Source organism: Copadichromis virginalis, linkage group LG11 (genome assembly GCF_057382275.1).
Source record: "Copadichromis virginalis isolate Kocher_CV1m ecotype Utaka linkage group LG11, C_Virginalis_male_GT1.1, whole genome shotgun sequence".
Lineage (NCBI taxonomy): Eukaryota > Metazoa > Chordata > Actinopteri > Cichliformes > Cichlidae > Copadichromis > Copadichromis virginalis.
Window position 1 is genome coordinate 35944386 of NC_140628.1, and position 139076 is coordinate 36083461.

The window sequence follows — 139076 nt, forward strand, 5'->3', positions numbered from 1 at the left end:
TAATATAGCATAGCATAGCATCTTTATTTATAACGCACTTTACATCCAACAATGTTGACCAAAGTGCTACAAATATAAAACAGAGAGGAAACAGTTTAAATTACATATAAAATATCTTAAAATTAAAAATAATATAATTAATAAGAAAATATATTAAGAGACGTCAACAAGTCCTGCTGTGCTAAAAGCCAAGGTAAATAAATATGTTTTAAGACGTGATTTAAAAACAGATAAGGAAGGTGCCTGTCTAGCATGTAAAGGCAACTCATTCCACAATTTTGGTGCTGCCACAGCAAACGCCCGATCCCCTCTGAGCTTACGATTAGTCCTGGGCACACTCAGGAGGAGCTGGTCTGCCAACCTGAGGGACCGGGAAGGTATGTATGGATGAAGAAGCTCAGAGAGGTACAGAGGTACAAACATTTAAAAACAAATAAAAGCAGTTTAAAACAAAATATCTTTGAGAGCGATAACAACAACAACAATAAAGGCCACTCAAAGAGCTAACAGTATCTGAAGAATGATGAAATATTACTCAGAGCCCTATGACATGCATGAATGAGTCATTTTGTTTGCTCAAACTGCAATCAGCAGTTCTCTTTCTTAATGCTGACATGCTTCACAGATCAGAATTAAGGCAAATTGTGAAACTAATAACAGAGGTGCAAATTAAGTTGTTTTGCAGATCACATCTCCAATTAGGTGAGACTAAGCTCTGGCTTCCATTGTGATATCACTAAGGTGTAACTGCATCATGTACATTTTTACACACTAGCAAGAAAAAAGGAAGATGAGTCCCACCTTATAAGATAAGATAAGATAACCTTTATTAGTCCCACACGTGGGAAATTTGTTTTGTCACAGCAGGAAGTGGACAGTGCAAAAGTTATGAGGCAAAAATTAGAATACAATAAGAATAAATACAGTACACAGCTGTACAGAATAGAATAAAATAATATACTATATACAGTAGAATAAAATAGAATAAAAATATACAATAAGATAAAAATAGAATACGAATGCTATATACAACTGAGTAAAAATACAACGATGCCAGAAAAGATTATTGCACTTAGTATTATTGCACATGTGTGGATGTGTGTGTTTGTTCAGTTAAAGTCTTTGTTGTGGAGTCTGACAGCAGTGGGGAGGAAAGACCTGCGAAATCTCTCCATCCCACACCGTGGGTGCCGCAGTCTCCCACTGAAGGAGCTGCTCAGTGCTGTCACAGTCTGCTGCATGGGGTGGGAGACGTTGTCCAACAGGGATGACAGCTTAGCCGCCATTCTCCTGTCACTCACCACCTCCACTGGGTCCAGAGGGCATCCTAGAACAGAGCTGGCCCTTCGGATCACCCTGTTCAGTCTCTTCCTGTCCCCAGCAGAGATGCTGCCGCCCCAGCAGACCACACCATAAAAGATAGCAGAAGCCACCACAGAGTCATAGAAGGTCTTCAGGAGTGGGCCCTCCACCCCAAACGACCTGAGTCTCCGCAGCAGGTACAGCCTGCTCTGCCCTTTCCTGTAGAGGGCGTCTGAGTTATGAGTCCAGTCCAGTCTGTTGTTCAGATGAACACCAAGGTACCTGTAGCTGTCCACAGTCTCAATGTCCATACCCTGGATGTTCAGTGGTTGCAGTGGAGAATGCTTGTGCCTGCGGAAGTCTACCACCAGCTCCTTGGTTTTACTGGCGTTGATCTGGAGGTAGTTCAGCTGGCACCAGTCCACAAAGTCTTGAGTCAGTCCTCTGTACTCCTTGTCGTCCCCATCAGTGATGAGGCCGACTATTGCAGAGTCATCAGAGAACTTCTGCAGGAAGCACTGGGTGGAATTGTGGGAGAAGTCTGCAGTGTAGATGGTGAAGAGGAACGGAGCCAGAACCGTTCCCTGTGGGGCCCCCGTACTGCAGACGACCCTGTCCGACACACAGCCTTGAGTCCTCACATACTGTGGTCGGTCGGTGAGGTAGTCCAAAATCCAGGTATTCCACTAACACAGGCAGCAAAGCTATAAGTAGCAGCAGAAAGCGAATTAAAAGCAAACAATGTTCATTCACAAAGCTCGCCTCAGCCTGGGAACAGTCGTGTTTGTTAGTGTTGGAAAGCCCTGCCTAACTCTTTTACACATTGACATCAGGTGTAAAAGCAGGACCCATGAGTCAGATGTCAGATGCGCCAACCTTTTTCTCTTTTCCCAGCTTCCAAATGAGCTTGGCTCATCTGTGTAGTCTAACACAAACAAGTGGAAGGTTAATTTGCCTGAGGCAGTGTAAAGTAAGTTGTTGACATTGTGGTGTAAAATGAATCTTGGGTTGAGAACAGATTTTTTGAGAACCGTTTTTCATTTTTGGTGTAACAGTCTGTTGCCACTTCCCCTATGAGGGGCTGCTGACAAAAAGCCTACAACAGACAAATCTACAACATTTTATGACAGTAACAAAAAAAAAAACAGAAAACACCAAAAAACATGGAAAGCAGCAATCACATGTTAAATTTTACCCCAGCCCTCAGCCTGTAGGGTGCACTGATGATTTCGTTTGAACCACACCAGAAATGCAAGGCAAAGTTTGAAAAGCTAGACACTTTGTTTGACAGGACTTACTGTTGTTTAGAAGAGATTTCTCATCACCTAACAGGGCCTTTTATGCTGCTGCTAAAGTAGAACTTCAACCAAACTGAATGTTACACGGAGTTTGACTACATGTTGTTTATGTATATTTTGGTCTGTGTGTGATGACAGTTCTTTTGGACACCTGTGTATGTGTGTATGCATGTGTGTGCCTTACAGTAGCACACCTGGACTGCAGAAAAAAGGCTGTAAAAATGATACATATGAGTGTTTGTAGGTTAGGCTGTAGTAAACGGAGCAGAGCCTGTTCTCAGGTCCACAGGGTCAGATACTCCAGTTTTATTTAAGCTGCTGGCATCTCAGAAATAAGCACAGGGTGTCTGGTGTCGGTGCTGTGCAATCGTAAGATCAAGCTTTCTCACAGCTTGTCGTATGGACACTCGGTCGGATCCCCTCTGTGGCACATTTAAGCCAGACTGTATGTGAAAGATGGGTGTAGCCTCTGGGTGTGAAAAGTGGAGCCAAGAAGAACCTTAAAGTTCTTTTCTTTCTAATGGCACCAAGAGGTGACTCCTCGGGTTGTACAAACACTTTCAGTTGTAGAGAAGTCTTTGAGAAAATGACCCTCAGCTCCCTTGATGTGTGACCTCAGTAAATGCTTTCCGTATGAGTTTATGGGCTCAGTCAAAACAGGATTTCATTAACTTTAAGTTAATATAGATATATTAATTGAGCATTCCTTTCAGTGCTCGGGGTTAATACTCTTTTTGTGACTGTCTGTGAAAAGCGCTTAATAAATAATCTTTACATACTTAATGGGCACATTTTAACCTAAACCACAAGCTTCTATTAAACCTTACATCAACACAACTGATGCTCACAAGTGGATCATCCGAAGTATAAAATCAACCAAATCTGAAAAAGTTCTTAACTAACCCCCTCAAAATTTAAATTATCAGCATTAACATCAACATTACCATGGTTATTTTGTCACTTAAGAAATCAAAACTAGATGATGAATCTGATATCAAAGTGCAGATAAAAGGGAGGCATTTCATATAACTTGTTTTGACTGTCCACCTACCACCATGATGATATGACTCTTGAAAGCTTACCCAAAAGGCAATTTTTGAAGTTTTCTCAACTGAATCATCATAAAATAGATACAACAGTCAAATTATTGATGCTTGTTTCTGTTGTTCTACATCACAGACTTTAAATTGGTGGAGGTTTGAAACTGATACTGATATTCAAAGTAGCAGGAGTAGCAGTAGCAGTAAAACTATTTGGTTGTGGTTTTCAGCAGGCCTTTAATGCACTTTTTCAGTCCTTTGTGTATGTAATAAGTTAACAGGGTTCAAAAACAGTGGAAATATAGGGTTAAAAAGTCCAATTTCAACCCCTGACCTCAAAGGGACTTTTACTTGAAATATTGTCATGGTCTGCCTCCAAAAGGAGCCTTAGTTTTCCACTTTTAGTTTTCCGCTCTGCAGCTTAGTACAAGATCCATAGAGGCTGGGGTCTATCACACCAGGCAAGACCCCAGGTGCAGGCTGTGTAAAGATGCCCCAGAGACAATCCAGCACATAACAGCAGGGTGCAAGATGCTAGCAGGCAAGGCATACATGGAACGCCATAACCAAGTGGCCGGCATAGTGTACAGGAACATCTGTGCCGAGTATAATCTGGAAGTCCCGAGGTCAAAATGGGAGATGCCCCCAAGGGTGGTGGAGAATGACCGAGCTAAGATCCTGTGGGACTTCCAGATACAGACGGACAAAATGGTGGTGGCTAACCAACCGGACATAGTGGTGGTAGACAAACAGAAGAAGACGGCGGTAGTGATCGATGTAGCGGTTCCGAATGACAGCAACATCTGAAAGAAGGAACACGAGAAGCTGGAGAAATACCAAGGGCTCAGAGAAGAGCTCGAGAGGATGTGGAGGGTGAAGGTGACGGTGGTCCGCGTGGTAATCGGAGCACTAGGTGCGGTGACTCCCAAGCTAGGCGAGTGGCTCCAGCAGATCCCGGGAACAACATCGGAGAGCTCTGTCCAGAAGAGCGCAGTCCTGGGAACAGCTAAGATACTGCGCAGGACCCTCAAGCTCCCAGGCCTCTGGTAGAGGACCCGAGCTTGAAGGATAAACCGCCCGCAGGGGCGTGCTGGGTGTTTTTTTTTTATATATATATATCTCATCTGGCCTTGGAAGGACCCCTCAGGACCAACTGTAGATTTTTGGTTCCCTGCAACTACAGCCATTTCTCTAAAATGAATTTCAGTTCTAAGGTGCTCTGCAGAGGTACCGCTGCAATGCAAAGTCCGGTGAGAGATCTAAAAATACCAGCAGTGCTGGAAGTGGTCCAACAATACACAAGGAGACGACCTTGAAGGGAACAAACTTAAATCCGGCAGGTTTTCTATTGTATAGGTGGAGACCTGGAACTTTCTGATTGCACCTTCTATATGTCACAGTGAGTCTTTTTTTATATTTGACTGTGGGTAGAGTAATCTATAGATTATTTTGTTCCTGTGTTTCATTTCTAGAGACCCTGTGTGGGGGTTTTTTTTTTGTGTGTGGAGAGTAAAGAGGAAAGCAGCAGAGCAGCAGCCTCATATTATCTCCTGTTGAGTCTGATTACAACCAGCCAGAGAGAGAGAGAGAAGGGGAGAAGAAGAAGAAGACAAATCATGAAAAAAGTAATCGAGAGAGTGACTAAGTGAAAGGAAAACAAGAGAGAAGTGAGAGAAATGCAACAGAATGACTTTCTAGGAATGAGTGTGTAGGTATTTGAGAGAAAACAAAAGAGGAAAAAGAGGAGAGCGAGAAAGACAAACAATAATCAGTCTGGCTACTCAATGCACATAAGTAACTGTGATACTGTTGCCTCACGGCAGTGATTTCTTTAACATAACAAAAATAAACAGCCTGCAATTAAAGCAGGTGATTAGAGAAACCTGAATAACAGGAAATACAGTGGTGGGAAAAAGTCTTTGTCTCTTCCTGCTTTCCTGTGTTCTTATATGTTTGAGGAGCAGCACAGTGGTTATCACTGTTGCCTTACAGCAACATTGTCCTGAGTTCAATCCCACCATCAGGCTAGGGTCTTTCTGTGTGAGTTTGCATGTTCCCCCAGTGTTTATGTGGGTTCTCTCTGGGTACTTTGGCTTTCTCCCACTTGGAAATTAAATATCTGTGAATGAGAATGAGAATGGTCTACGACAGCTGGGATGGGCTCCAGTGCCTCCTCACAACCCTGAAAAGAATACATGGAACAGAATGGATGGATAGATTCATATGTTTGGCACGCTTAAATGTTTCAAATCATCAAACAAATTTAAATATTAAACAAAGATAACACAAGTAAACACCAAATGCAGTTTCTAAATGATTAGGAAAATCCAAACCTTCATGTCTCTGTTTGAAAAAGTGATTGTCTCCTAAACCCACGTTTGGTTGGGTAACCCTTGATTGCAGCAATGACTGCAATCAAGCATTTGCGATAACTGGCAATGCGTCTTTAACACCACTGTGGAGCAATTCTGGCCCTCATTATCTTGGCAGAATAGTTGTAATTTAGGGTTTTTGAGTGTGATCCACCTGTTTAAGGTCATGCCACAGCATCTCAATTGGATTCTGGTTAGGACTTTGACTAGGTCACTCCAAAGTCTTCATTTTGTTTTTCCTAAGTCATTCAAAGGTGGACTTGCTGGTGTGTTTTGGATCATTGTCCTGCTGCAGAACCCAAGTGTGCTTCAGCTTGAGGTCACAAATGGATGGCCAGACATTCTCTTTCAAGATGTTTTGGTAGACAGCAGAATTTGTGGTTCCATTGACCACGGCAAGTCTTTCAAGTGATGAGGCAGCAAAACAGCCCCAGACCATCACACCATCATATTATACTGGTAGTATGATGTTCCAAAATGTTGTGTTACTTTTACGCCAGATATAACAGGAATCAAACCTTCTGGAAAGTTAAACTTTTGTCTTGTCAACAGGATATTTTCCACATGTTTTTTTGGCAAATGTGAGACGACCCTTTAGGTTGCTTTTGGTCAGTAGTGGTTTTCTCCTTAAACTCTCCCATTGATGTCATTTTGATGCAATTTTGGCCCAGTCTCTTTCTTTTTGTTGAATCATGAACTCTGACCTTACGTGAACCATGTGAAGTCTGCGGTTCTTTAATGTTGCTCTAGGTTCTTTTGTGACCTCCTGGTAAGCCACTGATGTGCTCTTTGGGTACTTTTGGTAGGTCGGTCACTCCTGGGAAGCTTCAATACTGTTAGATGTTACAGGGAGTGGAGAATTATTAGGCAAGTTGTATTTTTGAGGAATAATTTTATTATTGAACAACAACCATGTTCTCAATGAACCCAAAAAACTCATTAATATCAAAGATGAATGTTTTTGGAAGTAGTTTTTAGTTTGTTTTTAGTTTTAGCTATTTTAGGGGGATATCTGTGTGTGCAGGTGACTATTACTGTGCATAATTATTAGGCAACTTAACAAAAAACAAATATATACCCATTTCAATTATTTATTTTTACCAGTGAAACCAATATAACATCTCCACATTCACAAATATACATTTCTGACATTCAAAAACAAAACAAAAACAAATCAGCGACCAATATAGCCACCTTTCTTTGCAAGGACACTCAAAAGCCTGCCATCCATGGATTCTGTCAGTGTTTTGATCTGTTCACCATCAACATTGCGTGCAGCAGCAACCACAGCCTCCCAGACACTGTTCAGAGAGGTGTACTGTTTTCCCTCCTTGTAAATCTCACATTTGATGATGGACCACAGGCTCTCAATGGGGTTCAGATCAGGTGAACAAGGTGGCCATGTCATTAGTTTTTCTTCTTTTATACCCTTTCTTGCCAGCCACGCTGTGGAGTACTTGGATGCGTGTGATGGAGCATTGTCCTGCATGAAAATCATGTTTTTCTTGAAGGATGCAGACTTCTTCCTGTACCACTGTTTGAAGAAGGTGTCTTCCAGAAACTGGCAGTAGGACTGGGAGTTGAGCTTGACTCCATCCTCAACCCAAAAAGGCCCCACAAGCTCATCTTTGATGATACCAGCCCAAACCAGTACTCCACCTCCACCTTGCTGGCGTCTGAGTCGGACTGGAGCTCTCTGCCCTTTACCAATCCAGCCATGGGCCCATCCATCTGGCCCATCAAGACTCACTCTCATTTCATCAGTCCATAAAACCTTAGAAAAACCAGTCTTGACGTTTCAGCTTGTGTGTCTTGTTCAGTGGTGGTCGTCTTTCAGCCTTTCTTACCTTGGCCATGTCTCTGAGTATTGCACACCTTGTGCTTTTGGGCACTCCAGTGATGTTGCAGCTCTGAAATATGGCCAAACTGGTGGCAAGTGGCATCTTGGCAGCTGCACGCTTGACTTTTCTCAGTTCATGGGCAGTTATTTTGCGCCTTGGTTTTTCCACACGCTTCTTGCGACCCTGTTGACTATTTTGAATGAAACGCTTGATTGTTCGATGATCACGCTTCAGAAGCTTTGCAATTTTGCATTCCTGCAAGATATCTCACTATTTTTGACTTTTCTGAGCCTGTCAAGTCCTTCTTTTGACCCATTTTGCCAAAGGAAAGGAAGTTGCCTAATAATTATGCACACCTGATATAGGGTGTTGATGTCATTAGACCACACCCCTTCTCATTACAGAGATGCACATCACCTAATATGCTTAATTGGTAGTAGACTTTCGAGCCTATACAGCTTGGAGTAAGACAACATGCATGAAGAGGATGATGTGGACAAAATACTAATTTGCCTAATAATTCTGCACTCCCTGTAGTTAATGTCATAGATGTTTGTTTCTCCAGTGTTTCTTTGGCTCATGGCATGATGTTGGTTGTAGTTAAGTGATTTCTTGATTCAACAGGTCTGCCAGTAATCACAAAAAAATGTGGTAAATAACAGTTAATTCATGATTTAGCAAGAGGGGCGATTACCAGGTATGTTTGGATAACCTTTATCCCCTAAACACCGAAATCATCATTTAAAAATTCCATTGTACATTTACTCAGATTATCTTTGTCTAATATTTGTTTGACGATCATAAACACCTAAGTGTGACATATATGCAGAATACTAGGAAGTCAGGAAATCAGACTTTTGGGACTTCAGAGTGGAGACATCATTAGAAGCAAGGCAAAATGTTTCAAAATCATATATGCTCCATGTGAATAATAATGCTGAAATAGATACAAAGTGAAGTCTTTGAATCTTAGCTGTTTGTAAAATTGAAAACTGAAAGCACTACTTTTGAGCTTTCTGTACCATTAGTCCAAATCATCCAAAAAAAGAAAACAATAGATCTAAGGATATGGAAAAAATCTAATTACTGACCTGCTGCATGCATGTGTGTTTTTAACTAATGGCCTGTCTACCTACGTTACTGCAATGCCTCATATCCTTTTTAAATGAAAATTCAAACTTAAAATAAACACAGCACATGGGAGGTGCTGAGAATCCTAACAGTTACAAAAATACAAACTCTCCAGGTGGTAGCTAATCTTCCTTGGAACTTGGAGAGAAAAAACAAGAAGTGAAAAAAAGCGCAGTGCACTCAGCTTGTGATTATGGCAGCAATGAGCACTGCTGAGCCAGTCAGTGTGAGAGAAAGAAATCCCTTCCCACTGTCTTTGATTTGATAAGGTCTGACGTTAATGGAAGTCAGAATAAATAATGTTTTTTGCTGCTTTACATCAGCCAAACATTTTTATCCTGGTAATCCTGCATTAATTCATTCTTTCACTCGCGGGTCAAAACAAACAAGCTGTAAACATAGCATCAACATGTTATCACCTCATTAAGTTGCCATGGTAAACATGTTAGCACACAATGGCCTATTTAACATTAGACAGATATGAGGCAACTAAAACCCAGAGAAAAATCTCTGGATATTTAAAATGGTAAATGGCCTGTATTTGTATAGTGCTTTTCTAGTCCCTGAGGACCCCAAAGCACTTTACACAACCTGTCATCCACCCATTCACACACTGGTGATGGCAAGCTACATTGTAGCCACAGCCACCCTGGGGCGCACTGACAGAGGCGAGGCTGCCGGACACTGGCGCTACCGGGCCCTCTGACCACCACCAGTAGGCAACGGGTGAAGCGTCTTGCCCAAGGACACAACGACTGAGACCGTCCAAGCCGGGGCTCAAACCGGCAACCTTCCGATTACAAGGCGAACTCCCAACTCTTGAGCCACAATTGCCCCCACCAGCAAATTTTGTTGTTGTTGGTATTTTACAAAATTTCCAAAAAGTCTGGTACATTTTAACTCTTGAGTGCTGATATGTGTGTGCTTTTAGATCATGTGTCAACCTCAATGACTGGGCAATAAAGTTTAAAACAACTCTTGCCATTGAGTTTGGCTCCAAAAATGAATCCTTCTTGATAGATGTCAATATTATAATTATCGACTTTACAGCAGAAAAACAAAATGTTGTTACTGGTACAAAAGCTGTTTTATTTCAATAGCAAGATTTTATCTTGCTATTGAACTGTTCTGGGTATGTTTATTTTATACCTCACCTCTTTAAACTGCATAAAGAATTAAAGTTTGCATTGTTAGGTGTTTGGCTGCTTTGAGTGGAAGCTAACCCTAATACTGGCTGTAGCAGTTAGCTGCCTGCTAAACTTAACCCTGGAGAACCCATGGGGTCAAATTTGACCCCATGGTTTCCCTAGAAAACCAATGGGGTCAGCACAGCTAACCTGGATCTGCGAACTGGACTCTCGATCGAGTTTTTTTTGTTTGTTGTGTGTGTTGGTGCCTTTTGAAGCAATTTTAATAATTAATATTATGTCCTGCTGTGCTCTTAACAGCTTGCCCAAGATGGCTGTGCATCAGTCTTGGTGAGTCACATAAAAGCATTTCATTTGCATGTTGCTTATTACTAATTAGCAGATGTCTGTCTTTGTGGCATGCACCCACACAGTTTATGGATGCAGCTTGCTAATGAAGGCTATTAATGTTATCTGATAACTTAGCACTCCATCTTCCCATTAAATGTAATGACTTATGACTCCAAAAACAATGAAATAGTGTTAAAATCAAATCAGCACTTCAATAGGTCACCATGGTTTCATGATTAATAGATTAAAAAACAAAGTAGGAAACTACCACATCTTTATAGAGTTGCAGAAATGAGTCCTAAAACTTGGATATTAATTAGTATTTTTTTCAGTTGTCTGTTGAACATAAGCTTTATATGTCTTCATGTTATGTTCGATATCATAATGCACAAGTAACTACTTCTTGCATCGCTCTATATAAAGTATTGACATTGTTGTAGTGACTGGTGTGAGTCCATGCACATGCCATCGTGCAGCAGGTGCAGTGTGTATGACGTTTCATGCACACCTGCACTCTCATTTAGAGAAAGTGTTTTTTTAACTTACATGATTGTACTTACACATCAAGAATTATAAAATTACTTTATCTTTATTCTAGAAAAAAAATGTAAGTGGGCGCTCCGTCCAGGACACTATGGAAAATCCCACTGGCTGTGATATTGGTATCTTAAAATGGTTTATATACTGAATGTTTTGTGGTTGTTTTTACACAATTTGTATTCATGTATATGTTGGTATCTTTCAAAATACAGAAAAGAGTTTGCACTTGGGTCATCTTGCTCTGCTGTGGAGTTCATTTGTTTACCAGCAGGGCAAAGAAACCAAAGATAATAAGAAAAAGATGGGAAAAAAGCCAAAACATGAGCTAAACGATACTAAAATGTTCTGCAGAGCTTTAATTCTGCCTTGACTGAAATATTTCCCATGCATTTTACTGTTGTTTACATGACAAAAAAATACTGTTGGTCTAATGAAATTTGACTGCCACAATTTAGTTCATATCGCAAAGTTTGTTCTTAATGCTTGAGTGCCTGAAACGCTTCCATGAAATGCTTATCGAGAAGTTTGATGCCTGACATTTTTGTCTGCTTCCGTGTTGCTAAATCTCCTTCATAACCTGATTTCTCCCAAGTTTTTCGTATGCATGCAAATGTGCGGTGTAAGAAAAAGATGTTGATAAAAGACAAAATGTGAAGAAAAGCAACAAGAAAGGGAAAGAAAACAAAAAACAAGGGGCAAAGACATTAAAAGAGGTGGAAACACTGAGAGAGATATGAAGAGAAAGACAAAAGAGAAAGATGGGAAAAGTCAGAGTAAAGTAAAAGTAAATGGAGCGAGCTGGAGATGGAAGCATGGAAAGGAGAATACGATCAAATAAAGCAGTGACAGCGGGGGAAACCAGAAGTGAGAAAGCGCAGGAGAGGGAGAGGCTTGGTTGACACATAAAACAAAGATGAGACAACTACAGAGAGCGAAAGAGGCATTTGTGGAGAAGAAGCTGTTGCTGGAAAATGCAGATACACACCTCGGAGAGAGAAAAGAAAGAAGAGCAGGGATTTAGCTCGTGGAGGGGCCAGAGAGGAGAAGGAGGAGGAAGATAAGAGGAGGAGGAGGAGGGAAGGGAAGCGCTAAAGAGGAGGGGAGGGGACGAAAGAGGCAAGGGAGGACCAGTACGAGGAGAGAGGGAGAGAGAGGCAGATACGGAGGTCCACAGACAGCAGCGGCGTGCAGAGTGCAGCATGCAGACTGGCCACTGACGCTGCTGTTGGATTGAACACACATGCGGACACACACACACCCCTGAGGAGTGTATGAGACATGCCCAGGCTGCTGTCCATGGACACACACACACTGGCAGGGCACCAGAGAGGAAATACAGCAAACCCCCGAGCCTGAGGAGCTATGGAGAGCAGCATGTTCTTTGGTGAGTGTCTATATTTATGTGTGGTTGTGGAGTGTTTACACAGAGCACCTCCTCATCGTGTGTGAGAATCAGTGCAAAGTCCTTCCTTTAAAAGCATGGGAGTAAAAGCACAGGTTTCCTTTGCAGGAAAAGAGCGTGAAGTTACAAACCTAAGAGACCTCTTTTTGTCTGCGTGTGTGTTTTCGCTGCTTTATCACAGTCAAATGCAGAGTGAAAGTGCACATTTTCTCCTCTCCAAAATGTAAATATGTTACAACCTGCCTGTTACTTGTTCTGGAAACTAAAAAAAGGCGGCTAGGGGAGCTGCTCGCTGGAAGCGTGAAGTTGCTCACGGAGAGCTCCTAAAAATGTTGAATGAACCTGCTCATCAGGTAAACGCCTTCCTAAAGCTCATGTATGAGTTTATTGGACTCAATCCTGGGTGGCTGAGAATCCAAGCTTTGGATTTCATTGTGGATGTTTAACCAGCTGACACTCTGGAGGAATCTAAATAAGACTGGAGTCTCCTGGCTTGGGCGCAACTTGATATTCAGTGTAGGTTAGTTAAAGAAATTGACGAAAGGCCCCTTCCATTAGTTTTTATGGAGAAGACTGAAGGAGGCTTTAGAAGACTTAATGCGCGAGCGACTTCAAGTCAAGTGCTCTTCTCACGGCTGGCTTACAGTCACATCGGAGGAATAATTACACAGGGATCCGGAGTTCTAAGGGGGCGATTTGTTAAATGAAATACTTTTCTCTATTCAAGGGATTAAAGCGATCTGAAGTTACAGACCGTGGCTTGTAAGCATCAGAAGGATTTTCTCTTGTTATGCCATACACAGAGGAGGAGGAGGAGGGAGGGAGGGAGGAAAGGAGAGCTGGAAGCTTATAAATGAATAAGCTGTCAGGTGTAGAGACAGCTTGAGCTCTTTGAGATCCACAGTCGATGTCGGTCAGGTGTGAAACTGCTGGATAGCGAAGAAAAAATAAAGGTAGTGCTGGTCGGGCTGGATGAGTGGGTTTCAAGTTTGGGCCCGTTTAACCCAAAATCATAAGAAGTGAAAGTGAAAACGCCAAGAAGAACTCAGAGGTTTCGTCAGAAGGTCACGCTTGTTTTCTTTTCATTCTCATCAGGTGGAATACTAAGAGGCACCTCATCGCCACTGCTCAGTGTAAAACAAATGAAAGGGTAAAGGTCACTGCATACTGGGTGTGCATCGGTTTAGCATTTATGAACGCAATCCTGAGTGCACTGTATGGAGAAAATGGATGGTATCTCTTAAAAGATTAATAATGCTGTTTGTACTCTCGCTCTGCATTGCTGCAGTTTTAACTGGAGCTTGTTTTCCATTGAGGTGATTAATATCAAGTGACTTATGCTGACCTCTTCGAAACAAGATTCCAGTAGTGTAGGAATAAAAATAAACAGAGCAGAAACAAATGCTAATCTCTCATACATCACAATCAGTAAATGAACTCTGAGTGGGGTAATAGGTGCTGAGTGTGGGCTGCAATCATACAAGCTATTAGCGCTGTTGAGTCAGAGGCCCAGAAGATATCTAGCCGGTGTGTTTGCCACTGTGGTCGGCGTTTAGCCTCACATAAACATCTTTTTGGTTAACCTCAGATTACAGAGTGCATGGGAAGTGATTGTTGGAGCCAATTCATAGACAGCTGTGTTTATCAGTGGGCTAAACTCATGACAACTACAGTATGCTAATCTGAAGGGACTAGAGGTAGCATGTGTTATGTAGCTGGAAGCCAGATTTATGCCACACGCCGCTGAGATTTATGAAATTTCAAGAGTAGAGAGTTTATCCTGTAAAGGTTAATTGGAAAATGGGTGAACGTGTAGCTTTCAAAAAGTAAGAATGTTCTAAATCTACCCTTTGTACTCACTTTGTTCATTTTAATGGGGGTGAAATGAGTTTATGCTGCGTGCTTGAAGGGTATTGCTGATCTCACAGCATGTTAAGGGTCGCAGAATACAATCAGGAAACTCCGCAAAAACACAAAAGTGTTAATCATATCTGGAACGTCATCAGCATATGAATGAGTTTTTAGGGGAATTCAGATTTATCTAATAATTGGATTTATATTTGCTGAGAGAACTAGATGGCCGCGCGAGAGCAAGCTTGTTATTTTGAGACTCTCTGGCAGCGCTGGCTCTTGGTCTCTCTGGGCAGATCTTATCGGAGGAACTGCCAGGTTCAGGACAGTAAGAGGAGGCAGAAGGTGGAGGAGAGCGAGCACGAGATGATTCATTATTAATGCCAGTCGGCGTCCTCCAGACATCATTTTTACTTTCTCCCTCTCTCGACATAGTGCCGCAGGAGTAAAAAAAGCTTGAGCCCCAGATACGCAAATCCTTCAGGAAGGGCAATGCAGAGGACAGTCAGAGTCTGAAGCACAGTACGATACAGTAACCACACAAACACACACATCTCGTTCAATGAGCTGCTCTTAACATCTCATACTGTGTGTGCAGCAACACGGTCTCAAAAGGAATGGATAAGCAAAGGCCGGTGGGTGAAAACTTGAATCTATTCCGATCTTGTTTCCAGAAGTCAGATCTCATCTCAGCTCTACATCCTTACGCTTGTGGGCCAAGCGGGCAAAAAAGCTTCTTCAAAAGCCCGAGGTTGAATGCGTATCAGCTCAATTGTGCCTAATTTGATTCATTGGAATTATGTTTTAATAAAATAAGCCCTAAAGCATGCCTTCAGCTGACATTAAAATGTTATCAAGTTGCTTTATGCTGATGTGTTTGCATGTCCTGCAGACACAGAGCATCATTAGCATTGGATTGCTCTCATGATGTGGGGAAAAAATGACAGCTGTGCTAATATTTTTCTTTTAGCTCAGCTTTGGGCACCGCCTACTCTTCAGCGAAATCTTTGGGTTTTTTAATTGTTATGTTCCCGTACAAATTGCTGACTTTGTCTGCTTGGATTTTGGCACTGGGCAGCATCGAGTGTGTTTATCACGGCCTTCTGTGGTGAACAGAACTGTCTGTTGTGGCTGGAAATGATTTGATGAGACCCAGTGAATCCAAACAGTAAAGCATTGGGCAAAAACAATGAACACTTTGTTGAGCTCGAGGAAGCAGGGTCAAGTGCCAAATCTCTATGAGATTATCACTCTACAGTAAGTGATACTTATCCATTTACATACAGTTAATTTAAAATACAAATTAGAAAAGAGCGTAGTTCTTGGATTCAGTTTTTCTGGAAAAAAATCCAAGTCCAATGGCTGTACTGTGATTTCAGCTGCATTCACATGTAAAATGATCTCTCATGCATAAGATAAGATAGGCGTTATTTGTCCCATAGACCAGAATAAATAAATAATAAAGCATAGGAATAAAAAAAATCTCAGTAATAAGCAGGAGCTGCTGTAACAGGCTGCCACTCCCCCGGCGCCAGATGTTGAAGCAACACTGAGAGAGCAAGAAGTGGCAAAGGATGAACAGCGGCTAAATCTAGTGATAGAGATACTAAATTAACAACAATCAAGTGAACTGAAGCGTGACGGTCACTGCTGAGAGCGAGAGCGATGTCAGGTGGACAAGCTGAGAAAGCTAAACGTTTCCATTTTAATATCGCAAAATCAAAAATCCAGCGCACCAATAGTTGGGTACAAATAAAGAAAGTAGTATTGGTCTAATTAAAGCAAAATTGCACAGAAACACTGTAAATGAAGCCTATTATCAGATCTTTGCTGAGACTTCATTTAAGCAACGATTGCATCTTATTTCATATTTTATTTGATTGATTTCATTGGTTTCACATTTTGCAGAGGGAGACAGTAAGCTCTCTTTGCAGTTTTCTGTGTGGCATCAAGTACAAATTTGCGGTTACATTTCATAAACAAACATTTTGCAACCTCAACAACTCATAAATCTTACATTTAGCTCTCGCATACTTGGTGCCATTGCCTGCACGAGAAGCTCACAGAGAGGTCTTCATTCAGCTCCAGCACTTTCCGCACTATGTAAACAGATCAGTACCAGAGAGATTGTTTGGAGGCCACTGTCCTGACACATAACCAGGCTTCTTGTTCCAGTGATCTTTACTGTTCTATTTGTTTGGCTTTTGCTTGTTTACTTTAGTTGTGATGATTTCAGCAGATACTCCTGAAAGGAAAATAGACGACTAGGCCCGGCAAAGTTCGTCATTTCTGACTTGCAGGTTTTTCAGTATTCAATATAATGTGACCCGATGACCTTTCAGAGTGGCTCCGGAGAGAGCCTTGATGCAAAGTAGATGACACCGTCACCTGGATTTACTCAGTCACTAAGTCAGGCACACAGAAGTTCTCTGACATGTATGAAACATGTATCCCATTTGTGCTTTTACAGCCTCCTGTACCTGACCTTTTCTGTCACTGTGTTAAAGTATCATGAAAGGAGTATGGTGCTCAGTAGCTGGGGTCAAAGTTTTCTTTCCTTGTTGCCTTTTATGGTGACCTTTTGCTGGTGGTTGTTGCATTACCTTTTACCTTTTTACACCTCAGGCTTAGGAAATTATGGAAGACCTTAATTCTTTACTCTCAGAGCTCTTTAGATTATTAGCCATACAATATGTGTGGAATTAAGGCTGGAAACCAATCCAATGCTGTGGACCAGATAAAAAGTTTATTTAATTTATTGGCATGAATTTTTGCACAAAAAAACCCAGGGAATTTGTCCAGTGACCTTGGTGATCCTGTTACTGTTCATATTGCACCAGAGTGAGAAATATCTCAGAATAATTGCATCAGTTCCTGTAAAATTTACAGATATTCGACAGCGGGACAAGTACTCATGTCTGATTCTCTAAAATCACCATACACACACGCTAAAGACGTTTTACATTTACATGTAAAGTGAGCTCTCTGAGAGCAGCAGGAGGTCTCTATTTTTTATGTCTCCCTCTGTGCACCGCTGCTCTCTGTCACTCGCTCCACCCCATGAGCACATCAGACTGGGAGAGAGCGAGAGCGCATCGTTACTGTGCCCGTAGAGCATGATGATGTGCAGCTTTAAAGCTGTTGCTAGGCCTTGTTTGAAAAGACGTGATCTGCCAAAGGTGTATGAAAAAGTGACGAAATCTTGTGACAAAGTTGCTAAAACAACAACAAACAGGTGAAGTGAAGTGTGATTATTACTGATGTGAACCAGATGGATGTCAGGTGAAGAAGCTGAGAGAGTTTATATTTCCAAAATATCTGAATCCCAGATTTGGAAACGGAATCCTACACAATAAGTGAAAGTCCAGAAAAATGAATACTTGCCTATATGTTAGCATGCTAAAGGGAAATTGTGAATCTTACACAAATTAAATTAAATGGTTTGGACCCTGATGTCAGTATTTAGCTGAAAGCACTGCAATGTTAAGTTATAGACTAGCCATGGATGGACCCGTATTGTTCCTCATTTCCAGCAGGCAGTGACCCCAGCAGTTATGAAGAGGGTCTATGATGTAAGAATCAGTATATTCTTTTAGGTGACTGAATATCAAATGCCCTTGATTTTATAGTCAAACCCCTCACTCGTGTTTTCAAATAACAACAAGCTGACACCCAAAAAGTGCCTTTAAATGCCTTTAGATGTCTTTACTACTTCTACTAACAATAATAATTCAGTTTTATTAATATAGTTCCAAAACTAGTGCTGTCAGCGTTAACCTCGTTAAAATGACATTAACGCCATAACTGCATTAACGCGGCAAATCTCAGTTAGCGAGTTACCGCGGCTCGCTCCGTGCGTGAGGCTGCACAGCGTCAACATGTTAGCGCGGTTAGCTTGGCCCAGAATACCCATTACCTCAAGACTTTTTATCTGTAAGGTAAACACCCCACAGTAATACAGAGAAAATTCCAGCTACCCCCTATATCCGAGCACTTGGCGACAGTGGGAAGGAAAAACTCCCTTTTAACAGGAAGAAAAGGGGCAGCCATTTGTCACGACCCATTGGGGATGATGAGATGGCCGCCCCTCCGTGAGCCTGGTTCTACTGGAGGTTTCTTCCTGTTAAAAGGGAGTTTTTCCTTCCCACTGTCGCCAAGTGCTTGTCTGAGGTGGGACCAAGTCATTGTTTTGCAAGTCTCAAGTAAGTCTCAAGTCTTTATCTTCAAGTCTCAAGTCAAGTCTCAAGTAATGTCAGGCAAGTCAGAGTCGAGTCTCAAGTCACTGGTGTAAAAGTCCAAGTAAAGTCACAAGTCTGAAATTTTGAATTTCAAGTCCTTTCGAGTCTTTAAAAAAAAAACGAAAAAAAGCATGTTGCAGTTATATGCTAAATGTAAATATTAGACCATGTAATTTTAAATCTGTGTTTTTCTCAACACATGACAAAATAGTGAACTTAGAAAATATACACAAATTGTGAAATTGCACCTCTTTAAAATGCAGCTCAATTAAACCTAGCTCCAAGAATAATTTTCACCGACAGTTCTGAGATAAGCTGCATGTTATTCTTGGATGCGGTTGTAGGACCGGCTTTAAAATCGCATGACAAAAATATCATACATAAATAAATGATATTTTAAAAAAAATATCATTTAAAAAAAAAAACTGCATCACCAACGTAGCCTGGAAAACATTTGCTAGTTAGATGAAGTCAGCTATCTCATCGTAGCATATTTATATGCATATTTATAATTATACGCTTCTTGGAGTGAGCGCATACACTCATGAAGTTTAGTAACTTCCGGTCACTGCAACAAGCCCAGGTACAGTTTACCGACGGATGGGTGCAGGACCTTGAAATGCACCGTGTAGAAAGTAAAGACCATCGTACGTATCATAAGTTTACCAGTCTCACAAATCATCTTCATAAATACACATTCCTTAACCGTTTATTAATAGGACCTTTGAGCTCAATGGTAATTAATTAGCAGTGGAAATAATTTCTGGTAGCATCACAGAAATGTAGCAGTGACAATAATACTGTATGCTGTAATCGCACTGGGCAATTAGTGATACAAAACAACTGTTTTATCCTGTGAATAAAAGTATATGTTTTTGTCAATGTACCATAATAACAGAAGCGAAACGCAATATTGTGTCAGGACAATTCACTATTTATGCACAATAAACAAAGGAGCATAGCGCGACCATTTCTGTTCAGCGCCAGACTTGCTTGTAACCTATATCACTAATTATGTTATGAAAATGACGTATTAACTACTACAAAACACTGACCTTTGTGTAAATGCTTGGAGCAGACTAACCTGTGAGCTGGAGGGTTCTGGGACGTTATCCGGTTGTTCAGTCTGACGTCACTAGCCGTGTCTGGGTCTAAACTCCGCTGCAGGTCCATATATCAAACGATCACTATGGCATTACTGAGAGTTGAAAAACTGTCTAAAGTCTTTCATCTTTAATAAAATGATCAGCGTTCTGCTCTACCAGGTGTAACAATTGAGTTTAACATCCAGGCATCCATGAAAACGGAATTTATGACATTTAACGGAGTTAGAAGTTAGCAGGGAGTTAGCTCGCTAGCTTCTATCTAAATACAATATAGCATGTCCTGACTGCGGGGTTTTGGAAACAAATTAAAACGTACAGCTCTGCTATCACTTCCAGCATAAATGAAGACAGAAAACTAAACAGCAGCGACGTTTGTAGGGTTACTGAAGTTGGGCTAGCTGGTATATAATGATGTGCTACGTGACCGCTAGCGACACAGCTATGTTAGCATAATATAAACAAGCTAACTTTTTTCCCACTCGATAAAAGTTAACGTGAGTGTTCTCGGTGGTCAGAAACAAATGTAATCGCATGGCAGGATGCTGTAAAAGGACCAAACTTCAGCCAGGAGAACAACTGAGATAATCCATCCACAATACGAGATTAGTCATTCATATACTGCTGCATGGGCTGGGCTGTAGTTACATCCTAAGGTTTTAAAAACTGAGCTTAAATAAATGATTAGCGGTAATAAAAGCCGAGGGAGGTCAACAGGGATCACTGACTGTTTTAGGAGCTTTTTGAGATCAAATAGAAGAAAATACATAAAATTAAACATGTTAACAACACAAAAGCCATATTAAACGCAGACTACTTTAGACCCGGAAGTAGGATTCGTCGCGTCATCACTGAACAACCGGATATTTGGTCTTTGAATGACTGCAATCCAGGCCATCCGTCGCCTCTTTGTTACTTCGGAAACATGGCTTGAACAATTTCTCTTCAACGACGTAATCCGATAACAACCGATCTCTTTACCCGTCGGCTTCCCGTGGCTGTCATGCGACCGGCTATTGCAGTTAATAATACAACAGCTTCTTGACATTTTTGTGTTTCTTTTTATCGCTGTGTAACTGATTTTAATTGAAAGCCTGCATGCGCTAGTACCGCTTGCCACGAGTTCCCAGAATCCTTTGCGGTTCTACCCGTGAATGACGTCACATTTTCAATCTCTATATAATATGCATGTTAAATTTTATATTTGGGGTAAAATATCAAGTCTTTTCAAGTAAACCGGTTCAAGTCCAATTCAAGTCCCAAGTCATTGGTGTAAAAGTCCAAGTCAAGTCACAAGTCTTACAACATTTTTTCAAGTCAAGTCTAAAGTCATAAAATTAATGACTCGAGTCTGACTCGAGTCCAAGTCATGTGACTCGAGTCCACACCTCTGGTGCTTGTTCACAGAGAGTTGTTTAATTGTCGGGGTTTCTCTCTTTTACTTTTTTTTTTACTCTTTACAATTTAAAAAGTATTGAGGAGACTGTTGTGATTTATAAAAATAAAACTGAATTGAATTGAACTGAATCTGGTCAACCAGTTGAGGCTGAGGAGAGGGGTAATAATGATAATAAAAACCAGTAGAATACTAGAGGTTGTTGGCAAAAAATAAAACAGAATTTAAGAAAACTAAAGAGACTGAAAAATACTGCATGAAAAATAAATATTGTTTTTATTGTGAGGCATGTGAATAGTGTGGATTAAAGATGCTTTATTTATAAGCAACAGATTCTATCTCGAATGGTGGAAAGAAAGCTAAGTACAGTTACTCACCTTTGAAAGTATTTCGCTTTTATCCATTTCAGTCATTTTTTTCCCCTTCAACATTTAAGGTCGAGTAATAGAAGGCAGTGCCACTGATTTAATTTCACAATAGTGCATAAAGCTACAGTTCAAAATATTAAAGCTGTTACTCTTAATTAAGTACTAATAATTCAAAAATCTTGAGCTATAAAACACTCTAAAAGTGACCACTTACGAAAGGCTTGTAATGGAGATGTTTTATGTGTCTCGAAATAAAATTGCTATTTTTTTCCCACTAGTAACTGTGTCAATAAAATAACACAACTTTATTGCGATTTCCTGTTCAGTGATGGAACAAATCAGTTACTTGTATATAAAAAATCTCAGACTTCAACAATGGTGGGAAGTCAGATTTCATATCCTATCACTCAGCAAACCAAATGTGACCCTATCAAAAAAATGCAGTTTGTCACTCCTCATCTCACTGCAGACTAATCTGACACATCATTCCCGGTGTCTTTGAGCGGGCTGTTTTGACTGTGCGCGTCGAGCTGATGAATGGCGGATTTTGGCTGAGAGAGAGGTGAAGCGAGCCTGCAGGCTAACGTCAGGCCGGCATGTTGAGAGATGGCACGGTTGAATGATCCCTACAGAAGGACATGCTTTGTTAAAGTTGGGACTAGGACGTGCCTCCACATGAGAGACAGCATGTGCTCTTTTTTCCAACAGATGGCAGCGCTCCGGCAACTGGAGGGAAAAGACAGAAGACAGAATGGGAGAAGGGGGGACAAATTGTGGGTTTTTTTCCCCCTCTTCTCCTCTCATCTTTATGACTTTTGCTTTTTATTTACCCCTAACCACTGCCTGGGGACTGAAACGTGGCAAAACTTGTTTTTATTTGTCTCAAGACAGTGGTTTGATATCGTATCTGCCAGCGCTTTAGAGCCACGCTGGCCCGGAGTTCCACTGTTGTTAAATGTGCAGTGATTTAAAAAAAATCATCCCTCTGGTTTTCATTATAGCTTTACGGAATAGCTTCTTTAATTCCTAATGTTTTGGAAGCTTGTGACCGTTTTTTCTGCTCTTTTTCGTTCGGTCCTGGCTGTACTGAAATCAGTCCTGTGCTGTTTTTAATTGGTGGTTTTAAAAGCACTCTGCTGGCGTGGCGCGCTCACATGACAATAAAAATGAAATATTTACTTTTGTTTTTCCTAGAGATGTGTGGGCCAGACCTCACTTGCCATTGACTGATTGAAACATTGCGCTCGCTGCAGTCATTCCACGTCAGCTATTTGTGGTGACGATTTCAGAACGAGAACATCTGTTTTGAAGAGATAAACATCATTGCAGAATCACACGGCGGTTATCTGCATATAAAGCTTGCTCTCGGTAGACAGTTTTGGTCTTATTGTGATTACAAGAAGGAAATGAATTCAGGGAATTCACAAGACTGCAACCTGAATGAGTAAAGTGAAACACTGAAACAACTCACAGAGTGTTCTCTTAACCGTGTAGTAACGCACATTAATGACTGCACTTGCAAGATTAGAGTAAGTAAAACAGTTAGAATGAACCCTTCCATAATGATATAACTTGTAATGGTTATTGGCGAATTGTCGATATGATATTGATCATGGAGGTGAGTTCTTGACTCTGAAATCAACAGCCATATACCTAATGGTGAGTTTCCACAGGATCCATCATTTCCACGTTGAGTTTATTATCTGTGCAACTAGCTGAGCAATTGTGGTGCAATTGTGGTGCAGCTGCATTTTATTTCTGAACAATAGAGCAACGAGTTGCATAATGTTGAGGTTTAAACTTCTTGACTTGCCTCTGAGAACTACATAACTTCATGATCAGCATGGATTATTTCTCATGTTGAAGGTTTTCAAGAACACTTTCTTTGCAGTGACAAAGAAAATCTGTGAAACAGCCATGGTGTTTGTTTAAGTTTGAATTTCAGGAGCAGAAAGTCTATCAGATGTATTCATCCAGTCAGGTGCAATTGTAGAAGAGGCTGTAGGGCATGGCGAGTACTTGTCAGTTATATGACGTTAAACTATTTAGTGGCTCATTGAGCAAGCATCCAGGGAGCATGACCCCTCTTGTGCAAAAACGGCTGGGACATGTAGTAACAGTTTCATTAGCTTTGGCTGAAGAAAAAGAAAAATGCTGACTTAAGATTTAAAACAAAGTGATACAGAGAAGGATGATGTATATATTTAAAACTGAATGTGTGGCAAGAATGACAGACCTCACATAGTTCGTTCTTTTTTTATTCTGGTTGCTGTTCCTCTAACACATGGCCACAGCTTTTCAGCTGCGTCCACACACAACAACAACAACAACAACCCCAACCTCAGGTCCCTGCACGTTTTATACAAGGGAGGCGTGGTGAGCTGATGGAGCTCCGGTGTGTCAGCCTCCCCGGCAGCCGTGCAACAAACCACGCCCTGCCAAAGAATGAAATTGTAAATCTTATTAGTTTGTTTTTCTTTAAAAAATTGTTCAGTCTTCACTATTGACAATATATGAAATCCAACAGCGATGTTGGATTTCTTTACCTAGACGATACCATATTTAGATGAGAAGGTGGAGTTCTACTGTAAGTCATCATCATTCCCAGGCGTTGGTTACAGATCTCTGTGTTGAGCAACCAACCAACAGAAACAGCCACAGCCCTAACTTTAAAGTTTATCAGCATTTAGATGGATAAGTTCTAAAAACAAACTTTCCTACGAACTCCTGGTACACTTTCTCGTTTCGGTCGTTCTGTCTAGCTCTCTCTGGATTCTGTCGTTAGCCACCAAACACAAAAGTTTCTACACCTCATCGCTGGACCACAGTTTTTATTTGTGTGTAGCCTTTTCAGTTAGTGACAGTTTTCAAAAATGATTCTTGTGAAGGAGTTCCTCTCATGACCCCATCCAGTGTTGTCACTCCCTGGAGAATTAGTGGCAGTCTGTTGATTTTTGGCTCAAATCAGCTCACTTGGAAACACTGCCAAAAGGGTACTAAAAAGTACCTGGTACCAGGTAGTACAACCTAATGGAAAACCCTATAAACCAAGGGTAAGTTGAGTCAAGTCGAGTCCATTACATGCTAGTGGAAAATAGGTTATAGAGTATCAGGCTCAAAACATCTTTTGCCTCAATAGCCATCAGAAGAACCGCACTGTTTAGAACTTTTGGACTGTCTTCATTTTCCCCCCGGAGGTTAAAGCCCAGAACAGCAGCACAGAACAGCAGAAGACTTTCATAGTCTTCTTCAGTTGAGATGTGATTAAAAGTTCGAAAAGAAGGTTGCAATTGGACCTGAAGTTGAAACAATGTAATCACAGTTCAGTGTTAAAATGTAAAAATCCTCAAAACTGGAGAGAGGAAATTAGATTACGATGAGTTTGCACTAAAATAATAAAACCATTGCTAGATAATGATGAAAAAAATTACTTTGAAATAATGGAAATCCCCCAAAGGGCATCAAGGTTTTTCCAGCTTTAAAATATTAAAACCAACCCAAGTGGAGATTTGGGGGGATTTCCATGCCATCAGATGAATTACCTGCCCCTCCCTTCCTTCCCTCCCCATCTCCAGCTGCCTCTCTCTTCCCGCTCCACCACAACCACCCACACATGCAGGGCCTTGGAGTAGGGGTATGTCACCAGGGTGCAGAGGAGGCTACCCCCCCCTCTGTCCCCTTCTGGCTGCCTCTGCCTCAATTTTATCCCACAACTTAGACATTCACATTATTCACACTCTCATTACACATACATATAGGATCTTGGGGGTGGGCACAATCACGGAGTCCAAATTACCATCAGGGTGTACACCTCACCCCTGGCGTCGTTGCCCACCTCTCAATTTTAAATGCACTTAGACATTGAGGGCTATCAGGAGGGACTATGCGCTTACCTGCTGCTCCTTGGCAGGTAGCTCCATGCCCTCCTGGGTTTTAATTGCACCTTAGAACACACATGCATCAACACTACAATGAGCGGGTGGAGGGAGGTTTGGAGTCTTCTCCCACCCCCATTCTCTGCGGCCTGCTGGAGCGGGAGGGCTAGGTGGAGTTGGCTGTCCGACTGCGGTCTGGAGTGTGGGGCCTCCCTGCTGCTACGGAGTCGGGGTGGTCTGCCTCTCCCCACCGCAGGGAAAAGGGTAACACCACCTGGGTCTGGGTGCAGTTCCCCCCTCCAGGGGCGGGGGTACCTAGACCCGGTTTGAGAGTACGCTTGGGGAGTGTGATCGTGTGTACAGCGTCTCTTTATGTCTGTCTCCACGTTGGTTGAGTGTGGAGTGAGTGCATATGAGAGCATGAGGGGGGGAATGGATGTTTGTATCTGTGTGTGCCTGTATGTCTGTGTCTATATGTCAGGTTGGGTATCAGACGCCACCTCTCTGGGGACACCTCAGGCCCTCCAAGGTTTGGAGGCCTATCTCCACCTACCACCACTTCCCCTGCCGGTGGCGGACTCCCTCAGGTGTCGGTGCGTTGGTGGTTCTTTGTGTCTGGGGGTGGGCGTCCAGGTACACACCGGCTCACTCCTTGGCGGCCGCTTGTCGGGGCCTGGAGCCTGGGGCTCGCTCGGGCCCCTTCGGGGGTGGGGTGCCCCCGGCCTCTCGGCCTGGGGCTCGGTCACTCAGGCACAGCTGGCGGCCGGCGGAGCTCACGGGCGCGTCACTGCAACTCCCCCTGGCTTCTGCTCCGCGGCTGCTGAGTGAACCCTCATCTGGGACTCTCCTCAGCTCTTACTGGAACAGTGGCGCGGCTGCCCCTCTGTTGGTCTTCCATGGTTTCTTGTGTTCTGGGGGCCTCTGGATGTCTGGAGTTTTGATCTCCTCCATACCTGCTTCACACCCTGGAGGACGGGGCTGTGGCCCCCCCACACTCCCTAGCAGATCGTTACATGGAGAAACCTTTGGAATACAAGCGCGCTGATCCACACAGGTATGCACACGGGTGTTCACTGCTCGTAGACCCAAATTATACCTTTCTTGGCTGCTACTTCGAAGCACATCTGTCCTGTGTGCTGCACAACAACATTGAATATTTAGTATTTACTGCTGTTTACACTTAGCTAGATTAATGCGATGGTGTTGTGTTTAGTATGTTGCTTTGTTTTTTGTTTTTTTTGTCTTTTTTTGCTTGTTTTCTATTCTTCTCTCAACAGGTGATCCAGGAGATTTTTATTTTTTTTCTCCCCCCCTTTCTCACTGTCCCTCTCCCCTTCTGTTTTTCCTTTCCTTCCTCTTTCTTTCTCCCTTTCCTATCTCTCACTCATGTCTGTCCCGTCTGTAACATCTGAAAATAAAATATAATAAATAATAAAAACAAAGATCGACCAAATGGACCAATACGGCAATGCCACGATGATCCATTTGGCAAAGTAAATCCATTGGGTATCCTTGTTGGTCTTCAGACAACAATTCTGATGGCTAAAGAACCAAATGGGACAGGCGAAAAAAAAAAAAAAAAAAAAAGATGAATTACAATGTATTTCACAAGCTGCCAAAAATACTTTTTTACTTCTGGCATTAATTTAAGTTCAATCAATTTTCACTGTACGCTCTGGAGCCAATGTCAGGAATGTCTTGCCTTGGCAGTTGTGGTGGCTGAGGTGCTTAAGTGGTAGATTAAATGATTTGTACAAACCGAAAGCAGGGGCATCATGATGTCGTAGACCTGAATAAAACAAGCACTGAAGATTAATTTAAATGTACGCTTCCAGATTTCGGCTTGTGCATCTTGCCCTGTTGCTGTCTGTAGTTCATCATGTTGCCTTTGCTCTCCCTCCTGCAGGTAACACATGTCAAAATGGCCTCATGCCTGCATTGGTGCGTCCCACCCTGCCTGCTGTCCAGACCTCGCTGGCCATGAAGCAGTTTCTACCTATTCCTTTGGATACAGCCTCAGCGGTCAGCTTCTTTCCAGGATTCAACACAGTGAGTGTCATCCTTATCTCCTTGTGTCATGTGATCGGCTTGCTGGTTTTCAGATTCTCTTTGACTCCTGCTAAGGTCACAGTGAAGGACACCCTCTGTGATCTCAGCAGCAGAGACAGATTTTGTATTTCAGTTGTGTTTTTGCCATATTTGTCAGCATGTTTGTTTAAGCTGTTATTACTGCTTCAAAAAGATACAATGAGGAGCTTTTAGCTTTGAGGCAATAAGCTTCAACCTTTTTTTCCACGTCTTTTTATCAAACACTCTTTCACACAGTTGCACATAAACCATTTAATTAGGATGATTCTTTCAAAGCTTAAATGTGAGTTTGAAAGGGAAGGAGTATGTATAATGTGGCTGACACTTCTCTGAAAAGGCCTATGTCTGTCTATGGATTAATAAATGCTTTATTATGCAAACATTTAGATAGAAGCCATTTACGTTGATCTCCAACCATTTCGTTGTATATCTATTATAGAACCACACATTTTGTCTTTTCTCAGTGCTCCACTAATGTGTTTCTGCATTTCTGTATGTGTGATTATTGTGATTATCGTGCACTTACTCTGCTAAGAGTTAACCTAATCTGTTTTATCTTTATGTGATTTATAGACAGCTCTGCCTTTAAGCTCCAAGTTCAAAACTCATAAAAACAGAGGAGGTTACTTCTCTTGGAAGAATTTGTCTGCAGAGGACCGCTCATCTCCTTGTTAACATTCACATCTGTTTTTATTTTTAATCCAGACGCAGACGACGATGTAGCTTACTGTAGAAAATGCTGAAAACTAGTGTGCATCCAAGCAGTGTAAAATGGCACAATCCAAAATGTGTCTTCAAAACCAGCCATTGTTTCTTTTAAAAATATGGCTTCTTAAGTATTTCTTAGAGCACAGTGAGCCTGCACAAGCATGCTTCAAGATGCACTCATAATGGTAGCAAAGGTCCGGCTGCAGAAATGTTGCAAATAATTTGGCTTCATTTTATGTGTCTTTGTCCAAATAGTTTGCTGATAATCACCAAGATGTTTCCTGGAAAGAACTGTGTAGTTCGCTATTAATTATAGGAAAACAGACGTAGTGTTGAGAGGTTACTTTTTCAGACTTGTATTTGTGAGTAATTGCTGTCAGATCGAGAGTCAATGCGCAGCTGGTCAGCTGAACATCAAAAACTGTTAAATTTGTTTAGAAGCAGACAAACATGAAATTTCTCTCTAATTAGTAACTTCTTACAGAATCACTCGCAGAAAACTTCAGAGAAAATATTAAGACTTTACACTCAAAGTGTTTCCAATTGTTTTTCACATTGTCCATTTTTCACTGTGTTTGGCTCACATTCTTTCTTTGTTGTTCTTAATCAGTGCTGGCTACATCCATAACACCCCTTTGAAAGCTTCTAAAACTTCAAAGCATCTAACATTTTTGACCAATGTTATATACTTGTAGACTTGTATACTGTACCTCTTTTCCAAGAAATGCTTTCAACAGTGATGAAAACAAGATAAATCTGTACTTTTATTCACTGTATAGTTTGCAGCATTATTTCGAAGCCAGATAACAGTGGTGGGTTGCAACACAACTGAAATACCACAAATTGTTACGTAGATATGTATGCATGTAGTGGACTTAATGCATAAGTTAATAGGAACGATATAACCTGAGTTTATGACAAAATCGCAAATAATTAAAATTTAAATCGAGCACCTCTTCTGTGAACATGATTTCTACTTGAGTCAAATACGGTTTTTATTGCATAAGTGGTAAAAAAACAAAAACAAAAAAACAGTTCAGATCCCACAATGCAGCCTCATGGCAGTTTGTCAAACACTCACAACCAGGGTTTTAATAGTTTTGCAATTTTCATTAGTTTTTATTTTTATTTAGTTTTGACTTCAGATTTTCAATTTTATATCAGTTTTAATTAGTTTTTACCAATTGTTTGCTAGTTTAGTTTAGTTTTTATTTTTTTGAAAATCCTTAGTTTCAGTTTAGTTTTGATTAGTTTCAGTTATAGTTTTAGTTTTGTTTGCAATAATTAAGTGTAACAAAATCCCAGTTTCATCATATCAGTCATGCTCTTCTGCTTATCCTTGGGTATGTTGCTATTCCAGCTACCATACCCTGCACCCTGGACAGGTCGCCTGTCTGTCGCAGGGCTAACACGCAGAGACAGACAACTCACATTCCCACCTATGGGTTCTTTAAATAAATAAATAAATAAAGGCAGATGAACAACCAATGATACCAGGCAACTATAAAATGTATATCTTGGCCCCAATGAGACTATTAACTCTTACAGCACCGGGTGTTCGTAATTTTGGTTCAAGTGAATTGATAAACTTTTTGAAGGCAATTGACTCACACAGTTATGTAGATGTCCCCGTCCTGTTGTCTCGGGATGCATCACGCTGCCTTGCCTGGGGTTAGCTTCTGTTTTCTGGGGATGAGGGTTGAGTGTGCTCCCTTACCTTCTCAAGGTAAGCTAGGTTAGCCTTCTTGTGTGAGCTTTTCAAGTGCACTTTAAGGTTTGTGGGATTTTTTTCCCTTTAGAAATGTCCCTCATAATTTGTCTCTTTCCACTACAAGACACTTGCTTTATCCAAAACACAATCATATTCAAAGTAATCCCAAATTGGACTCTGGCGCTTTCTCCCGACTTTTCCTGACACGATTCTGCGCGTGGACGGAGCAGCAACACAGACGACTCGACTAACGCACTTGCCACCTGCTGGCATAATGAGACATCAAGAAAAAAATCTGGAAACTAAACTTCATTTTCACCCTTGACTATTGTATGACACGCACACATCAACGAAAACTAAACACATTTTTGCTATAAATTCAGTTAATTTTAGTTAGTTTTGTGAACACTCATTACAGTTTTAGTTAGTTTTCCTTTTTTTGTTTTTATTTTTATTTCCATTAACGAAAATGTTTTTTCACTTCTAGTTTTCATTATTTCGTTAGTTTTCGTTAGTTTTCGTTAGTTTTCGTTAACGATAATAACCTTGCTTACAACCTATAATCTATTTTCCATCCTTATTTTCATGTAGCCGAATGTGATTTTTCATCTGTCCAGTCTCACGTGTACTATTTTGAGTCCATGAACAGCACTATGAATAAATCAAAAACAGAGTTTGTAGAATTTTAACGAGTCAATATTTGGTATAACATCCTTTACTCTTCAACAAAGCCTGAACTCTGTGGCTATGTTGTAATTTCTTTAAGACGTCTTCAAAAATAGTTCTCCAGGCTTCTTGAAGATCATTCCAAAACCCTTCTTTAGCATTAGCTGCCTTTTGTTCTTTTATTTTGGCAAGATGATCCCACGCTTCTTCAATAATATTGATGTCCGGGCTCTGGGGAGGCCAGTCCATGACTGATAGTCTTCCATTGTGTGCTTTTCTGTCTAGGTATGCTTTTACTTCACTGACAGTGTGTTTGGGATCATTGTCATGCTGAAAAATGAAGCTATTGCCAAATACTTTCCAGATGGTATTGTATTGTTGATACTTTTTTAATGTTCATAATTCAGTCAGTTTTGGCAAGATTTCCAAACCATGACAGGCCCTTCACCATGTTTTACAGATGCTATAGACACTTGCTGTTGATGACTTGAATGAAAAATTTGATTCATCATTCTATAAGATCTGTTGCCACAGATTTTTGGCCCAGTTCTTGTGTAACTTAGCATACCTCAACCTTTTCTCCCCATTTCGTTTCTTAAAAAACAGCTTCTTGACAGCCATCCTTCTTCTGAAACACTTTCTGATGATGCTTTGGTGAGCAGCAGATGGATCAGCTGCAGGGCCAGAAGCACCTCCCGGGTCCTTGTCGGGTCTTTGCTGGATTCTTTACAATTTCTTAAAGATGTGACTTTCACATACAGTTCATCTGCTGTAGATGTGTTTTTAGTCCTGACACGTCGTTTGTCCTGTACCTGTTCCACAAATTTTATTAAGGACAGATACGAAGAGATGTTAAAATAAAGAATGAAGCCACTAATGTCCAAAGATAAACTTTGAAAAACCTTCAGAGAGCCTGGAGAACTATTGCAAGCTGCTTGGAGGCAAAATATAAAGACATGACAGCACAGTACTGTACATGACATTAATGTTTTCTAAAAAGTAGGAAAGAAAATCTAGATTTGGAAGCTGGAGGGTTGCTGGTGGGGTGAACCAATGTACTTTTAACACCAGATAACAAAGTTAAAACACAGTAGTTTCCACTTCCTTGTAAAGCTGTGGTTTCCCAGTTGCCAGGGTGACACATCCCTACAAACTATATACTGCAGACACAAAATGTACCTCATGACTCTAAATTGAAAAAAGTGGAGGAAAATGGATGAATGGATGGCAAAGCAATGCCGACTGTTACAAAAACATGTTATTTTGTCTCAGTAGCTCCATGGAGTTGTGGCGCAAACTAGCTGATACAACAGCGAACTCTGGCAAGAGCAATGGAAGGGGGCTCTACGTTTATTTAAATACTGAGTACTACACAAACCAAGTCACTATAGGAACTTACTGCTCCCCAGATTTGGTATACGTAATTCCCAGATACAGGCGATTTTACTTCCTGAGGGAGTTTTCTGTTCTTATCTACATTCTCACTCAAGCTAATGCTAAGCTAGCACAGACTTACATGGACTTCCACTATATCAGTTGTTGAGCCTTGGTCGTACGTTTTTTCCCACCAGTTGCAAAACCTCACCAGGGGATCAAACACGCTTAGCAAATACAAAAATATTACAGATCCCTACAAAGCACTGCCTACCTCAACCACAGATAGTGACAGGTGGTCACTATTTCTGCTGCCTGCATGTACACCTCAGAAACAAATCTGTCCCAGACCTGGAGTAAGGGTCTGTATCCACACGTGGCTCTTTGGAGAAGTTGCACATTGAATCTCATTGTACTGTGTACAGTGAAAATGAATCAGAATCAGAAGACTTTATTTATCCCCAAGGGGCAATTAACAAACAACAGAGCAGCGTAACATTGAAGATAAGGACAATAAGAACAGGCAATAAGAGTGAAATAATAAATACACAGAATATACAGTATATACATTTTTTAAATTACACAGTGAATACATTCATTTCAGTTAAATTCAAAAAGGAATATAATCCTTTGGTAATGTCTCTCCTTTGTCACAAAAATAGCTTATGTTGTCGCCCATACTTCTGATTGAAAGAGCCCCAGAGGCAGAAATTACGTACTGTGCCTTTAAACCAGCCTGTCTTTCACTTAGTTTGAAAGTAAAACACAGGCTCCTGATGTGAAAGGAATTATGTAGCCTCTTGTTTTATGACAATGAATCTAGAAGCTTGTGTACAGACTTCCTACTATCTGCTAGGAATAATTCTTATCTGAATTATTATTACATCAACATAAGAAAATGCAAGAACAACCATTTCAACAATATATTGGTTCTGAAGTCAATTTTCAAGCAGAAATCCTGAAAACAAGTCATAATTTGAAATTCTATTATGATGTTAAACTGATTATCTCTGGGTTTAGGATCGTTATTCATCAGTAATGTTTTTTGTTGCGATTGTAGGTTTAGTTTTGACAAACTGAAGCACATCAAAACCTAAACACAATATATAATTTATGCCCAGGTACTCAAAGCACTTTCTAATTTCTTCAGTGATTGTTTTGCTGTATACCTATTCTCTATATTTATCTGTTAATACTTTTCCTTTACAGCTCATCCTTTTAAACAGTAACAGTAGTAAACAGCTTTCTGGAATGCAGTGATAGCATGTGGCTGCACAGACCTTATTAGATTTGTGACCTGTGAGGAGCCACCTTCTAAATGGAGCACTCACCCGATGTGCACTTACTGTAGCAGGATGTGTACACCCGTATGGATCTATTGATTTTTCTTTTTGAAAGTAGAAAGTAATTATGAGAAAAAAAATGTGGCCTCACCAGCTCAAATCAACAAGGTCATCACAAAAATACATTGACTTCTGGAAGAAAAAAAAAACTCAAATAGATAACCTATCCTAATTTCTTTCTTTTCTTTTTTCTCCTTGCTGCCCTTTTGAAACACCGGGATAGCTCAATTCAAAATGTGCTCAAACGAAAAGGGCTGAAATATGGAGCACAGCTGGATAAGAGTGAGGAAAAAAAACATGAAGGGTGAAAAAAGTGGGACATTACAGAGAAAAGCCCAGATAACCCATGGGAAGACAGATTGTTTCTGCAAGGAGAGTTTCATGAGAAAGTTCAGGAATACTGTGTCCCTTTACTCGCGCTGTCTAATCTGTATTTAACAGACTTGTCTGCAGATAATGAGTAATACACTGGGAAGCCTCCAAATGGTGGAAAGCTGATACTAGATTAACACAAAGTAATCACCTCTTGCACTCTGTCGCACAGACACACTAACACACACCATCTCAGTCTTTCAACCTTCTTCTTTTCTTTTGCGAGCTTTTGTTTCCCTCCATGTCTCATGTTCTTTCAGACTTTGCTCTGAGCTCCTGATTTCTTAATCACCAGAAGAATGTGGTGCGCTTTTAAAAGTTCGAGAACAAGTAGAAAGTTCATGCATATACTGTTCTGCATGCTGTTGTTCTGCCTATACAATCCCTTTGTAGCGCTTTCAGCACCGGTGTAAGTTTGGATTCAAAGGTGCAACAAAGGAGCCTGTTTGCCAGCTCACAGGTCTGATCAGATTTCTTTATGTGTCACACAGCAGGTGGTGTGCTGAGTGGGAAGAGATATTTTTCAACTTATACAAACAGTGCTGAAAATATCGAAGAAGAAGAAGAAGAAGGAAAATTCTGAATTCAAGTAGTTTCTAAAAGCACAAACACTTTTGTATGATGCTTGCCTTTAATTTTCTTGTGTTTACTGTGAAATTAGGAGTACAAATACAACATTTCCGCCTAAAGTTGTAGACTTTAAGTACTAAGCTGCACAAGTGGAAATTTAAAAAGAAGTAAATTACATAAGCAACTTTGTTAGGATTAACTAAGAAGTTGCTTTCCCCCTTCTGCACATGTACGATATGTCTTCACTCAAGCAGATTATTAGAGGAGCTCTGATTTTAATTGTGCACAGAAACCAAACAGCTGTTTGATTCGGTGGAGCAGATTTAGTGAGTTACGGATCAAGCTGAAGCTAGTTTCCATCTGTACTCCCACTGAAAGCAGACGCTTTATATCTGCCCAGATGAGGTCAGATCTTCTTATGTGCCACCGGGGCTCAATAAACATTTAAGCTCCCCTTTTCAAAAAAAAAAAAAAAAAAAAGCGACATGATCCTATAGGTGATGATGACAGTTCTTCCATTAACGCACTGCAGCAGTAGGAGCACACTCATTCTTGGTAGGATTTGTATTATTGGATGGATTGCGATAGAGTAAAAAAAAGAAATTGTGTAAGTGTTTGCATGTCCACACCTGCATGCAGAGGGAATAATACCAAAGTCTCTAGTTGGGGCTTTGTATATTCTTGTTCTGGGATGAGTGACACATTCAGGAAGTCCTTAGCCAGAGGGGAAGAAACAGCGTTTGTTTTCTCTCTCTCGTCTACTTTCTTTTCCCCCAGTGGGGCGCCTTGATACAATAAAATGTAACAGGAAATATGTGGCTTCAGGCCATAGAAGAAGACTTCATGCATGCAACTACATGTGCTCAGAAACGCACGGGGGAGAAATTCTATTAGGGCAAGTTTTCCGGTTCATAAGGAGCTTTAAGACACACACAGTGATGTTAGTAGTTCAGAAAAGGGTGAAAATGAGAATGTTGTTATGGTGTAATATACGGCACCTTACATAATATTTTACTATACTATTCCCACTTGGGTAAAGCTGCTATTTTTTTGAATATTTGTACCATTGTGAGCAAAGTTGCAACAACAATTAATACATATTACTGATTTTGCATATGGATTTTTTCATTTATTCTATACAGATGTGATTTACTTGATTATCCAAAAACTGCAAAAAATGCGCACAAGTAGTAGAGTTCTTTATTGATTTTGCTCTTGAAATATACAAGTTTTGCTGCAATTATTAATACAGCATGATAATTCAAATATATCCAAGATTATTCTGAATACAATCGCGTGTGAGATTATTTAATTGTTCAGTATATTGATGCATTTCACAGTGAAGGTTCGCTTTTCTTTCTATCATGAGAGTTTTCTTGCTATATAACAAAATTGTTTTACCTTCATGGGGCTGTCGATGTCTGTGCCTGTATGTACATGTGTGTGTTTTAAAAAATGTGGTTCTGCAGACCCCCTACTATACCGGTACCTAACAAAGAGATGGTTTTGAATAGTCTGAGAGGTGTTTCTGTCTGCCTGTCTGCAGACAAAATTGTGAAAGATGCAGTCACTCTTTGAGGTTTTAGCTGGTGCATTGTCATTACACGCTCCAAAAAAATAAAGGAACACTTTGAAAACATCAGATATTAATGGGGAACATATCATGCTTGATATCTATACTGATATGGTTTGGATAATGTGTAAGGAATGAAAGGACGCCACACTGGTTGATGGAAATGAAAATTATTAACAATCAGAGGGCTGAATTTAAAAGAAAGTGAAAAGAATATGCAGCAGACTAGTCCATCCTACTCAAAATGGTATTCAGCAGTTCATATGGTCCCTACATACTTGTGTGTGTCTGATATTCTCATAATGAGATGACAGATGGTGTCCTGGGGAATCTCCTCCCAGATCGGGACCAGAGCATCCTTGAGCTCCTGGACACTCTGAGGTGCAACCTGGCGGCGTCAGATGGACTGAAACACAACGTCCCAGAGGTGTTCTATCGGATTTAGGTCAGGGAAGACGTGGGCGACAGTCAGTGATATCAATTCTTTCATCCTCCAGGAACTGCCTGCATACTCTCGCCACATGAGGCCACACATTGTCATGCATTAGGAGGATCCTAGGATCCACTGCACCAGTGTAGGCTCCAAGGATTTCATCCCATTGTCTTTTTTGAGCAGTGTAGTTTGTACACTCAACAAAAATATAAACGCAACACCTTTGTTACTGCTCCCATTCCCCATGGGATGGACGTAGAGACCTAAAATTCATTCCAGATACACAATATAACCATCCCTCCCAAACAGTGGTCACAAATCAGTCCAAATGTGTGGTAGTGGGCACATCTGCTATATTGAGATAATCCGTCCCACCTCACAGGTGTGCCACATCAGGATGCTGATCTGACATCATGAGTAGTGCACAGGTGTACCTCAGACTGCCCACAACAAAAGGCCACCCTGGAATGTGCAGTTTTGTCTCACAGCAAAATGCCACAGATGCCACAAGCAATGAGGGAGCGTGCAACTGGCATGCTGACAGCAGGAATGTCAACCAGATCTGTCGCCCGTGCATTGAATGTTCATTTCTCAACCATAAGCCGTCTCCACAGGCGTTTCAGAGAATATGGCAGCACATCCAACCGGCCTCACAACCGCAGACCTCGTGTAACCACACCAGCCCAGGACCTCCACATCCAGCAGGTTCACCTCCAAGATCGTCTGAGACCAGCCACCCAGACAGCTGCTGGAACAATTGGTTTGCACAACCAAACAATTTCTGCACAAACTGTCAGAAACCGTCTCAGGGACGCTCAACTGCATGCCCGTCGTCCTCATCGGGGTCTTGACCTGACTCCAGCTCGTCGCCGTAACAGATTTGTGTGGGCAAATGCTCACATTCGATGGCGTCTGGCACGTTGGAGAGGTGTGCGCTTCATGGATGAATCATGGTTCACATTGTTCAGGGCAGATGGCAGCTGAGAATGTCCCAGTTCTTGCATGGCCAGCATACTCACCGGACATGTCACCCATTGAGCATGTTCGGGATGTGCTTGACCGGCGTATACGACAGCGTGTACCAGTTCCCACGAATATCCAACAACCTCGCACAGCCATTGAAGTGGAGTGGACCAACATTCCACAGGCCACAATTGACAATCTGATAGACTCCATGCGACGATGTGTTGCACTGCATGAGGCAAATGGTGGTCACACCAGATACTGACCGGTTCTGGGTCCCCAGACCCCCAATAGCGCAAAAAACTGCACATTCCAGGGTGGCCTTTTGTTGTGGGCAGTCTGAGGTACACCTGTGCACTACTCATGATGTCAGATCAGCATCCTGATGTGGCACACCTGTGAGGTGGGATGGATTATCTCAATATAGCAGATGTGCCCACTACCACACATTTGGACTGATTTGTGACCACTGTTTGGGAGGGATGGTTATATTGTGTATCTGGGATGAATTTTAGGTCTCTACGTCCATCCCATGGGGAATGGGAGCAAAAACAAAGGTGTTGCGTTTATATTTTTGTTGAGTGTAGTTACTACTCAGGATGTTATGTGAATGATCCAGTTTTGTCTTTTGTCTGATCCTTACCAGTGGTAAGACTTGGTCCAAAATCCATCAGTCCATCCATGCTTGGGAACCCAAAGTCATTGGTGCATGTCTGTGTACAGTAGGAGGAAATAACAGAACATGCAAACTCCACACAGAAAGACCCTAACCCGCCAGAAGCACTGAAGTCAGAATCATCTCGCTGTGAGGCCACAGTCCTAAGTACTCTACCACCATGCTCACCGTGGCCCAGATTAAAAGGAGGAAAACGACTTTGGGAGGATTCTTGGCACCTCTGTGTTTTTTTAATAGAATAAAGCTACACTTTAGAATTTCATTGCATCCAATTGTCACTGAAATATATCAACCATTCTTACTGATATGAAACTTTAGAAATGTCACCCAAATTGAAAAAACAAACACATTTTTTTGCTCCACAAATGTACACTTGTTATGTTTGTTTGTTACAGCTGACACCTCACAAAACTTGACACACACACACAAAAATGTGTTGAAGATAACACACAGTTCCTTTTCAGCAAAAAGGCCAGTTTGCAAACAGCTTTGAAGAAGTTTTTGGAATTGCTCTGCAACTTTCAATTGATTCAATCACGGAGAAGTTATTGAAATTGCTACCTTGAAAGAAATGGAGCAAACCAGAGAAGAAAAGGGGGGAAAAGGAGGGAGCGCGTGACAGAAACGGGAGAGTTTTGGAGTGTAATGAAAGAGAAAAGTGAAAGGGGGAGAAGCAGTTTTCGGTTTAACAAAGTGGAAGGCCCTGCCGAAGAGGTGGTGTGTGTGTGCCAGTGTGTGTGGATTTAGGTTGTCTTTCTTTGGCTCTGGAAATAAGATCTATCTTGCCTGGAGCGTACATTTGTCTTGGAGAAACAATACAAACTCTATTTCCCCCTGCAGAGTAATCAGGAATGTGATTTATCGATTCTGGGCACAGATCTGCACGCTGGGAAATTGCTTTGTAGTCCTGCAGCTGCAGTGACACACCGGCCTCCGTCTGCATTCAAGACAACATCACAGTCCATTTCAATGTGTACCTACCCTCGCTAAGTCAATGTTAGCATCAGTGACTGTAATGGAAATGTGCTCTTTGACAAAGCACATAACACAGTAGCAGTAAAGCTGGAGGAGTTCTTTTGTTTATTTGGGCAAAAGTCCTCTTTATTTTCTGTATAGTTTTTTGGTGACTGACAAGTGGAAGACTTCCAAACCGGCCCGAGCTCCAAATCTCTGCACATATTTTAGATTTCCAAATTGCATTTTATCAGCTTATTCATAATCTCCATCTTTGCTGACCTTTTCACCTTGCTGCAGTGTTGTACAGGTGCACTCCAGAAACCTTTGACATCACTGCTGGGTGCATCTGTAGACTGTAAAAAAAAAAAAAACCCACTTCTGAACACATGTAATGACAACCAGCAGCAAAACTGTATTTCAGCCTGGTGTTAATTTACTCTTTTTAACTGATGATTGTGGAGCAGCTGCACAGACAATGTCATTAAAAAACAATCCTGTGCAGATATACATATTAGGGAAGAATGTTTAAGACAGTTTAAAGCTTTCTCTCTACTAATACTGGCAAAAGAAACCTTGTGATGTGCACAAAGCATCTGACATTGAAAAAGCGTCTGCCTGCAATTTCACCAAGGACCCCGAACTTACACAGAATGAGAATTTTACTCCTGATTTGTTGGAACAGAAACTCCTTCAGTGGTATAAGAACAAGTACAGGTGATGTCCATGTGCACATCTGCAAAGAAGCCTTAGCTAGAACAACTTCAAAGGTCATAATATTGTGGTGTTTACAGCTACTTATGCTCTCCCTGAGCAATTTAACAACAATGTTCTGCTTTGAGATACAAATAATTTAAAAAATAACAACTATGTTATTTCTTAGGTTAGATTATAAGGGTTAGGTTATAATCTACCCTGATCTAAATGTGGTATTGTTCTATACAGGACTCTAAAACAAAAAAAAAGGAATTGTAGGGATAAAACGCACTTAAAGATCCAGCATCCACTCCAACTCTGCAACTTTCATTAAAATTGTTGCCTCATAAATGACAAACGATTGTTCAAAGCAGGCTTTGTATGGTGATAAAAAATAAAAAGAACAAAGGGTGAGTTAAGCCTGCTTTGCAGACTCTCATTTGATTTATACATGTCCTATAAACATCTAATGGACTCTATAAATTGTATTCCTGGGGGAAGCATGCAAGGCCGCAAAACAACAGCGAATGATCAAAGGTAGAAAGAGTGAGCGGACCACCACAGTGCCAGGCGCTGCCTTCCAGCCAGTCACACCTGGAGCAGAGTGGAGTGCATATCTGTTTAATGCGTGGCACAGCGGTCCTTATCATTTAGCTCGTGCTCTGGGGCTTTTTAACCCCCTGAACTGAGTGGAAGCTTTATGTTGGCAGAGTTTGTCTCGATGTGTTCTCCCACGATAATATTTCACTCTTTTTGGGTAGCTGCCAGCTCACAGCTCTCTCTGGTGGAATGCAAAGAGCTCAAGATGATTTTTTATGGAGGTGTTTAGTGCCAGCTTCCCAGGAGAGCTGATGCTATAGTGCAGCGTCTCCTCGTTGTCTGAGTGACCTGCTCATACTGTACACTACAGTCGGCCTAACAGCTCTCAACGCTCATCCGAGTGTTTAAATTCCGAGTGTTTAAATTCTGGGAAGTATCAACTGTTTAACAACTGAATGCCAGGGTTTGAGAAGAAGGACAGTTTCTCCTCCTGTGTTTTAGAGTTCAGGATATAAATGGAAATGGAAGACGGGTACAATCTGTTTCTGATTTGATGGTGGTGCCATGTGCCTGGGCTCTTTGAGGTGATAACAAAAATATGTCAACTTTAACTGCCCATCTGGTCATCTTAAAAAGCAGGAATACTACTCAATTTGAGAATTCAAGACCGTATGTAACAGTTAAGAAAGGCAGAATGTGTTTCTGATTTGGATTTTAGAGGAAGTTAGTCACAGAGAGTATCTGGCTTTCCGTAAACAACAGTAAAAGCAATAGACATGTAAGGATTTGAGGTTCATTGAAACTGCCTGACTAGTTTTAAAAGAGCTCATGTTTGTGCAACAAAAGCACCTGAAAATGCCGCAGTCCTTTCCAAAGTCTGTATTTCTAGTTATTGCACGCATGACCACAAATCTAGACCAGATTATCACGATGCTGACACAGCTGTTTTGGGAGGCGGGAATGCTTACAGTTTTGGATCATTATTGCAGCAATGTGTTACACAACCCTCTTCTTGACTCGGGGGATGTAGATAAAATTTAATCATGATTAGCTTCAACTAACTAAGCTGCATTAAAATTTACTGTCTTAACTATGTGACCATGCTATGGTTCAGTTAATGGCTAAACTATAGGCACACAACCACCCAACTACACCAAAGACAAAAAGCAGCTGAAGTCAAAGAATTTCATTTTACAGAATTAGACTGTTATAATCAGCAGGAAGAATGTTTACCCAGTGCTTAACTGATTCATATATAAAATAAATGATCATATAAGCAATCTGACATCCACTGACAATTTAAAACCACCGATTAACCTAACATTATGATTGTGGGAGGAAGCTGGAGCACCCAGAGGGGCTACAGGGATAATATGCAGGCCCCACTAAGGGCTCAATCCCAGACCCTCTTGCTATAAGGCAGCAATCCTAACCACTACACCACCACTTTGAGTTTTGTGTCACTGATTGGTGAAAGTCCTGATACTTTTCACCAGGTTTCATGCACTTCACTGTATGAGTGGCTTGGTGAAACTGGTGGGGAATTCAGGTGGTACTGAATGAAGTCTATAACTGACATTTTTGATCTTCCCCCAAAATAAAAAGACTCTTTGGCTCCCTTTCTCTGTCACTTTATGGACTCTTGTCTTACTCACTGCAAGATAAATTTCATTTTTTAAAATTATTTTGGTCCTTTTTTGATCCTGATTAGAGTCAAAAAGAATAATGAAGATTTAAGGCATTCCTTTGTTATGATTATAAAGTCACCGCTGTATGAGCATGCAGTGTCAGATTTACCCCTTATGTCAAGAAAGCCAAAACACGCAGTTTAAGTCTTTACAGTTAACTAACCAGTGGGGGATGTCATAATGTCTACATCTATCTAGTTCAGTCTAGATCTAGAACAGTTGTCCACTGGGAGGCACTACAGAACCCCCCCCCCCCCCCCCCTTTTTTTTTTTTAAATTTGTATTTTTTGTCTACTGTTATCTTAGGAAATCCAGATTGGGCCTGACAGCCTCTCATATGGACAAGATTTATATGGCCACTCTGTTGCACTTAGTCTGAAACCATAAATACTTTAAACACAGCCAGAGCTTCGTCAAATTTGGCACTGATCATCTTTTTTTCCTCCTTTAAAGTTTTCAGAATAATTTGGCAGTAACAGCAACTGAAATCTGTGGCAAAGTGAAAAAAAAGTACATGAACTTTATGAATCGACTGGCGATGTCTTACTATCGATACCTGCAGCCACGCTTTTCACATTATCAGATCAAGTTGCCATAGTGACTATGGCCCACTCATCTGCTGGGGTTCCTCTTCACAGCGTGAGCTATTTTTAGCGGTGACATTATAAAATGAAAACTGACAGGAACTAATGGTGTCACTGGGGAAAATACTACTGAGGAACAACAACTGGATTTTTGTAGATAACAAAAAGTAAAACTTTTTTTTTTCATCACAGTAAGCTGGCTAAATAATTTATATCAATAACTTATTTGATTTTAAGACTTTTTTAAAATATTTCAACTCTTTATGTAGGTAGTTCTGTGTTTTATCGTTTGCTTATCGAATATGATATTTTTAAATTTACTCTTATTCAAAATATTCAAATAAATACATAATTGGTTTAACTTCTCACAGCTCTCAGTGCAACCTGCTCCTTTCGATCTAAAAAGATTTGACACCACTGACATGCAGTGGATGACTGATTCAGCACAGCTGTATTAAATGTGGAAAATACCAAACGATTGAATTTTATCAGCTTATAAGGAAGAGCATTTGTGTCACAGTATTATTCTCTCTCACGTTAACAGTGATTCTCCCTGCAGACCTAAATCTGATGTTAATTAGCCAGAAAACTTGAGTTTTTTTCTTTGCTCTCTGAGCTCAAACTTAACCAGAGATTCTGCCTCACAGAAGTGTTTGCATCATTGAAACGTTATTAATTCAAACACTGCAAACACAGCGTTGGTAAATCAAGTGCTGTTGCTCTTAAAGACAGCTGTTTTTCAGTTTCCAAGAACTGAACATCCTCTCAGATTCAGTCATTCAAACATCCGTCCCTTAGTAATCTCCTCCACAGTGTGTGTTAGCGTTAGCTTCGTGCTTTACCGTGTTTCATCGTCAAAGTAGAACCAGCTGGAGCGCTAGTGGGAACAGTTTGCACCTGCAACACCATCGTTCCTTTAATGAAAAGCACACGAGTTCCAGAGGGAGAGTTCAGCGGTGTCTTTTTTTGCACGCAGACAAGGTTGACTGGGGATTTACGAGTGTGACGGACTCCCAGGACTAAATCATAATTTTGATGAGGGAGCCTGCGGCTCGCACAGCCTCATGCCAACAACACGAGGTCTTCGAACACACCCTGTTCGTATGTAGCGATAGTTCCCCTCCGTTCTCATACATAAATTTTGAGTACTGTTTTTCTCTCCGTGAGCTCACAAAAATGTGTCCCTTGCGGACACATAGAACTCAAACAAGGGCCAACAATAAATCATTCATACTGCAAAGCTCCTATCAGAGGGTGGCAGTCGCTGTGGAGTTAAAGAAACTGGGCTGAGACACTCAGTGGTTTAAATTCCTGCTTTGCCTGGGAAAATACAATACTCAGCTGACATTGTGTGCAGTTTGAGAAGAACACACAACCACAGGGGAGGCCCCCAAATTTCAACTTCTGAGCGAACACAGTTCATATTTAATAGCACCAGGCTTTAGTGTAACAGATAACATGTAGACCTGGATAAATGAGAAGCAGGGAGGCTTTGATAAAGAGCATGCTTGCTCAGCAAATGTTCCCAGCATTAAGCAACGCTAAAGAATACCAACATCGATGAGCGTAGGATTAGAAAGTTAAATCCCTACAGGCCCTTTGAGGAGTTACAGGGAATACGGCGCATTTGTTGCGTTGTTAAGATTCAGTGTCTGCAGGTGGCTCATGTATTTTTATATTGGAGGGCATCGATTTTGGAAATCCAATAGATGGCCACGCTCCTCGGGCTCCTCTCTCATTACCACAGAATCCGCCTTGTTTGATATTCATGGTGGAATATTATGAGAAGATAAATCGTTTAATCTTAGATTTTATTGAACGCTGTCGAGTGAGACACTCCCCTTCATTCTGTGGGAGTAGCTGAAGCAGTTTGACAGAATGACGGATTAGAAATTAGCCTGCGAGGGAATTTAGCAAAAACACAATCGAACAGCAGTTCCAGTTTGGTCATTTATATGCAAAAAAGACTTTCATTGTCCTGACGCTGCACTTTTCTTTAGCTTAATAAGATGCATATTACAAGGTAAATACATGCAGTTTTTGAGTACACACTTATTCTACTTCGTCTTCATACAGTTTTTTCAGTGACAGTCTTAATGCAACACTTTTTCAATAAAGCATATCTGGTATATCCATAGCTGATGATTCTGGACAATAATTTTCCATCGTTGGCTTTTCAGTATTAGCATATATGTTAGCTGATATGGAGCAATAAGGTTTTCATTTTTTTATTTAAAAATTGCATCTGGACTGAAATTGTATTCCCCTAAAATTTACAGCTTTACTCAAAAAAAAGACACATTTACATGTAGGGTTTATAAAACGACGTCGACAGAGAAAATGCGAAACTCAAGACTTTAAAATGTGCGTACATAAACCGAGAGTCATGTCACGGCGACTATAAAGTCTGTGCTTTTGCTTTTTTATTAGGGTCACTTAGTAGTAGTAGGAAGTGCTTTGAGGTGATCGTTGTTGTGAATCTGGTCTACATAAATAAAATTGACTTGAACTGAATAGTAACATAGTTTGTTGAAGAGTGTCTCTAACTGTTTATGATACTGTCAGCTCTGAAGCAAATGTGCTAAAGAAGCACCACAGCTGAGGACAGTGCAGAGTCAGTGGTATCTTCATGTAAGCTGCTTACTAGCTTGTAGACAGTTCACTGTTCTTTGAGAATGAAACCTTTCCTTATATACATATATGTGTCCGTTCAGTATTATATGTGATGAATGTGTATTTAAAGATTTTTGGTCTCGCTTTCAGCCCCAAAATACAGTGCAGTGTTAGTCAGGCTCCAAAACTGAAATGGCAGCTAGCCCTGCCCACATATTTTAACAGATGTTTCATATTTACATATCGGTACTGTGGTGGTACTGAATAAATATATCTCAGTGATAAATATTGAACATTATATGTTTGTAGTTTTCTTCACATTGGCTGTCTGAGATGCCATTGCTATTAAATCCAGAATTTTAATCATGATACAGGTGTGTTTGTGTCTAATGGTAAAAAAACAAAAACTGGTGAAAAAGATTTAAAAGAAGACAATTTTGGAATTTGTCTGGTCTTCTTAAAAAAAGGTCTGCAGTCAATCTAGTAGCCCTATATGACGTTTCAGTGATTTGAGCTAAAATCCATCAGCTGACAATCAATGATAAACACAATCACAATATATTTTTTGTAGTATACTAAACATGCAATTAAATTAAATCTGGCTACAGTGGAGGCTTCTGTGCAAAGAAATTATGATATTTGTAGACACGTAGTTAAAGGCAGTACAACAAAGCTTAAAGAAGAGGTGGAGCCATGCCATGAGTATTTCTTGAAAGTACGTTGGAGCATTTAATATTTTTCTACAAAAACTCAAACCTGTGAACAATCAAAATGCCAACATGTTAGCCCATCTAATTGTTTGACCCGTAAAGCTCAGTGCAGAAAGATTATAGGTTTAAAAAGTCATGTGCAGATGAAAGTAGGACCTGCATTGATTCAAGGACCAAGATTAAGTATTGATCCTGCAGAACCTGCACAGAAAATAAGGTTTTTGTTTTCTCATAATGTTGCCCAAAAATTAGAAAAAAAATAAATCGCACTTATATTGTTTACATGGAAATCGTTTTTAAAAGCTTTGATTTAAAAGACAGGGAAGCTCGTCGGCTTGTTGAGAAATACAAATAAAGCTCTAATAAAAACAAATTCAAACATAATTACTTTAAATAGCCACAAGAGACGAAATCTAGAACACTGTGATAATACTGAGTGGGATGTAATGGCTGAAGGCTGTGGGAGGACTTGGCGCAGAAGTGGTTATGGTGTTACATTTTTATATTTCACCTCACCTGGACTCACGAGGGAGTGTGAGGCTGCCAAATGCCTGCTGAGAGCTTGCCCAGTTCAATATTTCATCCTGAAGGTGGCCAGTGGTTTGAGAGGGGTCAGTGGGGAAGAGCAATGGGAAAATGTGAAGGGAACATGCATACCTGCTGAATAACACCATGTCTGTCAGAGAGAACTGCAAAGAAAATGCAGGGAGTAGAGCTGGGCGATAGAACGATAACGATATGTATCGCGATATAACTTTTACTCGATAGAGAAATTAAGCTATCGCGATAGACCTCGCCGCTCTTGTCCTCTTAAAAAAAAAAAAAGGTCAGCCAATCCAAATTAAGCAGCGCAGAGCCGAACCAATCACAGCCGCAGCGTCACGTCGCGTCACAAGTGCCAAGCCGCACGTGTGTTTGTTTGGGAAACAGCCAGCGGGTAATGGAGCCAGCGGGTAATGGAGGAAATGAGTGTGCCGACTAGAAAAATCAACCGAGCGTGACCGAAAAGAAAACAGATGATGGTTCCAATGCCGGAGAGATTGTCGAACGGAAGAGCCATAGAAGTTCCGTAGTGTGAAGGTATTTCGGCTATTTCAAGTCTGACAAAAACAGAGTAGCGTGCACTGTAAATTGTGCCGAAAGCAAGTCTGGAAATACAATAAACTGGTGCATGCGTCACACTGTGCACCACGTTATTGTTTCGGTGAAATGAATTTCTACAATACTGTTACTGTTAATTCTCCTCTCTGCAGTGTTTAAATGCTTACATATACACACAGTTACTGTCCCTCCACACATACGACTCGGTTCTGCTTCTATGCCCCAGCTTTGTTTACTTTTTCCCACCAAGGCTTCTAGACTTCTGATTGGCCAACATTTCTGCACGGTTAGGAATCTAGCGCCACCTGCTGCTTTGGCATGTTCATAGCAGCGTTTTCCTTCATTTCTGCCTTTATGTGTGGACGGGATTATTTTTTAAAACGAAAACGGAAAATCTCCGTTTTCAAAAATACCCGTGTACGTGTGGACGTAGCCTCAGTCTCTGACTGGAAGCGCTAATTCGTCATTCGGCTTTTGTCAGACTAAAGTAACTGTTAAAACTGTTTGAAAAGCTAAGCTATACAACAAGGAGAGATTGAGAATTTCCTTTTAGTTCTCAGTTTATTTGATATTGACAAAGGTTAGTCAGTTTTGTCTGTTCTTCTGTAAAACAAACTAAGATTTATTTTTAGAATTAATATTTTGTTTCTAAGTGGAATTGACAATTTAGTCTGTTTCGTTTGTTCTATTTTGAAACTTAAACGCTTTAGCGGCTGCCTTTTGTGTAGTTTGCAATATTTGCCTTTATTTATCTGAAAAAGTCTCATGTTCCTTAAGTACATCTACCCTGTTGAACTTATTATGGGAAATAAATATTTAAATAAAAACAAGCTGCTGATTATTTCACATTTTACTTGTGAGCAACGGCACATTTAAATCTTACAAATATAGTTATTTGGCTTATATCGTGATAGATATCGTTATCACCTGAAATGAAAAAAACATATCGTGATATGAAAAAATCTCATATCGCCCAGCTCTAGCAGGGAGGAAGAAAAAGAGTGCAGAAAAAAACGAGGTTCAGGGTTAGCGAAAAATGGAGAAAAAAGCTGAAGTAATGGAAGGTGGAGATATGTTCAAGCAAAAACAAAGAAAAAGCAACAATATGTCTTGGAGAGTGAAACCAAAGAGAGTGCAGTGCTCGGTCTTCAGTGTAAAACTCATCCACTCACAAAGAGCCTTTCTTTTCCATAATTGCACTGCTTAAATCCCATCAATAAGGAACTTTGCTTTAAAAACTGTGATGAGTTCATTGGAAGAAGTGAACTTTTAGTTACTTGTACTTCTGTTAATCCATTTTAATCAATTTGACTTGCAGAACAAATGTGGAAAATTAGATTTTAGTCACTTTGTTGAGATTTTACCGTCTGAAGAGCCTCCACTCAAATGAAAAGCAGGTAAACAAATATAACCATCAAGTGGAAACAGACTTTCCCCAAAGGCTTTAAAGGGGGAAGCTTAAAGTTTTAACAAGGTCAAATAGATTTTTAGTAACCCGTTTAATCCCATCAGAATATGTACAAAGAGTATCAAGGCAGAACGTGGCTTTTATGAATATTATTCAAAGTGTGAATTTTCCTGCTCAGTGAAGCCCTCAACAATTAAATTGTTCTTCCCCCCCCCTTTTATCTATCTACAGTTGGAGTCATTATATTCATTAGACTTCACATAAGTAAATGGAGCATGTGTACAGCAGAAACATGCGGGCAGAAACATTACAGCCACCCGACCTTCCAGATAATTGGGAGGAACAAAGATAACTTTAATCTAAAGAATGAAAGCATGCAAAACTCTCTGCTTTTTTGTTATTAAATTATAAATAAGATCATTTTAATAGTGCTCTTTTTACTTCATTTAACAAGTCGGGGAAGTTAATGGAACATAGTGCAGTGGGCAAGTGACATCTTTAACAGAAACACTACGGTAACACTGGACAAAGTCAAACTGCCAAAGTCAGTCTCTGTAGGGAGCCATGTAAACTTATGCAAACAGTAGCTTATTAAACGAATGACCACCAGCCAGTAGGCACAGATCTATAGTAACACAGATGTTATTTGATGAAAGGCAAGTAAGGGATGACTTTAGTTTGGAATGGCTGATTATACTTAGACGCATTGAGGAGTTTGTGAATCAGGTGGGGTCAAATATCGTCCATTTTGTCCATGTGTCCATGTGTCCAAACCAAGTGTCTGTATTATTTGGGAGAAAACACAAGCCAGCTCTGGTCAGTACAAACAGTACTGCAGGTCTGCAGTGTGGCCTGGCTTGTGCGTACATTGGTGCAAAGTCCTTTACTTACCAGACACGTAAAATGCTGTGATTGCAGCCATTCCCCAACTCTGTGAATGGTACTCATGGCCATTGGTCAGTGGTTGTTGATCAATGGTCATGAGAATTTGCATATTAATGATGAAGGAACTGACCTGCCAGCCCATTGTTCCTTCAGTGGTGCTAATTTCGGTCATTATGCAAATGTACTGTTTATAAGATTGTGGACGAAGTTACTTGGATGAGTGACGAAACGTTTCTCCCACTGAAAACGTTACGTCCAGATGAACAGAATCAAACTTTGGGGATATACGTTTTTTTCCACCATGCTCAATTTTTCCGATGTATTGCACCTAAATAATGAGATCTGACCAATCAGATTACTGCATTTGGCAACAAGCCGGCCCATATCTCAAAACGCGCAATGGCACTAAACACGCATAGATGCTGCTCCGAGCAAATGATTTCTCTGCCTGGATTTTAAACCATGAAATTCTCCCTGCTGCTGTTTTCCTTTGAGAATAGGATGAACCCAGATTCTCAATTTCTTAAATTTTCTTGTTTAGAAACATGAGGAGCAGCTGATCATGGCTTAATCTTCAACTTTTTCAGTTTGTTTTTGAGGACAATTTTTTCCTCAAAAAAGAAACATGTTTGGTGTGTAATGGTCTAAAGTCTCATTGTCTATTGCTCTGTTTTGGAGTGAGTAGCTACTGGACTATTTTGTCAGTTAGCTTGCTTAGGTTGGTGGAGTTTCTTCTGCAGGTTTGGCCGTCTGTTACCCATTAGCTGTGTGAGCAACGTTTTCTGCTCCTTCTCAGCAATTGCTATATTTATACATTTTATGTTTTCAAAACATATAGTAAAAGGTTATCGTGTCTCTTTAGTGTTCCATTTTAATAATAAAAAATAATAAAATAAAAAAATATATATTTTTGTCTCCAGTCACTCACATTTAATTGCTTATTCATTTTCTGTGCAAAGCATGTCCTTTCTTCACCACATTTCTATTTACCATATGCATACCTAATGATAATGGGCATGCCCGTGCATGAGAAATGACTGGAAGATAAAGAAAAGTTATACCACTTAATTTGTCTATTTACACATTCTAATTAATTTACCAAACAAGATTATTTTTAGGTGCTTAACCTTTGTTTTGTTTTGATTAGATTTTTTTTTTTTTATGAGTGCCTGGAGTGGAGTCCTTTCTGTGTCGCAGCAACTTACAGTGTTGTCTGATGATGAAGTAACGGACTGGGTCAGGTGCTGGATGTAATTGGGAGACACATAGAGAAAAGAATTAGGTTTGACAGGTCATTCATTCCACTTTAGTGAATAGTAAGCAAGTTGAATGATGGTGAACAGAGCATTTAGACCTCATTAACCAGTCATTCTCTCTCCCTCTCTGTATCATGTTTAAACACCATGTTAAACATATAAACATATTTAAAATACAGCACACTGTGTGCATAGAGCTCCTGTCCTCTGTTATGTATGCACTGTGTATGTGGGATTGGGCAGTTATGTGCTATCTTGCTGCTTAAAGAATATGCATATAAATTACTTTAAAGAATCTACATCTACAACTGCTACAAATATAGTGAAAATAGCAATAACATCAAACTATAGCTATTAAGATTTAACAATCCTCATGTGTTAATACATGATGTGTGTTCTTTTTAAAAAAAAAACAAATAAAGCATTAACCACAAAAACTTGGGACAGTGCAGATTCAGATCCAGTCCTGTCTGTTGAGCTCCAGTTTCTAGGACAGTGATGTTTTCCAAGCCATAATCAGGTATTTTAATATTACGCACTAAATCCAAAATCTTCACGTATGGAGTATTGAGCCTGTAATGTCAGAAGAGTCGATTCTTTTTCTGTCCAGAGTCGGTGGATTTGAAAACCAGGAATGCTGCTTCCAGTTCTGTGCACAGAGAGCAGATTTCCACCTATAAGAACCTCTAAGCCGCAATCTGTAATTTGTTTGCTCACATAAATTATGTATATACATCCACATGCATAATGAAAAGGTCTGAGTTATACTGCATAGTAAACCAGCATTTTGTTTTTTGCTTACAAGATGATAAAGCAAAATAGAGACGTGCTCTACTGGTGTAAATCAGCCAGAACTGCAACACATCTGAAATAAAGCTTACAAACATACGTTTGTGTTAACAAAGTATCAGTTTCACAGAAAAAATGTGGAAAGAAAAAAACTTTTTGTTTATATGTGCTCTGTGTGTGTTTGTTATTTGTAATGGGGTATTGTATTATACCCAAACTAATGATAATCATGCAAATTAAAATAAAAGAAATGATCACATTATGTTCACATAATGTTATGGTAAACAATCAGGTGCAGCTGGGAGCCGCGGTCCTGTTTATAACGGCTCTCTTCCCTTTCAGTAACTTCTTTACTGCAGCCTCAGCTTATCTGCACACTTTATGGCTGACTAAAGTAAAGTGACTACCACTCACAGCCTTCAGTTTTCTGTGGTTGTGAGTACTCCTCTCTCACACACACCCATGAATACAATTGTGCACACACACACACACACACACACTGCCCTTGCTGAGGCTTCTCATCATTGAGCTACAGCGAGCTGCTCTCTTAAAGAGCGCCTCTGTGCACTACACCTGGAGACACTGGCCTTATATTTTGGCTGTTCGATGTATTGATGCATGCTCAATCGTCCAGGTAAGAAAATCCCAAAAAGTTGATTCTGTTCATCTGGACGTAGCATTTTGAAAACCCTCAGTCCAGATGAACAAAATAAGCTTCTTGGAATTTAGCTGCGGTTTATGGAGTTAGAATACAGCTTTTAGCATTTTTGCTCATCTTTTTCCTTCATTTGTTTCATATGTTTCGATATACTTTTATTTTATTATTTCTATTGTTCATATGTGATTTCTTTAAGGTCATTATGTTTTGTATTTCTCTCATTCCTCTGCACTTCCTATTAGCAGTCTATCTATTCCACATATTTCTGTATTTTATACAGCTGGTACTTGTACTCCAGGTAATTTTTAGTTACTCTAACAGTGGAGATCAGGATTAGCGGTGACATAGAGTTAGTTATCCACTCACTAAGTTAAACCAGGGTTTCCCCTCTGCATTCACACTAATGCGATGTTGTTGGGAGCACCTGATCAGTCACAGTTATTGAGAAGTGTACTGGCAACAAAGTGGGTAATTGTGCAGAGGAAGATGAAACTATATTATGGAGAAAAATCAAGAGATTAAAAACAAAATTGGAACAGAGACTGAAGCAACACAGTCGCTGCAGACAAAGCAGAGGACAGTGAGCGCACGTGAGAGGAAAAGCACTGTAGAGGAAAAGCACTGTAGAGTAATATAAAATTTAAAGTGTGCATTTTAAATGATTGGTCACTTCAGAGCTGTAATGTGCAGCAAAGACCTCAGAAACAAGTAGGAGCATTCAGAGCTAAAAAAAAAAAAAAAAGAAAAGAAAAAAATAAACTAAAATCTTAATGTTATTGCTCTGTGCAGCTACTCACCAGATTAATGATTTTCTGCAGCATTAAACTTCTGTTTTATTTGCAACAGTGTTGCATTTTACTGTTAAATTTCTATGTTCTTTAAATATTTTTAATCATTTTATCAACATCATCAACATCTGAATCGGTGGCACTCATAGGGATCATTTTGTATGCAAGTCACATGACCTGCAAAACATCCCTTTTTATATAAGTGAACACAGGCAGACAGGGCTACATGCAAATGGAGGACTGACTGAATATCAAGACACAGGTGGGAGCAATGAACCACATGTAAAAACAATGCCAATTCTCAACTGTCTTGACATAATAAAGATGAAAACATACAAATGCAAAACACTCATTTATCTCAATTGTGAGGATTCTAATCCAACATAAAGGTACATATACAAATGCTGTTGCTCACAGAGAACAGTGACAAAAACATTACATTAAATATAAGAATCTCCCTGCTGGGCCAGTAAGTTATTGGTATTGACTTACCAGCCTCCTGCAGTTACATTGCAGCCATTTTATGGTGTAGATCAGTAAAAATGTGACATACTGCTGCTTCAAAGTGATTATAATCTCCCTGAAAACAACTCAGAGGGACAAATTAATCCGAAATGTCAAATAATTGATTATGTGATGCTCTGTGTGTGTATTTCAAATCCAGCCTATTTGACTGGCACTAACTGCTGTCACACACAAACCCATATCGGCGAGTAATGGGATTTGAATCCTTGCAAAGCCAGAAAAGACAGCACTCAGTGTGTGTTTCTGACCCTTTTACCAGCCGTCCGCTGTAAACGTCAGCTAGTGTCGACCGCCATCTCAGCTCATCACTGTCATGTCCTGTCACATTATCCGGCAGCGCTGAGTGGGGTAGCGTCAGCGTCGGATGCTGTGCTGAACTTTGAGATGGACAGGCCTTCTGTGGGCTGTCAGATAGCATCCAGCAAATGACCTGCTTATTCTCCCTCGCTGTCGACACTCTGCCGACGTCTCCCCTGACACAAAGACATCAGTAGAAATCAAACACAGTCCGAGGAATGAAAGGAGACACCAACAGACAGAACGCCGGGGGGAAGAAAAATACATTTACTTTTTTTTGTAAACAGGAGAAAGAAACAGAAAAGGCTTTTCTTAAACTTAAATATAGACGTGTTTAATCTCACATTAGGCTTGCAATCTTAAACCTGCAACAGTCACCTAAATTTGCGTTATCAACCCTGTTAGGGATGTTTACGTGACTGCAAGACCTATTCAAAAAGCACCGCAAACATTTCTTTTTCTCTAATTGCAGATTAGTTGTGCTCGCCATCTGCTCACTGATCGGCTGTGGTGGCTTTACGGTTACCTCAGCCCGGGGCGAGAGGCTGTTTCGAGGCAGACAGCTCATCAGGATGATTGACAGGTTTTGGTGCTGGAACTCGACCAGCTGAGGAAAAACTGCATATTAGAGCTTTAGGAAGTGATTTGAAAGATGACACTGAATTTGCTGCAGCTGGAGATGGTGCACTGCACACTGCTGCAGGCTTCAGAATGGGAGTCTGCCTGTGATATGCCTTTGGTGTGTGGGTGTTTGTGCTTTGCAAGTGGATTATATGTGGGTCGTGGTACATTTGCTCTGGCAACATTTCAGTCTCTGGCAGGCGTGGTCCATGTGGAGTGTGTGGCTCCGTGGGTGGTTGAAGGGAGCAAAGGAATAACATAGCTCTGGCATTGCAGCTGCTCTCTGCAGACGAGCCCCGTACACATCGGCGTGGGGAGGAATTAAATGATACATGACAGGGGGATTTCTTAAAAAGATACGTGCGCAGTGGCGGGGGGGGGTTTTCGATGGAGAATTGTTGATAAATTAACAGCCCAGCCAAGAACAGCACAGAAGAATAAATTCAGATAAAGAGTCCTGAGTCTCCTTTTCACCACGTTATGCCCGATGATTAATGATATTTCCACGAATAGCTACAAAAATCTTCACTGATTATGCTACTTTTTGTGGCCTCGTCACTGCGGATTCATTTCACAGCATCTGCGCCAGAATGAAAGAGGAATAACATGTTTCTCGCCCAGTGCGTGTTTCTAGTAAGAGGTCACCCATTCTCTTATGGCCCAGATGTTTTTAACTGGTGTTAGCTTTCCACAGCACAGGCTCCACTTTCCCAGCAGGCTGCAGCGAGTGTGGTTCTCTGCTGTAGAGTTTCCTGAGCCAGAGAGCCTCGCCAGATCCGTGTGTCATCCTCTTCTCTCTTTCCAAATAACTTGGGCAAGATTTACAGTACAAAGGTAGACAGTTGCATAACTCTGTCTTTCTGTCCAATTCAGCAACAAAGTGTGTCAGGGCAAAGGCTGAGGAGAGTCCCTTCTCTGTTAATGCAGTGCAGAGACAGTGTTTTAATGTTTCCAGGCTGATCTTCGCCAGTGTCATGTTTCGGCTGTGTGGCAGGCAGGATGAGGACCCAATCGCAAAACTCACACACACGGGGATGAACTCAAAAACACAGCTTTATTGCTGGCCACGAGAAACAAAACTAAACTGGGAAAAACTAACATAAAGCTCACCAAGGAACACAGGGGAATCACACACAGCATGAGGGAGAACGCGACGCCGAACAGAGGAAGACGCAGACAGAAATACACAGAGGGTTAACGAGGAAAGTGGGAACACACGGGGAACACAGGTGACACAGATAACCATAACGAGACAGGGCGGGGTGAACATAACACTGACGGGTACAGGCACAGAGGTTCAGACAGGAGGAGAGAGAGCACGGGGAAAACACAGACATAACAGGCTGGGGAAACATGAAACAACCACAAAGGGAGACGGGGGCTCATAAATACATAGAGGGCACACAGGGGGAAGAGAGAGCACGGGGAGAACTTAGACATAAAGGGCAGGGGAAACATGGAATAAAACATAAGGAGAGACGAGGGCTCACAGATACACAGAGGGGCACACAGGCCATGAAGGGAAAACACTTAGGGAACAACACAACAGGGCAACTCAGAAAACATGGCCTAAATAAGGAACGAAATACAAAAATACAAGGAACTAAGAATACTGGGCCCACATGGCCCAGGACCATGACATCACCCCCCCCCCCCCCCTAAAGGGCTGGCTCCCGACAGCCCAAACCCGAGAAACAAAAACAAAAACAGAAAACAACCCACCCAGGGCGGGAGGCGGGGGACCAGGACGGAGGGACCAGAACGGGAAACAAAACAAACAACAGAAAACACAGGAGCACATGACCATAGTCAAAATAAAGTTCAGGGGGCCGACCCAGAGCCCACAGGCACAAGAGTTCACGGGTCACACGGTCGGGGGGCCGACCAGGCGGGTGGCACAGGTGGCAGAGCTGGTCCGGAGGCCGGCCGCGCGGAAGGCAGCGGCAGCGGCGGCGGCGAAGGAGACGACTGAGCAGTTCAGGGGGCCGGCCGCGCGGAAGGCAGCGGCGGCGGCGGAGGAGACGACTGAGCAGTTCAGGGGGCCGGCCGCGCGGAAGGCAGCGGCGGCGGCGGAGGAGACGACGGAGCAGTTCAGGAGGCCGGCCGCGCGGAAGGCGGCGGCGAGGGAGACGACGGAGCAGTTCAGGAGGCCGGCCGCGCGGAAGGCAGCGGCGACGGCGAGGGAGACGGAGCAGTTCAAGGGGCCGACCGCGCGGAAGGCAGCGGCGGCTCTCCAGTCTCAGGCGTGCTGGCCATGGCCTGGTGGGCACAGGACCAGTCGAGGCAGGACCAGACGAGGCAGGACCAGCCGATGGCGATGCGGGGGCCGGACCAGGCGTCGCTGCAGAGGCTGAGGCTGGACCAGGAGGAGCAGAAGCCAAAGTTGGAGCTGGGCCAGACGAGGACGAAGACTCTGAGGCTGGGCCAGACGAGGACGAAGACTCTGAGGCTGGGCCAGACGAGGACGAAGACTCTGAGGCTGCGGCAGGCGAGGCCGAAGACTCTGAGGCTGCGGCAGGCGAGGCTGAAGACTCGGAGGCTGGACCAGGCGAGGCTGAAGCCGGGCCAGGCGAGGCTGAAGCCGGGCCAGGCGAAGATGAAGCCGGGCCAGGCGAAGATGAAGCCGGGCCAGGCGAAGATGAAGCCGCTAGAGCTGCAGCGAACGTGGACGAGGCTGCCGGTGGAGCAGCTGGTGGCTGAACGGGCCCCTCGGACCCTCCAGCGGAGACAGGAGGCTGAAGTGGCCCCTCGGACCCTCCAGCGGATGAGGTAGATGGCGGCGTGGGAGCCGCGGAGTCCTGGATGAGCTCATCCGAGCTCCCAGCAGGAGCTGATGCAGAGCCAGGGAGATTTGGGACCCCTGGCTGAATGTTAAGCTGACCAGCGGACCATACTGCTATCGGGGCCTGCGCTACAGGCGGCACTGGAGCTACTGGGGCCTGCGCTACAGGCGGCACTGGAGCTACTGGGGCCTGCGCTACAGGCGGCACTGGAGCTACTGGGGCCTGCGCTACAGGCGGCACTGGGGCTACTGGGGCCTGCGCTACAGGCGGCACTGGGGGTGACACTGGAGACTGAACTGAGGGTGGCTGCGAGGGAGCTAACTGAACTGAGGGTGGCTGCGAGGGAGCTAACTGAACTGAGGGTGGCTGCGAGGGAGCTAACTGAACTGAGGGTGGCTGCGAGGGAGCTAACTGGGCTGCTGGTAGCTGCACAGGCGATAAGCAGCTCGCGTTGACATCCGCCACACAAAACACAGCCCCTGAGCGAACAGTCACAATGTCTGGAAAAGACACAGAGTCCTCACTCACCACAGCAGGTGAATTAGAAGTCCGAGTGTCCGGCTGTGGGGTGGTGCGACGGCGGCGTGAACGCCGTTTTCTTCGGGATGGGGAAGGAGCTGAGCCGGGCCGCGAATCCTCCAGCGGACCGGACTGAACGTCCTCCGACTCTTCCCACCGGAGAGGCAGTTCCGGGCGGATGCCTATGGTGGACACGAGGAAGTCCCGGATGTGGGGGCGCAGCGCGCCGAACAGCCACGGGAGTCCGGACACCATCCGCTGTAGACGGACGGCTACGACCTCCCGGTGTTCGTCTCCTGGCAGCGCCTCCCACTCCTGACAGTGGTACTCCACCGTATAGATCAAGTCGTCCTGGAGGTCCGCGGAGGGGTTGTGAACTGCTGGGTCCATGTCGCGGTCGCGTTCTTCTGTCATGTTTCGGCTGTGTGGCAGGCAGGATGAGGACCCAATCGCAAAACTCACACACACGGGGATGAACTCAAAAACACAGCTTTATTGCTGGCCACGAGAAACAATACAAAACTAAACTGGGAAAAACTAACATAAAGCTCACCAAGGAACACAGGGGAATCACACACAGCATGAGGGAGAACGCGACGCCGAACAGAGGAAGACGCAGACAGAAATACACAGAGGGTTAACGAGGAAAGTGGGAACACACGGGGAACACAGGTGACACAGATAACCATAACGAGACAGGGCGGGGTGAACATAACACTGACGGGTACAGGCACAGAGGTTCAGACAGGAGGAGAGAGAGCACGGGGAAAACACAGACATAACAGGCTGGGGAAACATGAAACAACCACAAAGGGAGACGGGGGCTCATAAATACATAGAGGGCACACAGGGGGAAGAGAGAGCACGGGGAGAACTTAGACATAAAGGGCAGGGGAAACATGGAATAAAACATAAGGAGAGACGAGGGCTCACAGATACACAGAGGGGCACACAGGGGGTAAAAGCCATGAAGGGAAAACACTTAGGGAACAACACAACAGGGCAACTCAGAAAACATGGTCTAAATAAGGAACGAAATACAAAAATACAAGGAACTAAGAATACTGGGCCCACATGGCCCAGGACCATGACAGCCAGGCTTCACATTTCACTGCGTAATACCGAGTGCGTTTCGGTTAAAAAAGCGGCCATTATTTTCTTTTACCTGCTTGACATTGCCTACACGACTAATGCACTTCAGCAAACATGCTTGAAACGTTGACATTTTCTTCCCAGTCAAGACTGTTTGCAAACACTGCACTGTAGATGTTAATGTTAATTCTACTTACAACAGTAGTTGAGTCAGACCCTCTCTTATAAATCAATAAATATTGATATTATTGCAATAATGGAAGCAAATTCATTAAAATTTGGTTTTTAATACGATGTTCACTTGTGACCATTTGCACCTGTGTTTTTGTGTGTTTCCTTTATTAGTCTATGACAGCGTTCGTCTGTCTGTCCCATGTTAACAATATACTTGTTATATGCTGATATATTGATCCCCATACTGGTTTGCAGAATCACAGGTTCAAGGATGCCTCATGATGGAATACCTTTTTATAGAAAAATATAAGTTGCACAGACTTGTCCTAGCTACAAACTCCGTTGTGGACGTCAGACAGACATTATGTAAATGATCCCATTTTCATTTAGGAACTAGTTTTAGACTCGACGTCTAGAAAAAATGCTCAGAAATCCTTACAAAACTGTTGTAATAACGTCATGGCAACTATCCATCCATCCATCTTCCTCCGCTTATCTGGGGTCAGGTCACGGGGGCAGCAGCCTAAGCATAAAAGCCCAGACCTCCCTCTAACCGGCCACCTGCTGCTGTAGCTCATCTGTTTCGAGGTTCAAGTTGTTTGGATTTCATACCTTGGTTGTAATGAGTCATTATGTGAGTTACTGTTAGCTTCCAGTCAGCTTGAAGCTGTCAGGCACTCTGACATCAACAAGGCATTTTCACCAAGAGACCTGACATAGGATATTTTCTCTTTTTCAGTTTTTCTACAGATTGTTGCGCAGGAAAATCCCAGTAGATCTGCTTTTTTGGAAATAGTTAGGCCAGCCAGTCTGGCGTCGGCAACCATTCCATCCATCCATGTTCAAGTTACTTGACTCCCCTTTCTTCCAGTTCAAACCATGTGGCTGATCAGCCACACTGTGCTTCATTGTGCTTCAATACATACAGCTGAATAGATGTATGTATGGAAGTGGCCAGTGTAGACTGGGCTGTGTAGCTGCAGGATGTTAAAGAGTTTCTTTATTGATATCAGAAATGTTAGAACTGCCTTTGTGTTTCTAACATTTAATTTTCTTTTTATTTTCTGTCAGTACACTCTTCATTAAAGCTGATAACATATTCCAGTTTCCCATCTGTTGAGTAGGCGTGTTAGGTCGTTCTACCTGCTGAGAATACTGGTGGAGATGGAAAAGCTTTTATTAGTCTGCCCTCTTCTCTGCTTCTGTCACGGAATAATCAGAAGTCGTGAAACTCAGAATAGCTGCACACTTCAATGTAAATGTAAGTATTTTTCCACACAAGAAAAGCAACTTTGCCTAGGTATCTCGCACCTTAGACTGTTTGCATTTTGTTTTCCAGCCAGTCTGGAAGCACTTTTAAACAACCAAACACACTAAAAGTGTCACATTCATCTTTAGGCAACAGTAAATGTTTCAAACCCTTTAGGGACGCTCTGTAAATACACACAAGCCTGAAACAGGGAAAGTGTGGGAACTTTTAAAGTCCATTATTCACTTTCCTTTTGGCTCTATCCTAACTGTTCCCCTGTGTTTACCACCTTGTCCCTAATTTTGATTCCCTGATATTTAATAGTGTACAGTTAGAGTGCCCCTGGTTTGAAATTAAGTAAATAAGGGCAGTGTAAGTTAATCAAAAAATCACATTAACCCAAAACAGGATGTTCAAAGACAATAACGGTAAACTGCAGAGTCTGATGAAACACAGTTGCACCCCTCACTGATGATTGCTACAGTGGATTGAGGATTATTTTGTGATACTGCTGATTGTCTGTGAACAATAGTGAGTAATTTGTCAGAGACACCCTCATTTCTGTGACAGCTCAACTGGTACAATTCTTCTTGTATTATTATTGCAGGACTTTGATTGCCAAAGCGACAATAATAAGCGATTTCAACTCTATTTGAGACAAACATTTCATGAAAATACAAACAACACAAACTATATTTACAAAGGCAGGGCTGACCAGGGCAAAAAATACTGAATTTGTCAAAGTAAAAGCAAGCATGTGTTATTACACGTACTCTGCAATCAAAATGGATTTTGATGTAAGACCTGGGTCTGCAGTTTTCTTTTAATTTACTACCTAAACTTTAGATGGTTGTGTTTAAACCTTTCTTTTATCTTGCGGTCATCTGGTCATCTGTGCTTTATACTACTAAGTTAAAAACCCTGCTGTAATACAGAGAAACCTCCAATGAGCACATGACCCGCACATGACTCCCTATGAGCAAGCACTTGGCAACAGTGGCAAGGAAAAACTCCCTGTTAACAGGAAGAACCGTCTGGGAGAACCAGGCTGAGCGGTTGGGGGTAAGGGGGAGGGAGACGCAGCAAAAGACACACTGAACAAGAGAACCAGTAATTACCCCATCTAATACTGATGTTCTCTAGAATACACGCTCGTTACAGTGTAACACGTCATCAGGGCATTTGAGTCAAACATATTATTAACTTCATAATAGAATTAAAATCTAGTCATGACTAGAATAGTTGTTAAATCTTATGGAAAAATAGAGATTTTTGCCTTGAATGCTCAGCCTGCTCAGCATCTAAACAAATTTGACAGTCTGTAGGCTAAATATTTTAAAGCTATGCAAGTAGATACAGTTACAGTAATGTGACTGCTTTGAATATTGCTTCTGTTTGCCATACAGTGGGTAATAAGCGGTACTTTTCAGTATTACAATGATCTCCACCAAGATGGCAATTGTGAAGCACTTCTTGCATTAGGCTTCATGATAGTCCTGACATTTCTATGTCCGTAGTCTTGGTCTCCCCAATACTTACAGATTTGTCCTGCATACAGACAGGACAAATCTGTAAGACGTGTAAGTTAGAGCCAAAGGAAAATCCACTGCAGTTTTCATATTCTTATTCTTAACTTTTGGTGACTGAGTTTGCTTTTCCTCTAGGATAATGCAAATATTTGCATTTCAAATGAACAAAAACAGCATTTCTGATAAGATTTCTGTCAAATAAGGAAACACAGATTCATTCTCTTCGCTGTTGACAGCCCAGTCGTGCTTGCTGTTGTGCATTTGCAGTCACTCACTGCAGTTCTTTTCTCTTCCAGGAAAAACTTTAGATCATGACCTCACAGTTTACTTAAAGGGCATATCTTTTAACACACAATTCTAGGGTATAAACTTGTTTTTTCATTTCTCTGTTGTGGTTTTGGTGACTTTATAAAACTATACTAAAAGCACCAAACTCCCATTACAATAGTCTTTCATTAAAGCAGCACATCTGATTCTGCTCTGAGCCTGTTGCCTCTGGCTAAGCTTCAACAAATCGTGCTTCCCAGACATTGTCTTGGGTTTTAATCAATAGGAAATAATTCAAGTGAACTACGTTAGAAATCAGAAGTGTAATTCACTGCTCCAAAGTGCTTTACTCTGCTCCAGAATATTTGCTTCACCATTAGGTCAGTGTGAACCTGCTCATCATGTGTCTAGGTTCCTGGAGGGATCTCTATCATCAGAGCAGGATTTCTGTCAGGATGATGTCTGAACTCCTCCTCCGCTCTTTTGTTCAGCAGTTTTCTTCTCCCACTTTTCCTGTGTCTTCCCTGGAATTTTCCATTGCCTGTCTTACGTCAGCTATACTCAAGTTGCCCTCAGAGAGTTTACCTCCTCTTGAGAACAGCTGACCTTGCGGCTACTCTGCCCACCCACTAGGCATTCGTTGAGTCCCAGCAGAGACACAGTTTTTAGCCGGTCTTTTCCAGATTGTTGCTGCCAAGCTGCTGTAACGTTCCAGTCATTGCTGTCACCTGCACACAATTACTGCCCTTCCTGTTTTAGTCCTTTTCAAGTTGTTCGTCTGACTCCTGCTGCCTGCCCATGGCTGACGTGGGTGAAGATCAAAATGTCAGTAATCATTGTCAGTATAGACCAATAAGAGGTAAAACTTTTTAAAGATGACCAAAGATTTGAATTTTTTAAAAAAGACAACTGCCTGGTTCCACTTTGTGGCACCGCTGTTCGTCTTTTTCTTTTTTTTCTAATCACAATAAAAAATGCATCAAGCTTCTTTTTCTACCTCTGCACACAAATACTTTTAAAGTAATGCTTCAGTTCAGCTGAACAGCTTCCACAGAAAGCGACAGTATAACATCACTGTGCCCACCTTCTGCAGCACAATTGTCGAGGTGTGTTAGTTAATCCTCCCACGCGGAGCCGGCACCTTTCCACTTTCCCCAGCCAAGTGGTGCCTATTCAGACTTTTTCATGAGAGAGGCAGATGTGTTTGTTCATTCCCCAAAGCTCTGTCAGCACACAGAGGGAGGCACACACTCACACCAAACAGACAAGCAACATGAAGCTGTGCAAGTTCTAAAGTGCAGTCGGTGTGCAGCTGAAAGGCATTTGCTCATATTTGTGGGGTTTGGGCACTGGTATTCTGTCTTCTGTCAAATGAACAAAGAATTGATCGTGCTAACAGTTATTATCTGTGCACAGCTTGATATCACTTATGCCTACACACTAAAGAATTGCAGTTCACAATAAAGCAGCTGCATTTCCAATATCCAGAGAGTAACACACACTGCTTTGTTTTTACAGTGCTTTTGGGGTTTAATGAGTTGAGCTGAAAGTGAAAGAGCAATTTGCTTTTTTCTGGTCTCTTTCACATGTGTATGGTACATGGAAAGTAGAGAAAGCAGCAGCAATGTTGGAAGCTGGAGCCTATCCCAGCTGTTGTAGGGCACGAGGCAGGATATACCCTGGACAGGTCGCAAATCTACTGTGAACATGTTTATTTCTGGTGTTAGCTCCTTTATTCTCAAGCGATCACCTCAGCAGGTAGTTCCACATTTGATTTGGCAGATTTTTTTTAACAGATGTTCTTCCTGAGGCAGCACTAAAGGTATTTGTGTCTCTTCCCAGAATCAAACCTGGGACCCTTTGATTGTTAGGCAAATGTGTTAACCACTACACAGCCACTGTGTTTATTTTTGCTGTTAAGTTCTGCATGTTATGGTCGTCTACAGAGATTGGCTTGAATTTGGAGCCAAGCTCAAGTGGCCATTCAACAACAGTATATTATCTGAGATTTGGTAGGCATAGGAAAGATCTCGCTCACCTTCTAGCAAGTTAAATTTAATGTGCTTTCAGGTGAGAACATGCTGTTAAAAATAGTATAAAAAAAGCCACAGGTGTCCTGTAACTGTTCCCTTGAGGGAGTTTGCCAAAAGCCATTACTGTAAGATTAGTAAAGAGTGGTGGCGTATGCCTAAAGTAAGCAAATAGACCATTAATTCAGTTTTAATGTTTGAGCCAGAAATCACCTGTTGAAGGGAAAGATGGATGTCTGGCTTTCTAGAAAGCCCCAGGCAGCCTGTTTTCTTTTCACAGTCAAGCGAGCGAGCGGAATGAAGCTGATTTACAGGTCGGCTTTAGCACCGTTTTAATTATCCTCTCTCTGTGTGTCTTTCTCCATCCTCCAGATGGACCCGGTGCAGAAAGCCGTCCTCCATCACACCCTCGGACTCCCTCCCACCGCCAAGAGGAAGCACGTCTCCTGCAGCGTTTGCCAACTGAGGTTCAACTCACAGGTGAGGAAGTTTTCTTCTGAAGAGGAAAGAAAGTTCAAAAGTCACAAGTACTCCTGCAAGAGATGAACACTGAAAAGAAAAAGAAAGACATGAGAAAAATGGCATCACATCACAACCTGCACAGGAGAAAGTTTAAAACTCTTCCTGCCCTGCTGTCAGCCATACTGTCTTAATGCTCTGTTGAAGTTGAAGGTATTCTATTGCACACGGTAACACATACTGTCACTGTGGCTAAAGGGTAAGATTAAAGGGTAACATAGAAGTTTTAAAGAGAAAAGGTGGAATTTTCTTCATTCACTGCGTGGGGACAGTCAAAGAGCGATTTAGCAGTGCATTAAATGTGTGTGCATGTCGTGCTCTGTTAGGGTTTGGTTTTAGCTGTGAACAAGACAAAAGGATGATATAAAAAATATCTTTGTGATGTAAATGAATGAAACAGGACATAATGACAGGAACTCTGCATTCTAATAACCTTACGAGCCACTGCGTACTTATTATTAAATCATTATAGACTGCATATAAAAAGATGGCCTTGATCTTAGGGTCTGAAAAGTGAAGTCAGTGTGGGTGGGTGGGCCTACAACCTGCTTTCTTTTAAATGCTCTTCAGTGGGGAACCGCTGGGTTAGCAAGCTGCATAAACTGCATGGGTCCAATGCAGTACAAGAGGTCATCTCACCAATCCGAATCAGAATAGTTTATCAATACCTGAGGAAATTATGTGGTCACAGTTGCTCCATGACAGTAAGAACAGAAACTAATGGAACTATAATAAATAATAAAATATATTATAAAGATACAAAATTTTATAAAACATGTCTAATAGATACAAATAGCTCTAATTATGATTATCCCAGTATATTGCTCAATGTAAATATATATGGCTGACACTGAGATGCACCTCATATCATACTCTACTTTCTCATTTTCTCTGTAGTAGAAAATACAAGCTTTTTGTATGGTGGGTACTGCACAGCAGCCAATATTAATTGCATCAATAGGACGAACATGGTGGAAAGGTCCATGTCAGTGAGTCCAGTTAGTGTAGATGAGACTTACCAGGTGGCGACAACTGCCCATCACTGCCCTAACCAGGCTGTAAATATTTCAGTTGCATTTTAACATACAGCTCTATGGTGTCTTCTGAAGTCATCCCCGAGTGGCACCAAGAGGAACTGCTTTTTTTTCTGCTTCCATGTTTCTTCATTTTTCAGCCCTGGAGGTTTCATCTTGGTTTGCAGATGGAGCCCAGATTGTCTATGATAAACTGACTCTTAATTAATGCCTACCAGGATGAGTTTAGAGTTGCAAGTATTATTTTTTTCTACAACATGGCATTTATTTTGTAAATCATAGTCCAGTGTTACCAGATGGGTGCCTTTGACTTTTCTGAGCCGGGCTTTAATTCTGCAAAAAAACCCAGAAAAAAGCTCCATCTACACCACGTCGTTGCTTTACAAACAGCCTGCATCAGTGCATCATCTTTGGCTCTATGGAGAGCATGAATTTAAAGGGTTTATGGAATATTTCTAAATCTCATAGAATAGTGTGTGATTTTTGCCCTATATCAGCTGAAATAGGGTGTACCGCCCACAACAACAACAGTTAGATAAGAAAAAGAAAATGTAACCTATAATTTTTTATAAAGTATATTCATATTCAAAATCGACACACTCGAGTCAGAGCCACCTGACACTCTTCTGGATCATGTTTGACCTACAGTTCAGCAGCTAAAACTGCAGCTGACTTCCTGTGATTAAATCCTGATAATAATTCCTGTCAGGCTTGTCTCCTGTGTGGGGAAAACTTGCTGGAATCCACGGCACACCTGGTGGAGGAAATGTCCTCTTCACACCCCAGGAGAGTCTCCATTTATCCACTGAAAAACACAATTAAAAGCCTCACTACCTTGTTGTGAGAGAGGTGAGAAATAGTGAGGAAGAGAAGGAGAGAAAACAATTTGTGTACCAAACAAAAAAGAAAAAAGCATAGAGCTCACCTATGAAACAGAACATGTACAGATACAACTGTCATGGATATTCGCAGTAGACATGCCTTAAATATCAGTGCTCTCATCAATAAAATGGGTGCAAACATCAGTCTCAACGCTTGATTTAAATATTCTCCTCCCTACATTTTCCACAAGATCATTGCAAAAATGATCTCTCACCTCAGACACACAACCTTGTCACTGTGGGTTTTTTGTAAATACCGACCATTTCTTTTTTACACCAAAACCCAGTTTGTACTGGGGTAACATGTTTGTAAGTCTGGCCCATAGACTGCACATAGATCTAAAAAGTGAATGCAACATTAAAGGGCAACACTTGATTATTGCCTCAAGAACATTTCCTAATGAGTTCATGATCGCTATCATAAGTTGAAACCTTATTTAACAGAGAATTGTGTTCATTTTATGGACAGATTTTGGTTATGAGACCAGGCTGGCGTTTCTTCATGCATTTCTCTTCCCATCATTCTCGCACGAGTCAATCTTGGTTTGAGAAGCGTGCCGCTCTTTTTAGCGTTTTCTGACAGTTTAATCTCCTTGCTCTTGAGTGCAACCACTGGCTTTCACCTTGTTGTAAACTCTCTGTGATTACACTGATGAAGACATCTTTTAATTGTAGACATCGACAATGATAACTCGACCTGCTTGAAAGTGTTCTAGAAAGGATTTTGTGATTATTCAGAGTTGTTGTTTTCTGCAGGCTTCTGATGTTGCTGAACTGGATTGTTGTGGCCGGGTTGCTGAGCAGGACGGTGCATTCCTTCTTTTTACAATGTACCAGATTGTTGATTTGGTTATTTTGAAAGTTTTTGCTGACTCTCTGATAGTTTATTTTGGTTTTTCAGCACAGTTATGGCGTCCTTCACTCACATCAACATATCTTTAGAACTCATAGAAATAAGCTTTTTACTTTTGAGCCTATGAAACAGTTAATTCAATACTTTTGATAAAACTCTTGTATTAAAGTTTAAAATCGGCACTTTAATCATATCTTGAGTATTTTGTGTGGTGGTGTACAGAGGGAAAATTACAAAAATTGCATTAATATCTAATTATGGATCTAACTATATACGGCTACAGTGGTGGTAATGGTTTCTAACTGTTTTCTGTTTTTGGATCTTAATAACATCTTTATTATGGCCAGTCACAGTAAAGTTGTTTTAAAGTGAAATAAAAGAGCTTTAATGGACAGAGGATGAAGTAATGTACATGATTTAAAGTGATTCATGCAAAGTTTTTGTGGTCCAAAAAATATCAACACAAAATTAGAAACATGGATAGGAACAACCCTTTTTAAAACGGGTAATCATTAAATTTGTGTTTCCACATCATCTGGAGAGATTGGATACAAAACGTAAGTGTCTCGACACGTTGAGGAGTTTCAGAATGCCGTGTAGCTCTCTTTCGCTCTGCAAAGCTCATAACAGCTTCAGTATGATAGGATTTCTTGTCCTTATATTTGTCATCATCACACTGAGTTTCAGTAATATATATCATATGTTCCAAACCGAATGTATTTTTGCCTTCATTAGATTATATGTGCTCGCTCTAATATGCTGTAATGAAATGCATGGCAATGCTATTAGCTCGCTAAATTTAAATGACGGACAGGCAGATGGGTTTCATTTCTTCCTGCACCTGATTTCCATACCATTTTCAAAGTAATCAAAAAATTTAAAAGGAAAATCACGGCTCCTGCTGCACGCCGTTAAATCAGCTGTATCCCCAAATAGCAGTGTGGTGGCTCCATGATTAAATGAGTAATCAATTCTTTTCAAACACTGAATGGGTAGGTGATTACTCAGAATGAGATTATTATGTTTTACATGGGGAAATCTGCCTTAGTATATATTTACTATCCATCAGCTGCTAATTTAAAGCTTCATTAGAGAAATAGAGCCTGTGTTCAGCTGTCAGTGGACAGGTAGCACTGTGAGAGAGAGGGGGTTGAAAATGAACTCAGGAGCTGTTTTCTTCTATTTTATTCAAGGATACAACAGGGAATTGTTTTAATTTGCTCCAGTGATCGTTTATCATAAATGTGAGATGATGCAGGGAGAGAAGCTCGACCTGTCCTTCATACTCAATACTGAAACATTCTGAGGACGGAAGACAGTCGAGTTAAAAACCAGTTAATGGCCTGAGATCTTAAAAAGAAAAAAACCTTCTCAGCTTTAATGGATTTTAAGATCTTTCTGCTTTACTTTGCAGTCATGTTTATGAGTTAGGGTCATAAACATGCCTCAAGTCTGCAATTTGTTAAGTGTGAGTGATTCACCAGATAGTCTCATCTGCTCCATCACAAGAAGCACTTTATTTCCAGTTTACATCGACTGCATTTCAAATAAGTCCTTCATTTATTTACCTTGACTTTTGTTTTTGTGGATTTTATCCAGTTAACGTTTTAGCCCTTTTACAAGCTAATAGGTTTTCTTTCTCAATATTCTTTCTTGAAACACAAAGGAACAAATGTACACGTCACAGTAAGCGTGTCAGGAGAGGCTGAGACCAAAATGATCATGAGTGACATTAGTTAGTGTTTTGTGTGTGTGATACAGAGAGAGCAAGCAAGAAAGAATGTGAGCCAAACACACACAGAGAAGCTGCTGATTATTAATTCACATGATGATGGTGTTTACATAAGCAGAAAAAAATTCCACTGAAAATTGCTTTGCCAACCTGTGCAGGATTTTAGTGCCAAGTGCAAAGGGAGGGAACAAAGGGGTGGGAGGTTTAATCAAATAAGGTAATGAAGAGAGAATCGCTGGTATTTTAGTATTTGTTGTCCACTGCTGCTTAATGAAAACCGCTCTCCTTTACTTCATTAAATTCCTGCAGCCATCTGAAGAACACATGTTGATAAGTCTGCAGCCTCTGGCCTGAGAAGTGTCATGCCAAAGTGCAGTAACATTACACATGATGATCTTCCACGTTGTTTACCTTTTTCAGTGATGTGCAAATGATGATGTGCAGGCTGTTACAGAACAGCTACACGCACACGCACACCCCTGTTCTCACATCTATAAATCCTGCTATTTGCACTAAGGAGAAATAAACACTTTATGTATGTCACGACCTTGTTTTACTACACAGTGCACGAATGCTGTTGTGTGCACAGTACAATTTACTTTCTTGTTTTGATTAATTTGTTCCGTTTAGGTTACCCAAATCTGTCTGACCACACGACAAATGTTATTTGTCAAGCTCTGAGGATGGCCTGTTTTAATAATTATTAGGTTCTTGTCTCGCTCATTGCCTGCCTGCCTTGCAACCAGGGCTGACTTTTTTGTGTTTGGGAGCTCAGATAAAAGCAGGAGTCACTGAGGAACAGACCTACATAGAAACCAGAGTAAATTCACTTATTGGGCCCCAACATCATATGAATTGATGATCTGAGAACTTTTATGTCTCAACGGTCAAATAAAAACATTGAGCAACATTTGAATAAGGGTGGGTGTTTTTTTTTTAATGAGAGCTTCACGTATGTAATACGAAAGATACATCAAGCTTGCCTCCTTGAAGCCTTAAAAAAATGAGAGACAAGGAAATCAAGCAGTCCACCTGCTTGTAGGCAATTTTAAATCACCAGTTAACCACATGCATGTCTTTGGACTGTGGGAGGAAGCCAGAGTACCCACAGAGACACAGGGAGAACATGCAAACTCCACACAGACAGGCCCCAGGCAGGATTCAAACCCCGAACCCTGTTGCTGTGAACCGTGACTTTGTCAGTACTCTGCTGTGTTCTGTGCTGCTGTCCTCACCTCCAGCTTTCCACATGATGGAAACCACAATCTTCTTAAAGTGGTCCTGACTGAAGTAAAGGTTGTGAATGATTTATTTGACTGGACAAGGAATCCTTTCTTTAACCTGGTGAAGGCCTTGGTGAGGGGAAAAAACATTTTTGGACATTCATTCACGCATCCACTGATTTATTTTCTTAACAGTGTATCTATCTCAGGGTTCTGGGGGGTTGTTGTCTGGACAGGTTGCCAATATATAACCTAGGAAACAAGCACAAAGACATAACCTGCAAGAAAGGTGTGTGCTGATGTGTGTTCATGTATATCCATATTCCATAAAATCAGTACATGGGAAAAAAAAGGCTAGGAAATGCTGATGAGCCCATTGTTTCCTAGTGTTTATGTCCTAAAGCATAATTAAATAGTCACGCTGTGGAGGTCACTCTTATTTTCCACTTCTGGAGCTATTTTCTCTCCGTTTTTCACAGACAACACAGTGATTCTGTGTTGCCTACTTTTAAGTAAACAGAAGATTGTTTTTCGACCCTGATCTCGTATACAGAATACAGCTTTCACAATTCTAAAGAACAAACCTGATGTTTTATCGTGTTATTACTTCACTACTTTTCCCAGGTTTATGAGGCATACTGAAAATGATTTTTAACTGATAATGTGTCAGTTGGATGCAGAAAATTAAGCATCACCACTGGACTCTATCCAAAAATATGCTGTTCCCAAATCAAGTGCATTTTCATTCTTTAAATCTGTGAGTGGCACTGATTGGGATTTTTTACTCAGCACTGGCTGTTCCAATTCCCCAATAAGTCTATTTGGGTTTGTGCTTTTGGTATTTTATAACAGAGGGTTAAGAAGGATGCTCTCTCTGTTGTTCTGTCTGCACTGCGTGTTGTATGGTCAGCCTGTGTTGCCCATCATCTGTCACTTTCAGAAAACAACACTCCAACATTCACACCCACTCCATGCCATGAATGTCCAGCTGTGATGATGAGTCAGGCTTTGTATTTGTGTTTTGATCTTAGCGTTTTTCTTTGTAACCCGAAGCAACACTATAAATGCATTCATTAAGAGGCTGTCTGAAAATGTGTGATATCCCAGGGTTTAAAAAATTATGGCATCTTCTTTTTCTGTATGAAGGACAAGGCTTTTCAGTCCACCCTGTGTAGCTACTGTTTTCTTCAAAATTCATACTGACAAACCCTGGCGTTGATGTTATTATTATGACAAGTTAACATGTCGGTCTCATGTTGGAATAAACACTGTGGTCTCTTTAGGTGCAACACAACAGTAATAATATTTCCATAAGCAGTTCGGCAGGAGATGAGATTGAATTGCCCTCTCTCAGATTGATGTAAAGCTGCAGCTGTGCTAGCTCTAATAAATGCAGACAAAGACAACTCTACAGTTTGGACTGTTTTTTATTTGACATTGTATCATGCACGTGCACAACAAAAATAATATTGGTGAAAAGATGTGAGTGAACTGGTAGATTTTTTTTTTTTTTAAATATCACGTCAGTGAATAAAAATAATATTCCCATCATAGCAGAAGAAGACAAAAACAGGAAATCTGGAACACCTACTTATTGCTTTTACTCTTTTTTTTTTTGCAAGTTATTGCATATCCACCAAAACCCTTTGCACAGCTTATGAATTAAAACTCAGCTTAATGTTCCTTGTGCTCATGATGACAATTAATTAAGACTTTAATGGCAAAACAAGTTTTAAAAAACTATCAGTAACGCAGCCTCTGAGCTATCAGTGACATTTTAATTCACTGCTCTGGCAACATGAATTGTCACCACTTTAATAGTGTTTTCATCATTATTGTGTTATTAGTTGTATCGGCATTATTTTGTGGAAAAGAGAAATAATTTCCTCTCCGGAGACCTTGCTTAATAATCTCAAGCCTGTTCTTTTTTCCCCCTTCCATATTTTTCTGTAATTTGAATAACAAGCAGCGATAATGCCTGAAAAAATACTATTACGTGGCTTCAGGAAAAAGGAAAGCAATTATAATTTACCAAAATGAAGACCCAAATGCAGACTACTTAACAAAAAGTGAGCTTTAATACAAAGCCTACTGAACTTATAGAAAGTCAGAGAGAACAAACTCCAGAAGGCTGATAAAAAAACAAATGAAATATAATTGGAAATAGTGAGGTGGAAAACAGAATGGCGACTAAAAGCGGAGCACAGAATCTTGAATTCTTTTAGCTAATTATATACACTTAATATTTGTCATTTAAACCCAGATTAGTTTGCTTTATCATATTTATTTTGGTTTCTGACTAGTTGTTACCTGACTCAGATATTTTTGCAACATTGTATTATTTACTGACATACATCATTCTACTTCTTAAAGCTACGTGTTATATTTTTGTTGTGTTTATTTTTTTAAATGCTGTAACAAAAGAATTTCCCAAGTCAGTGATAAGTAAAGTATATCTTACTTTATTTGAAGACTTTCAGTCTAGATTTAAAGCTCATCATAGAACAAAAACAACACTAATAATGAAATAATGATCTTCTTGTGGTCACTGACAGTGGGCTCATCTCTCTGCTTTTCCTCATAGACCTTAATGCAGCATTCGATAGTGCTATTCACAACATTTTCCTACAGAGACTAAATGACGCAGTATTAAAGGAAACACGTTGCACTATTTTGAGTCATATCCATCTGACTAGTTCAAGGGACTCCCCCTTGAATACAGATGTTATTCTTGGAGTTCCACATGGTTCCGTGTTGGGACCAATATTTTTTTTTCCTTCTCTTAGGGATGCATGAAAAAAGACAGTTTTTACATTTCCATTGCTTTGCACATGATACCCAGTTCTATTTATCAGTGACGCCAGATGACAGAGATCAGTTAGTTAAACTACTATCAGGCATGTATTAAAGAGAGAAGGATAAGCAGTACTTCAGTGCTTATACTATTTTGTCCTAAAACCCTCAGAAAGGTGTCCAACCACATGCTTACTCCGGATGGCATTACTTTGGCATTGCACAGCAACACTATGAGGAATCTTAAAGTTATTTTTGACCAGCATATTCTTTTCGGTGGTTACATTAAACAAATAAAGATGCATTCTTTCATCTGTAAAACATTCCTAAATTTAGAAACATTCTTCTTCAGAATGATGTTGAAAAACAATTTCATGTATTTGTTACTTCTTTGGTAGATTATTATAATTCCTTCTTATCTGGCTGTTTTAAACAATCTCTGAAAACACTGCAGCAAAAGTACTAGAACTAGGGGGGCTTAGTTAGTACCAGAGGTCTTTAATATTGAAACCAGAATTTAATTTAAAATCCTTCTTCTCACATACAAAATCCTGACTCATCAGACCCATCATATCTGCAAGAACTGAGAGTATGATATTATCCCAATAGAGCATTTTATTCTTATCCCATCTGGCCTAAGGTAAAAAATTAATTTCATGATAATTCTAAAGGCCAGTAATACAACAGCAGACAGAAGGCAATGAAGAAACCGCCTTGATAAGAAGGAGATTTTGTTACAGCAGCATAATGTTCACAGTTCAGCTGCTGATTTAACAGTCTGCCAGTGAAAATTTAAAACCTGTCAACAAGTTATGGCATTAAATAGAAAGCGCACCTTTAATTAATATTTAAGGATTCGATTTGTGCCACTCATCAGTTATGCTGATTGTTTTTGTAAGCAAAGTGCTAAAGGAGGTAAGAAAGAAACCATTAAAGCACCTTTTCCTAGTACTTAGCTCATTTAAGCAGTTCTTTTTAAGACTGTCATTCAGTTTAGGTCACATCACTCAGTTAAAAACCTTCCACAACAAATTCGACTTGACTGCACCCACTGACAGAAACAGGCAGAGAAAAAGGACATCAGAAACACAAAGCAAGACCCACCTGTGGAACAGGTGAACACCTGTTTTCATCAAACAATAGCTGACTTACTTTGGCTTCAAGTGGTTTTATACAATGCGTCATAAAATACTTCAACTTTACGTTTCAGTACTTTATCAATACTTTCAGTCGATTCCTTATTCACAAAGTTCGCCACAGCGAACCCATTTGAAATTTTTCCCCCAAAGTCCTTTCTGACACAACACGAAAGGGATGTGTGTCTCCTCCCTGGGGTTGTGTTAATCCCTATCAGGAGTAAAGAATCTCTCAAACCAAAAAAAGCAAAACAAAAAAAACAAAAAAACAACCCCAGAACCCCCACCATAAACCTTGAGTTATTTATTGGTGCTGTGACTCTGATTTTTGGCTCCTGGGCTGGTGTGGAGTGATTCAAGAGAATCATTGCCTGCTGGCTCTGTTCTTCCTGGACCTGCTCTTAGTGTTCTTCATGGTGTTGGCTGCAGCACCATTGGGAGTGAAATCAAGAACTGCAGCTGCCCAGGATTTGGTGAGGAAACACATGAAGCAGCTTCTTCCGCTTAGCAAACAAATGAAGAAGCTTCAGGAGTTGTTCTAAGAGTTGGGAAGAAAAAAGGGATTTGTTTTGGATTACTTGTTGGACATCTTGATTGGGACAACTCAACTCTTTATTAAGGCACGCTCAGCATCTGCACAGTTTTGGACAGTTTCTTCACGTATGTCATATATAATGACTGGAAAGAGACTCCCTCATATATATATTAATAATCCTGGGTGTCATTGTTTTTCATTGATCTTGCTTTGCCTGATTAAGACCAGTAATAACAGCCACATTTTGTTCATCATGAGGGCCGAGGTTGACATGAGTTGGTGTCTAAGGAAAAAGTCATTATTTTAGTCTTAAAAAACGGCTTCATAGTTACAAGCTACAATAGTGAAACACAATTTACTGATGTATTAGAATAATTTATTAACATAAACCTATTTTTTATTACAAAAATAAAAGTTTAACTTCAGTAGTTAAAGTTACTGATGACCTGTACATGTAGTACAGTAAATAATACATAAGAATGTCATACAGATATTTTACTTTGGATTAAACATTTATTCACAAATCAGTTTAATCTTTAAAAATTTATGACCCTACCCTACAGCAACAGGAACCATCGAGTTGGATTTAACTTTATTGAGGGAAATCTAATAATAACTCAACAGCAACCAGGTGTTGGCTGCAGGCTGGTACCAGATGAAAATGTGTTTTAAGAATGTGTTTATTTTCATTTGGTTTTGACATAAGTCGCAACACATTTGAGTCACACTATGAATCAGACTTGGGAGCGGCTTCTTGCTGTGAGACATGCCCTTGCTCCCCATCAGACTGAGGCCCGCACACTGGCTGTTATGGGTTAAAACAACGACTGGTGCTTCTTTGTTGTGACTTGGAGTCATTTACTGGGGTCTTAACTCATCCACAGGACTGTGAATGGGTGGGTTTCTGGTTGCATGCACTGTGTAAGAGACTCAGCTCTTTTCAAAATAAGAACTTAAAATCCCCTAAAACAACATCACTACAAACTTTCTGAGTTCCATAGCGTGCACCGTCATGATACTACTGGCTAGAAAGGTTCGTATACACACTGTGCAAATCATAAAGATTTATGGCAGGCTAAAAATGGTGTATAAACTTAATACTACACATAAAAGTGGTAGATGGTTCCATCTCCATTAAAAAAGAAATCTACATATGAAAAAAATACAATGAATAGATTTACTCTCCATTGCATCAGTTTTGGGCTTTGGAGATAATTTTATTTGAATATTACATTAATCATTAATGTGAACTTTCCCCTGAATTTAAAGTTTCATCTGCTCTGAATAACCAAAAACAGCTTTTCTGTTTATGGAAGAAATGGGTCAGTCTTATTTAAATGATATTAAATTAATTGAATTGTGAAGTCAAAACCAACTAATCTTCTTCAGTGAGACAGTGGCCAGTATAAGGATTCTGGTTATTTTCCTTTGAATTTCCCAACTTCTGTACAAATGTTTAATTGAATCAGCTGAACTTTTTAAATGTCCCATACATGACTGAAAAACTGCAGTAGCTGAAATAACAGTTACTTCACAAGATTTATTTAAAATTGCTTTAAATGCATAGACATACAGATAATCAAAGTAGAATTAATATAACACAAAAAGGGAATGAAAAGCACATTTATAGTATCTTTGAGATGTAGGTTATGTTTTTGTCTGTTTTCCTCACAAAGGGGAATTTTAAAACTGTTCTAAAGTTTCTAAAATATTATCAACTGGTTTCTTATTTAGGCTACAAATCTAGTAGCCGCAGAGAGCATTAACATTTATCTTAAATCACATTTCTGGTCACCTGGACCGACATTTTAGACTGCACTAACAAATAAAGGAGATAATTGGGCCTTTAGAGTTTAGACGCACCATTTAAAGTTAAATGGGAATTTTACAGTGGAGTAAAAATGAAACTGGAAATGAAACTAATTTGAGGTCTGAGAATAAACCAAAACTAAATAAAATTAAGATCTTTTATACAAATACAATGCGATGGCTTTTCAGTTAGCTATTGAATTAGCTATTCAAGCTGCCCTTAATAGGGTCAACAAGGGATTTAATAAGAAGAGTACTTTCTAAATATACATATTTAGAAAAGAAAAACGTGTGTAATGTGTAAACACTGGTTAAAGTAGTTGTACTGTGATGTGTCTTTGTGTTTTGACCCTTTACTGCTGTGGTTTTTCCATGAATATGGTTGCACACCTTTCACAGAAAAGTTCTCGTCATAACTTTTCCCATCGTGACTCTGAACCTTATTCAGGCTCTATGTAGACAAAACAATCAGGCAACATGCCAGCCTAATGTCACGGCAAAACAAAGCTTAGAGTTTCCATTTTATTTTGCCAGCACTTTTATTGAGGTTTACTTATGATGCACAAGGGGGCTGAATTGTTCACGGCTGTTGATGGATACACTGGAATTTAAACTGTGACCTTTCGGTTTCCAGCAGCCTCTCTAAATCCTAAAGAAACCCTGCAACGCTGGTTTGTTTGATGTGTTTTCACCCCTCGCAGAGCACCTGAAAGGGAAACAAATGATTTCCATTCTAGTTTTAATCATGCATGTGCCAGACTCGGAGTTCAGGCAATTCTTCCACTTCATTGCTTTAATGAAAGATGAATTATTTCTGTTGTTGCATTAAACACCCATCCATATCAGCTGTGTCTCATGACAAACGGTAACTTATGTCTTTGATACCTGGAGGGTGATGAATGCGGGCTAAAATGAATGGTTTCTTGCCAGAACAAGATGCACACGCTCTTTGAAAAAGTGAGGCTTCATCCAAAAGTGGTTCCTAGGATGAAGGGGGAATGTTCGAAGCACTCCAGCAATTTCCTTTGCCAACAAAATTACTGAACTATGAGTTCTTGGCAACTTTATGCACCTAGTGTAATGACACCTCTTTACTTGTCTCATCCTATTAACTTGTCACATACTCTAGTGCACTTTCTCATGTTATTCGCCAAAGTTCACAGTCTGCACACTATATTGCGGACCATTTTAGGTAATATACTGAATGCCCAAAAGGCATGTTACAAGAACTTTGTTATGTGATCCCGAGTTCTTGTTTTCCTTTCATTTAAAAATAATCCAAACCGCTGCACACTAATTACTGAAAAGGACAGAAAGAAACAATATGCTAATCCAGAGATACTACCTGGAAAGGGCTTTCTATCCCAGCAGTCTTTGGTAAATATCCCCACCGCGGTGCATAAATAAAACTGCTTACCGGTGTCTTCTGGGGATGCATGCTTGGCGTATTTATTTATTCCAATTGGATCCGTCCTAAAACCTTCATTCCTGCCACAGGCAAAGTGCGCAGAGGTAAACAAGGGCAGCTCAAAGTCATTGCATATGTCCCCCTTCTGTGCGACTTGATGAATCTGTTGTGAAGGTGAATCTTGGTGGCGTTACGTGCTCAGACTTTAAAACAAATGGCCACTGCATAAATTAAACTTCATGGGTCACAAAAATTTCTTAATCACTGACATCAAGTTATTATTGTTGTAAAATATATAGTGTAGATATGTAGATGCATGGATTTAGATATAAATAGCTGATCTAAACGCCCAGGTTTCCTCCCCATTGTGACTCTAGTGAAAATGGATGTCCCGAGGACGATCATATCAGGCACACAGGTGTGGGTGAGCACAGAAGCCCCACCCACCTGCTGTTCAAACCTTCTGTTTGTAAGTCCAGCAAATCAAATGAAAGATGGCTCCAAGGGAGAGAAGAGGAACTAAAACATCTTGTTTCAGTCCTGTCTTCCTCCCCTCACCCCCAGCCGCTCATGGCAGATGGCTGCCCTTCCCTGAGCTTGTTTCTTCCTGCTAATCTGACGTTTTTCTTTCCCCCTGTCACCAAGTGTTTGCTCACAGGGGCTTGTTTGATTGGTGGGGATTTCTCTGTATTGTTGTAAGGTCTTTACATTACTATATAAAGCACTTTGAGGTGACCACTGTTGGGATTTAGTGCTTTATAAACAAATTGAACTGAAATGAAATTGAATTCAGAGAGAGGGTGAATTAAAGGGCTGCAGCAAGGCTCCGTTTAGGATAAATAAAAACATTTTGATCTGTGACTCATGCAAAGTTGTTCTAGTAGATTCCACAAATACAAATCTGGAAATAATCATAACAGGTCCCATTTGGAGAAAGTAGCCTCATATTTAGACTTAATGATCATTTCATGCAAACTTTTATGGCTATAGCTGAAGTAGCCAGAAAAATTCAACTTTAGCAGCTATCCAGGAGGTGCAACAGCAACTATATTGTTGATATAATGAGCTGATTTAGCAAAATTCCTCTTATAGGTAAAATATTTGACATCCAGGCCTTATAAACTAGTCATTGGCTGTGGAACAACAAATTAATATTTGATCCAAAAATGCTCCCTTTACTAGTACATGTGGAGGAAAGGTAGTAGCTATTCAGTCAGTCATAAACCACATGAATAACTTTGAACGCCAGTGGTACCTCGGTGTATTAAACATTTAGCTTTAATACTTATTTTCTAAAATTGGCTGCAAGGGATATTGAGCCTGCTAATTATGTTTAGTCTGTGTTCTTTTAGTTTTCATATTTTAATAATTCATCCAGACTTTGTAGCCACTTTCCCACAGCCTGTTATTTGTTCTTCTCACAGAGCCAGGCCCTGGCCCACTACAAGGGCACCAAACATGCCAAGAAGCTAAAAGCCCTGGACGCCCCGAAGAGTAAGCTCAAAGGCTCAGTGGTCACCAAGGAAACCGCCAACCAGGAGATGGCCAAGGGCATCAACACCTCACAGGTCCCCAACAACACTGAGAGGAAAGGTTTGTATTTTCCTGCCTATTCCTAACGCAAGACCTTTGTTGCTGTTCTTTATGTAGATGGAGCCCTTCTGTTGGGAATCATCATTAAACCTCCAAGCCTTCCTATTTGGCATTTTTGATTTGCTGCACTCAACTTGTAATCACTTTAGGACCTGGATAGACTCACTGTTGATTATATCAGCCCTGTGTTGCCTGGGTTGGCAATGGGAGGGATGAGGTAGGGCCTAAGTGTGCTTTATGTGTTATCTAGTGCTGACAGGCAACAACACTTTGTGACAAAACATGTAATGCCTGCTCATTTGCATGAGATGATTCCATTGGTGCAACGTGCTGGGCAACTGGAAATCATTACATGGTAATCTGGCAAAAAAAAAGAAAACATCAAGCTCAGGCACTTTGTTACGTGCACACCAGTATTCCTGCTGTTTACCTTGCAATATATTAACCAAAGCTGAAATGACTTGCACCATAACTTTCCACTGCTGTAATATCCTCTCTGATACATTACAAACAGATGTGAGATGTTTGGGCACTTCTAATGGATGAATCTAGACTGTAATTTCTGGATTACACCTCACTTCCTGGTACAAAGCACCCTGTTGCTTTTTTTGCATCTTCTTCTTCTGGCTTTCTACTTTGCATCTGCCCTTATTCCATTTTTAATTTTAATTTTCTGGTTCACATTATTGTGTGCTGACTCTGTGTATCTTAATATTCATCATGTTGCAGCCAGGTGGCTTTCTAAATCCAGTCATCTTGGCCAGGTGTTTAGAGTCTGGGTCTCTGTGGTATTCGTCTGCTTAAAACATGTTTAAAGATAAACACAAACTAACTGCAACTTTCAGCGCCTGACAGGAACCAGATGTACAATATATTAAATGGTTTTATCTTCTGTGTCCCATATTGGCCCTGTGGAGGATAACGTATTTGGCACCTGAAAGCACTGCCGAGGAGCCCTGCCCTCTCTGTCTTCTGAAGCGTAATATTCCTTAAGCTGCCTATTATTATGTCATAAAATTGGCCCAATGAAAGTCTTCCCCTTCAACTGTAACACTAGAAGTTTTTTAGAGTAATTAGAAACACATTGAGCTATTCTGCTCTGGGATTAATTTCAACCTTAAACCATGTCTTCTTCCAACGTTCCAAAGTATTTAAATTAGGAGCACATTTCTGGAGTGCATTTTGCATTGTGACCTATACATATGTAGAACCTTATACAGCCCTGACGCCTGAAGTTTAAAGCACCCATGTGACATGTTTTGTGGTTTTCCCAAACAGAGTTAGCCTCATCACTGCCTCACACATCTGCATTCTAACTTGCAGTTACTTTGAGATACCCTCAAAAAAGAAGCTTCCTCACTGCCCATCATTTTTAGTTACTTGACAGAGTCTGTGGGTTCTCATGGTATTCTAAGGAGCTTGGAGGGACAGTGACTGAACTTCTATTTATACCAGGTTTTTATGCCTGGGATTCTCCACCATTTGGTTGTAGAACTGAAGCTTCTCAGATGAGAGATGAAGAGTCCAGTTCAGCTTTTTTCCAAGAGCCTTAGATGATTTGACAGAGCGATTTCCTCAACTTTACGTCTCAGCCACAACCCAACACTAATTTGAATCCCTTTCCCACACGTCAGAGGTGAGTTAAAGTTGTAATTTTTAGGGCCAACCACAAATTGTGGAACCTTTTAGCTTTTTTGTTATTATTCGTTGATGTTACATGTTAAAAACAAGAAGAAGAACATTTGATTTAAATTTTGCTTCTCAACCAGGTCACATGAAATTTAAGTTGATACTTTTTTAAACAACATAAACACAAAGAAATACAGATTTGAAGGCCACAATAAGTAATTTCAGAAATAGTATTGAATGAAATCTCTGTAAAATCTATAATGTAAGGATGAATGCAGGATTCTCTTCTTTATCTGGGTCTGATTTGAGTTCAAACTGGAATAAACTCAAGGATTTTGTCAGCCACGTGCTCTACAACCACATTTGTAGACCTTGTAGAAGCTAACTAACACCTAATTTTGTTGGTGCACTCATGGAGAGCAGAGGGAGATCAAAAGGGCACAACAGCTAAAACTGAGCATTTCAGGAAAAGATTACAAATTTAAAAAAAAAAAAAAAAAAAAGAGATGCAGCAATGTTTTTCCTCACATTGAAACATGCACATATTATAGTAGACTCACAAAAAATGAACCTGTTATTAAGCCACATACGGGCATTTTAAAGAATACTTGAGGTGAAACGTTATATAGCAATGTTTGAAAACTGTGTCAATTCTCAGGAGGAATATCCTGTGAATCTGTTTAGGGTTTGGCCCCATGATAGTCTGCGTAAGCTCCAACCCCCTCGTGGCTTTTGAATTGGATAGGTGGTTAAGAAAATGGATGAGTGGAATATCCAGGGTCCTCAAATAAGCCGGATAACAATTTTCTTCTGTATCCCCTAAAACAGTATCATAAAAGAGCATTAACAAACAGGCAGTTTAATCTTATATATTTCACATGGTGCACATCATGTGTTAGTCTTTAAGTTATATTAAGAGCTTCACACCTGGCTGCAGTCTGTCTCGTACCCCGCAGAGTTACTTAGCTACTATACAAATGTCAAACCATTAACAGAAGCAATTTGCACTCGAGCTTCCCTGAAGCCAACCCACACTGCAGTTTATCGACATTTACCGTAAGAGAGGGGATGTGATGTGATGTAATGCTAAGTCAAGCTATGACTTTGGAGGTCACACATCTGAAGGGACAGTAGTTATTAAATCTTAAATGCATTTCAGAAATTATGGCTAAATTTATAATACTTATATTATGCGCTAAGTAACTTTACTTTGAGCTAAAAATCTAAGTTTCTCGTGTATTTATGTCACAAAAGAGTCGACGCACTCTGACCAACATAGGAAACATGTTATATCTAATATTCCTAAATATTTAATGCACTGAATGTGTTTTTCCCCCCGGCTGCTGCTGAGAATTACATTTTAATTAAATAGTTATTCACTGTTTACTCTTTTCATGTGAACTGTGGGAAGTTCATATTTAGTGGGAGCTTTGAGCATTCAGGACTCAGCAATTAAGCAACTGGATTTGTAAGAAATCAGGTTTTACAGAAGAGTTTTTGTGATTAATAATAATAATGGATTGGAAGTGCTTTACAATGCCACTATTCATTCGCTCTCATATTCACACACTGGTGGAGGCAGCTACAGTTGTAGCCACAGCTGCCCTGGGGCAGATTGACAGAAGCGAGGCTGCCATATCGCGCCATCGGCGCCTCTGGCCAACACCAGTAGGCGGTAGGTGAAGTGTCTTGCCCAAGGACACAACGACCAGGACAGAGAGCCCGGGGATCGATCCAGTTACTGATGCGCTTCCCAACCCCCTGAGCCACGGTCAGGGGGTTACCCTGAAGTTACTTAAGAATACACAATAGCAGATATATATGTTTGAAAATAACGTTTACAAAGTTAAGTTGTGAAGCATCTCCCGTCATCTTTTGCTTCCATCGAATTTTTAAATGTCATCTTGAACGAATCCCACATTAGATAATGAATTCGTCAACATGTAATTTTGACAAACATTTCGACTTAATTGCTTGTTATTTTTGTCTCCACTTTTATTTCATAACACAATTTTTCCTCTTGAGCATTTCTGTCAGTCATTCAGGACAAACATGGCAGCGGCGGTTATGCGAGTTATCTGAGTAAAGCAGCAGACAGAAGCACTAAAGCCCCGTTGATGAAATGTCACAATGAAACGTGTCTTCTGAAATGTAATGGTCACTGAGGAAGAATTAAACTGTAAAATAAACAATCTGGAATTTTAAAATAGACACAGCTGGAATCAACATGAAACAATGGACTGAAATAAAACGAGGTTGTCTTTAAACACTGATTAGTTATGTTGTTCTTTTAATTCGACAATAAGATTTAATAGACTGTATCAGTAGACAACTTGTGATTATGGAGCCGTCTTTGGCTCGTGTGATTGTGGAAAAGTTATTATTTATTTATTTTTTGTATTATACACTAGCATCCAAAAGTTTAGACATGCTAGACTGCTGTGCAGTGAGTCCAATCTCTTGACTTTATTTATCATCTCTGTACATGACGCCTCATGTTTATCCAGCTGTAAAAACGTGTAACCTAAATTTTACCAATTGTTTTCATATTTTGTCAATTAAAATGTCCATAGCTACCCACGTTCTATTAGTTTTGATATACCTCAACACTGGTGGATCACATGGATGTATACAAATAAATGGCTGGTCCTGAGTCCCTCTAGCTGTGGATTCCTAATCCACAAAAAGAAAATCCAGGGAGGAAAAACAGAGACTTTAACAGTGTGTTTGGACAGAGTTGTGTGCTAATGCTGCTGACTTACTCTCACGCTTGAACCACAATGAGAAATTAGCAAACAACAGAAAAAAGTAATGTGGTGAGATGTTTCCAGAACAAGCAGAATATTGTTTTTACAGACCTAAAGGTCGATTGCGATGTGCAGCTGAGGAAAACAGAAGAGCTTTACCTTCAACATTAGTAGTTCAGTAGTAAATATCGCATTGCAGAGTAGTCTCATGTGGTTAATGATCTTAATTATTTACACCTATTAGTGATGTTGATAGGCTAATTCATACTTAATAGGCTGTATCACCTTCATTATAAGGCCCAAATAAATTTTGTGGCTCCGACATTTTTTTGGTCAAATTGGCTCCAAAAAACAAACAAAAAAGACTTTTTTTTATTGTAAAGTTGCTTTTTGAAGTAAGAGCAGTTTGATCATTTGTAATATTTATCACGTATGCTTGTTGAAGACCACCTTAGCCACAATAGCCTGTTTCCTTGCTGTGCGTTTGTGTCCATCATTGTCTAACATCATCAAAGTCAGTGTGTTTTTTTTCTGTGAAGTAGAAAATGACCCTGTAGAAAGTCATTTAGAAGTGGCACATCTGTGATTCATTCTTTCTTGAAAATGAAAAGATGACTTCTAATTTACCTCCTCAATCCCAGTGCAGAGCCCTGCTACACAGCATATCAAACCAATATAACTCAATCTGACTGAAATATTTCCAAAGCTACAGTAACTATGAAAGTTAGCTATGCAGTGACGGTGATTGAATATTTTTCTATAAAATCATACAGCCTTTAGTGGAAAAAGCTGATAGATGTGAAGACATTCAGACCTTAAAGGAATACTTCCTCCTGAAAAGCCATCTGGATTGCTTTGATGTCAGTTTTGCAGATATCTCTGTAATGGTCGCCTTCTCTTGAATAAGATTAAACTAAATATCATTTATGTTGCTGTGCTAAAAGTTGCAACAGTAATAAAACCAAACAAAAAGAAAAAAAATAATTTGAAAAGCTGATACAGTTAAGCCACAAAGTTTGCAGATTTCTGAGGTCTTAATCTCTGCAATGAGCCGTTTTCCCCCACCGACCCCAGAGTGAGAACTGCAGTACTATGCAAAAGAAAGTGTGCATGAACAGTCTCATGTTCCCGACACTGAGACACGATGAAAGCATCGATGATGGCTCGCTGACGTGAGTTGTCCTACTAATGTTCGCCAGCTGTACACTTTTTTTGCGCTAGCTGAAAAGAAGTGTGCAGCTGGTAGTCATCAGAAAGTTCTTCAAACTTATATATGTTGTGCTTTGAACATCACAAGGCAAACATCCTTCAGTTGCATTATATTTAAGGGAAGAAAGGGATCTCTAAAAACTGGCCAACCGACACTGAAACAATTTAAAGCGCGAAATAGCGCTGCACGCCAGAGGGAAAAGCACGTTTTCTTGAGATAATAAAAAATAAAAAGGCCAAACAACAAAGGTAGGGCTCAGACATTGACCTCCTCCCACTGCACCTGAACTGAGATACTCATCTGTAATGGATTCTACACAGCTCTGACATTAAACTTACACTCAAGCCTGGGGAAAATTGTAAACACATTATACACAGACAGAGACCTCTGGGACCTTAAACAACAAGCTGTCATAACCACACAGACAAATGGCTATTAATCATTTCAATGCCCTTAAAAAAAGAGAGGGGAGAAAAAAAACAACAACTATATTTCTATACAGCATCTCACGATCATATCTACAGCTTGTGGGGGTGGTGGTTTGTCACAAGTGGCATGGGGTAATGAATATTAATGTACTCAGATGTCAAAAGAATTAATTGTCGAGGCGGGTAAATGCTGCATTATCTGTAAGGCTGAAGTATTTGATGGTATATCAGGGTCACAAAGCTGGCGCTAATGAAATGCCGAGATCGCAGAAGAGTAATGGCCGTGGTGAGAGTCGGTGGAAAAAGGGAGGCAGAGCTCGGTGCACGTTTGCAGAGTGGGCTTTCAATTAGATTGTTTTGCTCTGTTAACTACAAGTGGAAAAATATATGATTTCCATTATAATTTCAGTACAACAGATCCATGGTGGAAACAATGTAATCTGATTGCTCATTTGTGTTTGGTAGAAATACATCTGATTGCAAGTGTTCTGTAATGAGAGCTCTGCAGTTGGGTGAATATTTGATTAATGCCGAGAGTTTTTTACTGTTTTGTTTTGTTTGCGAATACAATATGAAACTTTTGAAGCTGGTTAAACTTGTCGACTTATACACCGGGTTATTTTTTACAGCACCTGTTCTTCATGTTCCTGCCTGTCGACCACAAACTTTAAATAGCAGGAAAATGAGGAGTCAGAGCTGAAAATCTTCACCCTGCAAGAATTTTCCAAAAAAGGTCCATTTTCAGTTTTCTCCCTCCTTGATATTTCTCTCCTCTGCCCCTATTTCTCGGGATTCCTCTGACCCAGAAATTGATCTCACTGCTCATCTCAAAGGATATCTCAAATCCAAAAATGCATCTCAAGGAGAGAGGAGGCGTGCTGAAGGAGCTATGAGCGTGGATGCATAAAAGACATCACGCACAGCTGGAATATACAAATAATAGTGGGAGGAGGACTCCACGAACAACCTCTGCATTTGTATTCATAAGCTGTTTTTGCCATTAACATCATTTACTGCAAAAATCACACTTTCCTCCTTTCACCTTTGGTGCGCGTGTGGGTGGGTGTTAAAACAAAAATCTGTGATATCCGTCACATTCTGCCATGTTGTGGATTTAATTAAAAATAAGCTGCAGTAGGCTTAACAATACAACAGGTAATGCAGCTGTGGTCCACATCACATTTAATTGACACTGATTTAAACTGACGACACTGCAATAAACTCCTCTGCTTCTCAGGTGGGCGGGACCAAAAGTGTCAGTGTTTCTGATTGGCCAACATGGTAAGGGACTTCATCCCTGCCTGCTGGTTTTGTGTGAAGTTCAGTTGTGTCATGTGAATTAAGATTTTAGCAGTAAGTAAAAGTAACTAACCCCTTCTACATACAGATGAGGACAAAATAATTAGCCTCCCTATGAAATTTAAATATTTTTTTTTGTTGTTTTTTTACAGAGCAAGTGATTTTTAACACAACATTTCTAAAAACACTAGTCTTCTTTAAAAACATAAATTATATCTGTGTGCACACAATGACAGAATTAGAAAAGAAAAACAAAACGCAACATAATCAGTATTATTAACTTTTTTTTTACTGATCGACACAGCAAACCACAGCTGTGATTTAATTGTATATAAACTTCAGGAAGGGTTTGAGCTGTCACTTGAAATAAATCAGTTTAAAAATAGGAAAAAAATGTTAATGCTTACAAAGCAGGAGACACAAAGTTATCACAGCGTTTCCAGTTGTTAAGAAGTAAGAAGTATCGTCAATAAATTCAAAGAGCCACGCTGTACAGAACAAACCTGGCAGAGGAAGGATGTGAAAAATTTCAAAGATTCTGGAAAGAAAACTAGTGAGAGATGTGTCTAAAGACCCCAGAACAACTGCCAAGACACTAGTGAATGACACAGCCAAGGCAGGGATTGTCATCTTAAAAAAGGAGAATAAGTAGAACCCTGGACCAAGGAAAACTGCACATTTGCAGAAGAGACACCTTCAAGCTATACTAAAGTTTGCTAAGAACAACCTGGAGAAAGGTTATGCAAAATGCATAATGATTATGCATAATGTAAGCCGGTCTTTGGGTGGACAAAACAAGAGCTCTTTGGCCACAGAGACACTGCCAATGTTTGGAGAAAGAAGGGAGAGAAATACAACCCAGAGAACACTTTCGCCTCAGGGAAGCACGGTGGGGGGAATATTACCCTGCAGGGAGGCTTCAGTGCCTCTGTAACACGGTAATCTCATGACGGTGGACAAAATCCTAAAGAAAGACGGAAGTAAATATTCTGAAAGAAAACCTCAAGCAGTCAGTGACCCAAACTGGCTTTGGGTTGTTGTTCTGGTGTCCAACACAACAGCGACCCAAAACATTGTTGACTGACCTGCACAAAGTCCTGACTTTAATCCTTATGAAAGTCTTTGAGTTGAACCGAGGACAAAGAACCATGATATGAAACCATCCGATGTGGAGGAGCTCAGAGATTTGCCAAAGAAGAATGGGCCAGGATTGTTCCGGAGACGTGTGTGAGACGACTGCAGGCTGTTATCCAGCAAAGAAAATAATTCTGTCATCAATCTGTACGCACTAAACCCTGAGAGCATCGGGTTCCTTCATCCTTCAGCATGTAAGAAAATATTCTTTTTAAACACAGTGCAGTAATTCAACTGCTAATTTCAAATTAGGTCAGGTTAACCAATGTTTAGATCTTTCTAAAAACTCTAAATATTACACTGAATTACTGTGAAATTGCAAAAGCATGTTTGTATATTTAGTGACTATAATTCATTGGTTTAGCTAAATGTATTTGCAGTTTAGGGATAACATTTTCCAGGCTTTTTGAAAGCCTCTCTAATAACCAGAGCAAGCAAACACCACTTAAAAAAATACATTTCAAAGAACATCAGCCTATCGTTTACGGGTCTGCTTCAAAGTGTGTACTTACATTTATAGCATCTTTACATCATAATGTTACTGTACCTGCGTGCTCTATGAGAAGAATGTGCAACTGGACACTGTAAGATAGCAGATTAGCCAGATGACTCAGCTGCTGCCTGCAAGTGTGTTTGTGCGCGTCTTTACACCAGCACCAGAGAGAGCAGTGGTAAAGCGAGAAAGGCAACGTGGGAGAGAGAGAGAGAGAGAAATGCCCATAGCACAGCCCGCCATCTCTCAGTTCCAGTCCAGTGCCTGAGGAAATGTACCCTGATATTAGCTATTAAAGAGCAGATTGTCAGGGGAGCCATGCCAGCACTGACAGCAGCTGTACAATGGGGCAGGCTGCAGGGAGGCAGGAGGCTAGCTCCACCACCCTTCCACCCCACCCTGCTCTAGCCTTTGTGTATCCATGTACACGCGCAAGCTCGAAAAAAGCCTCTAACAGACGTCAGAGGCAGCAGCATACCTGATGAGCGTGTGACCAGATTGGCTCCATACCTGCGCAGCGCTGCAAATGTTCTCATTTGTGAGGTTTCTGCACGCCAACGTGTAACCACAGGAACATTCCAATAGAAATTAGATACGGATCATTTGCTTTAGAATGAAACTGGAAAGAGATGAATTCAAATCAATAACGCCTGCTGTGTTTAAGTGTCTGAGATAATCCAGCTTTTTTCCCCTTCGACAAAAACAACAACAAGAAAAGATGACTGCAAGCACTGACGCACACTTATTTGTAAATGCAAATTTGTCATCTTATCAGTCTTCTGTGCTGGAAATATTCAGCCTTGCTCACTTACTCACTTTGAATACTGACAAGAGGGGAGGAAAAAAATCATGGATGTCAAATGAAATTTGACAGAACTCAAGGGCCATGAGGGATTTATGTCCTTTAAATTGTGACAGCATATAATAAGGCCCAATCATTTTAATTAAAGAGCTTAATCCAGCTTCATTGAGGAAGGTAATCAGATCTCTGGGGAGTCTTGTGACTGCCCGAAAGCTTAAACAGGGCGGAAAGTTTTCCGAGCCACGTTTCTCCTCTATCGCCACAGGAAATGTCAGGGGAGTCGGGAGAGGTTGGGGTACAAACAGAGGAAAGAAAAGAGGCTGTGTCCTGTCTCGAAGGGTCACGGCTTCTTTCCCCATCTGCCTTTCGCTCAATTCTCTTTATCATTGTTGCCTTCACCACTCTCAGCCTCTCAGATTCTCCCTCTTTAATTGTGTCCTTTACTCGATTGCTCCCTTTTAATGTTATCTCTTTCCTCTCACCTTCACACGCCCCTCTATCTACCCCCGTCTGTCATTCGTCCTCCTTCTTTCGCACACTTTGTCTCCCATTGTTTTGGTCTCACAGGTTGCTTACTTTTCTCATTTCACTTTTTATTTCACTTATTTTTCTCTCGCTCCAACTCAATCTTTCTGTGTCTTCAGCCCTTTTGTTTCTTCTCCCCTTCTTTTACCTGGCCCTCAATATTTATCTCTCTCTTTCTCTCCCACATACCCTGCCCGGCTCGCCCTTACCAACTTTAGATTGATCACAGTCATTACCTCCATTAATGAGATGGGATTGAGTTCTTAACTGGGCCTTGCACAGCCAGTTAGGTCACACTGACTGGGGATATGGATTACAAGAGGCTTCCCGGAGAGCAGGGCGTCCTAGGCCAGCCAAAGTACACTTTAATCACCTGGTCCTCGAACAGCAAATGGCTCTTTAATGACACCGTGGTAGATGAGTTCACCCCAACACAAGGGCAAATACATGCATGACTTAACATGGGATGGGCTCACCAACCAGCTTCTATAGGAAGCAGATGAAGAAGAACCTCACAGATTTCCTTTGCATTTTTATCAAACGTTAATGGTTAAATATATCCACGAGCTATAATTCACACAGCTAAGTAAAATTTAATGTATCGATGGATTTGATTAAGTAGGCTTAGCATAAAGACTGGAAGCAGGTGGAAACTTCTATCATCTGTGCAAATTAAAAAATATGCCAACAACATCTTTGAAGCTCACTAGAAATGAGCCAACCCAAAGCTTTCAATCCTAAATGAGATATTATGTTTCCCCAGGTATGGCCACTCGAGTATATTGGTGTATGTTTTAGCAGTGTTTTCATTTTCTATGGAGAAAATAACATTGTATGTGATTTATGTACTTGAAAACACATCGCTCTTATTTTGAAAGCTCAGTTGCTGCTAAGTAGATAGCGCTGGCCAATAATATCTTGTGTTACTCTACCAATTGTTGTGGTAGCATTAACCTGGGGCTGCACTCCAGAGCCGCTGTTCCTAAATGAAGCTTGCATGTAGTAAAGTGTAGTCTCTCTAAGTGGAGGTCCATACCAGCCAGAACCTGCACCAGGTGGAAAACCACTGACTGAGCTACACATTGCTGCAGAGCAGAACCAGGACTATAACAATTCACAATGCTGGAAGTGAAGTTCATCTGCAGGATTAAACACTCACTTGAGAAGCAAGCAATACTGACCTTTCACACAAAGCACTTGGCAAGTAAAATATTTGCTGAGGAGAAGCTTGTGAAGAGAAACACAAACAAAATACATCTGTGGAAATCGCTGAACATCAGCATCCTCACCTCATGAGGAAGTTTTGGCTTTACTTTTTCTCCTACATCTGAACAACACCCTAGTGGTTCTTTAATGTGGTCTTTACTGATGTTAGCAAGCTGACACTCACCATTCACTACCTCATAATACTGGAACTCTATAAAGGAGCGCTTTATCTCGTGGAAGCTAATTATTTCCCTCTGCTTGAAGCCGCTGTTTTAAACTATACCAAACAGATCTGTCTCTTTGCCAACTTCACAAAGAGAACTGGTTGATGTCTCTCTGAGGTATCAAAACACAAGGATGTTGCCAAAATGTTGAAGTTTTGTTCAACAAAAGCACCCTGCAAAGCTGTTCATTAGCCTGTCAGTTTTCTGACTGATACAGACATTTATTCTCCTACGATGATGTTACTTCTGATACACGAAGGACAGAAAATCCCCAGTATAGACCCGAGTATCTCAGATTCTGGTGGTGCATCTAGTTCAGCTCTCTAATTGTGAGAACCCCTGCCAAAATCAGTTAAATGATAACTCACAGGCATAGAATTGCTGGCTCGCAAGAATACTAAAACCTTTACGTGAACTTGTTTTGAAACTGCACTCAGACTGCTCACCACGCCACTGAAAATCTGCCCAGAGAAGCAGGTGTGATGACAGACTTTTGGTAGCTGGTGAACACAGCGAGGCTGCCCGAGTTAATCGCTGTGATTTCAGGTTGTTTTGACGCTTGGCATACCCAAGCGGACTGGGAGAAAGTGGTGGGTAATTGCAGGGGGCAAAGAGGTCGCTTTTCTGCTCTGCTTGTGGCATAAACATTACTTATCTGGACTGGGAGGGTCAGCCATATCATAAATAGTTAACTAATTAATTATTGTTCTTGTAGTAATGGCTTGATGGGATGCGATGTAAAGCCACATTCATGCTGAAAATTGCTGTTAAACCAGTTGAAGTTCCTCGTGTTTAATTTAGCAGCAGATGCCCTTACTCACACTACTCCAAAGGGATTGTTTTGTCTCCTCCCAAGATCGACTTTTTCTTCTTTGACAAATTAATTACTTCTTTGGGTATGGTGGTGTTTTGACTGTGCTGTGATTGACAGGACTGGGTAGATTTTCTCGCCCTTGTATAAAGTCTGCTTCACTGAAAATAGGATATACACACAGCTAATTGGTGAAGTTATTTCCCCCTATCAAGTTGAGTTTAAATTTTTAAGTAAATGTTTAAGTCATGTTTATAACTGCAGAACCTGGAAATTATAGTCTTTTAATACCAGATGTTCTTCCTTAAATCACTCTGCAGGCATCCAAAGCATCTACTGACATAACAGAAGAGTTTAGATATCCTCACGTGCACACTGTGCCATGCTCAAAAATGTGAAGTTAGTATAGTCGGCAAGCAATAGACTCTAACCAGGGTATCTATTGAGATCTGAGAGGACAGATCAGATAAAAGAACTGCAGCAACACAAAAGTGATTAAACTGCTGAAAATCAGCAGCTTAAGTCAGTATCACTTTATAATAGCTATAATTAATCAATGGCACTTTTATCATTTAAACTTTATTCATGAAAAAATTGTATATTAATTTATAAGTATTGGTTGTATAAGACTCTTATCTGATGTCTAAAGATCTTAAATATGTTTAAAATACGATGTACACATGTTTAACAAACATGTGGGGACAGCACGGTGGTTAGCATTGCTGCTAACGATGAAAGAAGGTTGTGGGTTTGAATCCACCTTTTGGCTGTGGCCTCTCGTTGTGAAGTTTGCATATTCTTCCCATGCATGTGTGGGTTCTCTCTGGGCTTCCTCCAACAGTTAGTGGGGTCGGATTATAAATTACCTGTAGGTGTGAATGGTTGTCTGTCTCCATGTGCTGGCCCTACGATAGTCTGGTAACCTATCCTGAGTGTGCCCCATGGTAACTAGGATAGGCTCCACTGGAACTGGATAAATGGAGGAGAATGGATAGATGGATAACTGTTCAACAAATATTTGAAGGGTAATAACAAAGTTGGAACAGGACGATCTTCATGTGTTTTAATGTTTTGTTATTTTGATACAAAGGCATCTGCTGTGATGCTAACATCTCTGATGAAGTCTCACAAGTGTCAGCTTTCTTTTTGTAGATATAGAAAATCGATATGTAATCATAAATGATCAGAATTATAATATTTCTGGCTGTCTGAGGCTAAATTTCTCCAATTCAAATCGAATCGTGGATTATATCGAATCGGGACCTTGTGAATCGGAATCAAATCGATTCTAGAAATCAGTGACGACACCCAGCCCTATGTGCCAGTGATACAAACCACATGATTGTGCACCTGGAAACTGATTCATGTTGAGTTTAACTTTCACTCGTTGCTTTCTTTCCGTTTACTAACTGGTTGGCTGGTTTTTAACTACTCATATGATGTCGTGATAATGGTCTCAGAATTCCGTGACACAGAACTTTGACTAAACACTCGACTAACAGTATTATTTGATGCCCATGCAGTGAGAACAGGCTCGAATGTAATTCTTATTCTTTCTTAACAGCTCTGATCAAAGACATACTACAAAATGAAATTCATAAAATAATTTGATTATACAAAATTAAATAGAAATAAAAAAAGTAAAATTCTTATAATTTAATTGTTAATGCTGTGATGGATTGGGTGTACCAATGATAGCAGCTCAACCCGTCACCCATCCTCCTGCAACCCTGAATTGGATTAGAGGTTCACAGAAATTAATGGATAGATATTTGTTAACAGCAAAAGCTGCTAGCGATGCGCATCTAAATGATGTTCTGCGTGGCTTTTTGGAAAACACTGTTTTAAAAATGAGTGACTGCTTTGAATTTTGCGGGGTGTTATTTATACGCGAAGGAGTCTGAAGAGTGTGAGATTGATAAGCAGATTGGTTCTGAGTTGTCAGCGGCTCGGTTAGACTGCCGGGGTAAAGAATAAATCCAGTCTCAGGCAAAGCTTTTAGTTTCAGTGTCAATCTGTCAGTCACGAGCTGATCAAAACCAAAGAATGAGATCAAAGGTCTGAGCAGCTGTAATGAGTTTCAAACAGTGTACGGCTTCAGAGCAGACGCCCGAGAAAAAATAGCTTCAATGTGTTCTCATCTCACGGCGTCAAATACCGCCCCGGCATGTGACTGAAGATTGCCCTGTCATTTGTTGGTTCTCTTTAGGCGCTGAAAGCTGCTTGGCTGTGTGTGGTTCAGGTTGAAATGTGATCTTTTATGACATTAAATCTGCTCAGTGGAAAAATAACATGTTTACCCACGGTGCACTGTTGTGCAGGAACAATGCTAAGAAGACGCAAGCAGCTTTTACAGAATGGCAGGATTTGGCACCATGGAAACAAGAACGCGCCAATAGTTTTCGTAGGATACTGAAATGGCGTGGAAGTTGAACACCAGCAGAAAATGGCTGACTGGGATGCTACACTAAGCATTTTTCCTTGTAAAATAGGAAAGATGATTTCTAAAGCTCTGAATCCAGAAGTATAAAATTAACTTTCCTACTTTTTTTTTTTCCTTTCTTCAGCAAGATCAACAACAATCATATAAATTCTAAAATCCCCTATTTTGCTCTAAATCCCCTCATTTTGTTCATTTTTCTGTAAAATTAGGAGGAAATGCAACACAGCATTGTAAAATTAGAGGCTTTTCTCTGCACAGTGTTCAGTTGGTGTGCAAAAACCCTGTTAGTAAGGTAATGCTGTCAGGTGCTTCAGGATTGAGCGGATTCTCAGATGCTTTCCTGCAAAAGTGTTCCAGGCATGTTCAAGGAGAAGAAGAAAAGCCTTCAGGCAGCAAACACCCCAAGGACTACACATCCCAGCAAGAGCTGAGAGATGTGGCTCAGGGGAAGGAAATATTGGCCACTTTGCTTTGCTGGCTGCCACTTTGGACAACTGTGAAAATGTGGAGAAAAGTGGTTGGATGAAGCATTTATTTAAAAAAAAAAAATCACAATTTTAAAAATAGATGTTCCTTGTGGCTGTGGAGAAGTAGATTCATGGAGTGGTCTGTGGTTTTGTTGGTGGTTCAGAGAAGACAGACATGCTGCATGAATACAGTCAATGCCAGGAAAATTAGTGCGGTTTCCAATCAATACTTTAATGGACAAAAGTGTACTGTCTAAAATTTACAGTTAGAAACCATTCAGCACTCACTAATTATACGCAGTATTCACCTGATGCAATCATTTTAGATGTAAAGCATATAAAGCTCTGTTGCTGGAGGTCTGCTGCTTTCAACTCTGATATATTTTGTAACCTTTGGCTTGAGCGATCTCAGTCACAATGTACGTTCGGAGAGTTTTGTGGCGCCAACTGGCGACATCTCCACTGGGATAAATAAGAACCATATATAATGGCCCACAAAAATAGCATGACATAATTCACTATTGATTTGCTCTCCTGGCTGGCTGATCTTCATTTTGTGACACTGGAGTGCGGGGAACTGTGAGGCATTGGCATCGATCAGACGGAGCCGCCAAGGCAAAATTTCATTTTCGCAGATGTGGCAGCAGTCTTCTGTATTCCATACTGTGACACGTGATGTTGTTTTAGGAGTCAAATATATTGATCTGCTGCTGTGTTTGTTCCTAAAAATATCAGACATGTCTTTCAGCAGCCTCTTTGTACACGTTAATGTGATCTCTCATACAAATAGCAGATTAGAGGTGCGACTGCTTGCATAGTTTGTTTCATATTTATGTGCCTGATCTGGCATGTAATCAGTAATCGCCTGAACAACTCATCTTGGAGCAATTTTAACACCTTAGATAGAAATCAGATCTTCTTGCCTTTGGTCTAGAAAGTCATGTGTGTTCTTTTGAGTCTGATTGTACGGCTTGAATCAGTTTTTGTGCCGATGAAGTAAACATTTTATTTTAAACTTTAATACTTTCTTTCTTTTGCTTTAGTCTTCATTTTATACTTAAGTTTTTCCATGTTCAGAAGAATGTGGTATATTTACAGTGTTGGGCTGTACTAATATATAGCAATAAAATTTATATTCCTGGTTACTGAGCTTAGAGACTGTGGTGGAGGTGTGGTCCCTGGCTCAGCTGCAGGGGAGGGGTGGTACAGAGACCTTAAGCGGGCGGTGCCGGGAAGGCAGGTGAGGCCACAGGTGGTGACGATCTGCTTAATAAGACGTCTCTTTTCTTATAGTGAAGCCGGAGACTGGAGCAGGAGATGTGTGTGCCGAGACAAGCTGCGAACAGAGAGGCTCAACCTGTGAAAGTGCTATTAAAAACCCATAATCGTAACAGTGTGTTGGGTCCGTCTTTACAGAGACTAAGCTAAAAACAACCAGAAGAGCTGACTGTGTAAATCAGAGACATCAAACTTAGTCCTTCAGAGCTCAATTCACTCCTTTGAAAATTTTTAATCTAGTCTGTATATAACTTTTAATGTTTTGGTCCCCCTAATTGTAAGCACACCCTGTATATGAAAAATGGATATCAGTTCCACATGTAAAGAGTGAAATCATTTGGCAGCAGTGGATAACTGTGTTTGCAAAAAGAATGATCATAAAGAAGTCTACGGCTCCTTTGATCTGTAACCTCAGTAAACACTTGATCGTCTTTTGTTCTCGTTGATTCTTCATCATGTAAACATGATAATGACGTTGCTCATCGACAGGCAAATCTTCTGATTAGCAAAGCAGCACCTCTCCTCAGTCGGATCCTCTCCGTACTCCTGATGCCTTGTTTTAACAAGCTAAGATAGCAATAGCAAAAAAACATCAGCTCAAAGTTTCAAAAATGTAACAGAGCAAAACAGTGTGCGACAGCATGGTTGCCAAATCCATCTTTTATATGCAGTCTGTTGTTGTAGACATCAGCAATATTTACCACAAAAGGCAGGAAAAAGGGAAAGGTGATTTCAAGAGGTTCCTAGACGCTTGTCCAAAAATTCGGGTTATTACCTCAAAATAGTGTTAGGGTTGGTCTGAAAGTTTCTCACTCCAAATGCTAAGAAAGTAACACAAAATCCACAAAAAAATAAATAAAATTTGCAATAATCCCACATTTTGACCAAAAAAAAGAAAAGAGAGAAACAAGAACAAATGTTTAGTGTTGGAAATAAGCATCGATTGAGAAACAATATTCAGTCCTGAAAGAGTGATGTATTTGCTATGACACATCTCTGTTTTGCAGGAACACAATCTGAGCCATCATATTGATGTTCGAGGTTTTGAAAAAACTGACTACAGCACAATATGAGATTCAGCTCAGATAAAGCGATGGAGCAAAAGGCAGTTTAAATTTTATGAGCAGTCTATTTTAGTGGCAGAAGGCTGCATGGTACATATAATCAATGTAATCAAAGGTCTTTTTTTTTTAAATAAAATGTACCACACAGAGTTGTCATGTTCAGGCCTGTGAAACAAACTGTGTAAAACTTTCAGACACACATGCAAGAACAAAATGAAAAGATTCTCTGGTTTGCTTTACACCTGGATGGATGGATGCATTTGGTTTAATAAATGACCCAGGAGTCATATCCAGGCTGGTGTGTTGTGAGTTGGCTGTATGGTAGCCAACTTGTATAATTGTAATGAGAACGCATTATCATTATTTTGCTTGACTGAATGATATAATGGCTAAACAACTTTAGGACTTCAATTGCGTTTACTCTTTCGATAAAGTTAAAGCAAGTCAACAAATGTCTGTGCCTTCATGTGATTCTTATTTCCCACTGTGGCCTTTAGTGAAACTGAGGTTGACACCCTTGTAAACTGTTACACATTCCCTCAGCTATGAAGTTCACATCTTGTCACTTTCATTCATCAGTTAAAATCTCTTTTTGTTTTATCCTTCAGGGCACTATTTGTGTTATCATGTCAGAGTCTCCAGTGAGTGTGATGGTGTTTTTCTGAGAGAAACACTAGAACAAGTGACAAGAGCAAGTCTGATGGCTGCCATTTGAAACTCTTGCACTTGCGTTCTGTGTGTTACTGGATGGTGATGCACATGCATCAGCTTGCACAAAGTTTGGAAGTGCACGTTTCCATTCTGTTTCATGACAGATGTCTCGAAACCGAGCAGGGTTTATGTTGCCAAAGTCATGTTGCCACGTTTATCTGCAGTATATGTTTAAGGCTGTTGTGACTGTGGAGCTGTTGCTTTCGGTGCAGTTTGTTTCTCCAAGTTTTAGCAACAAAACATGTTGTATTTGTAGCTTCTCAACCGCTCCGTATGTGCTGATTTTGCAAAATGACATCTGTCTGCTCCCAAACAACGAACATGTCTGGATGGAAAAGCTTTTGGATGTTTGTTTTTCAAGGATCCGCTTGTATATAGTTTGTACCGTTCAGCTTTGTTTATATAATTAATAGAAAAAATAACTTGATCTGAATCCAGCCATCATAAGCCATCATTTCCAAATCTCGGCTTTCATGAATTGAATATACTTTGAGGTTTTAGAACTAAAAGCTGGCATGCCCCAAAAACAGACCATGTTGGAGTCTTGAGCTGGCAAAGCAGGAGCAAGTAGGGGGAAGAAGCTGGAGTAACTGGTGGAGAGTGGACGGGCACATGAACGGTGTTGTTTTGGTGTGAGACTGGAGCGGGCAGTGAGCTGTGAAGAAGGACGGAGCCAAGTTACAACTAAGAAAATCTTTATAAAAGGGCCAGGAGTTGCTACCACACCGGTGATGCAAACAGTTTGGCAGGAAGTGAGTGAAAGGAATATAAACACTGCAGCTTGATGAGTACTTGATTGAAGCCATGTGCAGCAGTCCTGGTGCCGGTGGAAGAAAGCCACACCCAGGGCTGCACACAAACACTGACCTACCTTCTCAGATTGTGCATCCTTGATTCCTTTCCTCACCTCATCTCCATGTGTGTTAGTCCCTCTCATCAAAGACTCAGTAGTGGAAGAGATGCAAGGAGAGAGGAGTCGAGCTTTAGCACGTTTAACAAAACGAACTGTGCTAGCTTCAGAGACATCATTTTAAAGTGATTCAGGTGAATCTATTAAATATGACGTGCGGCTCATCTACACCATCTACCACTGCGAGTAGCACTGTTCATGTCTGAATATAATTAGGCCTGCCATGAATGAAATTCACAGCGTGGCTAATTGTGACAAGAAGATTGAGCTGTGATAAATTCATGTTCTTAATTTATAAAACACACATATGGCCTCGACACACAAACAGTGAAGGGCAGACAGTTTGATTACACAGCTGATCATCTTAAATACCTGAAACAGCTCATGAATACATATCTGCAGAGTCCCCCTCTCACCGTGGTTTTTAGATGCAGCTTTTTCCATTTGCAATATGATACAGATGCCTTGCCTTCAAGTATCAGTCAATACTAGTGCTGAACTAGTTCCAGTTTAATGAGTTATGAAATATTGTTAGGAGTTAGGAGATACTCTAACAATGTATCCCTAGTTTGTGTATATTGTGCAAAGGGTGTTATCCTTAAGGATGGCACACTGAGACTGATTTCTGGCTGGACACGGCACGCAATAGGATAGAGAAAAGAAACAAAGCTCATGAACATAGAAAAGGAGAAGAGAGAGAGACAGAGGCAAAAAAAGTAGGGCAGCACTGCAGGCATGGGCTGCATAGCAGTGTACAGCAGTACCTCTTTTACTTTAGATCAATATTTCATGTTATGTTCTTTAATAAAGCAAACAAATAAAAATAGAAATGATCCTGTGAAGTCTCAATAAAAACACATTAAGCCACCTGTTGGGTGAACACCACATGAATAAAACATTTCTGTCCGTGAATGATGGATGGAGCAATATGATTCAAACCAAAGACATTTCTTTGTGTGATTTATTTCTCCCTACAGATGGCCTCCCTGGAACAGCGCCCCTAGCGCTTTCCCCCGTGCTCAGAACAGCACAACCCCTGGCATCCTTGGCGACCCCTACCACGCCGTCGCCAGCACCTGTGGCCTCGCTGACAGTGCCGAGCAGCACGGCGGCCGCAGCCCCAGAGACTACCTCAGCTGCTGGGGGAGACGAGGGGCACTCGAAGCTAGATTCCCCGTCAGAACCCGACCTCCCGGAGCCCGATGCCGAACCCGAAGCGGAGACAGACGCAGAAACGGAGGAGGAGAAAGCTCGCCGTCTTCTCTACTGCTCCCTCTGCAAAGTGGCAGTCAACTCCGCGTCACAGCTGGAGGCTCACAATAGCGGTGAGAGACGTGTGCCAAGATTTGCCGCAAACGTGGAGAGTTTGAGTGGATGACAGACCTTTTTTTTCTCCCCCAAACTTGAAACAAAACAACAAAAGTAAGGTTGGCTCTGCTGTACGAATGAGGTGTTTACCTGCTGGTTGTGTTTTTCTCAGTGAACACGGACTCTGCATGATTGTTTCATTGCTGGGTTCCTTCAGTGTTCAAGCGTTTGTTTGTCGTTATTGTAGAGTTATCTCCGCTGTCTTCAGCAATCATTCCGGGGCTTGAAAAAACACAATTCTTCAATTATCCTTCTGTAGTTTCCATAGGAACCTTTTATCAAACTTTAATCAGGTATTGTGAGACATCCTTGCTTTTGAAAACAAAGCAGTCATTGTTTCAAACAAATTTCTCATACTGCATTCACACACAAACACACAGACACAACACAGGGAAATGACAGTACACTGAGTCATCTTTGCTTTCAGTCTGAGGTTGTTCCTCTGCTTCTGCCTGCGATATCTTTGTTTTAAACATTGACTTTTTCATTAAAGTTTCAACAACATAAAACAGTCAAATAAAGATTTCTAAACAGTTTCTCCACCATGAAAACACCGAACACTTACTGAAATACTCATCGGGCAGCTGGATTTCACAAGTGACCACAAAGCTCTACACGAATTCACACAAATCAAGCTTCTTCATTACAGAGTATTTGGTCATCTCATAAACATTCGACCAGCTTTGCAGCCCATTGTTGTCAACAGTATTTTTAAGCAGTTGTAAAAGCTAAAATATTCCGTTTGCTTTTGATTAAGGAAAAGTCCGTCTTTGGGTTCAGTGCTTGAGTTCAATTGGCAGTGACAGTTTTGCATAAACTTGGATCTCCTTCTTTTAGCTCTTCAACCTGTTGGATTACACCACGGAGCTACAAGAGCTGGACCTAAATATATCTGGATTAAACGAATGGCTTTCAAATAGCGGTTGCATCGTTTGCCAGAAGTTTGCCCAAAAATCATTTCAATTTGAAATGTAGTGATTTCCTGCTGAATAATGAACAGCTTAACATGCTAATTTACTGCATAAGTGCCCCATATTAGTGACATCTGTGTTGATGACTTGAGCTTCTGTTTGAGTGAAACTGAAACAAGTTCAGAAGAGTTTTTGGTTGAACCAGTGAACCAGTCTTGGCCCTTGTAGCTAAGTGCTCGGGGAGGTATCGTTCCAGGGAGTGACGTACAACCGGGCCCTTACTCTCTAGCCCTGAGGAGTATTTGGTCAAAAGGTCAACTTTCAGTGCGTTTAATAGGACTGTTCACTTACTTTGATCTGTGACATAAGGATAATATAAAAGTTGACCCCTTTTCCTCAGGTGGCCTCTGTTGAGTCAGATTCATGTACTGACCAAACTGCTTCCTGTTTGAACCTGCAGGTACGAAGCACAAGACGATGCTCGAGGCCAGGAGCGGTGTGGGTTCCATCAAGTCTTTTCCTCGAGCAGGAGTCAAAAGCAAACTGGCTACATCCTCCAAATCATCCACAGGCCTGCAGAACAAAACGTTTTACTGTGAGACATGTGACGTGCACGTCAACTCAGAGACTCAGCTAAAACAGGTGAGAGATATAAACGGAGCCCGAGACACTCGCTCAGTAGTAAACTGGAAAATGGATTTCTGTGTAAAATTGATCACAAGATCTTATTAAACAAGCAAAGCCGGATACGGATTAGACTGACATTAAATCAAAATTTTTATAATAATATGGCATTTTACTCATCATGTTCATCGTGCATTATAAATATCAAAGAAAATTAAAAGTCATCAACGTCTTTTTTTTATTATTCAGTGAATCATTTGGCTTTTGAGGGAGCAGTCTCGAAATATTCTAATTTGTGAAAGGATTGATTTTATTTCCATATCTGTCAAACACATTCCCTGCATTTGGAAATGGAAATAAAACCCAGTGCATGACATACAATAGCTAAATGAAACTTAGCTTCATATTTTCATTGCTATTATTAAAAAAAGGTCTGTTTGGAGGTTTACCACTTTCTTTAATGCCATTGTGACTTTATTAGATCAGACTGGGGGAGGATATATAATAAGTTAAAGTAAAAACAATATGTTTGATTGAATAAATGTGTATCCAAATGAGTCATTTCACAGTTTAGGGGAAAGGAGGATGGCTAGACTGGAAAACTGACACAAACATTAGAACTTGTAAGTGCAATTTTTCTATGACTGCCTTTCACTAAGGGTACCACAGTGGTATTGTGGTTAGTGTCAGTGGTTTGACTCTCCTCGTCAGTTTGTTGTGCGTAGCTTCCATTTTCTCCTTGTGCCTACAGTGTCATATGGACTGTTGAAGATCTGAAACACAGAATGCAGATAACGCAAACAAAAACCAAACTACTTTCAGCTGGAAAAAGGTCAAAGACACAACAGAAGAGCAGAAAATCCTGGAAGATAAACACAAGAACTCAGATTATAAATAGTAAGCAAGGTAGCATGGAGAAGCATTCGCAGACAGCTCGACAAGGACAAAAGGAAACAAGGCTTTACATACAGTACACAGCAGACTGATTACTCATGAGAAACAGGAGGGAGAGGAAAACAGGTGATCACAATTAACAACAGGATAAAACAGTCAGGGAATCAGGGGAAGACAGAAAGGAAGCAAAAGTGACACAGGACATGAAGGAAAACAGGAACCAACCTGTTAAGAGATTTTCTACATTATACACTATAATCAAATCTCTATAATACAATATAATCAAGTAGGCCTTATATTCTAACCAAGTATGCCTTACATTTCGTGTGTTCATATATTTTCACATAACCAAGCCTATTGTTGAAGAATCAGCTAACCAAGTTTATTGTTAAAGGAAAACTGATACATTCCTTACTTAAGTGTTTGAGATGTTTTGACAGCATGATATAATGATGCATTCTTTCCTATAATGTCTGTGATGTCAGATAAAGTATGATATACTACTGTATTTTTAATCCCAGTGTGTGAAAGATCAGATAAGCTGATTTCATGTTTAACCTCTTCCCTGACTGTTAAAAAGAGGAAGTACTATGTAACCCATTTTTGCCTTATAAATAAAGCAGCGAGCCTGTGCTCGGGGTGTGTGTCTTCTCAGAGAGACATTCACCCGTGCGCACGTTTTCTAATTACACTCTGAGTCGGTCTGCAGTTGTCTCATTTCTCTTACTTGTGTTTTGAACAAATGTCTACCCCTGACACAACCAAAGCAGACATGAATACCAACTCTAAACAAAGATATACGAGGACGGGAAACAAACACAGTACAAACACATCTCATAAACACAGTATGAGAGGGAGAAACTCTGGGAAAACTGCGACTATAAAATAATTACCATTGGCATCTCAGACTTAAGAAACCGAGATGGTCATTGGGCCTTGACACCATCTGCTACTGCACTGCAGGCTGACGCATGAAGTCTGTGTTACAGTTGGTGCAAATCAATTGGGAGGTCCTGGTTTAGGTGGTTGCCACAGGGCGCATCCTCTCTGCAGTGACCTGACCTCTCCAAAGATCACCAGGCAGCGGAAGAGCTTTTCCTTTGTCCTTCTTAAAACATAGCTTGGGATGACTGACTTTTTATGGTGCTCTGAGCTAGCTGTCCACAGCTAGCTTCTTATCCTCCATGTGACAAACATACCCCAACCAACACAGGCAGCGTTGGTTCAACAAGCAGAATGTGCTTGGCTGTTTCAGGGTGTCTTGGTGTGAAATGCAGTCCTGTCATCTACCAATCTTAAACCTGAATATATTAAATAACAAGTCCTTGTTTGGTTAATTGGTGATCTTTAACTTGGCCGCAGGTGTGAGTGTCTGTTTTTCAGTGCCATCTGAGACTGCAGATGAAGGCAGGAAAGCACAGTACACTACATTATTATTTTAAACATATTACTATAAAACTTGCAGTTACCTGCAGCTGCTGGGAGAGCAAATTCATCCTCGCCTCGAGATATGAACCTGCCGCTTATGGATGTTTCTTTCAGTTGAGGATTATTTTATTATTATTCTGTGATGTTTGAATGTCTGAATCTGAAAAATGGTATTTTGTTCCTCTTTGAAAACGAACTTATATAAGGTCACGTACGAGTCAGACTGGATTTTAAGAGCAACTAGTAATGAGTTTTGCCTTTATTCCTGTTGGATATCTGTCTGAGGTCTTTATGAATGCGGAAATCCTTAAAAAAATTTATAAAAAAAGCTGGTTAAAGTGTGCGGTCAAGGAGTTGCCTGTTTTAATTTTAGATTAAGTGAGGTACGATAAGAGGTGACAAAGATGCAACTGTGACTGAAATAGCTTCGTGTGTATCTTTATAGCTCCTGCGGGACGCTGTGCAAATCTTCTTTTCTTGTAGTGCTGATCATTCTGTCATGTGGGGAACGTCTTCTACAGTAGCTGAAGACCACTCTGTTTAGTCTGAGCTAACCTCGAGTTCTCTCCCTGAAGACAGACGGGATTTGTATGAATTTTTCATGCGAGGACTTTTGCTGAGTACTTCTGAACAGCAGCAATTCTCTGTGAAAAGAATCCAGCATGAAACATTTTAGTTAGAGCTGAAAGCAGAAGAAAAGTATGATTGTTAAGCCCACTGCAAGGACTTGTGAAATTTAGACACAGCCAGAAATTTTCCTTTTGTTGTCAGCATGTACCCACTCTGAATTTGCTGGCTTTAGGTCAGACTGTAATTCTCTGTCTTCTGTTTTATTGGTTTATTCAGATCTGGCCCGAATCTCCAAGGGTTTCAAAATGAATTGTATTTAACAATGGGATATACTGTGGCATTTAGTAAAAAGCTCTGCAGTGTAACTTGCAGCGATAGAAGTGCAGACATTTTCACCACAGGTGTGAAAACCATAAAGCTGTAAGATCTTTTGCCATGAGTCAAGAGGTATGTTTTTGGTTATTGTACCTCCTTTTCTGTTCCCCGAGTGATGCCTCCCAATCTATTTTCATTTGACTGTTTCTGTACAAGTACAAACCATGTTCACATTAACAGATTGGTGCACACATTCAAAACACTTTACCACATTTGCACATTTTATTGCTGCGGTACTGCAGTTTTAGGGTAAGAGGCTGTCTCAGACAGATTGTTATGAAACTGAATGTGGATATTTTTCAGTAGAGCATGAAGAGGACTCCCTGCTCTGTGTGTTGGAGGTGGTTTAATGATTAAGTCAGAAAAACAAATGACTTAATAGTCATTTTAATATTGGAATAACCGCAGTAAAAGGACAACATTAAAGTGTGACTCGTTTTGAATCTGTCTCTCATTTCCAGCACATCAGCAGCCGGCGTCATAAAGACCGAGCAGCAGGTAAACCAGCCAAACCGAAATATAGCCCCTACAGCAAACCACAGAAAGGCCAGACCAAGCAGCCGGTGAGTCACTGCACACCTCTGTTATCTAATCAGCAACACGGGTCCAGACTGCTGCGTTACAAAGCAGTATTTAGCCAGATTTAGCCCTGGGTTTTTTAGCAGAGATACACCAACTTCAATTTTCTGGGCCGATCCTAAATTTAGGAAATATAACTTACAGCGTACACCTTTCATTTCTTTGTGGGAATTTCTAATTTATATTCACAGTAAAACACTAATCATGTGATAACATATCAGTTTTTCTCCATTTGTGCTCCAGGTTAGAGGAACTTTTATCATTTTTACTCAAACAAATCTCGGTATAAACTGATTCTGGTTAATAGTCAGAGCAGAAAAGAAGTAACTGCAACTACCTGATCTAACATGCTTTACATGTTTGTCTCATAATGCTACTCTGTGGTGGTGTTATTGACTGATAAGAGTTACAGCTGATAAATGGTGAATAACACTTACTGTACCTGAAATTACTGGAATACAAATAAAGGAAGTCTTCTACAAGCAGACGCAGGTCGAGCTGTAGAAACTGAATGTTTCTGCCTTGACGTTAACAGACTATTATGTATTACATGTGTTTTATGGAATATCTGTGTGCCATTCATTTTTTTTGTATCGATTTAGGTGTTTACACGGCACATTACTACCAAGCGTAACAATGGCAGGTTGCAGCAATCAAAGCTCAGCTTATAGACCGATACATGTGACCCTGACCAACCGAGCTTTGTGTTAACAACCCAGTTTGAGATTGTGGTTACCACAACGGCGGTTATCAGCTTGCTTTGTTAATCCACCTTAAAAAAAGTTGTGCTTGTCGTGTCATTTCAGTCTCTGTGAAAATGGACTGAAGTGTTGCTTGCTTTGGACATAGAGGAACAAGTGACGCAGATCTTTAAATATATATATATATATATTAGGGGTGCAACGATACACAAAATTCACGGTTCGGTTCGATACTTTGGTGTTACGGTTCGATATTTTTTCGATACAAAAAAAATGTTCATGCCTTTTTAATTTGTCATTTATTCTAAATATATTATTATAAATATATATTTTAACTCAAAAGTACAGTTTTTAAATTTAATGTTACTGAAACAACAAAGTAATAAAAAAAATAAATCTATGTGATCGAGGAATCACTCATCTTTGGAAAAGAGAGTTTATTACAGAGAAATGGCTCTTTCCAAAATAAAAGCTATACTATACGCTTCTTCTGGGCTATATTCTCAGCAGCATATTAAACATATCAGGTCCCCATAAGGAGAATCATGTGCTAACGGCTGTCTAAATGACTCGGGTAAAGTTTGTAGCATGTGTGCTTGTTGTTTTTGTCTGCTTCCACGTGTCTTTGCACTAGGATGATGTCAGCGTAAATGTGCAGTCATATTCGTTGTGTTCCCACTAGTGCTGTCAGCGTTAATCTCGTTGAAATGACGTCAACGCCACAACACCGCAAATCTCCGTTAACGCCTGTGCGTGGGGCTGGACGGCCAACACGTTAACGAGCTAACTGCGCTAACACACTAGTTCCCACCCATGTAATTGAGCATTAACTTAACTTCTGTCTCGCTAGCTTGCCCTGCGCTCAGTGAATCTGCGTTCGACTACTCCGCCTAGGCTGCACTGTCGAGCGCAGATCCACTGAGCGCTCAACACAGACAGCATCGTCAGAAGGAAGAGCGCAGGGCAAGCCAGCGAGACAGTAGTTAAGCTCTCCTTGCAACATGGCAAATTGAACCTCCCCCACCCTCATTCAGATCTGGCGTTTGGAATTATTTTGGTTTTCATGTGACGTATGACTCTGAAGGTAAGCGCGTCATGGACTAAAGTAAAACAGTATGTTGGATGTGCCATGCAATGCTCAATTACATGGGTGGGAACTAGTGTGTTAGCGCAGTTAGCTCGTTAACGTGTTGGCCGTCTAGCCCCATGCACGGGGCGATCAGGGGTAGCTCGTTAAAGGAGATTTGCCGTGTTGTGGCGTTAACGTCATTTCAACGAGATTAACGCTGACAGCACTAGTGGAAACACAACGAATATGACTGCACATTTACGCCGACATCATCCTAGTGCAAAGACAAGTGGAAGCAGACAAAAACAACAAGCATGCATGCTACAAACTTTACCCGAGTCATTTAGACAGCCGTTAGCACATGATTCTCCTTATGGGGACCTGATATGTTTAATATTGTGGCGAGCTCAGACAAGGTGGAGACAGAGGTGTCGTTTCGTCTTGCTTCCCGTGAGCTAGCCAGGGAGCACAGCCGTTTATTGACATCTGCAGAAGAACACTGCCGCTAGCTGACTGCTCAGCGCCGCAACCGCACAGCAACAACAACAACACACAGAGCGCCCTCTGACCCCGGAAGGACACACCGTCGCAGCGAGAGGGCGTCACCCGTCACTATGGCAACATAAACAAAACATAACTGTACAAACAGAACCCCGAACAGCCCTGATCCGCTACATAGCCCCCACCTAAGGGGTCAGTCGTCCCCGACGACCCCATTACCCCACACAAAGTCCTGCAAATGTCCAGGTGCTTTCTTTTGGCGCACCGGCCGGTCACGACCGGCGGGGGAAAAGTCACTCGGGTCAGAACATGGGGTGCCACCATCATCCCACTTCTGACACCAATGTGGCGAGCTCAGACAAGGAGGAGACGGAGGTGTCGTTTGGTCTTGCTTCCCGTGAGCTAGCCAGGGAGCACAGCCGTTTATTGACATCTGCAGAAGAACACTGCCGCTAGCTAACTGCTCAGCGCGGCAACCGCACAGCAACAACAACAACACACAGAGTGCCCTCTGACCCCGGAAGGACACACCGTCGCAGCGAGAGGGCGTCACCCGTCACTATGGCAACATAAACAAAACATAACTGTACAAACAGAACCCGAACAGCCCTGATCCGCTACAATATGCTGCTGAGAATATAGCCCAGAAGAAGCGTATAGTATAGCTTTTATTTTGGAAAGAGCCATTTCTCTGTAATAAACTCTCTTTTCCAAAGATGAGTGATTCCTCAATCAGATACAGGGCTCGCAAAATCGCTAGCCTGACGTCCTGGGGCTAGCAATTTTTCCAGTCGGGCTACCAAAATCTATCTCTGCCCTGCCCGTCGGGCTATTGTAGGAAGGAAAAATATATGTCAATGCTTTTGCATTCTTTCAGAAATGTAGCTGGGTAATTATGTCATTGGCATCGATGAGCCACTGTCAATATGTGACATATTGAAATCGCGTTTGAATTTGCGCTTGTTTTTTTGCTTTCACTTTGCAATCACGCGAACTGTGTATAGAGAACCACAGTACTGATTGGTGAGTGATGATAATTTGCGCACCAATTCCTCTGACATCGTCTTATCAATCGTTAGCTTACTATGCAAACATGACAAGGGAAATCTCCTGCAGCAAGCTCTAAACATATGAGAGGTTGATCGCGCAGAGAATCGCTGACCGTTATGTGTGTGTGTGTAAAAGCAGCAGGATATATATTTTAGTTCTGCTGAGCCAAATAAGACAGGTCAGGGTGAAGAAGTGACAGCCAAAGAAAAGCTTACCACAAAACGGAAAAGTTATGACAAATCAGACTATAAGGCAAAAGGAAAGTGCAGCTTTATGATTTCATGGACAAAAGAATTTCTGTGGCTGCAATATGACGAGCTAAATAACCAGGGCTGCACATAAGTGGTCCGCAGGTGCGCATTCGCTGTCAAAATAAAAAACGCGCACAAGATAAGAAGTTGCAACGCGTTTGCATACATAAGATTTTCAGGAGGAGGACAAACATTTGTTTAGAACTCTTAAAGATGTCGAAGAAGCTCCTTTAAGCAATTACTGTGATGTTCCTCCACCTCCAAAGAAATGTCAGAAGGAGTCCGAACCACAAAAGAAGCGCGTATTCTCGGAAAAGTGGTTGCAGGAGGTGAGCTGGCTTCAAACAAATGATGAACGCACAGAGATGTGGTGCAGAATGTGCTGTGAAAATCCCACTCTAGCGGACAAAAACAGCCTTTTATATGGACGCAAACGCGCGTTGCAACTTCTTATCTGGTGCGCGTCTTTTATTTTGACAGCGAATGCGCACATGCGGACCACTTATGTGCACCCGTGTAAATAACATAATGTTCTGCCGGGTGTGTTGTTGGTTTTCTCTCGATTTCTGAGTCCACAAGCGCCTTTGTTACTGGGACCAGTCATTTTAAGAAAGGCCCCCATTAGAACCCATGAAAAATGCAAGAAATGCATTATTGCTCAGTCTGCAATATCTTTCCCAGAACAAACACCAATTGCAAATAACATACTAAAAATAAACCTGAAAAATCAGTTTAGAACAGCGTACTATGTTGCAAAGAGTGAACTACCGCTGGCAAAATTTAGCAGTCTTTGCAAACTTCAAAAAGCAAATGGCCTAGATCTTGGTTCCACTTGTCTCTTACCCGTGACTTCAGCGGAAATTTCAAATTCAGGATCTGACACAGACTGATTCATGTCCTACACAGTTCTTACAAGTTCATAGAAATTTCTGTTCAATTAGAACCAAGTATTTGAGTTGATGATTGTAATTTTTATACAATGTTGTAATTTGTTTTTCAACAATTTTTTGATTAATGTTTTGTTTCCTTTACAATATTATACATTAAAGTATAATATTGTAAAGGAAACAAAACATCAATCAAAAAATTGCTCTCTTTTTTATTCGGGCTAGATGTATATATGTATATAGATGTGTGTGTGTGTGTGTGTGTGTGTGTGTGTGTGTGTGTGTGTGTGTGTGTGTGTATATACATATATATATATATATATATATATATATATATATATATATATATATATATATATATATATATATATGTGTGTGTATATATATAGTGTGTGTGTGTGTGTGTGTGTGTGTGTGTGTGTATGTATGTATGTATGTGTGTGTATATATATATATATATATATATATATATATATATATATATATATATAACAAGAAGGAAATCGAGTCGTGCTGGCAGAAAATGGTTAATCCTGTGAATTCACAAGTTAATATATGGATTTTGCCACTGTCAGTGCTGCTGTTTATTTCTGATACATGATAGCTGCATATTAAAGGTGTGAAAGCTACAAAGTGCGTTCAGGTCTGGCGCACTCCTTTAGCCCAATGACAAAGGTGTCAAAACACTTCATCTAGTTTTTCACAAGATTAAAGTGAAATAAATGTTATTGACTGAATGTTCTCTGCAACAAATAATAGACTAATTGATTTTTCTAATCTGTGCTCTTGTGGCTGCGACTTCAGCAGCATAGAACAGACGTGGCAGCAGATTGGGAATTTTCTGCATCACCAACCGAATGCATGCAAATTCCGGACAGTTTGTGCTGCTCAGATTTTACTGCATGGCTTTATTTAGCAGTGTTACTAACGGCAGCCCATCAAGCTCCCTGTAAAATAAAATAAAAACATATTGCACAAAACTATGAGCAGAACCCGCTCTTGACCATGTCACATGCTTAACATAGGTCACCATGGCGACCTAGCCAGGCAAATAAATAAAGCTGTTATCGTGAAATCTCTGGCTTTGGGCTCAGCACACCTTACTACCCCATTAATCTCCAACTAACCCCTCGGGGTATGTTGATCCTGCTTTGTTAGAAAGGCCATCGGTATCAACACAACAGGCAAAGTGACTCCCAGCTAATGGGCTCCTGGAAGACCGACTCATCAACCCACGAGCAGCACTTTGTAGATCCTTTGTCTTTCTCTCCTTTTCTAACCTCTTCCAGGTGCTGCAGCTTCTTGTTGTCGTACTTTGTTTTTGATTAAGCATGCTCAGTCCACTCGACGGTTCCTGTTTCAGTAAAATGTCAGCTCTCATAACAGGATCACCCCTTATCCAGCTTTTATTAAAAACCTGTGACAGTGTGCGATGCCATTTAATTTGAAAACTTGATATTTTATTGACAAAAATGGCACGGCTGAAGGCTTTTCTGAGCCAGCGTGCTGGAGGTGGAAGGCAGGCTCGCGTTGAACGCTGTTTAGACTTGATTGTAAATGTCAGTTATAACTTATTTGGAGTGCCCCAGACTGTGGTCTTCAGCATCACAGCAGTTCATATTAGAGTCAGGCAAGCTGACAAACCGCAGAGTAAGAGAAATGCACTGAAAAGAAAACTTTCAAGTACTTTCTTGAGGTCATTGTTTAACTTTCTGGCATTTTGTAGAAAACTCGATCTCTCTCGCACTCCCAGCGAGTTGAGACAACTGCTAAAGGATTTTTGAGTGTCATATGACACATGATTAGCAGCATGCAATAATGAGCCCTATGGAATCAAAGTGGGGAAGATAAAGGACAGCCGAACTTACAAAAGAGGCACCAGAAAAGCGCATTCATCACACCCACTGTTTGCTGAGACGAAGCATGGGGGTTACGAGTGTGGGGGAAATGACTTTTTCTGAAACCCATCATTGACTGAGTTAACGGAGAGGAGCTTCTCTGATGAGCACAGGGTAAAGAATGCATCCCACAGGGCTTCGGTGCCTGAATCAGTGATTGATAATCCATGACAAGTGCTGCCATACTGGTGCCATGAGAATACTGATACAGAAGATTAAGCCAGATAACTTTGGTGACCTTTAAACCCTTTTTTTAGGCTTTTCTTGGAGGTCAGACACTGTTTGTGTCCCTGTCACATCATGAGTTTTATATTCTGTCTTTAATTCCATTTTTTAGTCATTTTCCTTCTCTGTTAAAACTGTGAGAGTATATTATTAAAGCAGTTATCTCATTTTTGGACATAATCTCGATTATACGAAACACTGCCACTGAATTATTCTCATCATTAGGTCTGCAGAACTGGTTAGTAAGTTGAATAGGTTGAGTTGATGATAACACGGCTCAACAATATTGGACACACTCTCATCTCAGCTGTGGCAAATGCCAAAACTGTTTCAATTAGCAGCTGATTTCTGACACCTGTTTGATGCCCCATTGAAGTCTCTTGCCTCATCTCACAGCCTGTCAGTTTTCTGCTTATATGCATTTTATTTACTACAGTTAAGTTTATCCCAGTTTAGAGTTTGAGTATGTTGCAGACACCACAGCACATCATCTGCCTCTGTCTCACCCACTCTGCTTGTTCTCCATCGCTGTAGCTCCATGACCCTTCCTTGCTCCATAATTAATGTCCTTTGCCCAACATACTTGCTCTCCCTGCTCAGTATCTGCTCAGACCATCTCAGCTTTGCCTCTCTAACTTTAAATCCAAACCGCTCGACCTGAGCTGCCCCTCTGATACTCTCATTTCTGAAAATCCTGTCTCTCCTTGTCGTTCAAACTAGAATCTTAGCATCTTCAACTCCAGCCACTTCAGCTCTGCCTCCTGGCAGCAGAGCAGCGGATTTTACAAAGGAAGATAAAACTGGAATATTAGAAAAATATAAGGAGCTTAAACACAGGATACAGACTGGAAGTAGCACAGCGGCTGTAGAGAGAACAGCGGTGTGAGCGTGTGAGAGGAAAAGCACTGCACATTTAGTTTATTTAGCCTATTGCTGTATGAATGTGTGAGACCTTTAAACAGTTTGGTCAGTGATACTGGAAGAGCTCTATTAGCTTAATAACGTTTACCCTATTCTAAGCCACAAAAGAAATCCAGCATAAATGCAGAATGTGGAAGTTATCAATATCACAACTCTATCATTAAACTTTGGGAGAATCTGATGAATTAATATTGAATATTTCATTATATAATTAGACTTTAGTCAATGTGCAAATTCAGGAGGTGCAAATAGATGTCCGGCTTTAGGATCACGTTCATGCTTATCCAACAAAAAATAGTTCCCAGCCAACAGAGGAAAAAATATCAAGGAATAAATTTTTACTTTTTTTCATCTGGGAAAAAAAACGTCCACTATCCATGCAGAGCTCTGAGAATTGATGCTATTTTCTGGAGAACTGATAGTCAATAGGTCATGATTTCATATCTATTGATCACTAATCTGGAATGTGACTTGGGGCTGGAACCCCCTTCTATTACAGGAAATCTCACGTTAACCCTGAAGTTACCTGGAGAAGATAAAATCCTGTTTCATAATAAAGGCCTCTGGTCTCACAACCAACCTGTAAACAAAAACAGAAACTTAAGCAGGAAAAAGTAAATTTAATATGTTCAGTGAGCAAATACAAAGAGTTTCTGATGTGGTATGCAGGACCTATTTTAATTATCCAGCAGTTGAATAAAATGTTTGAACGTTGTAAAATGTGGGTCCAAGCAGACCGAGCAGGATTGGTAGTTTGTCTAATTTACAAACAGCAAAACTTGTCTTGATTTTAGCAGTTTAATTTAGATTTATGCTCCTGTCCTGGAAACTATTTGCTCTAACTTTAGATCACATTCAATAACCAAAAGCCATCTTGTTTTTTTAAAATGAAAGAATATTACATTCTTGTATCGCTGTGAAAACGTAACATACTAGGAATTGTATCCTGCCTGGTTTAGAGTATACGTTTACTTTGTGTGACAGCTTTGCAGAGATGTCTTGATTGTACCGTTCCCTTGCTCTCTCTATCCTGTGCACATATAAGGCTGTATTAACTGTTTTTTCCCCTGTCTCCACCAGATAAAATTGATTTTGGGGAAGGAGCGCCAGTGTCACCCTCTGACCACACAGATCATACCCGCTCACCTGGCGGCAGTGGCAGCAGCTGCCGCAGCCATCGGCAACTCTTTCACGCACCGCACGAACAGCGCCACTAATCACACCCCGACCCCTGCGCTCTTTCAGACACAAACCCTGCCTGCTGCACTGCTCCGCCCAGCCCCCGGGCCTGTCAGGACCTCCCATCCACAAGTCCTATTTGCCCCTTATTGACCCGTTCGACCCAGCTGGAGCTACTCTGCCTCTGCTCAAGGAACTGACCATACGGGTCACCCAGACCAGACCAGGAGTGCTTTCGGCAAACGTACTCCTTCTATGCATCCAGAATACTGAACATCATCGTGTCATTATCGGACCTGTACTGTTTCTCACCTCTCCTCATGTGGATTAACCTCCATTCAGAGCATCGGGTGCTTTCTCATGCTGGATTTATTTCTCTAATCTCACTGGACTTTACATGCTTTCTGTGCCATCCTGCTGCCCATGGCTCATGCCTAGACCCCGGACTTGAACCTACATTGTACCGCAATAATATATAAGACTAACCCCGTGAACTATGCAGTGTCATTATTTCATGAAGCGAGGCGCCGTTTGAGCTAAAATATGGTGGGGATATGCTTTCTGTAAAGATGCAGCGTGGCACTTAGATCACTGCTTTGGTGGAGGATTACTGTCACTCATAATTTAAAAGGTTGTTACAAATTGTAGGAGTGAGCAAAGCCCTCCTCTGTTCCTGTATGCACTTTAAGCCCCTCCTCCGTTGATGTCTACATTAGATGGTTAGACTATGTTAGATGGTTAGTATATGTTGTACTGTGTTTTTTGTATCCGTTCTTGCATAAGTGTGTGTGTGTGTGTGTGTGTGTGTGTGTGTGTGTGTGTGTGTGTGTGTGTGTGCGCGCACGCACGTGTGTGTGTGTGTGTGTGTGTGTGTGTGTGTGTGTGTGTGTGTGTGTGAGAGAGAGAGAGAGAGAGAAAGCTTTCCATCCACCATAAGCCATCCCAGTCGATATCCAGCACACATTGTCACTGACCATGTCTCGGGCCAGAGGGACCACAAAGGCTTGTCTGTGTTAACTGTCAATGTGTAAAAGGTGAACAGTTTAAAATAAAAGAGCCCTAATTTGTTAATGCTGGTGGCCATGACCAATTCATTGGATAAAATCACAGTTACAGTCATAGTATTCATATGAGCTTACAACATTGAGTTACATCAGCAAGTTCTGAATAATTCTTAACAATATTTGATCAACCAGTGTACAGCTGTGTAATTTCAATAATATTCATCCAGTTTTCAAACATTTCTAAAGAACACCACTAAAGTGAAAAGAAGATTATTTCCATGTGCTGCTATGGCTCTGTTCTGAGACCTTCCAGGCCTTCCACACGCATACGAGCATAATGGGATTCTCACATGGAAAGTGTCACGAGCATTTAATTCATTTTTAATAAAAAGCAGGCGGGTGAGATGGGTGGTGCTAGAGCCAGCGGGCGTGGTCCTGAAAGAGACTTGCTGTGTCGAGAACACGCCCACCCACGTTGAAGATCAAGAATATTGGATATTCGAGTTGGAGATCATGCTAAACTTCAAGGTGACAAAATGGGGAAAATGTAATTCTGGCTCTGGCAGAACAGCCACTGCCGTATAGTGCACATATTAAAATTTACAGGGACATAAAGAGGTTATTTATGATGGTGTTGGAGAAACCTGAAAAACAGCGAACAGTTTTCAAGGAACAAAGTAGGAAATGCAACTATTTCATGTTGTCAAACTCAACAGCGATGCTAAGTTGGTTCCATCTTGCAGCTGACTGATGCTTGCGAGATAAATGGTGTCAAGCAGTCTGGCTGCAGTGGAATTCTATGTGAAAAGTGTGCGAGGCTTGGAGAGCATAGAAGATCCAAACACATCATGAAGAAGATGAGCAGGATTGCAAAGTGACTTTCAGATGCCGCAGCAACTGTAGGCCTGGTAAAACAGCTTAAATAGTATGCTTTGAATTAAATTTACCAACAAAAAATATTCTACCTGAGCCTTGAGCTGATGTGGGTTGGAAATAAATGTCATCACCTATCTGTTGGGATTTTGGGCTAAGCTTCACTTTGTGGCTTTTTTAAACTAATTCTACGCTATATTTTAATCTATTCTGAGCAAAAGTCAAGTTCAGAACACACGATCTAGAGACAGCAAAAATGAGTAAATGGAAATCCCAAATCACTGTACCTAAAAAACAAACACCACATATATACTCTGGTGCAATGAAGGATATTCACTCTATTATTGTTTAGTTTTTGCAAGGTTTGGATACACAGAGCGACAGTAGTGCACATGCATACACAGTCAGAATACAAAAATCAAACTGAAAACATAGAATTGAAATTCATTGCAGAGCACCATCCCCACAAAAAACAAATATGTTTCTGAAGAATGTTTGCTCAACTTATTTGTAGCATAGAGTGTTACTGCAGACACATATCTATAATCCTGAGGGTAAATATGCTACCGGCACATTTGCATTCTGCTGAAATATCAGAAATATAATGTTGCTTTTTTCCAGGGTTAGCGAGCACAGTTGATTTATTTTTAAGTGACATGAAACTTATTAATTCAGTGCAAAAATTTGCCCAAACAGGCTGCTATGGTGTGACTGACAGATGATTAATTGGACTAGTAATACAGCAAAGCTCATGATCTTGATAATTAGCTGAATGTAGTTATGTAAAGTCCAGCCAGTCAGGCACAGAGTCATTTCTTGTCATTTAAAATGGAAAACTTTAAAACTTTGAAACTGTAGTCCAGATAAAATGCTAATGAAACATTGGTGAGTTTAGGACGTGTTAAGCAAAGTATCCACAATGCAATTTCTTGGTTAGTCCAGAGGTGCCCAAGGATCTTGGTGATGCTGTTGGCTGCGATCATACTGTGAATGAGGGTAAAAATGATCACTGTCTGGAGTTAAAGGGAGCAATTAATGAAGTAATAACAAATAAATCAAATCAGGCAGTTTAATACATAACGATACAAACTGAGTTCCTTTTGTATGTGCTTCTACCCACACGTCCTTCTAAGTGATCTCATAGAGCTCAGAAAGTAAATTCATCTCATGGTCCCACCTGCAAGCTATACACACATCTGGTTTTTTCCTCTCATGCCTGATCTGTGTCCATTCAGTTGTCAATAAAGTTGTGCTCACTTCAGCATCTAGGTAGAGCACAGGAGCAAAAGCACAAAGTAATTTAACACGCAACTTTTCTCTCCGTAAGTATCGCCAAGCATATATTGCATAGCTCTGCATATGTTTTGCTAAAATGATCTGGTTATTTCACACATACACAGCAAACTGAATGATAATAATTTCATGCTATGTGAGAATAAGCCGTGTTCAGACACATATGTATGTGTTCTATGCACTGTGAAAAATCACACTCAGGGATCAAACCACAAACCGTCCAATTAGCACACAACCTGCTCGACCGTCAGAGCCATCACAGCCTGGTTTCGCTCATACCGGGTTAGTTCAAGGGCGGCAGACGTCAGTTTGAATTTAAACTGATGATGCTCACAAGAAGTACTTGCCAATCGGAAAGTAGCCACGATAGCTCATGCAACATCTGCTTATATATCGTGAAATGTATTTGGCTAAATCCACAAAGAGAACTAAACCTCAGAGCCATCAGCCAATCTATGGGATCAGCACAGGTCAGCTGACTACAGCCTGTTCAGAGTCTGGGTGAATTGGAGCTCACAAGTTTGGTAGTTTTGAGATGACTCATTTTTTTCCTCACTGAAAACTGAACCGCTACCAGGATCTTATGGTTCCTCCACCTGCCAGAGCCCATTTTGAGCCCATGTCATTTGTAATGGTCTTGAGAACAAACAGCCCAAAACAACACCAAACAGACTGGATGTTTAAAAAAAAAAAAAAAAAAAAAGTTGAGTTGTAGCAGCAGGAGCTATGTTCGTATGATGTCATCGTAGTCTAGCATTCAGTAGAAATGATCATTGTACAGCCTACATGTACAAGTTTATTAGACCTATGCCACACAGAGCTCACAGTAAACTAAACAAAATTCTGAAGTCTTACTGTGTGTAGACACCTTAAGGGACTATTGTCAGCCATGAATAATTAGACATTTGGTACTCTCTAACCATTAGTGGCAGCAGGGCAGCAAATGTGGGAATGAGTCAAAATAAACTCGAGTGTGCGTGCTTATGGTAATGAAGGAATATGTCAGCCAGTGCAATGCTGTGGCTTACTGAGCTAAATCTCTCCGTTTGGACAAGACTTCTCCATCTTTATTCTCTAAGACGTTCTTAAAAGCCACAGTAACTGGCCATTAACATTTTTCTGCCAACATTAATCCGGTTCTGTCAAAATAAACAAGACAAATACATTTTACAGCGTGATAAAAACGAATGCATCCTTTAATAAAAACTCATATACGTGGCAGACAAGCATTAACAAGTGAGCGTGCAGAATTCACAGACAGCGTGGCATGCATGCACACACACCATAAATACACCAATGAGGTCTGACATCTCAAAGCCCCGATGGCTTTCTTCCATCCAAGAAACAAAATCACTGGCCAAAGCAGGGCTGAGAGCTTTAACATTTTGGAGAGACTGCAACTCACGACAACACCATAACTCTTGCACTAGGTATTAAAGTCAGTTGTTCAGTGTGTGAACTTTTCCATAGAACCATAAGCTCATTCGTTCACCCCTCGTTTGTAGCACATCTAGCCCCAAACTCCCTGACGCATGAAAACTGGCTCTCTACCCAGACGAGGGAGCTTCTTTTCACCAAAGCTCTGCTCGCCCTCCAAAACCAATACAGCAGGCCGCCCGAGGACCAGGCCGCTGCTCTGTGAGTTGAATCTCTGGCCACCGTCTCGCTTGCATTTAATCTCACTGGAGCGATGATCACAAACATCTGTAAGTGGGATGCTCAGCTTTTCTATCTGCTGTTCAAGAGAGCTATCAGCAGAAAACAGCGCCTGGCTCCTTCTCTGTCAGCGGGGAAAATGCTGCGAACAGCTGGACGTCCAACCAAGCGAGCACTGGAATGTAGATTAGGTCTGAGTGCGACTCAGAAAAGAGAAAATCTGCTCTAGCTGATGACCAGATTGAAACCAAGTGAACCTTATCTAAGGCTTGTTTCAAGACAATGAATTCAATAATGAGCAACAAAGAGTGACATGAAATGAATTTTTAATAATTCATTGCACACTCTATAATTAGCATGAAAATGGTAAAACAGCATCCTCGGTATTTGTTTTTATCTAAGCTCTCGGCATCTATTTATTTTCATTTCTCATCAGGCTGAGGAAGTGAACCCAGCAACGGGATTGTTTTTATTTGTTGTTCAATGTCAGAAAAGAAAATGAGGACTAAGTAATCAACCAGTTTCTCCAGTTTTCTTACCTTTAAACTTTCTATAAAATATTATCTTTAATAAAACAATACATTACCAATAATTCCATTTTTACCAAACATTACATTTAATGTATCCCAAATGATCTTTTCTACACTAATTATTGCAGGAGACGTGTTTTATTTACTTTTGCACTTAATTTATAGTCGGCAAATTTAAACAGACCAAATTATTGAAAATAAAAGAAGCCACAAGATCAATAACCACTTTGTTGGGTACACCTTAGGTACATGCCTTCAGAACTGCCTCAATTCTTCATGGTGTTTTTCAGCAACGAGGTGCTGGAGACATTCCTCAGAGATTTAAATCCATGTTCAAGAAACCCGTTTGATCTGAGCTCTGTGACATGGTGCATTATCCTGCTGAAAGCAACCATCAGAAGATGGGTGCACTGTGGTCATAAAGGGATCTGCATGGTTACCAAGCCATCATGGCATTAAACAATGCTCAGCTAGAAATAAGGAGCCCAAAGTGTGCCATTCTTGGGATGGGTCCATACTTTAATGGTATTTGTCCAAACTCTGAATGTTTCAGTGGAAAAGGTCAAAGTCTTACATTGTCCAACTTTGATGAATCTGTGTGAACTGTAGCATCAGTTTGCTGTTCTTAGCTGACAGGAGCAGCACCTGGTGTGGTCTTTTGTAGCTCATCTGCCTCAAGATTCACCGTGTTGTGCATTCAGAGATGCTGTTCTGCATACCTTGACTATAAAAAGTGGTTCCTTGAGTTTCTATTGCCTTCCTATCAGCTCGACACAGTCTGGCCATTCTCCTCTGACCTCTGGCATCAATAAGGCATTTTTACCCAGAGAACTGCTGCTCACTGGATATTTTCTCCATTTCGGACCTTTCTCTGCAAACCCCAGTAATGGCTGTGTGGGAAAATCCCAGCAGTTCAGCACTTTCTGAAATGCTCAGACCAGCCCATCTGGCACCATCAGTCATGCCACGTTCTAAGTCACTTGAATCACTTTTCTTCCCCATTCTGATTCTCAGTTTGAATTTCATCCTGCATGTTTACATGCACTGCGTTACTAGATTAACAGATATTTAAGTAAATAAGCAGATGAACAAATGTACCTAATAAAGTGGCAGGTGACCCAACTTGTATTTTGAGCCTAAAGCCAGTTTTGAATGTCACAAAGTCTCTCTATTAACCTAGTCTAATCATCAGTGTAACCCATGCTGAACACCTAACCTGCTGTTTGAGTTTAAAATCAGCACCAGCGTTTCATTAATACTCGTCCTGTTAATATGCTTTAAGAGTGGCCCCTATATAGAGTGGGATAGATTGTTAGCAGCTGCACTAACTTATGAGAAAACCAGCTGAGCCACAGATAACACACTGGTTCTAGTCCTGGCCAACATTCAGGAGAACACCTGACTTTAAGGGGAAACAGTTGCCTTGATACTGGAAAGCAGAACAGTTCACGTCACTGTCCCACTTCCAAAAAGAACAAAACGCACAGTCCAAGGCAAGGATCAGCTATGTTCTATAACACGCTGACACCTGCAACAGGGAACAGCAGTTGTTTTCCCAGACCCCATTCGGAGTAGGCCGCCAATCCCACCTTTAGGCGGCAGCATGGGCCCTGGCCTGTGCAGAAAGACAGGGAAATGTAGCAGCAGTGTTTGAAGTGTGAAATATAAGTAGAGTAAAGTATAAGTACAATTAAATGCACGTGCCTTCAATTAATTGCCCCTTTGGGATAAATAAAGTCTTTCTGATTCTGATTCAACCCAACCAATCACAGCCATATTAGTGCCAATGTCCCACAGCAAACACATGGGAGTCAACTGCAGGTGATACCAGTCTGCCATATTACACACAGATTGGTGACTTCAGCACAACAGCACAAACGGTTGCTGCAGGAATTCACATGTGTTGAGTAACTATGCAGAAAATGCATGTATTGTTTAGATTTCTATGCTTCATCCTGATAACAATACAACGCTTTTACTGCAGCAAACAGAACAGGGGGCAGAAAATTGATTTCACTTTAATTTTACTTTATTTTCTGGGTGCTCTTCACTTTGGGACAATGCCAGACTTAAATGAGCTTCTGGAGTAACATATTCAAATGTATCAAGTTTAAAGTCACAGAGCTTTTAACGTGGCAGCTTTAGAACAGCAGCACTGAGCATGCACTCAGGGGGGAAGTATGAATAAATATTGCTTTCTTGCCTTATTTGTGACATGTTATTATTGTTTTGGATTTTTCATAGTGTGACGTGTTCCTCTCAGCTGAAGCACAGGGCGCACTGTGCGTCGCTATGTGTGACCGCAAACAGAGCCTGGAACAGACAGCCTGGGTTAGCAACGACCACAAACTATGATATCCATTACTTCTGATTTTAGGTTGTATTAAGCCAGCTAACACAAGGAAACCCTGCCTGTGAACTTGCCCCTCAGGGCTTGTGCTGCACAGTCTGAGCTTTGTTTGGAGCATTAACAATGAGGACATCTTTTTTCTCTTCTACACACAAAAATGTCAAGAAACAAAAAATGCTACAAAAACAGCAAAGTGAATGGGATTAAATTTAAGCAACACTGCAATAAGTCACCAAATAGAAAGAAACACAAACTGTTATATTCCTCTGAGCTGCTGCTGCTGATTTTTGTGTGTCAGTTCACTACTGGGGAGAAATAAAATGGTAATTTGCTCTGATTATCTGACTGTAATAATATCCATCCATCCATCCATCCATCCATCTTCATCCGCTTTATCCGGGGCCGGGTCGCGGGGGCAGCAGCCTAAGCAGAGAGCCCCAGACCTCCCTCTCCCCTGCCACCTCCTCCAGCTTATCCAGGGGAACACCAAGGCGTTCCCAGACCAGCCGAGAGATATAATCTCTCCAGCGTGTCCTGGGTCTGCCCCGGGGCCTCCTCCCGGTGGGACATGCCAGGAACACCAACCCCAGGAGGCACCCAGGAGGCATCCTTGTCAGATGCCCGAACCACCTCAGCTGTAATAATAGTTTTTAAAAATATGACTGGTATTTAGTTGAGGTAAGTATACTTTTCACTTTTTGTTGATGCAGAAATTAACAGCCATAAGGTGCTGGTAACAGAAACAAGAATGGTTAGAACATTTATAGCTTAAAAACCTGGAAAAACTGAACTGGCACAGAAAAATCTGCTTTGTTTCATTAGTTTTTAATGGGCAAAACCTGTATGTCATTATCATCAGGCCTGATGAAGCTGTAGGCAAAACACACAGCTCATTATGATCCAACAATATAAAAAGGATTCTTTTCCAGCAAGGTTGTCATGGCTCTTAAGTCATAATGATGTGACATTTTCAGCTCCTGTGATTAAAAAAAGAGTGCTATCCTTGATAGATTTGACATTTCCTTATTCACAGTGTCATACAAAGAGAACAATGGAGTTAAAGAATCAGCTCATCGACTTGGTTATCTGCTTATGACTGAATTACAGCAAGTACTGACTGCTCAGCCTATAAAAAATAATAACCACACAGTTATTTATGGCTGTTGCCAAATTTACAAGCCTGCAGTAACTTTTAGAAGTTTGTAGACATCTGGTTTTTAAATACTGGGCAACAGATAACTTGTCCAGTTATCTGTTGCCCAGTATTTTTACACACAAATCTTAGCAGAAAGAGATGTTTTAAAGACAACCTAAATGCGGCACACAAGGAGACAGATAAGCCAGCAGCAGGCACTGAAGTTGATCTCACTACTGTGTTTGTCCCTTTTGGAGACTTTTAATGCAAATATCTGATGAATAATATTTTTACAGTAACTTTGATGTTAATTGTACCAACAGCCAATCATCGTCCAAACTGGTGATGGTCATAGCAACAAAGCTGAGGCTTTAAATCAGGGGTGGGGAACTTCAGGCCTCAAGCCCCGGTGTCCTGCAGGTTTTAGATCTCACTCTGGGTCAACACACCTGAATCAAATGATTAGTTCATTACCAGGCCTCTGGAGAACTACAAGACATGTTGAGGAGGTAATTTAGCCATTTTCATCAGCTGTGTTGGATCAAGGCCACCTCTAAAACCTGCTGGACACCGTCCCTCAAGGCCTGGAGTTTCCCCACCCCTGCTTTAAATGGTCTTTTCACAAACCAGTGGCTGTTGTCATGTTAGCTATGTCCATCCTGTATATACAGAATAGGTTCATATAGCTGGCAAACAAAAATCAAGGACTATTTATACACGAGGAAACGATTAGGGTGGAGCAGAAAACAAAGGAAAGAAAACAACCAAAGACGTGCACATAAAGGGATTCACAAAATAAAATGGAAAATGTCATGGCACAAAAACAGCAGGAATACAGAAGGGGCAAGAAATGCAATAAAACACAAAGTTAATAATAAATATAAGTTAATAATGAGAAAGGAAAGTGTTAAACTGAATCGCATCAGTGGTACTAATCACAGTGAAATTTCAAACTAAACATTCAGTGTTTTTGGAATTGTTAAACTGATGATTTCATCTTCAGCTGCATGTGGTCTTCAGCTCTTATTTCAATTCTCTCTACAGGGAAGTGATTTATAGCCAGGCTACCTGCTTGGCACAGTTGGAGTGCGCTCGCTGGCCAGGTTACGCTGTCAGATTCATCACTTTGTGTTTTCCTGTCACTCCGACACGAAAGAAGTTCATTACTTTTCATTAGTTGTATCGAATTGTTTTTCATTTTTCATTTGCAGCCGGTCGAGAGGAGAACCCCTAAAGGCCACAGCACTCAGGATGTTGTAACACATACTCAACATGAGCTGCACTGACAATCCCTCGAGGACTCCAGGCAGGGCCAGGGAGGTCCGGGCAGCCCATTTCCATGTCCTTGTAAGAGCTTTGATTCAACATTGTGATAAATGCCTCAATTAACATTCAAGTCCATTAAGGCTTTGACATTTTTACTTCATCTGGACATTCACGGTTTACAAAGACACTCGCTCCCGGCCAGCGATCCTCTTGAAACACAGTCCTGCTTGTGAATCTGAAATAACACCTGCATTAAAAGCGCCCTGGTTTTAGTGTCCTGTGTGTTTTTGATGAGTGCTTTTAGGCTCCAGTAACAAAAGATAAAGATTTAACAAGAGGGGAAGTGTGCAGAGGAGTCGCTGAAAGGTTTGCTCTCAGAGCAGTTTTTTCAAGAGACTCACTAAAGCTCAAAATAGGCTCAGTGCAAACGGTAGGTGACTTAATATACGCACACTCAAACTGTACAAACACAGAAATGCACAACACATGCACATACACACACACACACACTAACCATGTACCCATCCATATCCACCCACACACAGTCACACTGGAATGATTTTTAATAGCAGCACCTGCAGTATTCAATGGTAGATTTGCAATAAGAACATCCTATATACATTCATTTTGAGTTGGGTTCACCAACCTTCCATGAAAACAAATTCCCATGGTACCAAGAAGCTAATTTAGGCCACTGCTGTCAAAGTTTTTTTGGCGTAGAACTTGTAAAATGGAGCAGTGTCATGTACAGATCACCACGCCTATAGGATAAGAAAAGTTTATTACACTCGTACATATTTAATCAAATCAGGCACAACCTTTGGTGATATTGGGTTAATACTATCCCAATAGCCTTTCTGGTGTTTGCCATTTACTGCAAAAGGACAATAAACCTGTGATATGCACAAATTCTGCAGTGCAAACACAGCTACAAACTGACTTTATAATATCAATATAAAATGACTCACTGTACTATAGAGCAGCATTAGCTGTTAACTTCTGTTTATGTCTTTGTCGCACAATAATAACATGAGTGGTTAGCCTGAACATAATGACAGAGTTTGTTGCTTCTTTATGTTTACGGTTTTAGGTAATTTTGGAATATTTTGAACTGTTTTCATCCCTGCATTTGAAATGGTGTACATTTAAGTATATGTCTGTGCCAAAGCCTGTGTGCTGTTATGAGTAAAGGGCCTGCATACACTGTACTTGCTGCACCACTTTGCCAATATATTCAATACAAAACATTTTTCATGCCATTAAAAAAAAAGTCCTGGAAATGTCCTTGGAGAGGAGAGCCTCCAAGCTGTCAATGAGCAGCGTAGTTGCTGTTTTTGTGTGGTCAGGGGCTTTCCAACCTCTCCATCACTGACAAAGCCTCAGTTTTACTCTATAAACAGAGAAGTGTTTACATTTGTTTCTAGGGCTGGAAGTTGTATCACTGCTTGCTTTAAATAGGCTGCGTTAATGATGCTTGAGTTCATTTGAATGACCCACTGACAGGGTTTGCTCAACTTTGTAAAAGGAAAACTTAATAATTCATGACCAGAAGCAATCAGCTTAAAAACTAATGAGATATTTACGATTTTTTGGCTTCTCGTGACTTCGACCGCTCAAACACAAAGCACAACATAAATGTTTATGTGAAAAATATAAATTTAGAAAGAAGCAGAAGTCAGCTGTGCACAATTGTATTTTTCATCAGTCACAATCAGTCAGATTACAAATGTTTATGATCACAGATTACACATTTTGACCCAAAATTATATTTTTTAACCCTATCAACACCATTGTAAAACTATTGTATCAATTTGCTCTCAGGAATGTGTAAATGTTTTGTTTTTGTTTTGTTTAGCATAAATTAAAATGAACTTAAATGTGTTTTGGTCAAAGTAACCAAACTGAAAAACAGACCCGACTTGCAGATTAAATTGAATAACATAAAGGTACTGAAGTGTCTCCCTGTTGGATATTACCTTCCATCTGGCTCTTGAAAAATCTCTGCTGACAACGCAGCTACATGAACACTACGAGTGCAATCAAAAAAGTTTCAAGGCCTAGTCTGACAGCTATGTTATCACAGTGCTCATGAATATAGACAGCATTGCCTGCTCTCGTAACTGTGACTGACACGTGTAACCACGTTCCTCCCTTTGACTCTGGTGGTGTTTGCAGCCCACGAACTGTACATTCATAATAGCACAGAATCAACCAATGATGGCCGCATAGCACATATGAGACCTTTTTCACACGGCAGTGTAAAGAAAGCTTTGTGCTCTTCTGTGAATCAATGTTGAAGGTGCCTAAAAGAGCTGCATAGACCCTGCTGAGGGCAGTGAATGAGAAGTCCTCTAACAGCTCCAAATGCTGCTGTTGAATTCTTCCTGACTTTGAATGGAAGTTCTTAGTAATGACTTTACAATGGCATCCAGCTGGAAAAGGAACGAAATAAAACTGAGAAGCATATGATCTTTACAAAATGGAAAATGAATGAGCCAGCTCCCCCAGAGCTAATGCATCCGTGTGAGGAAAAACATAAGATTTTATTTCTAAGCTGCTCTGGTTACTGAGAAAAATCTAAAGACAGGGCACCGATTCCCCCAATCGAACGTTATGACAGGGAAATGTTTTACCCGTTGATGCCTAACTTGAATGACTCCGCTGAGAAATCTCAACTTGGACTCATCGAATTTTAACAGAAAGAACAGGATATAATGTGGAGCTGAAAAATAGTGACCAGGAAAGAGGCTTTAACAAAACTCGAACCTGGGCTGAAATTGAGGGAATTGTAGGATCCAGAGGTTGTTGATCAATTCAGACCCTCAGAATTTATCATTACTGAGGGTGAACCAAAGGCATACAGAAACCCAGTGCAAGAACTTAAAACTGATGGTTGTTTGATTTTTTTTGTGACTATTAAAAAAACATGACTGGACCATCTAAAGAAACTTTATTTATTCATGAAATGTTACCTTGGATTTCATTTCACATGTATGTCAGGTATGGTAACTTTGTAGCTAATGAGAGTAATAATAATAATAATGGATTGGATTTATATAGCGCTTTTCAAGGCACCCAAAGCGCTTTACAATGCCACTATTCATTCACTCTCACATTCACACACTGGTGGAGGCAAGCTACGATTGTAGCCACAGCTGCCCTGGGGCAGACTGACAGAAGCGAGGCTGCCATATCGCGCCATCGGCGCCTCTGGCCAACACCAGTAGGCGATAGGGTAAAGTGTCTTGCCCAAGGACACAACGACCAGGACAGAGAGCCCGGGGATCGAACCGGCGACCTTCCAGTTACAGATACGCTTCCCAACCCCCTGAGCCACGGTCACCCCGAAAAGTGGACCTAAGTAGTCCAGATGAGGTCCCTCAGTAGGGAGTGCCACACAATGCAATGTAACAAAGCTGGTGATTGGAACACCCTTACTGATTGGGCTTTGCGATTGGCTTCAATCAGGACAATTATGAAGCTGTGGTGGAGAGGAGGTCATTAAACAAACTGTTATCCCCTGACTGGACAAGCAGATGATCATCTTCTCTAACAGGCAACTTCAGCTCCACTGCTACAACACAGTAATGTAACCCATTATTGTGCTAAAATCAGTAATCACATCACGGTTACAAGGCTAGATTATTACCTGTGTTGCAAAGTTGACTTAATTATCTGCAGGATGGGTGGATAGAAACAAAAATCCATGCACATACAATCAGCTCACTGGGAGGAGGAGCAATCTACAACTTTCGAAGACTTGAGGCATTAGTTTTGTTTTTACTGGACGTCACCACATTAAAGTAACTACATACAGTATATATATATATATATATATATATATATATATATATATATATATATATATATATATATATATATATACACACAGTGGAACCCCGACTTACAAAATTAATTCATTCGTAAGTCAAAATTTTCATAAGTCGAAGCACCTTTTTCCATCGCCTTTTGAGTGAGGCGATGCTGGCTGAAGACGAAGTTCTTGGTGGAGGAGGAGGTGGCAGAGGTGGTGGAGGCTGAAGAAAGCATACGTATGCATACATACATACGCGTACATGTACATAACATTATGGAATTTAATTCTAAACATTAAAACTAAAATTGACATTTACGTTAATGCACGATAGGCTAATTGCTAACTGCAACAACAATACGTCTTTCACGTGGAACAGTGAAACGCAAGTACGAAAGCCAAGGGGTTATCACATGATTCAGAAGGCATTCTGGGCATTCTGGGCTCAGCCAATCAGAGCCAGCGGATTTCATTACACAGGCATATTGCCGTTAAGTGCCTTTGTAACTTGAATTTTTCGTTAAATGGGGTCTTCATAAGCCGGTGTTCCACTGTACAAAGTTAGCAAAGAACCCAGAGTGATGTTAAAGCTCACTGTATGTTGAACCCTGCTAAACAGCCAGAACCTGATCTTCAGCAGGAAACAGTGATCTGGAGTCAGTGTTGTTATCATGGATTGGACACAGGTAGGACTCACACACAGCGCTCTGAATCATAGTGTAGTGTGTTTATTTACAGCGAATAACAAAAGTTTCCAAATGATCAGAGCAGCTGTGACACTCCCAGACTCGCCTGTGGCTCTCCACAGTTTTCAAAAGCTCAAGTAACAGGTACGGATCTCTCTCACAGGGAAGCGGAAACATAAACTCAAGCCAGGTTGCACTAACTGTTGCGAGACAAGGATCCAGTGAGGACTGAAGATCTTCCATTCCCACATTTAGAAGAGGGGTTTATATTGCTAACTAAAAATTAACAATATATTTTAGGCTGTGTAACACTCTAATGCTAAAGTCATGTCACATGTAGTGAATTGATGTCTCCAGGGATTATTTAATGAATGCAATGCATAAATTTTCTAAAAAGTAAGAATATGTAATATTTTGGAGTAACAACACCAGACCAATCCCCAGCTTCATTCGTTAAACGCACAGGTTCACAATTTTACTCTCTATAGGTAAATACACAAGCACTTCTAAAGCACTTTTCTACCCAAGCATATTCTACCTTAATTATCCACACACAGACACACTCTAATGGATGCAGCTTGGATATTTCAGTATCATGCCAGAGGACACATGTGGACTGGAGGAGAAAGTGCTCAAAATTCGGTTATTTTATTAGACTTAGCACCAGCAGTAGGACGCAGTAAGATGGTGTATGTGCACCGTCAGTTTAAAAAAACACTTTGCTCACTAAGCTTGTTAGCGGCAGCTTCGCATCCCAACCTTTCATCTAAATATGGATATTCTGGATCACGGACACAATCACAAGCAGTAGGAAAAATATCAAATGAAACTGTTTTAAAACGAAGGAATTTAGTAAATGAAGTGTTTATAGTTGGAGTTATCTGTGGTACACTGCATTTATGGCGTGAGTACTCAAAGTAAATGATCACAAATGAGTGAAAGTCAAGCCTATCACTTTTAGTCCTTCATGGCTTTCAGTGTTGAACATAAAGAGTTATTATTCGACATGATTCAATGATTTATTGAATCCACAATTCCATTGCACATGTACAATGACAATAAAATGCTATTTTATTCCATTCAACATGAAGCAGTCATCATTTCTGGGATGCCTGAGCATTCAGTATCAAGTACTGCAGAGGTTATTTGGTAACCATTAACGTGCATTACTGAGTGACCTAAGCCCCTCAGTAATATCCCTGCCTATATGATGTGCACATCAATTATCAAGCAATTAATATTTGGCTCAAACAGATGTCAGTCAAGCGAGACGAATACTTTGACCCTGATGAATAACACAGAGCTATAAACACACGGCGAGTGTGTCTGACCGTCCGACCATGAGCAGTCGTGTATGAACACATTTGCAAGGTGCTATAAATTTCAAGGACAGGGAACTAGTAAAAGGAGAGCTTTTATGACAATGACTGACTTATACATCAGCCTGTAGGATGGGTATAGATACTTACACTGCTCCATTTCACCTCAAGGAACCAAATAAGTACCCAGGTAGAAGACATTAGCAGATTTAATTTGGCCCATATGGAGGGAAAGTATCTGTTAAGGAGCTGGGAATACTTGATGAAAGATCTACTGGTACTATGCAAGGTGGCAGTGGTGGGCGGTGGCGGGGAGATCACAATCTCTTAATACAACCTTCCTGCAGAGTGAAAACAGCTCAGCTTAGAGAGTGATTTTATCTTCTGGTAAGGCTTATGGAGCTTATTTCAGTCAGGTCAGTTGGTGGAGAGATGGACTAAAGCTCTCAGAGTTCAGGCTTTTATTCCTCCTGGACCAACTAGTACTACAGTGAGTGCTCATCTTTCAAATTTGTGGAGTTTTGGATGAAAGTGGACATTAACTTGTAACAGTTATACAGTTTTACAGAGATGCTAGCACCTACTTTACACTAAAACTTTCAGTGTCTCTTAACTTAAAAATTCTGATGAACGAACAAACAAACAGTGCTTTGTTATAATACATCTGTATTAATGATAACTGTGATAATTAAAGAATTTTAATAAACACATGTCAACAATTCTCATCTTCCTAGTTTGTCTGTTTCTCTTTCAGTGGAGACTTTAGTGCACCCTCAGCTTCTCTGCACACTTTCTGGTTGACTAAAGTAAAGCGATTACCACTTTTCTGTTGCTGCAGCAACTTTTCTCACACAGCAGGAGAGACTCATTTCCCACAGCAAACTCACTAAACCTGACTGAGTGACAGAGCTGCAGTTAAGCTTGTTGAAAGAAGCACTGAAGTTGAGTGAACTGTTGAGAACTTAATTGCTAATTTAATAACCCATTTGTGGTCAGCTTGCTGCCTCTACTCTTCGAGCTAAGGTTAGCTGCTCTGTTAAAGAGAGCAACTGTGAGTTGTGTCTGTAATCTAAGGCTTCTGCAGGTTGTAGCTGGTCTGGTTGAATAACCACAGCTCTCCTTAGCTCCAAGGTATGTTGATTTTTTTTTTATAAGAAAAGTATGTTTTATGTTTTAAAGTATTTAATATGGTTAGCTTTGGTTAGCTAGCCATTTGTTTTTCCTAAGTCCTGTAGATATGTCCTGTATCACTGTAAAAATGGTTGACACCAATAATTACTAAGTTAAAATCTGATATCTTTGGCAGCTTGACTCCATTAAATTTCAAAATAATAGCAGACTGAGTCAGTGTTATTATCATTATTGTGGTGCTGATGTGATCTCCGTCTTGACCAAATCACAGGTTATTGTGCATGGGTGCAATAAGTCATGCCATGTCCATAAAGCGACATAACCTTTGTAACCATATTCCTGCTTCTGTTATGAAGTGATGTGAAGAAGACTCTAGTACATGTTTGTTTAGTTTGAAACATAAAGTTCCTAAAAACACAATAACCATGAGAAACAGAACCACGATCAGAAACACGATGATAGGTCTGACAAAGACAAAAGGGGAGGGCAGGGCTAGTTATACACCAAGGACTAACTGGTGATTGGAAACAGGAGAAGTGACGAGCAGAAATTAGAGGAAAAAACCAAACTTAAGCTTAACTTAAGTTGAAGAGTAATAGAATGATAAGGCATCAAAACAGGAACCCATAACTCAGCTTACCAAAACAGGAAAATCTAAACTTCAACAGCATCTAAAATCCCAGGATCATGACAGTTTCTCTCTCAGTTGCCAACTTTTAAATTAAAGCAGAAACCAAAAAACGTATCTCTCAAAAGTACTTTATAATATATACATTTTCTCCATCTCTCAAACCCTTAACTCTGTCCAAACCCATCTCAGCTTATGACAGCACACATTTTGCAAACTCTATCTCAGGTAGAACAAATCAGTCTCATTATGAAACACTTTTTTTTTTTTTTGGCATGGAAATATGTCACCATGTGGCCCGTGTGTAACCAAGGTGGGAGACACTGGAGAGCTGGGTGGGTTAGATAAGCGCTATCCACATAGTGATAAACCACAGGCGCTTATGAGCCGGGGCTGCTGTGGTTTGTCGCTGTGGTAACAGTTTCCTCTGCACCCTCTTTAGCCTGCAGGTTGTACGTGGATGAAATATCTCACAGCCTGTAGCCGAGGTTAAAAGTTTGCAGAAGTGCCCCTCCCGGGCCATCACTGGAACACTGCACATCACAACATCACCAGGAACATAACGGAAATATTTTCAGTCAGCACAGTTATCACTGTAATGAGGCTGTCACCGTGGCGACATCCCGGGGTTACCGGTGACAGCCAGGACAGGTGACGCATGCCGTCGGCTATAGAGATCACAGCAGGCAACAGCCGTGACTTTCAGGAGGTCTCACCTTGTGCTCTGCCTCAGCATATGAAATGCGGGCAAGAAAACAACACTTTGATGTTTCCTGTCTGATGACATTTCTGTTAATTGGCAGGAAAAGGTGGAAAAGGTTGCTATTATATTTCATAACATTTTCATATTTCTCTTTTGCTGTTCACTGCAGTGACCGGTTTAATGAAAACATTTTTGCCGTCAGAGCATGAAGCTTTTGCATTTCTAAACATTTTCCCTGGGAAAACTAATATTTCTGGCAACACCAATAGCACCAAAGTGATATTTGATACATAGTTAATAATCAAAGTCAATCAAAGTTGCTGCTAAACCGGTTTCATGTTATGGCTTATATAAACAAACTCACTGACTAATTTAATGGCTGATTTCTCTTGGGCTCAGCACCAAATAGACTTCATATCGTTTTTTGTTCTTTACCTACACATAGTAGACAAAACCGTCCTGCTCCATGAGTGCAGCCAGGACATGCAGTGACTTGTGTTCCTGTGGACTTATGTGCAATTTCCCAATATGAACATACTGTCTTTTCACTTATTGATAAATTCAGAGGTCTTGTGAATAATGAACGTTTCTCTCGTTGCAGGTACTTGCTGACTTTCTAACGCGATTGCTCCGGTAAATTACTCTACTTAAAAACTGCAGACGTAATGTATCCTAAAACAGATTGCCTCTGAAGTGAATATCAATGCAGTAAATGTATTTATTGTCAAACATTCCTTTTGGATGTGTGGACTGAGGATAATGGCAGATAAATACAGTGCATTGCTGCCCCCACATGGTCACCAGCATGAAAGACAGTACTGGATGAAAGTGGTAAAGGATGAATTGCGTGTGTCTAACTGAATGAGAACAAAACGAGTTGATGTATTAATACTGTGTGCTAAATACATTTTGCAGACCTATATAATTCCCCATTGGCCCTGAAGGGAATCTTTGACCTTGAAGCCTTTCACCTAGTTTGGGGGTCTGCCCCGAGTGCTCCGATTACCATGGGGACCACTGTTGCTCACACTCCACATCTTCTCTAGCTCCTCTCTCAGCCCTTGGTACTTCTTGAGCTTCTCATGTTTCTTCTTCCTGATATTTTGTTGTTCTTGGTATCTGTCAGAATAATAAACATGGTTTAAAATAATAAGATATGCATATGCATAGAGATGATTGCAAGTCAACTATACCTAAATATAATCATCTCTGGCAGGGAAGTTAAAAGGGAGCTAAAATTTACTTTTTTTTCAGAATGGTTAAAGAAGAATCATCCAAAGCTACTCTATTAGAGAGGAAAAATAAAAATAGATGGAGCTGAAAATGACCATAACAGGTTCAATCATTTACAGGATCCTTTGTGTGGGATGGACATACCTATGAGAGCTGTGGAGTTTTCTGTTTCCTGGATCTTTGCGGTGATTACCAGATATGGTCCTGAAATTGGCCTCTCTGAAGTGTTTTTTTCCCTTCATGAAATGGCAAAGGTTCAGACTTCAGAGACGTCTAAGGGTGGGCCTTGTGCTCTAAATGTTAGACACCAAATAAAAAGCTTATATAGAAGCCGTTTGGTGTGGGGATCGATCTGTTTTTAAACCAGCAAGATTTTTTTTAATCCCGCATCCATCCTTCTGATACAAGATCGCTTGGCTTTTTTGCCTGTTTTATGTGACACTTCTGTTTAAATTTAACTGGTGATGTTTAACTGAGGAAAGTTAAACATTAAGATATTGTGGAGCAAAGTTTGCACTGATTATTGATCTTTTTTTTATTAAATGCATTTCTCAGAAAAAATCATTTTGCTGCTTTCCATTTCAAAGTCTAAAAATTTAATTGGTGAACAACGTAAAATTAGATGTGCATTTTTTTGTTTTCTTTAAAGACAAATTTTCTTTGTTGACATAGTTTATTGCACTTGTGAATTAAACGTTTACACTCAAATTGAGTTTGATTTCCAGTACCCATCACTCAATAAATAAGAAGAAGCTGTTTTCCAGTTTCCATTTCTACCTTGGGAGCAGCGCCAAAGAATATGACGGGCCAGATTTCTATCATTCGCAATCAGTTCACATTCTTACAAATAGCACTAAAAACTAGTACGTCTGTTGGGCCAGTGGAGTTACAGAGTCTTTAATACATGTTGTTTAGGTTTGTGGCCAAGATTTTACTTCTTCTTTATTTTCTGCTTTGGAAATCTGCAGATGGTCACATCCTGCATGGTTCACAAAGTGATTTTTGCTGCCGGGTAACTGTGGAAAGGTTGACAGCTAAATTCAGTTTTAAAAACTCTGGCATTAATCGAATCAATTGAGAGATTACGAATGCTATTGATCAGAAACAGTATGCAGCTGGAGTATTTCTGGATCTCATGAAAGCATTCGACACAATCAATCATGACATATTAATTAATAAACTGGAACGGTACGGGATCAGGGGGGTTGTACTGCAATGGGTGAAAAATTATTTAAGTGACAGGAAACAATTTGTGAAGCTGGTTGTCCATTCCTCATCATGCTTGGACATTGCTTGTGGTGTTCCACAAGGCTCTGTACTGGGTCCAAAATTATTTATTATTTATATAAATGATATTTGTAAGGCATCTGATATATTAAAATTTGTATTATTTGCAGATGACACAAATATTTTTTGTTTTGGGGGGAATCTAAAGGAGCTGCTGGATACAATTACTTCAGAAATGTGCAAAATTTAAAAAATGGTTTAACAGGAACAAACTATCGCTAAATCTAAGTAAAACAAAAAATAATCTTATTTGGGAATTCCCTTAGAAATGCACAAGTGCAGATTCATTTAGATGGTGTGGAAATTGAAAGAGTACTTGAACATAAGTTTCTTGGTGTGATTATAGATGATAAATTAAACTGGAAGTCTCATATAAATCATATACATAACAAAATTTCAAGAAGTGTCTCAATCTTGAGTAAAGTGAAACACATTCTGGACCACAAATCACTCCACATTCTCTATTGTTCCCTGATTGCACCGTATTTGAATTACTGTGCAGAGGTTTGGGGCAATACTTACAAATGTTCGCTATCATCAATCTTTATATTACAAAAAAGGGCCATAAGGATAATCCATAAAACTGGTTACAGAGATCATACAAATCCACTATTCTTAAAATCAAAAATTCTAAAATTCACAGATCTGGTTCATTTTCTCACTGCACAAATTATATATAAAGCAATAAATAACCTGCTTCCTGACAATATTCTAAAAATGTTTTCTAAAAGGGAACGGGGATACAATTTGAGGGGGGAATTAAATTTAAAACATCCTCGTATCCGTACAACATTAAAAGGTTTTTGCATCTCTGTGTGTGGAGTGAAGCTGTGGAACAGACTAAGTAAAGATATGAAGCAATGTCCGAGCATGGCGCAGTTTAAAAAGCGGTTTAAGGATATGGTTTTTACAGGGTACAGGGAAAAGGTAGAGATTTGATAGGGTGTTCTTGTCTAATATTTTCATGTGTGCGGGTGCACGGGTATGTTGGTATGGGTATATATATATATATATATATATTTGTAGGTTGTGTATCCTTGAGGTGTTAATGGGGTTATTGAAAATGTGTATATGTGCGTATGTGTATATACGTATGTATGGATAGATAGAAACATACATGTATATATATATATTAAAAAAAAATACACATGACATATAATGTAATTGCAAGGAGGTATTTCTGTAGTCTATTGATACTAGATAGTGGGAAAGGGGTGGGATTAAATAAGCTTGTGCTTCTTCCTGCTCCTTTTTGAACATGAAAGTTATTTGGAGTTGTGGTTGCTCATTTTCCTTTTGTTTTGCTTTGTTCATTTGTCTCTTTTAATTTTATTTTGTTGTACTTTTTCAACATGTTCAAAATAAAGATTCAATCAATCAATCAATCAATCAATCAAAAACTTTGGCGTCTTTAGGCAAAAAGAAATGTACCTCACTGAAGCCAGAGAAGTGAGCATTATATCTGTAGATACAAAAACCAGTCCCGACATCACCTTCACGTTTCATCTGCTACAATATTGATAGTGGTTCGTTTAAAAAAGTTGTTTTTGAAGGACTGATTTGCATGAAAATGTAACGATAACAATTGACATTTGAGCTTGTTCTGGATCTGAATGCACAAGTTTTGGAAGACTTCTTTATCAATACATGATACAAGACTTGATATTTTCTATCATATCTTCACAAATATACATGAAATAAAAATAAGTTCTTGAGAAAACATCACAGGCTAATATGGACTGGATCCAGGGAATCAAGTCAGGCATGACGTGGAGTGATTTTTCAGTATTTAGACAGGAATGCAGATTCAAAAAAGAACTTCTATGAGAATCTACGAGTTCCACATTTTGGCTGTCGCCATCTCTGTGTTTACAAACCTGATGTGAGGCGCGAGACATGGCTCTAACTCAGAAGACATCCGATGATCACCATCAATCACAAAGTAGCTGTCCCCTAAACCCTGCTGTTCTTTAGGGGAACGCCATGCTTGAAACTAACGACTGACACGATGTACTCATCATGAAAGTAAGTACTGAGAGTGAGTATAGACTTCTATACAACTAGAATTCTTTTTGTAGTTCATCCTGCTGCCCGTTGGTAACTAAAAAGGAAAGAACGTGTGCTTCTCTTCAAGTAGCCAAAACTCTTTTTGTAAGTCTTTAATCGTGTTGTTTAGAGTGAGCCTCACGTGGCCATTTGAGGTACTGCAGTTTTCTCTGTTGGCTTCATTTTTCAGCCCTGGGGGTTGCTGCTCAGCTTTTGAGTGAAAACTGCTGCTTTTTTAGACTGAAAACTGAAACCAAAACAACCCTTTGGTTCACTGAAGATGTAACACACTAAAGGAAGGCCCTCTGCTATGACTTCCATTCCAAGCGAAGTGACAGTATTAGTTCTGGACCAGTTTTTCAAAACTTCCTCTCCTAAGAAAACCACCAGAGAGATTCTGGCCCACTTAAAAAGGCCTGTTCAAAGGGAGAGCTCAGAGAACCAGTAACAAGTCCGTGTTAATTCGGTCAGAGAGGGAGAAACTTCCTTCCATAGGATGATTCAAGTTATTTCCCTGGACATAAATAAAATTTCCAGAATCATCTGGTGGGCTTGATTGACAGTGGAAGGTCAGGAGTGAGAATCTCCCAGTGGAAAGATTGCAATCACAAACTGTGGTCAATATTCATTTTATGTTTGAACTTTTTATCAAAGGGCTCGGCTTTAACTTTCTGGATGAAGTGTATCGACAGCTTTTCCAGTGAAGCAGAATGTGACATGGTGACTCACATTCTGGCCCAACGTTTGTTTGAAGATTTTCTGGCAAAGCTCGAGGCTTCACTGCGACAAGAGCAGAATGCCACTCATCTTTGTCGGTAATGGTGTTTTTAAACATGACAAGAAACAGAAAACGTCAATAATTTCTAATGATGAGAATAACACTCAAAGATTATTAGAAGGTTAAGCTTTAAAATATAAGAAGCTTTAAAATATATGTGTTGTAAAAAAAAGTAATTTCTTAAATTGTATTTATCTATATCGACAGTTTTGTTCAAGTGAATTTGTGCCAGTGGAAACTGCAATTTCACTACCAAGTCCCTTCAATAGCAGTTATACAGACATTGATCGAATAAACAATCAGACTTCATCAGCAGACGGAGTTCCTCCAGTTGTCATAGATTTATAGACAACCACTTTCCGTTGGCTGATGAGGATGCAAAATTAAAAAATCATTTTTGTTTTCTTTTTCTAAATCAATACTTGAGTTGAAGCATTTCAGTGAGGTAAATAAGGTTTAGTGCCGCGCACTGACTCTAGAAATGAAGAGAAAGCCCAAAAGAAGCAGAAAAAAAGAACATAATTTTGTTTTTTTACGGATGCAGTTTTCAACTTATAACAACTATGAAATGTATTCTTGAATAAAAATATTTCACCGCATAAACGGATTTATTGATAGATGTAGACAATACGCCTGTTGCATGACCAGTCCAGTTTGTTGTCCACCCACAGCCCGTGGTACTCGTACATGTTGACCACCTCCACCTCCTCTTCCTCTATCTGAACTGGCAGTGGACCTGCTCTGGACCTCCCGAAGTCCACAACCAGTTCCTTGGTCTTTGAGGTGTTGAGTTGCAGGTGGTTGGTGTGACTCCATGTGACAAAGTTCCTCACCAGACTCCTGTACTCCTCTTCTTGATCATCCCAGATACACCCCATGATGGCTGTGTCGTCTGCAAACTTCTGAATATGGCATAATTCAGAGTTGTAGCAGAAGTCAGAGGTGTACAGGGTGAAGAGGGGACAGCACAGTTCCCTGTGGTCTGTCGGTGAGGTAGTTTGAGATCCAAGCGACCAGGCAGGGGTCCACCTGCATCCTGTTTAGTTTTTCCCGAAGCAGACAGGGCCGGATGGTATTAAAGGCACTTGAAAATTCAAGAAACAGGATCCTGACTGTGCCTTTTCCCTTGTCCAGGTGTGAGTGGGCTCTATGTAGGAGGTACAGGAAGGCATCCTCCACTTGTCTGCCTGCACGTCTTTTTTGTATTTGGGATTCTAGTCTATTCTTTAAGTTCTACTTTTCCACGCTGTTGGACTCAATTCTGCTGCCAACACTATGGACAAGTCACTTTCTTGCCCATCTTCTGAAAGCCAATCGAAAGATGAACCACCTCTTACTTATCTTATACATTAGTTGAGTAAATAATTTACTACATGAAGTAAAATACATAACTAGTGTATAATTAGTATGCTAGAAATGACATAAGTAGTGTGAATCATTTGGTTTATCCACATTTTTAACATGAGTTCAGACAGAGCACATCATAACAGCTTGGCACTATTTTGTACTTATGTATTTATCTATTATTCTTTTCTTTTCTTTTAATAT

General features: G+C 40.7%; 1 protein-coding gene across 2 annotated transcripts; it reads left to right on the forward strand.

Annotated features, from left to right (window-relative positions):
• Window positions 1–12104: 12104 nt before the first annotated feature.
• Window positions 12105–114860, forward strand: znf385d (zinc finger protein 385D). 2 transcript variants are annotated; one of them, XM_085472215.1, is made up of 8 exons: window positions 12105–12386; window positions 27142–27284; window positions 63841–63948; window positions 78816–78984; window positions 99343–99690; window positions 101105–101286; window positions 104997–105098; window positions 113698–114860. In XM_085472215.1, the coding sequence occupies exons 1-8, from the start codon at window positions 12365–12367 to the stop codon at window positions 113947–113949; spliced, it is 1326 nt and encodes a 441-aa protein (XP_085328341.1). In that variant the 5' UTR covers window positions 12105–12364; the 3' UTR covers window positions 113950–114860. The 2 variants fall into 2 exon arrangements, with proteins under 2 accessions (XP_085328341.1, XP_085328342.1); XM_085472216.1 differs by lacking the exon at window positions 12105–12386 and adding an exon at window positions 26069–26289.
• Window positions 114861–139076: the final 24216 nt, after the last annotated feature.

Excerpts from the sequence above, each read along its gene's own strand:
- znf385d (XM_085472215.1), top strand. The coding sequence starts at position 12,365 with ATGGAGAGCAGCATGTTCTTTG. Across the intron at positions 27,285-63,840 it reads TCTTTCCAGGATTCAACACA|ATGGACCCGGTGCAGAAAGC; the intron begins GTGAGTGTCATC and ends TCCATCCTCCAG. Across the intron at positions 105,099-113,697 it reads AAGGCCAGACCAAGCAGCCG|ATAAAATTGATTTTGGGGAA; the intron begins GTGAGTCACTGC and ends TGTCTCCACCAG.